General features: G+C 38.9%; 1 protein-coding gene and 1 pseudogene across 3 annotated transcripts; one reads left to right on the forward strand and one right to left on the reverse strand.

Moving 5' to 3' along the window:
* Window positions 1–34,268: 34,268 nt before the first annotated feature.
* Window positions 34,269–96,324, reverse strand: LOC145765014 (uncharacterized). 3 transcript variants are annotated; one of them, XM_082576746.1, is made up of 15 exons: window positions 96,261–96,324; window positions 90,156–90,368; window positions 75,019–75,093; window positions 73,554–73,657; window positions 72,725–72,872; window positions 64,795–64,877; window positions 64,420–64,540; window positions 55,936–56,115; window positions 55,269–55,460; window positions 48,644–48,675; window positions 47,827–48,090; window positions 46,001–46,124; window positions 42,220–42,327; window positions 39,485–39,615; window positions 34,269–38,666 (listed from the first exon to the last, which is right to left on the reverse strand). In XM_082576746.1, exons 1-15 carry the CDS (start codon window positions 96,262–96,264, stop codon window positions 38,463–38,465), a joined length of 1,983 nt encoding a protein of 660 aa, XP_082432872.1. In that variant the 5' UTR covers window positions 96,265–96,324; the 3' UTR covers window positions 34,269–38,462. The 3 variants fall into 3 exon arrangements, with proteins under 3 accessions (XP_082432872.1, XP_082432871.1, XP_082432873.1); XM_082576745.1 differs by having other exon boundaries at window positions 55,269–55,475; XM_082576747.1 differs by lacking the exon at window positions 96,261–96,324 and adding an exon at window positions 90,640–90,760 and having other exon boundaries at window positions 55,269–55,475.
* Window positions 83,990–86,237, forward strand: LOC145765681 (uncharacterized; annotated as a pseudogene).
* Window positions 96,325–121,658: the final 25,334 nt, after the last annotated feature.

The following is a 121,658-nucleotide window of genomic DNA, read 5'->3' on the forward strand; positions in this document are numbered from 1 at the left end:
TCAGCGACTTCGGCTTTTTTAAATTTTTTCGCTCGATCTTTTCAGGGTACGAACTACCATACCGTAGGTTGCATCCTCAGCATAGCCTTCACACAGCATTCAAGTGTAGCAAACTTCACAGCTGATAAAAACGTGTTTCGCCAAAGAAGCAGAGCTCATTAGTATTGCACCACTAATTCATGCAACATAGTTCTCAACCACTGCTTTTGTCAGTCAATTGAATCTTTAGGCTACTTTTGTAAAAAAACAACTACCGTAAACTGTTGCCAAGGATATGCCTAGTTGTAGGCCTAAAAATTGAAAAAAACAGCAAATGTAAAAGCTTGGATTACATTTAACTCACTAAAAAAGAAAAAATGAAAGATGTAACTTTTTTTAAATTCATTTTATTGTGCCTATACTACATAGCAAAACCTTCCATATGTGCCTTTCCTCTATAGACTTTGTCTAGTAAACCATGCCACGAGGATTATATTTGCTTCCATAAAGTAACCATATTGCTGGGCCTGTTTCTGCTAATTGAAAAAACATATTTGACATTCCAGCACTCCCACTGACCAAGCCATCAAGCAACGCCAATCCTATTTTGAAGATGTTTATGTTTCTTTCACAACAGTCCTGTTCTTGGTATTTTCTTTAAGCCAACGCCCCGGCTAAAAAAGCCCGGATGTTAACAATAGTTGAGCTAAATCGATAATAAATTTATTTTTTCTTGTCTTCATTTGAACATCATTGTTTAAATTTTTAAATATGATCAAAAATTTTCAAAACAATAGCTTACGTTGTAACCTATAGGCAGGGCCGACAAGAGGGGGGACATCCGGTGCATTGCACCGGGGCCCGGTGAGTTCAAAGGGGCCCGACAAAATGTCTAAATTCACGCGTTAAAAAGATTGACTTCAACGATTTTGCATAAAATATTGTTTGTATATTAGTTCCGTACGTCGATTGGGCCCCCTCATGGGTATGCCCTTTTTTAAAATTTTGAATTTTTCGTATTCAGAGGGCCCGACAAAATGTTTAAATTTGCGTGCTCAGGTCAATTTTGCATAATTTTTTTTTATGTTAGTTTTTGTATTTCGATTGGGCCACCTCATGAGTAGGCTATGCCCTTTTTTGAAATTACAAAATTTTTAATTTTTTGAGTTCAGGGGGGCTTGACAAAATGTTTAAATTTGTGTGCTCAGGTCGATTTTGCATAAAATATTGTTTTTTATATTAGTTTCGTTTTTCGATTGGGCTCCCTCATGGCTAGGCCCTTTTTCAGAACTACAAAATGTTCAATTTTTTGCGTTCAGGGGGCCCAATGAAATGTTTAAATTTGCCTGTTAAAGTCAATTTTGCATAAAATATTGTTTTTGAAATTACTTTTGTATTTCAATTGGGCCCCCTCATGAGTAGGCTATAGCCTACCCTTTCTTTAAACTACAGAATTTTCAATTTTTTGCGTTCAAGGGGGCTTGACAAAATATTTTACATTTGCATGCTATAAGGTCGATTTGGCATAAAATATTATTTTTTATATTAGTTTCATATTTCGATTGGGCCCATCATCGGCATTCTTTTTTTAAAAACTACTGAAAACACATATTGCAGTGTGAATGAATATTTCACTTGATTTCAATGTTTTAATTTCAGTGTGAGTCTCTGGGTGCTTTAATGTGAATATTTGGGTGTGTATATTTTAATAACCAAATGACTGATCAGGTTAGGTTACCGTACAGTCATTACACAGAAGGTAGGCCTATATAGGCTATTCCATGCATTTTTCTGACATCGTGTCAATTTATGACACAAGCAAGCGGTGACAGTTAGGGAACGTTCAAATATTACGTAACGCCTTCGAGGGGGAGGGGGGTTATGCAAAGCGTTACGTTAGCGTCACATCGGGGGGGAGGGGGTTCAAGCAAAACGTTACGTAACGCTTTTGAGTACGGAATGGTAGTTTTTTGTGCTGAATTCGTAGTGAAAAAGCGTTACATGGAGGAGGGGGGGATTGAAAAAAGCATTACGTTGGCGTTACATGGGGGAGGGGGGTCAAAAATTCGGAGAGAAAAAAGCGTTACGTAATATTTGAACGTTCCCTTATTTGTAATCATGTTAAACTGGTACAATTTTAGTTGTATATAATCTTGTTTAGTGTGATATTTTAAAAGTTCAAAAAATAGTAAAAAGTATTGAAATATTGTTAGAATTGCTGAGAAAGAAGTCGTCACTGTCACGTTTTCAGTACAAAAATATTCAAGTGTTTATTTTTATTTTTTCTATTAATTATAGCCTTCTACAGTAAAGCAATGGGTTTAGAGTTAAATTCAAGAAAAACAGAATGCATGACGGTATCAAAAAAGAAAACTTATCCAAATTGCAACCTAACACTCAATGGTGTTACAGTGAAACAAGTTGATAAATTTAAATATCTTGGATATATTATAACTTCCGATGGCAAAAGTGACACTGAAATTAAAAAGAGAATCGCCATAGCAAAGGATACTTTCAGTAAAATGAGCACAGTCTTCAGGAATCGCAACATGACAATAAAGACCAAAATTAAAGTTTTAAAAGCATATGTAGAATCAATTCTAACCTACGGATGTGAATGCTGGACAATAAGTAAAGATATGAAGAAAAGACTAGAGGCTGCTGAGATGTGGTTTCTCAGAAGGATGTTGAGGATATCTTGGACTGAAAAGAAGAGTAATGACGAAGTTATGAAATTGGCAAATGCAGAAAGGAGATTAATAACAACAGTTAGAAGGCGTCAGATGCAATTTGTAGGTCATATTCACAGACATGGAGATTTGGAAAAATTAGCTCTATTGGGGATGATACAGGGAAAAAGAAGCAGAGGTCGACAAAGATTAACTTATTTAAACAGCTTGAATCAATGGGCCACAAACACAACAGTTAAAACGAACGATTTTATACGAATGGCAAATGACAGAGAAGTTTGGAAGACCATGATCGCCAACGTCTGTATCAGATCAGGCACATAATCATCATAGCCTTCTGACATCATGGAACTTCTCTAATATACAGTAGGCCAGTGGTTCCCAACGCATGGGTCGCGACCCAAAGTTGGGTCGCCTGATTATTTTTTTGGGTTGCTTGTTTTTCAGGGATATTGTATTTTGGGCGAAAAAAATAACAATAAAAAAACAATATTTTAAAACGTGAAGAGATCGATCACAAAGCTGGAAATATAAACGCAAGTCATGAAACGTTTCATGTCGAGACATCGGAAAGCTTTGTAGCATGTTCGTAGTGCAAGAAGTTTTAACAGTTTTCGTTTTTATTATTGTTCTTATTATTAGTAGGCCTAAATTTAAACCCAACAAAAATTTCAGTTTCAAACATAAATTAACTTGCCAAAATTACGGGATATAAATTGTAACGTGCACTATATGTCACGAACGCTATGTCAGACAAACCATGACAAACTTTTCCACACGTTGAGCCACACATAGTCTGATGTGATAAAACGCATCAAAGACAAAGCCCCAAGTGCTGTATGGAAGAGGCCTTTGCTGCAAAAAAGCTGTCTCAAGAGCTGCACGAAGTGCTGAATGATGTTGTGAAGTGTGTAAACTTCATCCAAGGACATAGTGAGTATCGGGACGCGAAGGCGATTTCAGGCGTTGTTGGGAGAAGGGCGATTGCAGCAAACAACTATTTTTGCACAAATAGGTTGCTCGTAACCGTTCCACTGCATTTTAATGCGCAAAAAGCATACATGACTATTGTAGTTGAAAACATAAATTTATTGCAGGTTTGTAAACATTATATTATACGGTATTCATTATTATACGGTGTTAATATATACGCGCACTAGTCCAGCACAACATTGAATGCACTGAAGCACGTACAAGTCGTAGCCTACATAGACTACTGTCATTGACACATTATAGTTACGCAATACGCATGTTACCTAACACTATTAACAGCTACACAGTAATGAAAACGATAACATCTATTTTCGTACCTTTCGTCAATAAATATAATTGACTTCTTAAAGAAGATTCATCAGATGGTGTAACATGACAGAGCACAATACCATGCAATAGTGACAATCAAGAAAGCAAGTAAATGATAAAATTGATGATACAAACAATTTGAACAACGTAATTAATGCTTCCAACACCTTGATCAAATTTACCCAAGTCAAATATTCTACAGTGTAAATGTCTACTTTATATCGCCATTTAGATTACACTATGTTTCGTAATATAGACAAGTAGACGTAAATATACAACAGCAACTTCACCAATACTCACTTCATACGATTAGTTGTAAATAAATGTGAAGTAAACATATAATAAACATTACAGTACAATACCAAGCAAGCTTGAAAAAACTATTCAGGTGTTTATGAGAGTAGCAACTCTATTTAGACGAGTCAATATACGGAAAAAAGGCACATAACCCCAAAAAAATTGATACAAAAGGTTTTTCAACGGATTCTGTTACCAATGGGCATACTAAATAACATACTAAAAGTCTACCAAAATCGGACCCCCAGAAAAGGGTCATTTTCAAGGAAATGTACTGCATATTTCTAAATAATTTTGCGTATTGGGTAGATGGTGGTATTCAAGTTTTTATTGTTCTTGTGTTTGTGACATCATAATCACATGAATGCGTGCATAGTCGCATCACAATGCAAGCAAAGTTATCGTTGTTAAAGTCGAAAAGATTTATTCCACCAGCACTTATAAAAGAAGTACCGGTACTAGGGATTCTGAGGGTCTGTTCAATAGCAAGACTGATTGCCTTTTCTGCGGAAATAATGTTCATGATGGAAGTAAAGACTATAGTTATGTGAAAACTGATATCTTCGCAAAGGCAATATTGGATTGCAGTGAAAACCGCCATGATCAGGGTTGTTGACAGGATTTCTCGGGCCCGGTACCAATTTATTTTCGGGCCCCCTTCATCAACAAAGTTATGAATATAAAGGTTGTGTACAAACTTTTAATGATGTCGTTTAAGCACGGTCATCTAACAAATCTTGCGCAATTTTAAATGTTTTTGAACGGCAAAACTTACTATTTCTACCTAGCGGTTGCTTTTTCGAACTTTTATTTGTCACATGGCGTTAGAGTATTACTTCCTGATTCCATTGATGTTTCACTGGTCATTTTAGCTTCACAAGAAGAGAATATACAGCAGAGTTAATGCATTTTACTGTTTGGTGGCTGAAGTGGCTATTTTACGGTTTTTACCACCAGAAAGCTAAAATGGGCCTGGTACCCAGAAGAGGGCCGGGTAATTTATCATCTGACGGCTGAAATGGCTGTTTTAAATTCTGATGGCAATTCCTTTAAATATGATTATATTAAGATCTTGATAATGTTTGTTGTCGCGGGTAATTTTTTAAATCCGGGCCCCTTAAATCTTCCGGGCCCGGGTCCAAAAGTACCACCTAGACCCCCCTGTCAACGCCTCTGGCCATGATGAGTGGTCTTTAAAAGTCAAAGGTAGAATTGAATATTATTGTGGTGATCTACATGCTGCAGACTGCTTATATCACAAAGTATGTAGCAGCCATTTCAGGTGTAGCCGTGATGTCCCCTTGCAGTTTCAGACTGATCGCGATTCAAAGCGTAGGAAAGCTGGAAGGCCAAAGAATGAGGATCAAGAGCAAGCCTTCACAAAGATGTGTGCGTACCTAGCCATGAATGATGAAGAACAGCTGACTGTTTCTGATCTAAGGTGTAAAATGAAAGAGTATTTATCTGAGGACGGTTCCCTCCCTTATGGCAATCAACACCTAAAAAGTCACCTGAAGAAACGGTATGGAAACTCCATAATTAATTATTGCAGAAGGAAAAGGTTTAGAGGACATAGTGACGCTGAGAGAGAAAACGGAAGTCATACTTCGCAAGCACAAACCAAGAAGGTGATGAAGAGTCACAGAAGAGAGCATTACTTGAAGCAGCTGCCAGGCTCATAAAGAGTGACATCAAGACAAATGTGCCATCCGTTAACGACCAGTACCCGACTACAGAGACACTTAAAATCCAGGCGGCTCTTGATTATATTCCAAAATCACTCTACGTTGTGTTCAATGCCTTGTTTGTAGGTAAAGGCACACAGCGAAAAGTTGCTATTATTGGTCATGCAATCATACAGGCAGTCCGACCACGAGCTGTTATTGCCCCTTTGCAAATTGGCCTTTCAGTGCAACTGCACCATCTAAATCGATCGCGGTTTCCTTTGGATAGCTTGTGTCAAATGGGGTTCTGCTCTTCGTATGGCGAAATGCAGAGGTTTGAAATGAATGCCGCAAATTGTTCTGCACCAAACATGCTTGGTAAGGATATTGATGTGTTGGACAACAACTTGCTATTCGCAGCAGACAATGTAGATCATAACATTCTCACAATTGATAGGAAAAGAACGTTTCACGGGATGGGCATGATAGCCGCCTTGACACCAGGACAGGAAACAGGCCAGATTATCCCAAGGCACGAAACGTTAAAACTGAACATTGTAGAGACGTCCATGGTTGCGATAATTGAGCATCGTTTTGTGAAACATATTCGACAAGACATCACATTCAGAGAACTTCCGATTCTCACTGCATGTGCCAACATGGTTGATCTGCTTTGGGAGTTGTCATTCAACTTCAAGCAGGCCACGCCAGGCTGGCAGGGGATGATGCACACTATTTATCAGGGAAAGGAACACCCAGGCCAGTCTTTAGTAAGGTATCTGCCAATGATAGACATGTACTCCGGGGACAAGACAGTAAGGGTCTTTATTTCAGGTCAGACAAGTCCAATGCTAATGGCAGTACCAAAGTATACAACATCAACCGTTTGAAAAAAATCTTTGGACATGACATGTGTTCTGAGTTGATATTTATCCATGCCATGACTGGTTGTGACACTACGTCTCGGATATTCGGTGTTTGCAAGAAGACTGCTTTTCGGAAACTTGTGCATGGAGATCCTGTTCTTCGGTCTTGTGCTAAAGCATTCACTGCCCCAAACCAGACCACAGAGATAATCGATGACCTTGGGTGCCAAGTTTCAAGTTTCAATAAGTAATGGCTGTCTTCTTTGATGGCCAGAGCACAGATTCCCTTGCGACAATGCGATACAACACCTTCAGCAAGAAAGTTGTCTCTGCTTCATCACTTGTAACGCCCGAGCGTCTGCCACCAACTGAATCTGCTACCCAATTTCACTGTCGTCGAGTTTACTACCAGATAATGGTCTGGATGGGAAAATCAGAGAGTATGGATGTCATAAATTGGGGGTGGAACCTGCAAAAGAATCGGCTCATCCCACTTATGTCAAAAATGAAGGCTGCTCCAGACAGTCTCTTGAAGGTCCGCTGCATGTGGACCATGCCAACTGCAAGAATGTGACAATCCACATAACAAGTTTCTTCTAGACGAGTCGGAAGATGATGAATAGAGACAGCCGTAGGCAATAAGACAACAAACCGGTAGATCACCCTGGTTTACGATTTACCTTTGTAGCCTACTGTTGTAATTCCGATGATTTTCTGAATGTGTCTGTGTCCAGACTTTAATGGTACGCCATTCTTTAGAACAAATTAATCCCTTGTATTCATCTACTGTAGGAGGCCAAGTATGAGCCTCCTGTTGGTTGCAGTTTTTCTTAGATGCCTGTATTGATAGTACCTGTTATGCCGCATGTAATATGCTGTTATGATAATTCCATCTTATTAGGGGAAATTGGGGATACTACGGACGGATTTTCGAGTGTTTTGTTTTCGAAAAAACGTTTTATTTTTAAGTTTACTGGAAACCGTTTTGCACCAATACATATGGAATTTATTCAGATGAAAAGTGAGGAGTTGTCTCTGAAAATTTTACCACTATTCGGCTTAGCAAGCTGACAAAACTATAGAAACTGGAATGTTGGAAAACCACTTTTCTCAAGCTTGTGTTACATAATGGAAGTCAAGATGATTTTGTTTGCGGTTTATCTCAAGCCTCAAGGAAATTTGCTAATATCGTGCTCTGCTCTGTCTGACGTTGGCCTATCGCTGCGTCCGAAATATCCCCGGGCTCCTCCAGGTTGTATATTATATACAAATCATACGTATCTCAGTAGATAATCAGTCTATCGTAATTTAACCTACTTAATTCGATTGATTGACCCCGAAAACCTAGGGATAAACACTTAAACCGCCTTTCTAGCTTGAATAGCAATTGAGATATAGGCAATATAACATCTCGGCGGCCATCTTGGACGCCATCTTGAAAATGACCCCTTTCTGGAGGTCCGATTTTGGTAGACTTTTAGTATGTTATTTAGTAGGCCCATAGGTAACAGAATCCGTTGAAAAACCTTTTGTATCAATCTTTTTGGGGTTCAACCTTATATTGACTCGTCTAATTGGCTGTGAGGCATAACAAATAAGAATAAAGTACCGTAGTATTAAAAACGTGTAAACAAAACATAACTAACTATTGTGTGTGCTTTTTAAAGTATATTTTCGAACCTTTTGATTAGTCACCATTGTGAAAGGTGCAATCTCCGGGGCATTAAATCGTTTCAGTTCATTTTTAGCGAAACAGTTAAATGCAGTGCACACAATTAAGTTAACGTCGGAATGTCCATTATCACACTTTTGCTGAACTAAATCGCCAATACCACGAGACTCTTCGACATTCAAGATTGAAGAAGTAAAAATAAAACGCTAATTCAACAAACTAAACAGTTTCGACTTAGCCAAGTCATCACACAATATAGCAGTGTAATATTGAACAGCCAGCGCTGTCACTGCAAAGCAGTATTCTGTGGGAGCGGATAAACCACCACGGTCAGCTATTTCAAAAAGATGTGCACGATAATGTGGTACCGATTCAAGGAGACTCGGTCCATCAACATTTTTTACCAATAACATCTTACAAGCACTCGAGAGATACTGTGGTCAATGTATCCGCTCACAAAATACGTCACATTAGCATCAGCATCGGAGAGGTCATTCACATTAACCGCAGAAAAAAATTAGTAAACCATCAAACATCTGTAAACGGAACAGTTGACATCGCAACGTCAAAGCCGAGTGGAAAAGCATCAAGGGTTCTGAGGTTACCTGCTGCAAGAAGATCATGTTGCTGCAACAAACTAAGAGTGCGAATTTTTTTTTCAGCTTCCAGAACTTGTTTTACAAACATGACAAAATTACCACCATTGACTTGCTGATACCACCCAAACCGTTCTTCTATTGAATTGGACAAAAATTTTCCAGTGAGAACATAGGTGAAATGATGGTTGGTTATCAATGTTGCGCCAACTCCGGAACCGCACCCATGGTCTAAATGCATGCAGTAAATGTCTGTGAAGTGAGCCCAGAAAGGTTTCTTTTTTTTCCAAAGTATAAATAGATATCTAGCTTTTCCCAAGAAGGTCAAACTCGGTTGTTGTTTGATTCCATCAGCTTCAATTGGAGAACACATCTTATCTCTTTTTCGAAAAGCTGAAAAAATGCAGCGCACATTAGTAATTTCTGAGTAGTGTACTACTGTACACCCATTGGTACACAACATACAATTTAGACCTACTATCCTCGCCAGAACGAACCTTTTTTGCCTCGAATCAAAGTCAGAAGACGGTGAATAAATGAGAAAAAAAACTTATTTGCTGGGCTGTAATAAGTACTGTTGTCACTCTACACAATTTCAACCTAATTAAGTGAATTTAACAACCAAACTAAAGCCATTCTTTTGATCTTAATCTTACCTTTTGTAGGTGTTGTAACAGACATGATTTTCCACACATTGCAATTAAATTTGTGAAACAAGCAGCATCTTTTTTTCATTTCTTCATCTTTCGGAAATCAAAACATTGGTACTTTCACTACAGTCTTGCAAGACTTGTACCCACTTTTACAGCTTGTTACACAACACACAAACCCCATTTCACAAATATAGATTATTAAAGCACTGAATTTATCACAATAAAACCTAAATGAAAGATCAGATTAAAACCTTGGATTGCTACTAAAATTTAACATATGTATACTTTTGTTTATAAATAACTTTCTGGACTACTAACAAGCTAGCCCTTTAGTTAGCCTATACTGATGTACGGTACTTCATATTATAACATAGGCCTACAGCTATATCCGTACAGAGCCACTTTAGGGGGTAAAAATGTGTGCAATTTTAATGAAAGTGCCCAAATACCAAAACAGCCATCAACTGAGTTTAAGAATATGTAGGCCTAGGCGTATATTACAACTACGGCTACTGTGAAACTGGCCAACTCTGCACTTTACATTCACTCTGTTTGTTATGCAGTAGACTACTAAGACCTTCGTCCTTTAGAATAAAAAAATAACTATGGTCAGTATGATATTAACAAAGTATCATATTGTATTAGCTAGTATTAAGCTAACAAAGTATATATTCAAAACTGATGAGCAGAGCTGCATGTCAATTTTCTCTAAAACAAGGTCTTTCCATAATATACCGGTATATAATATATTTCTTATTCCTAAACTGAAGAAATGTTTCTGTTTCATAAAGGAGTGATTGAAAGTTTTTAACATTTTTAATCAAGTAAACAATTCTTCAGGTGGACATGAAGTAGCAAAAAGTGTAGCCTAGGCCTATTCAGTGTGTTTACAGGTTTTTGCAATTTCTATTTTAGGCAGATGCACAAAGGTTTACAAATGATTTCATGTCTGTGGGTGCAAATATTGCTATCCTGTTATGGAGTTGTAGCCTACAAACAACAAATTAACATACGGTACCCTACTTTATCAGATTGTGCTAGTTTCCCAAACATTGCTTAATTACATACATTTTTGCCAAAATTAGTGACTTTGTTGATGATAGAGCCCTGGGCAACTGCTTCACCTGCCTATGGCCTAGCACAACTTAATATGCACAAAGCTACATTGGATTAGTCAATGATACTAGTCAGTGTATGGATGGTGTGATGTATTGAAATTAATCCATACTCTTACTACTAGCTCTTGTTCTGACAAATTAACTCTTGAAAGCTCTCACTGTTGTGTTATGCGCAATCTGTATATAGTACGTTCTCTCTCGTGGCGTCTTTCCGAAATGTCAGCACAATTGTCCCTCGTGTTTACGCCGGGACGTCACGCACGAGTGACCACAATGTTAGCATTATACTACATCTCCCCGACAAATACGATAGAGGGAAAGCAATATAAGTATGCAGAATCATAAAAGCATTTCGCATACAGAAATAGGAAACAAAACAGTAAATCAATAATAAACATGAATGCCATGCTCTAACAGAGCGCATTATATAAATACGGTAAGTTATAATAGAACGGAACAAGGCGAAGTCTAAATTTGTAATTGTCTGCTTATATGAATACGGTACCGGTAACTGAGTGGTTACAAATTACATAAGCGAATAGTAGGCTTTTTATAATAACAGATATGCCATTACATTTTATGTTACGAATTCTTTATATTTTTCCGGTTTTCTAATAACGCGCTTACTAGGCCTTCCTGAAGGCTCAAAGTTACTTTGACTTTCTGCAGGTGTATCACTATCACAACGTGATGCGGGCCTAGGCGGTGGTTCCGGATTAACCACAGTGTTATTTGTACTTGGGTTGTCAGGCGAGGGGAAACTTATTAGAAATTGTCTATTTCGCCTCAATGCTCCCCCGTCTGGAGTCGCCACTACATACGATCGTGGAGTGTCATGAGGTTTCTCTACTACTCCAGGGGTGACTGTATTATTGTTTCTGATGAGTACTTTACTTCCTGGAACCAAAGCAGGTTGTTCTTTGGTGCGATGTCGTCTGTTGTAATTGAGGGCTTGCTTTTCCTGATCATCTTTCTCCTTCTTCCGTAGCGAGTCGAAGTCAGGCCATTGTGGAGCTAATTGTTTTGGGTGTATAGGGAGATTGGACTGGAGTCTTCTGCCCATGAAGAGTTCTGCAGTACTGTAACCATTTCTTAAGGGGGTACAGCGGTAAGAAAGCATCGCGTAGTAAGGATCACTATTTTTCTTTAACAAATTTTTGATTGTTTGAACGGCTCTCTTTGCTTCGCCATTGCTTTGAGGATATCTAGGACTAGAGGTTATATGCTTCACTTTTAGTTTGTTTGTGAAATCTGAAAATTCAGCGCTTGCAAACTGTGGACCATTATCTGAAACAATTACCTCCGGGATACCATAACGAGGGAATATGGACTTGACGTGGTTGGTAACGTTTACTGCTGTAGTACTCACAAGCAAGACTGTTTCAATCCATCTAGAAAAGTAGTCGACAATCAATAAATATTGTTGGTTTTTCCAGTGAAACATGTCCATTGCAACCTTTTGCCATGGTCGTTCGGGTCTTTCTGTGCACAATAGGGGTTCGATAGTTGGTGAGGAATTTTTTAGACATGTGGGGCAGGATTTAACCATTTCTTCTATTTGCTTACTCATAAATGGCCACCAAACAGACCCTCTCGCTCTTTCTCTGCTTTTGACAATCCCAAAGTGTCCTTCATGAACTCTGTTTAAAATATCAAAACGTAACGAGGGTGGTATTATCAATCTGGTTCCTCGCAATAACAAACCGTCTTAGACCGTAATCTCGTCTTTGACTCAATGGAAGCATTTAACAGCACTCGACAAGGCATTCATACGCGGCCACCCCTCTTGTGCATACTGCATTACCTGACTGCAGACCGGATCATCTTTCAACCTTACACGTATTTCATTAAGTCTTTTTTCCGAAGCTGGGAGTCCGTCCATTACCGACATAACGTAGGCTTCAGAAAGGAAGCGAAGTTCTTCGTCAGATGACGTGGGCGAGTCTACAGGTGATCTGGACAAGGTGTCGGCAATAATTAACTCTTTGCCTGGGATGTGGCAAATATCATATGTGAATCTCATCAAACGCATTCGAAAGCGTTGAATGCGGGCGGGCAGTTCGTCGATACCTTTTTTTCCTAGAAGAGAGACCAAAGGCTTGTGGTCTGTTTGAACAAGAAACTTCATACCGATCAGATAACTGGAAAACCGCTCACACGCCCATGTGATGGCTAAAGCTTCCTTTTCTATCTGCGCGTAACGTTCTTCCGTGTCACTCATAGCTCTGGATGCGAACGAAACAGGTTTCCAAACATCAGAATCATGTTTTTGAAGAAGAACTGCTCCTAAGCCAAATGAGGAAGCGTCAGCAGATACTATTGTCTCTAGCGTCGGATCATACAGTGCTAGTACATCGGTTGAACTACATATAGCTTTGATGTCATTGAAAGCTGATTGTTCTTTCGTGGTCCAAGACCATTCTGTATTTTTACTCAACAGCTTACGTAGATGTTTTGACTTTTCTGCTAGTTGATTTGTAAATTTTCCTAGCTGATTTACCATGCCCATAAATCGACGCAATTCAGAAATGTTATTGGGGCTCTGCATTTTCAGGATAGCGCTCACTTTGTCGGGGTCAGCACGGATGCCGTTGCTATCGATAATATGACCAACAAACTTAATAGACGTTTTTGAAAATTCACATTTATTGTTTAGTGTCAGTCCACTTGAAGACAATACTTCTAAAACATCAGCTAATCGTCGATCGTGCTCAGCGTGATTTGCTCCAAACACCAGAATGTCGTCCATTTCGCACACGACGCCGTCTAACCCAGAAAGAATGTCTGACATCGTTCGCTGGAAGTACTCTGGAGCGCTGCATAAGCCAAATGGTAGACGATTAAAACAGTATCGTCCAAATGGGGTTATAAATGTGGTTAGGATTTTCGAGCTTTCCGAGAGAGGTATTTGCCAAAACCCAGATTTAGCATCTAGTTTAGAGAAAATTTTAACGCCACTCAGCTGGCCTAGAACCTGGTCAACGTAAGGCAATGGGTGTTTTTCTCTTTTGACGCTTTTGTTCAACGTTGTGTAATCCACACATATTCTTACGCTGTTGTCTTTTTTGGGTACTACAACCATAGACCGATCCATCGCCTAGCAACGCTCAGCCAATCAGAGCGAAGGAGAGCAAGCTATTTTTGCTAGCCCATTATCTAGCATTGCTTTTATGCAGTTTCCGTCACATTTATGCTGTGATTTTTTAGAAGTAGAATTTTCTTCTGCGGTACTTGCAGGTTTGACAGCAAATACCTATTTGAGATGTCTTAAAAAACTTAAAATCGGAAACCTGCTGCAAATAGTGCTTTCTAAGACACAGTTTAACTGGGTTGTTAGAGCCATGCAGTGTTATCATGGGTTGGAATAGTTGATCATATTTTTATAGAAGAAGTTATATAGCCTGGATGGTGTGCTGTGCTACAACTGCTACGTTGTTTGTTTGAGTTGTTACAATTCACTGGAGTGAAAAATTAATCTATAGGCCAAATCTTTTAAATGAAACCCATTTCTTAGCCTGCAAAGAGTCAAAAGTGGCTGATTTTCCAAAGACAATTTCAAACATTTTTCTTTGCATTCTTTGTATTTAATGGCACTTGTGGCATTTTGCGTCAAAAAATCAAACAGGGTTTTAAATTGCACGTGACTTAAACCAGTATAATATGCAAACAATTCACTAACAGGAGAATTTAAAATGGATCTTACACTAAAAAATGACCCTTTTTGCAATTGTAGCAAAAGAAGAGATTGCGATTCATGTTGCATTTTTAGACCACAAAGTTCTTCTTTCAAAGCTTGATTTTCAGTGCATGATTCTGCAATGAATAGCATAGCCTGGTTGTTTAAATTCAATGGTTGCATAAGATAAAAAAAATGAACTGAAACATATAATACCAATAGCCTATAGTAGCCTACCGTAAGCTACCAGTAATTAATTCATACAAATCATGAAATGAACCATAGCCCAACCCATTGCAAAATGACTAAATGAGATGTCATGGATAATTGTAACCTACTAGGCTATTGTTTTGTGCTTCTGAAATACTTTTTTGCTTCTTTTGTACTACATGGTCATCTTATTCACTGTTCATTGCATCATTATGCAATGCATAATGCAATGCAATAATGCATCATGCAAGCTGATAACTGAAAATCAAGCTTTGAAAGAAGAACTTTGTGCTCTAAAAATGCAACATGAATCGCAATCTCTTTTGCTACGATTGCAAGAAGGGTCATTTTTTAGTGCAAGATCCATTTTTAATTTTCCTGTTAGTGAATTGTTTGCATATTATACTGGTTTAAGTCACGTGCAATTTAAAACCTTGTCTGATTTTTTGACGCAAAATGCCACAAGTGCCATTAAATACAAAGAAAGCAAAGAAAAATGTTTGAAATTGTCTTTGGAAAATCAGCCACTTTTGACTCTTTGCAGGCTAAGAAATGGGTTTCATTTAAAAGATTTGGCCTATAGATTAATTTTTCACTCCAGTGAATTGTAACAACTCAAACAAACAACGTGGCAGTTGCAGCACAGCACACCATCCAGGCTATATAACTTCTTCTATAAAAATATAATCAACTATTCAAACCCATGATAACACTGCATGGCTTTAACAACCCAGGTAAACTGTGTCTTAGAAAGCACTATTTGCAGCAGGTTTCCGATTTTAAGTTTTCTAAGACATCTCAAATAGGTATTTGCTGTCAAACCTGCAAGTACCGCAGAAGAAAATTCTACTTCTAAAAAATCACAGCATAAATGTGACGGAAACTGCATAAAAGCAATGCTAGATAATGGGCTAGCAAAAATAGCTTGCTCTCCTTCGCTCTGATTGGCTGAGCGTTGCTAGGCGATGGATCGGTCTATTGCGGCACACCAATCAGTGGGACGTTTAACTTCTGATATCACTCCTTCTTGCAACATACGGGTTAGTTCGACTTTAACTTTTGAGAACAACGGTAATGCAACACGTCTGGGTGCACGAACTTGGTAAGGAACAGCGTCATCACACAACGTTATCGAATATTCTCTTGACAGCTTGCCAAGATTGCAAAACAATTGGGGGTATTTTGCTGTAATTTGAGCTTTCACTGCTTCGGGACTAGAAGTCGAGTTGACGAATTTAACGATCTGTAGGCAATTTATAGCAGGAAAGCCCAACAATGCATTATTAGCGTTTTTAACAACATAAACGTTTTGACAGCTGTAATTTTGTTGTACGTAAGTCTACAGTTAAATTTGCCCAACACGTTTAAAAGATTGCCACCTAGGCCTTGCATTTGTCTGTCCGTTTGGGAAAGCTTGAATTTACCCAAGTGCTCCCAGATATGAGCTGGTATAATTGTGACTTCTGCACCCGTATCAACTTTAAAGGAAACTGGGAAATTGTTGATTAGAACATTCACAAACCAGGCAGACTTACGTGATGTCGTTTCACTTGCTTCATTGACGCTTTTGTTTGTTTGATTCCTACAATGTCGAGCAAAGTGTCCTATCTTTTTGCATTGGAAACAAGTGACTGTCTTTGCTGGACAAGTTTCTCCATTGTAATGAGGGGATCGACCACACTTCATGCATTTCTTTGTAAACCGCTGTTTCTCTTTTCTTAGGATGGCTTCAAGTTCGCCGCTATTTTGTTGTGTCGTGTCTTTACAAAGAACGCCTTGTTGCTGTTTTACTGTCTCGCTTTGCCGAACAAGGTCGATTGCCTTTTGCAGTGTGAGGTCTGTGTCCATCTGCAGCCGTTCTGATAATCCTTTGTCTCGAATGCCTACCACGATGCGGTCACGCAACAGTTCATCGTGAAGCTCGCCGAACTGCAAGCCTTCCGCCATGTTGTACAGGCAAGATATGAAAGCACTTGCCGACTCAGTTTCGCCTTGGTTTCTTGTGTTAAACTGGGCGTGCTCAAATATAATATTGCGTCTCACAAGAAAATGTTGTTGGAATTTAGTTTTAACTACTGCGTATTCTTTAGAATGTTCTGGCGAAAGCTTAAATGACGGCACTATTTCTTCAGCTTTATTGCCCATGCAGTAGATGAGCGTGTTGACTTGTAGTTCGCCATCTTTCTCTGCTAAACCTGAGGCACTTCTAAACCGTTCAAATCGCCTTATCCACAGGGTCCAACCGCTGGGATTTGAGAAATCGAATTCTGCTGGAGGGTTCACTTGAAACATAGACATGCTTCTTATACTGACTAGAACTTTAACGATTGTTCAAAACTGCATCGCTGCCACCATGTTGTGTTATGCGCAATCTGTATATAGTACGTTCTCTCTCGTGGCGTCTTTCCGAATGTCGGCACCAGAGCGCGTAAGTGTGACGTCATCACGTAGCAACGCCGCCATCTTGGTTCCAAACAACTTTTATCAGCCATTGTTTGTTTTGTTTGTTTGTTTGTTTATCTTTATCCTGCATTGCGGGAAAGCGGACTTGAGCGCTATGCATCGGTGTACGCCTTCCGACGTACACCTGACCCACGCTGCAGCCGACGGCAATGTCTGTTTCCAGTTGTCTACTCATACTACTCTACTTATGACTTAAATTTGGTAATACCCATTACTCGAAATCGATCACTGGGTAGAGGCAATTATCGTAACGTTTCTTGCCCAGAGAAACAATAGCAAGTGCGGGTGGCTGGAGTCGAACATGCAGGCTCTCGACTGCGAGCCCAACGCGCTAACCACTCGGCCACGGCTGCCGACAATTGCAGCAGTATACCGGCTGATCTTCTTTCGTTTGCTATCGTCGTTAACAGAAACATGGTTCAATGTTTTGTGCCTGATTGCAATCATCAATCCCAAAGGGATAACTGCAACAAATTTTTTCGTTTTCCAAGCAACGAAAAGGAGAAAAAACGCTGGGTGCAACTGATAAGGCGCAAGGACAAAGAGCCTACCACTTCTTCTAGGGTGTGTAGTTGCCATTTTCGTGACAGTGATCGGAAAAATGGGCCTGAAATTTTTGAAAGGAATAAGAACAAGTTGTTTCCTTTAGAAATAAACCCTAGTAAGAAGATTAGATTAGTAGAAGAAGCACAAGCAGCACCCCCTGACATCACCTTGGACCCAGACAATGTTGTTCCAGGTAGGCATTACCATCTAGGTTAGACTGTTCTGTTTTTTTATGTATGCGACAAGCAGAATAAGCTAGTGAAAGAAATTATGAGCAAGGTTTATTAAATGTCGTGATACAAGGCTGGGTAATGTCATTTTTAGTATACGGTACCCTACCATATTTTTTGTTTTTTTTCTTGATTTTACACTTCAACATGTTATGCTACTTAAGATTATTTTTTCTTGTAGAATCCAGTAAAAATGTTTCCCCTCAAATAGGATCAAGCAGCGCAAGCATCGTATTACAGATCGAAAATGAACAGCTGACAAAAGAATTAAAAGAGGCTAAGAAAAATCTTGAATACAGCAAATTTCACTTCACTGTTAAGAATCTTTCACAGAAAGTGTTATGCATGGAGACAGGTCTGCCAACAAGAGAAGTTTTTGATATTGTGGTGCAATATGTAAAACGTTTTGAATGTTTGATTGTGTATTTCAGTGGATGGAAGGTTGTGTCTATATCTATACAAGATCAAATTTTTATTACTTTAATGAAATTAAGACAAAACTATGCCAACTTACTGGTCACAGCGGTAAACCATAATCTCTTCGTGGGAAAATTGTAACATAAAGTTCCCGGATCCGTTTGTCTGCATGTAGTGACCGAAAAAAAAACACTCCACGAAACGTCTATTTAAAAAGTGTATTCCTGTAAAATTAGCCCGCGGCTATCGAAAATTAGATGCAACGCCGTACACCACTAAAACTTGTCACTACAGAACAGATTACTTGGATAAAAGACGGAGAATTTGTCCAGCTAGCAAGCACCAAATAAACCAGTTAAATGTGCGACCGACTTCCAACAAACAACTTCGAGAATGAATCAGAAAAATTTGTGATAACTCAAAGGCACGTCAGCAGTAGTGTGACGCAACATTTCATGTTTAAACAGGTTTCAAACTGAAACAGGTTTAAACAGGTTTGACACAGGTCTTACGAACGATGGTACAATTTTGGCTCATGTTTTAGGAATTTCCATGACGTAATATTCAGTAGACTTGAACGGTTTTTATATGACGTTTGATTAGGTGAACAATTGTCTGGAACATAGCGGCCCCTAGTTATGACAGTCTGACATGGCATGACTAAAAAAGAATTGACGACAATTGTGAGCCAATGAATAAAAACACATGATACACAAATAGTTTGAATCACTCACGTTTAAGTTAATACGCAAATACAAAGGGCATGCAAAGAATGAACAGCAATAAGAATAAACACGACGATACATGAAATTGGTATCATAGGTAGTAGGTACACGCAAAAAATGACGCTATATACAATGGTTGCGATAATAACCGACTGTTCTGGGCTCAGACAAGTGTCGGCCACCGCAGACAAAACCAGGCTCAAACCCTAACACTTAGGTGTTCTTTACGGGGGCGAGGCACGAAATATCCCTCAACACATAGTCTACTTTCACTTTCCCCGTACTCTCATCATAGTTGCAGACGGCAACTTTAGCTCTACGAACCACAGGCTTCCCTTTCCTAATTTGTGGAACTACCTCATGCACCCTCCCAAGTTGATACTTCCCACGTTTACCAATGTCCTGGAAAGAACCTACCACTACAAGTTGACCAGGCTCCAAATTCTCGGCCATTTTTAGCCATTTTTCCGGCCCTGAAGACCTGGCAAGTAAAAATCGATCCATTTACTCCAAAACTGCTGAGAAAGTGACAAATTGAACCGATAATCCCTTCTTAATTGGTCACGATCATGTGGTTGCCCAACAGCACAGTATGGGTCTAAGTATGGGGTCAAAAGTGAGGCAGGGGTGATGACAGTAAAATCCCTAGGGTCGTCACTCAAAGGTACCAAAGGGCGTTCGTTCACGATCCGAACGGCACTGCCTGTGTACGTAAGCAGTTCAATAAAATTGGGCTTACGAATTGAAGAGTCCAAAATGTGAAAAAATGCAATTTTATATTGTTTAACCATTGCCTCCCAGGCGCCACCTTGCGCCGGAGCATACGGAGGTATAAATTCCCAGTTTATCTCTCTCTGTCTCAGGGCGTTGTGAAATTCAGCTGATTCTATCAACTCGGGTAACTTTATTTGAAAGAAGCATTTAGTCACATCAGCCATGAGACCAAATCTACCAAGCCGAAATCTAGCCAAGACATCTACCAGAGGGTTTAACAAGTCAGGACCCGAAAACATTACATCATTAACACAAGTTCCTCGAAATTCAGACTTGCCATCGTAAACAATGCGCTTTTTTAATTGTGACGTAACAAAGTATGGTAAATACCATTCAAATCGCTTGACATTTCCTGCTTCACCAGTACGCTCAATATAGCCATTTGATTTAAGATCTTTCATGGTGTCAGTAAGGAAATCACGAAGTTCAAGTTGTTTTAAAGCCTTCTTCCTTAAAGCAGCAACTCTATCTGACGCCAACACAAAATTGTTAGGTAGATCAATATCTTCCTTCAACGGAACAGGTATCTCAAATCGACCATCTTTCAACTCAATATTCGGTTCAACAAGTTCTCTAGCCAAAATGTCATTGCGAGACAATTCACAGGTTTCATTTTGCAAGGTCAAATCCTGAATGACTTTATTCAGGTCTGCTATTTCCATATCGCGAGACTCAATTTTACGCTGAAAGCCAGAGATGACATCCGACTCTGAAGACGTCTGCACTCTGCACACGTTAGCAACGCTTTCATCTAAGGGTGACTTACCACCACAAGCCAACCAGCCGAGAGGAGTGAGTAAAGCATGCGGTTCACTACGATTTTCACCAACACGCTCTTCTTTTGCACACATCAAATAAGCGTTGTCGTTGCCAATCAGTACATCTACAGTACTACAATCATTCAAATGAAACATATTCACGTCATGAAAATGACGGAAACCATTTAAGTCTTGTTTATGCGGTAAAGTTTTAACATCGTCAGCCCAAGCTGGGTTAACCATCGAAGTTATATCACAAAACAGTTCATCTGTCTCTAACGACTGGATGTTGAGTTTAACAAGGTCAGCACAAGTAGCTTTCTGACCAGCCAGGGTATCCATTTTAAACGACGCTTTATCGTACGGTTTAAGATCAAGTTCACACACCAAATCACTCGAAACAAACGTCAACTGCGAATCAGGATCATGCTGACAATACACCAACTTCGATTTGCCAGTCATTGGATTCAAAACACGAGCAGCAGTAACGCGGTTAAAAGCTGCTTTAACATTTCCAATCTTAACATTACGCACAGGAACTCTGGCACGAGCATCATCTTTCCCAACCGAATCCAGAGAATCACGTAACGTCACATAAAAATCATGCAGAAGAAAATAGTGTTTCCTATTGTTGTTAGGCCCACACTTACGACAGTTATTTGCATGAACGCAATCCTTAACCATATGCTGGCGCAAACAATTCAAGCATTTGCCAGCTTTCACAATGACATCTCTCCGATCTTTAGGTGTCAAGCGCAAAAATTCTTTACAATTAGACAAAAAATGATATTCAACTTGACCACGTGACGAACAACAAATACATGCCGGCAGGTCTTTACGTCTAGCCTCACCACCGCGCGGTGCGCCAACAACAGTCGAGTACTGCGAACTCCTTGACATCACATCATCATGGGGTTTTACCGACGTCTGCCTAACCGGACATGAAGGCAATTTTCCTTTGCCAAACTTTTTAAAATGCTGCGACTCACCAGAATCGCCCATTAGCATAATGCTAAAATCAGTCGACTTACGCGTTTCCTCTCGTACAACAAAATCGAACAAACTCTGAAAAGTAGGCTCATCAGTGCCACCATACTGGTCACCTAAAAAGTCAAGATAACGCTGCTTAGCGTCAAACGGGAGTCGCTTAGCCAAATCCAAAACAAAACGTCCTTCTAATTTATCACGCTGACCATAAGCTTGCGCGTAAAGCAGACACTGCGACAATTCATCTTTAAACTCTTTCAGATCACTGGAAGAGGTCGAAGTCAATTTGCTACCATAGCGATACTTTCTAATTTCCGGTTCGGCGAAAAGACCTCCACGAACCCCAAAACGCTGGGACAAGCGAGCTAACGACATTTCTATCCTGTCTTCCTCTGACAAGCCAGGGGTGTCAGAAACCAAATTAGCAATCGTTTGCGCAGCTGTTCTAACACAAGCTGCTTGTAACAAAGTCAAACAAGTCCCCTTAAAGGGCGAAGCTGCCATTAAGGCCGTAACACGATTTTTAAAGGAGATAAATGGCATATTATTACCATCGTAACCAATCAAGGCCGCCTTATCGAAAAACGTCCTACTATTTTGGTATTCAAAAAAGCAATCCTGCTGTTGAGAACTCGATTTAGCAGGAGAAGACAAGCTATATCCCTTAAGGGGCTGAGTGGGCTCAGTCACATGCACAGCCCGATCACGATCCTCACACACGTTAAAATCAGGAGACGCGATACGCCTCTCACAACCACCCAAATTACGTGTAGCTGGGCGATCAAAACCTAGCGGCGCAGAAAACTGTGAAGGGGGCAAAGCATGACTGCTAATGGCGGCCCCGTGACCTGTACGCTCTGGGGGAGGAGTTCGGTTGTAATTCGCAGACCTTGGCTCTACAGCATTCGGAAGACCCTTAGCCGCGGCCCCGAGACCTCCTGAAACAGCTGGAAAACGTGTGGATTGCCCTGGTCCACTCACAGGTTGAACGGGCGTTTGGAAAAGGTTATGTAAATTAAACTGCGATTGATGTTCATTTCTGGAATGCCAAGAAGAGCCCTTCTTAGAGCTACGCCGAGAGCCCACCTCTGATCGATAGTCAGCTAAAACTACCTCTTTACGTTGTTCAGCCCTCAACTGAGCGTCTTTGAGTGCGAACTCAGCAACTCTCGCTTCGGCCTCAGCTCTCGCGGCAGCCTCAGCTCGAATGGCCTCAGCAGCTCTCGCTTCGGCCTCAGCTCTCGCGGCAGCCTCAGCAGCTCTCGCTTCGGCCTCAGCTTGTATCTGGAGCTCCTCTCGTCTTAGCTGCAGGTTAATTTGTGCCACTATCCGAGACGAAGTCCTAGACATCCTAGTGCTTACATTTGAGGCGCTATCCTCAGGATGTATGTCAGCATCCAACATATCTGAGAACTCACTTTCCTTTTGTTCAAAGTTATTTTTTAACGAGTTAAATTCGTGATCTACCCTATCACGAAGTTCTGCCAAGATTGCAGAGTTAAAAATTTTAGTCAAAAGAGCATGGAAATGCCGTAATTCCTCTTCTAAAGTAGATAACTTAAATCTAAAAATTAACAGTTCCTGCTTATCACTCAAAGAACCTAGGGCTACAGAAAGTTCCCCAATTTCAGTCAAAATATCCCGTCTAAGATGCCGGGCCTCTCGAACTGACTTAGCCTCATCGTTACTGGGTCCCTCCCCAGAATGGCCTGCCCGACCGCAAAGAACATCATCAGGCTTAAAATCAGTCGAGTCTACGGCGGTCGAGTCCTTGTCGCCACCGAGTGTAGACATATTAAATGTTGGGTCTAAATTAACAATTAAAAAAAAAATTTAAGTTACACAAACACACAAAATTATTAGGCTACAGTAGTTATAAAAAACTTAACTGCAAAGACCGTAAAAATACAAAAAAAGAATTTAAATGCACGATACCGTAGCTGTACGAGTATGAAGTCCTAAAGTCCACAAAACTTGCTTGGATTCTTCCACTTGAATCTACAAGCACAGATGGATTGTCTTTAATCTTCTTTCTTGCCAATGAATGTCAAAGTTATTTTTCTTCAGTACCAAACTGAGAAGAAATGTCTTTACTTTTCTTTGCTTCTGTAAGAGCTACCAACCAACTAATCTTCTTTTATTATTTCTTGTACTTCTTCTGCACTAGCTGACAACAAACACGTCGTTTATTTTTATGCCTTCAAGTGCTTCTTGGCCTACCAGCTAACAAAAATCGTCTTTTATCTTTTATGTGCTTCTAGTGCTTCTTGGCCTACCAGCTAACAAGAACTCGTCTTTTATTTTTTTTGCTTTAATTTCTTCTTGACCTACCAACTGACAAGAAATCGTCTTTTATTTTTTATGGTCACAGCGGTAAACCATAATCTCTTCGTGGGAAAATTGTAACATAAAGTTCCCGGATCCGTTTGTCTGCATGTAGAGACCGAAAAAGAAACACTCCTCGAAACGTCTATTCAAAAAGTGTATTCCTGTAAAATTAGCCCGCGGCTATCGAAATCGAGATGCAACGCCTTAGCCTACACCTCTAAAACTGTCACTACGATACAGATTACTTGGATAAAAGACGGAGAATTTGTCCAGCTAGCAAGCACCAAATAAACCAGTTAAATGTGCGACCGACTTCCAACAAACAACTTCGAGAATGAATCAGAAAAATTTGTGATAACTCAAAGGCACGTCAGCAGTAGTGTGACGCAATATTTCATGTTTAAACAGGTTTCAAACTGAAACAGGTTTAACTGAAACTCTTTACTGAAACTCTTTAAAAGGAAAAGACGTAGTCATCGGCACGGGCACCACCGATAATGTATTAAGGGTGTGAATAAAACCATGCACAGGTGTGCAGAAGTGACAGATGCACTCAGTACAGTCTCATCATTGTCAAATTCTGATGATAAACACAAAGAGGCATTTGCTGGAAGAATCAAACGTGATAATGATGATTTAAAAAAAGTACAAACCTGGTTTCGTTCGCATAATCCGTTGGAGTTCAGCTTATGGCTCTAGACTCAGGGTTGATTGATAACAACAACTGTGTGACCTATGACCGATCTGAAGAGATAGGGGCGTTTATCCAAATTGAACTTGATGATAAAACCTTTACTAATTGTTCCTTCAAGAGGAAGAAGCAAATAAGTGCAATAGGCTACAGAACCTTTATGCCAGTCTAAAAATTGGTCATGATACTATCACCATTGATCCATTAATACTCTTTTTGAGATTGGTTGTTGTCATAGAAAGCCAGAAAACGAAATTGCAATCTACCGGTACTTCTATGAGTTATCACCGTACCCAATCTCACTGTTCAAAGATAGAGTTTTACGAACTGCGCAAAAATCAAAACTGAAGTCATACATCTTGCATAAAGTTGAAATGACAAAAGAACCTGACTTGATTAAAATTATTGATGGCGGTGCCTTGTTGTGGTGTTGTGACTAAAAGAATGAGAAGTTCCATGAGTTCTTCAAAAAGTACATCAGTTTTCTTCAGCACTTGCACGCCAACGTTATTGTTTTTGATGGTTACAGGGTTGGTTTTGAATCTTTATCCTCGGACTGACAAAGCCTTGACAGGTTATTCGTGGTAGTATCGCATACTTGTAGAGGCTGTTGACGCAAAGCCAGTTACCGAGATTGATAGAGTGAAGTTTGCGATTGTTGAAGTGTTATTGCCGGGAAATTATTCCATCCATTAGGTCCCGCTGAATGGAAAGCAGTCCTTAGAATGCGTTGCTCAAGCGCACACACCGAGAGTCGAACCAGCGCAGCTTGATGAAGCTTCTTCGTTCACAAAGTCACGCGCTAACCAATTAAGCTATTGGATGGACTCACGTGGGAAACGACCACAGAAGTACGAGGAAATGGTCATGTCTAATCGTTCACCTGTTGACCCGGCTCTTCTTCCACTATCACCACGCGCTGCATACTATCACGGCCACCGAGTATATCACCAGCTGAAAGTTTGGAGAACTTTAAGCAACTCAGATTTGAAACCATTGTCATGGGGTTGGCAGAAGAAAGATGACATGTTTTCTCCAGTCATGACGGATGTAGCTGCTGCACCAGAAGATGTCTTGAAAATCTTTCGATGTAGCTGCAAGGGATCATGTGACAGACTCTGCTCTTGTCAGAAAGCGAGCTTAACAGGCACATCGTCAAGCAAAGAATGACACGGTGTCAACCAAAGATTCCACCCATCAAAAACGCTCTGGTACGACGTCTCAAACTGTTGAATTGAATGATCAAAAATTCTTGCCAAACTGAAAGGAACATCTTTTTCTCAAATTATACAAACAAAGATCCGACGATACTGATGTCCTTTGCTTACTAGTGCATCATGCTATGTAGCCTACCGTGACTATTCTGATATCTTCTTGCCAAACATTACAAGAGGGAAAAACTACCAGCAAAGACAGTGCTACAAAGTTAGAGATGTTATTGCGAAGGTAGATGTTCTTGGGGTGAGTGGCTGTGATACAACTTCAGCAGTTCATAAATTCGGCAAGATGTCTATTTGAGAAGTTGAAATCAAGCAAGCTTGCAAAATGTTGCCGATGTTTTCTGCGAAGATGACATGTCTTCACACCAAGTTGGCAGCGCTTGGATACGGTTCTTCGAACTTTTAAACTTGTCTACATATAGGCCTACTTTACCAAAAATCACTAAACAGAAGTACGAGGAAATGGTCATGTCTAATTGTTCTCACATTGATCCGGCTCTCCTTCCACAATCACCACGAGCTGCATACCACCACGGCCTCAGAGTATAGCTTATCATCAGACATGCACAAATATTACAGTCGTGTTTGATGACGAATTGGGAGAAGAGAGAAATTTTATGGATGCGTTTGCATCACTTTGATTGAAATGTGTTTACATTTTATTAGAACTTAAAACTGTAAATGTCGTTTTTACATCTTCACGGCTGGCTTAACCCTAGCAAGACCGGGCTTTTTTGGCACTCTAGGACACAGTGCTTTTGTAACAAAATACCCTATGAAATAGCACTTTAACTAAAACCTTCTTCACTACATCCTAGATAGCTTTTATGTTTTGCTTACATATCCTTGCTTATAAAAGAAAATCCTTTTGTTTTGGTGAAATCTATCCTGTTATCTCCGTCAACTTTTACTCCCTTACACGTGTGATAAATACCTCCTAATTAGGTTATGTTTTATATTGTTGCTTTCCGATTGTTAGTTTGCTTTGTTGATAGTAATATTCCAATTTATGGTGTTGTCTTCTGTTATGAAGGTAACGTATTTTAGCTTATAATTGTATTATAGCCTAATATTGAGCAAATTAGTGTTTTACCCCCCCGGCACGTTTTTGACCGTAACCTTGTTTCCCCAAGGTAAAAAAAATGACAAAACCCATCATTGAAAAGCTGATAAAATTATCTTTCCAGCGATATATCATACGTCTTTATAAGAATTTTTTCTAGGTTGACCGAAAATTCTACAGGACTAAGATAGCTTTTGCAGAACACCAAGTCTTCAGACTAGACATGTTTAATTGTTTATCATGTTTCCACGGCATACAAATCAAACGACCGGAAATTCAAGTTGTAACTCAAAGCAGTCTTAAGAGTATTTTAGAGGTTGTTCAAGAGCGGTGGCAACCTGATTCTATTGGTCGTTTGAGAGAAGCAACACTCATCATTAAGAAGATTAACATTTTCACGATAACAAAATGTAGATATCAAACCAATCACTCTCAAGAACATAAAGCTTTGTTGAAGCAGTGGAGAATGCGTTTGAAGGCAATCGTTATTGTTCTGCAATAATTAATTAACGACTTTAAAAACAAAACCAAATTTTGAAAACGAAGTTTAATTTTGCATCGAACAATTAGCCTGTAAGAAATAAGCATTTGCATTACTTGCCGTACAAATTTCAAAAGACACCAAATTATTGTCTGTGAAATTGCTCTTGATGCTACACATAGCGCTGGCAAAATCAATATATACAAACAACGTTGCATGGATAGCCTACCGGCATATAACATGCTGCACACGAAAGCTATCTTGAAACTTCAATCCACTCCGACAAATCGGTCTATGTTTGATTGGACTATGTTTTCTGGTCCAAAATCTAAGCTTTTCTTCATTGTAATTCTTTGCGTTCAACAAATCCAACAGATAAATCAAATTAGCCAGGCGCTATGTGAACCGATTTAAATGGAGTTTCTTGCGCACCAAGTTTAGTATTGAATACAGTCCAATCTCTACTTCTTTGTGTGTTAAGTTCATACATGAAGATGTGTGTGTGTGTGTGCGGTCGTTACTGGTGGCAAAGGCCTGTTCCGTTGCTCACTTAAGATGCTCTGAAGCAATCAATCCTGCGGAAATGGGCCAAAATACCCCAGGATGAGCTACGTGCCTCGGTCGAAAACTTCCGACAAAGAATTGAGAGAGTTATCCAAGTGAAGGGTGGCCACATTAAAAACAAATTTATTTCTAGTATTGTAAGCTCTCATTGTGATATCTTTTTGATGAAATTTTATTTATTTTCTATTAATCAATTGTTCATAAGTAGCCTAGGCCTAAGGACTTTCTGTTCACTCTGTACAAATCAAAACAAATAGCCTACAAACATGTTGGTGCAGCATTGTTCCCTCGTCAGGAAAATAACTAATTTGGCTGCATACGTGTAACGCAGTAGCAGTCCAGGTTTAATCCGGTGACGTCACAATTACCGATGGTCAGGGCCTCCAAGAGCCCTGGCGGGCCCCGGTGCAGATGTTGCTGCCGGGCCCCCAGCGCGACATGTCGCGTGATATCTCACCAATCACAAGCAAAATTTGCGGTCCGTGTTCTTACAAAGGATAAATTAGGTTAACGTATTAACACTCCATTATTTCACAAACAATGCACTATTGTAAATATAACTTTAAATTCACAGATACACACTAGTTATAAGCTTACACAAACATAAAATGCTAAAACACTACATAATGTAAATATAGCCTCAATAGCGTTGTCAGATATGGAATCCTGCCCCAATTTGAGGAAAAGTTTATAGCTGTTGAAAACAAAAACTTGTATTTTGAATATCTTTTTTAGTCCTGGGCAAAGATCAAAACCCTAACCTTTCCTAACTCTGGAAACACCTGATTGTAACCATGGCAACAAGTGGGTAAAATCATCCATTTTGAAGATAAAATTGCAATACTATCCGACATGGCTAACATAGCATTGCATATGTGTGCTTACAGCTTTACATTAACATACAATACCATTTCTAACCTTGAAATCTGCAGAGACTAGGGCAGCAAAATTAGGATGAATGCATTGCTATTGTTCATGACATTAAGAAATACCAACTTCAATTTAAGAAATACCAACTTCATATAAGAAATACCAACTTCAAAATATTAAAAAAAATGTATGCAAAATTGACCTTAACACGCAAATTTAAACATTTTATTGGCCCTTGAACGCAAAAAAAATGAAAATATTGTTATTCTAAAAAAGGGCATACCCATGAGGGGGCCCATTCAAAATACAAAACTAATATTCATATAAAAAACAATATTTTATGCAAAATCAACCTAAGCACGCAAATTTAAACATTTTGTCGGGCCCCCAAACTCAAAAAATTGAAATTTCTGTAATTTAAAAAAAGGGCATAGCCTAGGCTACCCATAAGGGGGCCCCATTCGACATACGGAACTAATATAAAAACAATATTTTATGCAAAATCGTTGAAATCAATCTTTTTATCGCGTGAATTTAGACATTTTGTCGGGCCCCCTTGAACTCACCGGGCCCCGGTGCAATGCACCGGTTGTCCCCCCCTCTTGTCGGCCCTGCCGATGGTGGCCGGATCTACCTCCAGTCCTCCACGTGCCACAATCGCCTTCATACCCTGCTTCCACATTGACCTGTCTAAAGCATCCTGTCAAGGCGACGACGATAGTAACAATATGTGCAAGGAAAGTAACAGCTCTTATAATTGATCGTGTTTCTTGACAGTAATATTTTCTTTGAATGCATTTGGTTGGACTATTTTCCTGACGAGGGTAAGTAGTAGGGCGGGTCACGAAATCACTTTTTTTTGATATCCACCTGCCTCATACGGATTTTGATAGATAGACACCTAAAATTGTTGTATACAAAATTTCAGCTCATTTGAACAATGGTTTGGGATGAGGAAATCGCGTTTAATTTTTGCCGAAAATCGCAAAATTGGGTAAAAATGCGAAATTTTAGATTATGTTCAATCTATATTTTTCCAGTGAAATTCCTTTGCTGTGGCCTTACACTTATTTTTTACACAAGTATGGACTTACTGAAGTAAGTTAGAGCTGCAGAGATTGCATTCTAATATTTATTGTAGTAGTATTAAAAATTAAATTTTTGCCGAAAATCAAATTGTGTTGACTTATACACAAACGACAAACCCTGGATGCAAGTGTAAGCCAGCGAGCATGATTTAGTGGCCCAGTGGTGAAATTTGTCCCGTTGTAATGGTGTGTGTGATCTCGAATAAATATTTTTGGTCGCATGATAAATCTTTAACAACATCGCCAGGTAATTCTGGAAGTGGAAGCCCAGCATCATCAGTTATTGGGGTGAAGTTATTATTGATAGACAAATCTTCAACATTTTTACAAAGACGACCAATAGGTCCTTTGAATGATTCATTTCCAGTGGTTGGCCCGTCCAGTTCAATAAACAAGTGTCGAAATGGCAGTTCGTTTGCGTGTAACTCACAAATCAACCATACTAATCTGTGACCTAATTCTTTTTCAACAAGAGCATATTACTCCACCGAATCTTCCTGTGTTCACATTAGTTGAATCACAACCAATAAAATGCATACATCGTATCATATTCTTATTTTTGATCACATCATATAATGCAGTTAGCTACATCTTGACTGCGTCCACTGTCTGGAGTCATATGTGTTAGAAACTCTCCACCAGGCTGTTTTACGATTGTATAATGTTCTTTTCTTACGAGTTGGTGTCCACCAGTTTCATGCCTTTTCTCCATTGTTAGATCTTTTCTCCCATCAAAAAATAAGCCTTGATGTAAACATATTGCAATGGACTTACAGCTGATTGAACCTTTTCGTTTCTTATTGCTTCTTTATCTCTTCTAATTTTGTTGTGATCAATTATTAATTGTGTGTCATCTTTCGTGACCACACCCAAATCAACAAGGAGCGCAGTACAGATGGCTGCTGTGGCGCGATTCGAAATGCCAAATCTCTCCGATTCGATCACGGTAGTCCTTAAAATGTTTTGATGCCAGTCCGTTACAAATCTCTTTTTTTCTTCACTCTGTGATGTTGTTGGAAAACCTGCTTCATATTCTGATTCTGAATTCACAACTGATGCCAAACTTGATGAGTCAGAAAAATTATCAATAGCCTCGTTATTGTATGCCTGCGTTGATTGACGTGATCCTTCCACAGCTTTAGAATACTTTTTTTTTTGTAGATGTGATGTTTCAGCACGGTGAATATTCTGTATCTGATAGCTGCTAGGTCTATCAGAATTTCTTAGTCTTTGATCCATAACAAAATGAAGGTCTACTAATGGGAGTTTAGCATCTGTTGCACCTTGTGTGAGCCTTGTATTTGCAACCATCGCAACCATAATCACTACAAAGCCAAATCGGACAATTACATTTGATGATATCTACAATTCTATTTAATCGTTCCATAAACAATTTTTTCTTCTTTGCGGTTAGACTTTTTCTCTTCAAACTGCTATAATCTTTATAGTCCAGTCGTTGAAGCGAAAAAAAGGGCCGAACCTTGACTTAATTGGTGTAAAGCTGAAACTTTGCACATTGTTTCTGTTGATTATGTACATTGACCAAAAAAAAATCCCCGTGAAAATCTTTTGGTGAAAAAAAGTTATCCGCCTTTTTTGAAAATCCGCCATTTTTTTCTCAAATTGGCGGATAAACAAAGTTTGAATATTTTTTCGAAGTATCGTCATACTACGGCTTTAGAATATGATATTATCATTGTCACAATTAATAAGCAAGTAGGTACTCAATAACATCTACATTTGACTTTAAACGAAGTGACATAAACAAAATATTATAGCCTGCCGGTACGATAATGTATAATACAGTAGTTCCAAAAACGATAATTTTGTTCACTTATAGTCAGGTCAATATATATCAGGTCAAGACCCCAAAAATTTCCTACAGAAGGTTTTCCAAATTTTTTTTCATTAAGAATAATATATTAAAAATCAAGGAGAATCAGAGCACCGGAAAGTTGTCATTTTCAAGATGGCCGCCAAAATAGTATAATAACAATAATTCACTTAATATTCATGCTAGAGCTCTAATTCTGGTGTCTATCCCTAGGTTTAAGGTGGTATGGAATTCAATAAGACAATTCAAAATGAAATTAACTAATTAGTTTAATGGAAAGGCTTATATGAAAAAAAACAATAGTGAAACACTGGCAGTACAAGAATCGCAGACCACTTATTAAGTTATTTACATTCAGTTACTTAATAAGTCCTGGTCATTATCTTCATCCAGTAATGACTGATTGTAGCCTACGTATTGTCACAGGCATCAAGTTGCACTGTCCACATGCTGAAATACAGGGTAGATTATTCTGCCTACAGCTATACCTGGCAGTGCTACAGACAGTTGCAGTGGATAATCTATAAGAGGGAATCTGGGTCAGCATGCGTTCATGTCACAAACTGACTGCCTTCCAGTTTCCAACCCCACCCGTAAGTTTCCATATCACTCTCCTGTCCTAGCCACGCCATTATTTGGTAGTAAACTCTTAGACAGTGAAATTTTTTCGATGACTCAGTAGGTGGTAGGCGTTCTGGTGTCACAAATGATTGGGAAGAGACTACTTTTTTTCTTAGTACGCTGTAGTGCAATGACGAGAGGAAATCCGTCCGCGTGCCCCCAAAAGTCACAGCCCTCGCTTGAAAATCTTTGTTCACAATGGATGCTGCTGTCTGCTTTGGAAGAAGGAAGTAATTAGCACAGTCTTTCAGAGTAGCATTACCCTTTACCAGCTTGTAAAAGACAGATTTTCTTACCCACATCAAAGATTCTTGATGTTGTGTCACATCCAGTGTAGGCATGTAGAAAAAGTAATTGGGAACATAATTCTTCACCCATCACCATTTTTAGCTCGTTCATATGATACACTTTGTCAGCATTTTCCTTGTCGGAACGGAAATATAGATCTTTGTCTGCTTGTTGCGCATAATGAAGAAGCAGGACCAACAGATCTGTGTCTTCTCCAATCAACGTTGTCGAGTGTGACACTGCATTAAGAACAGTAGCCTTCACAATCGGAACATCAGCATCCCCTGGAGCATTGATCACTTCACAGCCTTTAGACTACCCCGAAGTGTTTTACTGATCAAGATCATTTTTTCGTTTGTGTATGTTCATGTACATTAACGTCATCCTCGCCACAACACCATTCACAATATTGCTCAGGGTTTGATCCTGAGAAAAAGGTGCATAACCAGCCAGTGATGTCTTCTGCGCTTTATTGGCAAAGCGGAGTTGCATGATTTCAATCCTAGTCTTCTTTATGATGTTGAGTTGTGATATGTTGTGCCTTGGAATCATACGGTTTGCTTTCTGACTCGGTGTCAAGGCAGCAACCATTCCCATGCCGTGGAAAGTCCCCTTCCCATCCAGGGTGATAATATTATGATCAATATTGTCAGCTGCAAATAACATTGTACTTTCGAGTAGGTCTATGTTCTCTAGAACAATGGCTTCTGACGCTACACAATCAGCTGCATTCTTTTCAAACTTCAGGACTTCTGCGTAAGAAGAACAATATCCCATATTGTGTAAACTGTAAAGTATCAACAAGAAATCTCGACCTGTACAAATGATGTCCTTGAACAGCAAGACCAATTTGCAATGGTGCAATCACCGCTCGTGGTCTGACAGCTTGGCTAATACTTGCAACCTTTTGCTTTGTGTCTTTTCCTACAACTAAGGAACTCAACAGTGTTCGCAAAGTTTCAGGCAAGTGGGCTACATTAGAGCAGGACCGAGATTGAGTGTCGGTTGCGTAGCCGAGTGGTGAGAACGCCTGCGCGACGTTCGAAAGGACGTGGGTTTGATACCGCTCCAGAGCACGCGGCTGTATCTCGGCACAGACACTTAATGGCAAGCCAAAATAAGGGGAGCAGCTGACTCGAAGACTAGGCCTAAATGTCACTTCGCTGCTCCCTGTCGTCTGTTAGAGGCTATCGCATCTGTGATCGCAGTGTTACTGTAGGCTATGTTATGTATCGCAATGGGCGCAAATAAAACACGATTATTATTATTGAGTGCGTCTGTGCTTGGATAGTGATCATTAACAGATGCAACACGATTTTTGATAAGTCTTGCTGCAGTTTTAATTATTTCTCTCTTTTGTGACTCTTCATCATCCTCATGCCTTGTTTTTAGGTAGCCTAATGAGATCGAAGGATTTCGGATGTCTTCTCTCTCATCGTGACAATGCAATGAAGGCCCTGACCTTCAGCTATATAAATAGATTCACCGCAATGTTTCTATAATTGGGTCTTCACATATTTTAATCCACAAGGAAGGCAATCATCATTTGCTAAAAACTCCTTCATTTTAGATTTGAGGTCTGATATCGTTAACTGTTCTTCATCATTCTGTTCATGATGGGAACACATCTTTAGAAATACCTGGTCCTGTTCCTCACCCTTCGGTCGACCAGATTTTCGACGTTTTGCCTCAGGTACTCTACCACATTGCAAGGGTACGTTAAATCCATATATAAAATTAACACTACAAGAATGATGGTACTGTATAAACAGTTTGCAGCATGCAAATCGCTACCGTAATATTCAATACGACTTTTCACGACGCATGACCAATCGTCAGAACGTCTCTCACAATACTCTAATATAGTCCTTGCAAAAACATCTGTTTTAACAAAACTAAAGCCAGGTCTGTCCGTGAGCTCGAGTCCCACAAAACAAACAATGAGTCTTACTGCCGAAATTTCCATCAAGAATTCAAACACTTCGTTTCCTCGTGACGCAGGACCCACTTTCCTCTCTGTTCTTCCTTAGCTGTATATCGATTGGGTTGGTAGCCTATAACTTTTACAACAGTCTATGACTCTATGTGTACTTTACGACCAGCTGTCGCAACAGTGTTGTCCCCTCTATTAGTACTAGCAGCATTAATCCCATCAGCACCTTTTTGACTAAGTATACTGGAGGCTTCAGAAGCTTGAATTTCCTTGTCACAGATCGTAATTTCTTTGCAGGCATTTTCCCTGAACCCTTTTTCCGTGTATCCGTAAACTTCCTCCGGCAATCACGGTGGACCAAAACTTTGCCAATGTGAAATAATTGCAGTATGCAGTATGAAATTTACTTTTAAATGAGCACCAACACTAACAATAATTTCATAAAAATTGAATAATTCACTATTTGTACATCCGCCATTTTGAAAAAAATGGCGGAATTTCGAAAATAGCGGATAACTTTTTTTCACCAAAAAATTTTCACGGGGATTTTTTTTTGGTCATTGTACACAATGAACAGAACCAATGTTCAAAATTTCAGCTTTACACCAATTAAGTCAAGGTAAAACCCTTCAACGACTGGACTATTAATGTGACGTATCAATTTATTCCGAATGGATTTACCATCCTTGAGAGGTATGTTGGAACCAGCCGTGATAAACATGTTCTTAATGGGTTGAATAATATTTTCAATTTCCTTTATCTCATTAAAATTCCCGACACATCTCTCTTTCAAAAGATTTAAGTAATTAAAAACATCTCTTAGTGTAGGCAGTTCAGCCAGTGGAAGTGGCTTAGATGGTCCGACAATATGACAAACTTTCTATCTTGTACTTCTTGGAGTTCTCGGCATTTCCGTTTATACAGTTTTGTAGGTATTATTTCATGTGGAATTACTTAATAATTAGATATTAATAAATCTGAAAAATACAAAATTAAGATTAGTGAATAGTGATGTTCTACGATCATTAAAGCAGTAGCCTAGATTTTCGACAAAAATTTAATGTTAATACTACTGCAATAAATAATAAAATGTAATCTCTGCAGCTACAACTATCTTCAGTAATTCTATAACTGTCTTATAAAATAAGTATAAGACCACAGCAAACGCATTTCGCTTGAAAAATACAGATTGAACATAAATTCAAAATTTTGCGTTTTTTGCAATTTTCGGAAAAAATTCAATGTTTAATACTACTACAATAAACAATAAAATGCAATCTCTGCAGCTCTAACTTACTTCAGCAAGTCCATAACTGTCTAAAAAATAAGTATAAGGCCACAGCAAATAAATTTCACTTGAAAAATATAGATTGAACATAATCTAAAATTTCGCATTTTTACCCAATTTTGCAATTTTTGGCAAAAATTAAACGCGATTTCCTCATCCCAAACCATTGTTCAAATGAGCTGAAATTTTGTATACAACAATTTTAGGTGTCTATCTATCAAAATCCGTATGAGGCAGGTGGATATCAAAAAAAAGTGATTTCGTGACCCGCCCTAGTAAGTAGCCTACTGCTAGAAAATCTGCTAAATTTGTTCATTTTTGAAGGGTTTTATTGTAGTTCGAATAATGCTGAGTCACCGAGTTATTTTGTTGTCCAGAAGCAATGAATGGTACAGCAACAAAACTTTTCTCCCAAAGTTAATATTAAAGTAACTTAAAACAATTAACCCAATGGTGTAATATCATTTCATATGTTTGTGGTACAACCACGCGAACTGCCGAACTCTCAACCAAAAGTCCAACATAAAGCAACATATGAAACTTTAGCAGACCACGCATTCATTTCATGAAACAAATTATTGATATGGTTCACAAAGAATTGTTGATTTCATTTCACATAAACCTTTTACTAAACTTGAGATACAACTTTGAGCAAGAAAAAAACGAGATAAGATCAAAGGAATATGTGGTAAATTGTTAACGATTTTCACATTTCGGTAAAAAAACAAAACAATAAACGCCTAGAAGTTTCCTAAAATTTTGGATGGGCGGGACACACTACAATAATTTCAAACTAAAAAATGATACCAACTGCATCTGCACTAGATTTAAAAAGTCCAGGCACGGTACGAGTTCATCAATATCTGCATTATTTTTTACATCCTGTGCTGATAGATTTGTATTTGTTTCACTGGCTGGTGGCTCGAAGTATCTTCACCACGTAATATCATCAGTGCAGAGTTTGTGACATTTTGTAAACGACCAACTCTTGAATTCAGCAACCAGTTGAGCGAAAGCAAGGAAAACTTCGGCAAAAATTAACATTAGTTGATTTTTAATTGTGCAATTTTAGCGAAAGCACCTAATTACAATAAAAATTGAAAAATAATAATACTGTACTACAAAAAAGCACAAACAAGCAAAATGCAAATTGTTACAAAACATGTTGATAACCAATGTAATATAGCATGATTTATACTGCCTTGATTACATTCAAAATATTGGTTTGACAGAAAAGATGAAGAGGTTTAAAAATAGGTTATTACAGTTACGTGTGACGTTCATACTGCTTTGAAAGTCTACAATGTCTACATCAAATTTCAATGTTGCGAAAAGTGAAACATCCACGAGATACGAAAAGCTTCTTGCACAATTTAAAAGCATCGTTTCCTAATCATGATGTACGTAATTGGAACATCCTAAGAAAATATAGGTTAAAAATCTCAAATAGCATCTTTTGGGAGTTAGACCAGTTTAGTTTTATTCATGCAGACAGTCGAGTATGGAAAAGCAGTACCAGAGCGACTTGTTGGGAGTGGTGGACAATAATGAACAACTAGCAAACCTGTTTATCACCTCATTTAAGAAAGGTTCCTGTTGCTAGGTAAAAAGATAATTCTAAAACGGTTTAGAAAGTTTTTTTTTAGCGTTTCGCTTAAATCAAAATAAGCTTATTAGGACTGTTTTAACTTTTCTATCACGTTCAACGTATTGCAGTTGATGTTGATTTGTTGTGGCAACTCTCCGTGCGGAGAAAATTGGGATATTAATCAAAAATACTTCAAAGGTTTAAGTGTCCAACCAAAATACACCCCATGATAATATTTAACGCTTCACAGCAACTCATCAGTGAAGGGTGCTGTGTAGAGTGGTTTTGATCAACAAGTACATCGCTGAACGCTCACCACACCAGCAAGCAAATATGTGACCAGTACAGCGCAGTACTGAGGCCCACAAAGAGCAAACACCTCTATCTGCAACATTATTCCGCAGTACTGTCGGCAATACCAAAACATAAACAGTAAACACCATACTAATGACACATGTGTAGAGTAGAATCAAAATGACAAAAATGTCGTTAAAGTTTTGATTCAGTGCATTGCAACAGAAAGCCATGATATCAGCACCAACATCACACCGGTCAAAGCGAAGAGCTTCTGCTTTTTAAAGTTGTGGTTGCAGTTCGCAACGAAATCAATTTCTTGACATTAAACATTCTAAACAAACAATTTCACAACAAAAACAAACTTCACACCTCAAACAAAACCTTCAAATGATATACAGTATATTCGATTCTAAAGTCTTATTTCATTATGCTTTCGAAGTTGTGCGAAATCGTAGAAAAACAAATGAGGCAAGGAACAAGAATGTTTAGAATTTTCTCAAGAAAAGATCAAAAAAGCACACACTATTTATCTTCAACGGCACCAAACAATGTTACCAATGCACCATACAGACGGCATTGTACCACTGTGTTACTTAGAACATGTGCAGGAAAGGATTTTTTTCTTCAGAATTTAAGAACACGGTATGTTTCTACTATTTTGCACAAAAATTCGCTTTTACTTTTCTCAACCTTCGGTTAACCTTACAGCCTCGTCATGTCTTCTGTCCGCATCACTAAACTCTTGATCTTCTTCATCATCCGAATCTTCTTCATAATCTTCTTCTCCAGGAAGTACAGGATTGTTGGGAGGTTGATCTTGAACATATTTTTCATCGTCCTCCATTGCAAGTTTTTTGCCATCTTCATCATAATTGTCATCTTCATAATCCTGCAATAGAAGTGAGTAATATTACAGTCACAACAGAAATGTGAAAAACGCTACCTGACAGTACTGTAATCATTTTACAGTATAAAAACTTGCAATGTGCAAGTACAGGAATGCTGCTTCACAAGTCCAACCGTTTACGATACTTCTTTCAACAGAGCTTGGACTTAGTATACTATATTTTCTCGTTTGGTCAAGTAAATCTTTATATGTTTACATACTCTAGGGCTTGTACAATGTACGTACAGCCTGGTATGAAAACCGCTTGAAAGACTTCTGAATCAATGACATATTATGTTGTAAGCACTAGAGTTTTTTTCTAAGTGATTTTTGCTATATCTATGAGGTCTCGTTTATATCGTGGGCTTGTCATCATAATCAGGTTCACCCACTTGGGAAACAAATCACGATATTTGGTATCAAAAAGTGAAAAGTAATGCAAGTGATTGCCTGAAAATCGTCTTGTGACGAACTGGTGTAACCTCACCTAAAAACGAGGTAACTTAAATGCTATTGGCAATGACATTGCAACAACACAATAAAATATCTTCTGACAGATGTCTATTTGAATAAGCTTAACTGAAGATGATCTAGCTGCTAACTGATCGAAATCGATTTTTAGCCGTTTATGATTAAACTGACTTGTGGGAAAATAAATTCGTTTGTATGATTTTGCAACATAATGTTCTTGTCTTAAAACGAGAACTGTCAAATTCCCAGTTTGAAAAACAAAATGTTTGAGCCAGTGCAACTGATAAATAAGTTATGGTTAATCATTATCGCTACGTTCCGCGAATCACTAATTTTAAAGAAAGAATCACCTCTTCTTCATAATTTTCAACATCTTTATTCGACTTTGGTCCAGGAACTCCAAACACTGGTCTTTCCTCCTCTTCAGCATCTCCTCCATCAGGATGTTGCAACATCTTATTGTTTTCGTCTTTGGTCTCATCTGAACACAAAAAATGATGCGGTATTGTTTAAAATTTTGTAAAGCAAAACAAAACTAAATGATGTAAATAAATACGTACATGTCTTCACCACACAATCTACGTTTGCTATGTCAGGTGTACTTTTTCACTGTCGGGACAAACATGGGTGTCTTTGTTCTTGGGTTTGAGGCCACCAGAGGTCATGTTGTTATATCCAGGTGCAGCAGCCGATGGATTGTGTGTTCATCGAACGTTGATAGGTCTACATGTCTATCCTTGGGTCGGTCATAGGACATTGGTAGAGAATGTGGTATGCAGTCTGAAAATCTGAGCCACATGCACATTGCACAAGATGGTAAGTCGGCGAGGCCCAATTGGAACATGTTGCTATTGAAACGGCCCACCCCAGTTCGCAAGCGATTGAGCTTCACCCATTCCTTCCGAAGTAGTTCCGCATTGATATTGGGAAAGACCGTGAATTGAACCGGTCTTGCGACTTCTTTACATTCACTATTTCAAACTTAGGAAATCTGAAGTTGGAGTTGAAGGTTGCCGTAGCATGATGGGAAAAAGGGCGTCGAGATTTCAAGCGCTGGGGCTTTTATAAGTGCGGTTTTAGGACCATCTGGTTGAGAAGGTGGTCATACCTTGACATAGCATGTAAATCCAGCCTATGTACGTGATTTTCCCTACGGAGTCTTGCTAACATGAGTGTTAAAGTGCTGACACAACCAAAATCAGTTTCTCCGAGCAAACTTAGTTTTCTTTGTCGTGTGAGCCTCTGGGACCGAAGGTCTATTCTTTTACCACCCCAGATTCACAATGTTCCCGGACTAAGCTGGAAGGCTACTAAAGAGCAGCCAATCTTTTGCTGCATTATCCAAGACACACACAGACCTTCCCCTCCATGTGGCTTGAAGATGGTACAATCGTTGATAATGCGGTCTGTTCCTCAGCACCACATTCACAAGTGGCTCCCCGTACCCAATCCTGTGAGTAACATTTGCTTTCAACCAGATGAGAAACGAAACTGGCCCGTTTCGGCTAGTTCCTATTCAGCTACAGTTTTGAATTGTATTTTGTATTTTATTCCGCAATATCGTTTCTTTTGCATTCCGACAAAGAAAAATAAATTGAAATGAAATTTAGCGCAAAATGTTTGAACTATTAAATTAAAATGTTTGCTCACATGAACTTGACATGTATCCTACGTCACCGCCTGTATGCAAACTTAGAATATATTAGAATCATCAACTATTACAAAATTCTAAATCCAACGACGCCTTCTGTTTATTTAGAGAATGTTGTATTTTATTCCACAATATCGTTTCTTTTATAGTTGAAATTATCGAAGCTTTAGATGAATGGGTTTAGACCTAACCACTGAGATCTTAAATCATATTTATGACACCGGAAACATCCCTAGTGATATGGTACGTTCCATATTCATAACTTTACCAAAGAAAACCGGAGCAACAGAATGCTCACTCCACAGAACAATTAGCCTTGTGGATCATCTAACAAAGATCTTACTCCGAATGACGATGAGATTGAGACCAAAACTAAAATCGGAAATTTCAACAGCACAGTTTGGATTTGTTCCAGACAAAGGGACCACAAAAGGAATTTTTACATTAAAAATGATCAGAGAGATGTATGTCCGATTCTTCTGTTTATTCTAAGAATTTTGTATTTTATTCCACAATATTGTTTCTTTTACATTCTTGCATTTTATCGAGTGTTTACCTTTGAGTGCCTTCCCAGACGGCAAAATCCGTCATTTTTACACTGATTCAACGTCGGCAGACGTCTCATTTGATAGTGACGTTGTGCTGTTACTTATTACTAAGGCCATTTTTTTTACCTAAAAAATTGAAAAATATGACTTTATCTTTTGAAATATATGATAATAGCCGAATCGGACTAGCCGAATCGGACTGTAGCCGAATAGTAGCAGACCCTGTCAATCAAAAGCTTCCACACGGACGACACAGCTGCAGGGGGAAATGGATAAACTTCAGTTTTAATTTTCTTAGAGAAGTAATTGTGAAGACACACATCTGATCGAATTTACAATTCATTGAGAAATTGTGATTAAAGTAAGAATTAAATTCAGTCAAGAGAATTTCATCACAGGTAAATACGATTTTAGCTGTTGTGAATTTTAAATGGTTTGGAGATTAATTTGTTGTAACTTCACATGCAATGAAGGTGGTGGTGTATACAAACAATAGGTCTTTTTGAAGTGTCTTTGCGATCATTTATTATTGAAAATTTTCTTGCAGCAATGGTGCTTTCGGGGAGCGAAGATTTTGGGTTTAACAAGGTTATGCTTTTTTAGAATGTATTTGCATGAAGGTTTCAGAAGGGAGGGGCTACATAGTAAAATCTTTTTTGTCAAGCAATCCTTTTTGACTGGTTTGGCAAATGGCTTTTACGCAGGTTGTTTGATAAATAATCGCACGTAACTCCAACTATTTGCATTCTACAACATTGAAATTTTTCTGGTAGCACGCAGTTGAAGTATATAAAGACAGAGTGAAAATTGACCAAATTCATTGACCAACCTTTCACAGAAAGGAGTATGTTTGATCAAGAAATTGTAGATGCTGATCACTATCTACCTGATTCGTCATAATTTTCATCCGTGGCGGCTTCATTGGCGTCGATGTCCTCTTCGTCCACCTCCTCATCATTGTCCTCTTCACTTGGATCGTCATCAGCTTCAGCAACTAGACAAATCAGAGATGTTAACAATGCATTCACAAAACTGACCAGACCACCCAGTCAGGTGCTTGGCAGGGTGGCGAAAAAAATTTGACGGCTTTGCAAAGATTTTCGACAGCAGACTTGGCCAACTAAATAATTCTAGTTGTCTAATTTAGAGGTGTGCAAACTTGCAACACTGCTGGGTCAAATACACATAACCAGCTTGGTTCGCGGGCCATAACTTAAAATATATGTTGTTCACTATGTTATGACGAATGTGCACGCAATAAATGACCACGCAGCTACCTCACGCCTAGCTAACCTAAATACATCCTGACAAAACACGAATTATGGGAACAGCAGCAATATGCTCAGAGGATGGATGTCCACTCCTTGTTCCATAGACACCTTAAATAGAAGGACTCGTAACTCGCAATCTCGGGTTTTTAAACTTGGGTCCCAAAATCTTAAGACTAGCACGCGTAATTTGCGCAAATTGCGCATACATAGGCCTAACTATGAATTACTGTAGGCTACTATGGCTAACTGTTGCTAAATCTATTGAAAATATCCACAACAATTGCAGTTAACGAGCAAGCAATGTTTGCCAATGAATTGCAGCACAAATAAATGGTTTGTGATGAAACAGTTGAATTAAGAAGTTGGTCAGCAGCGTAACGAAGTTTGAAACCGTCGAAAGCATGACAAAGAAATGTGAATTGCAACTAATTGCAACGCTTTTCACAAATTGCAACTGAGCACAATAAAGAACTCTCTTTCATGAAAGAGGCAAAAATGCATGTTGCACGCTGGCGTGATATTGAAGCACTCTACAATGAAGATCGTAAAACAGCATCCGTTTAACAAAGGTCACATACACAGCTGTGTAGTAGAGTGGAGTGAAAAAACCTTTTTATAAAATTTTTATTAGCTTGGGGTTGGAAAACTTGCCAATTAATACTAAAACTAATTGTACAAATTTAGAATGTAATCTGACGAGAGCTTGATCTGCCACCAGCCACTTGAAAATTTACCATTGGGCCATTCCGTGTCAATTCACACAGTCAAGAAATTCAACCTATTCAATTTTTCTTAAATTTTACTCACCTTTTCACTATCTTATATGATGAACACCTGCAAAATTTGAGTGAAATTTATTGAGAAACACGAGAGTTATAAAGCATTTAGTTTGGGGGGGTCTGCTGAGGGGGCACAATTTTTTTACTTTTGGCCATGTTTGAGGTCCTATTACAGCTTAAGTAAATTAGGTAAGAACCTAATTTTTTTACAGGTGATAGTACTTCTGCCAAATATTGAAAAAATAACATCGTTCATATTGTCACTTTAAAAGGTCAAAGGTCATAGACATCCAAATGTGGCCGTTTCCAGCTCTCGGTTAAAATTTTCCAAAATTTTAAAACCTTGCTAAGACCCTATTTTTGATTGGTTTTGGCTGAAATTTAGTAGAAATGTTGTTTACAGGATTCTCTATGACATTTCAGTGTAAATTTTTACTGGGGTCATGGGTAACCGGGATATTAAAAGGACCTCTTTTTTGCTTTTTGTCATTTTGACCCATGTTTCACATTAAATACCTCCCAACCCCTTTAATATTTTGTACTGAAATTTTCTCAGTTTATAGAGAATCCTGTAAACAACATTTCTACTAAATGTCAGCCAAAACCAATCAAAAATAGGGTCTTGGCAAGGTTAAGTTTGGAAAATTTTAACCGAGAGCTGGAAACGGCCACATTTGGATGTCTTTGGCCTTTGACCTTTTAGAGTGACAATGTGAACGATGTTATTTTTTCAATATTTGGCAGAAGTACTATCACCTATAAAAAAATTAGGTTCTTACCTAATTTACTTAAACAGTAATAGGACCTCAAACATGGCCAAAAGTAAAAAAATTGTGCCCCCTCAGCAGACCCCCTCAAACTAAATGCTTTATAACTCTCGTGTTTCTCAATAAATTTCACTCAAATTTTGCAGGTGTTCATCATATAAGATAGTGAAAAGGTGTGTAAAATTTAATTTAATTTAATTCTTGTTCCATTGACTTAAGTAAAAAAAACACCCATTTTTGCCAAAATTGTAATATTTTTGCGACTAATAAGCTTCAAAAGACCTTTCATTGATATTTTAGAACAAAACAAGTGTGAAAAATGGAATCCTTGCCCCCCAAAACCCTGTAAAAGACATCAAAAGCAAAGTTTTATGAATAATTTATACCACATTTTAGATGGACCCAAGTTTGGATTTGGGGCCCAAGTTCCAAATACCGAGCATAGCAAATACTAGTCCTTCTATTTAAGGTGTCTATGCCTTGTTCATAAACAGGACGCGAGTAGACTATTTAACCGCAAAACAGTAGCAGATTTTTTGCTAGGGGTTTCGGCGTGTGGACGACTTAAAATTAGGCTACATTTTGCGCTGCGTGCGAGCGAATGGAATTAGGTTTCCACAATTGTAATCAAAAGATGTAACTTCAAGGAATATAGGTAAAGATTCGTTTGCTTGATTTCACACTGGCTGAACTTGTCGGGTTGTCAAACAAAAATAATGTTTACTAAACGTTGTAAACTTAAGACATTGATGAAAATCGTGCAGGTCACATATTATTTAAAATCCGGACCTTTCCACGGCCGAAAAGTTCAAGCTCGTCCGCCACGGTTTGCGCACACTCTTAGTCTAATTACATCAATTAGAGCAAAATGTCGGTAATTCTAATCTAATTCGGCAAAAACTTGTTCACAGTAATTGTAGCTCTAGTCTGATCTTCGGGTTTTGCCAAAAATTCTAGTTTGTCCAACAGTATTTTTCAGCAAATGAAAGGAAACTGCGCTCATGTCAACCTCACACAAGAAAAATGCAACAAAACGATTAAGATCAATGTGACATACTGTCATTACATCCTTTAAGTAGCGAAGCCATTAAAAACTCCGTCAAATCACTTGCGTCACAACTTACAATACCTATGTGAGAGTTGCCATATTGGCGTCTTCATCCAAAAAGAAAAAGATATAAAACAAATGCGTCTACCGTAACTAATTTTAATCTAGTTTCTAACCTAATGTGTGAAAACTTGGGTAGCTCTAATTCTTGTCTAATTTCTAAAAACTTGAATAGCTTTAATTACAATTCTAATCGAATTTAGATCCTGAAGATATGTTAGGAATAGATAATTGTACCAGCAAAGCAGTGATGGCAAGGATACATGCTGGATGGAAAAAGTTTAAAGAATTGTCAGACACACTTTGTGGGAGAGAAGGTTGTAAAAGGCGTAAGAAGCGTGATGCTTTATAGAAATGAATGCTGGGTGATGAAGAAGACAGACATTAGGCAAATGCAAACGGCAGAAATGAGGATGGTTCGTATGATGTGTGGCAAGACACTTCTCGACAAAATTAAAAATGATGTTTTGAGAGAGTGGACTGATGTTGAGAATGTTAAAGAGTACTTGTGTGGTCATCGTCAGAGATGGATAGGACATCTTGAACGAATGGATGAGAACAATTTTACAAAGCGAGTTTGGAATAAGGTAGTGACAGGAAAAATGAAAAAAAGAACTGTATATAGTAGATATTGCCAAGGTAGGAAGAGTCAGCCAAGATCTTGCCTCCGGTGCATCACTAGTCCCCGTTATTTGTAATATTGTTTCAAACTTGGATGTCGGTAGCACAATCAGTTACTTACCATCGAAAACAGGCTCCTTATCAGCATTGTCAGCTTGTAGCTCGTCGCCTTCTTGTCGATCAGGATCAACTTCGTACATTTGGACAAGCGATTCTTTGTTTACCTCTTCAGCCCCTTCGCGTTGCTGCAAAACACAGGTAGTTCAACCTAATGCTTATAAAATATGACGTAAACTTATGGCTTACAAAAGTTACAAATATACAAAAGGCTATAAATTTCAAAGCAACACAGGCTGACACGTCACAAAACAATTTTTATGTGGAATAGCCAGTGAAAAGTGAGAGATTAAAAATTAAAACGATTGGAAAAGGTACTTTTCTGCAACTGCAAGCACGTTTTACATGATTGCCATTGACAAAAAAGTAAAACATTTACTGTAAACAAACATGCAAGCACAGACTAACAAACTTGTCGCATACAAATGAAAAGCCTCAATTTTTTTAATGTGTGAGGTGGAACTCTTTATTTCAACTGAAAACACATTTATCCAATGCCTTACTGATAGCTCACAAGCATAGACCGGAATGGCCCGATTCGGTGAGTCCGATTCGGTGAGTTCCCTATTCGGTGAGAGCCCTATTCTGTGAGTTTTTTTTTTAAATTATTGCGCGCCGTAGCCTAATTATCATTGCCGTTATAGGGGTTAGGGGATAGGGGTTTGGGGTTTTTTGGGGGGGTTGGGTTTTTGGGGGTTTGGGTTTTTGGGGGTTTGGGTTTTTGGGGGTTTGGGTTTTTGGGGGGTTTGGGTTTTTGGGGTTTGGGTTTTTGGTGGTTTGGGTTTTTGGGGGTTTTGGGGGTTTGGGTTTTTGGGGGTTTGGGGGTTTGGGTTTTTGGGGGTTTGGGTTTTTGGGGGTTTTGGGGTTTTTGGTTTTTTTGGGAGTTTTGGGGTTTTTTGGGGGTTTGGGTTTTTGGGGTTTTGATTTTTGGGTTTGAGGTTAGGGGGTTTTGGGGTTAGGGGTTTTAATTAGGCTACGGTACCCGATAATTTTCAAAAAAAAATTCAAAAAAATCACCGAATAGGGCTATCACCGAAAAAGGCTCTCACCGAAAAAGGCTCTCACCGAATCGGACTCACCGAATAGTAGCAGACCCAGCATAGACACCTTAAATAGGTGTCTATGCTCACAAGGTGTCTATTTAAGGTGGATATGCTCACAAGTGAAAATTAACTTTTGGATGTTTAGCATGATTTGGAGTAGTGTGAGGGATTAAGAAGCAGCACTTAGCGCCAATAATGGTGAAAAGTCATTTTGTTGATTTCAGGCAACCTATACACGTCTTTTGAAATTTCTCAATGGGTTTAGTCTTACAGAAAAAGACCTCAGATTTATTTCGGACGGTAACGTCATAAAAGGCATGATGACACCATCCTAAAATTTTAAACTTGCACAATAACCATCTGTCAAAGGGCAAGAGATTAGCCAAGAGTTGATTTTCACTTGTGAGCTATCAGTAAGGCATTGCATGAAGGTGTTTTCAGTTGAAATAAAGAGCTCAAAATGATCGTGTTTGAACAGTCACCGTCATGATCATTGATCAGGTCAAAAATTTTGGTAAATATGGAAATGTTTAGGCCTGTTGAGGCAGAGCAGGGTATTCCATCATCTGAGAGCAAAATGGTTGTCATTTTCGGATTTCTCATGGTCAAAACCATGGGAAACAATGCAAGAAGCTAAACAATTTAGATAGGTCTACTGTATCACAAAAGCATCTCGAATGACCGTAATACAAAACATGCTTGTTTAAGATTGTTTGAGTTTTTCTGTGAGCTTTTGCATTTTCAAAAATTCACATCCCAAATCAAACCTTAAAATTGCATTACATACCGTATCTTCATCATTATGAAGAGCTTCCTCATCCAATCCTTCTTTAGCTGCATTATCTTCAGCATCGTTTCCTTCCTTAGACACCTCAAAGGGCTCATCTTCAGCATTGTTTCCCTCTTTCACCTCCAAGACGTCATCTTCAGCATCGTATCCTTCCTCAGACACCTTTGAGGCGTCTTTATCCATCTGGTTGTCATAGTTCTTATCCTCGAGATCAGAATCCTCCTCAAGTATTACGTTATTCTCCACAACGTTTTCCTCAATCTAAAAATTACGCAGCGACGTGATAACGTAACGTCAGGCCGAACAGTGAAGACTGAAGACGCTCGCTTGAAGTTCAAATAACTGCTGGTTCGATGCTTATTGGAAGAAGGGTGCATGTGTGTCATGAAAGGACATTTAATGGTGTGTACTACAAACTCATTTCCAAGTTTAAAAAACAAATTAACTACTTTTGTGAAAGCAAAAACAATTATCACCATGGTTTCATAGTCAAAGCACACCAATCGAAACACACGGACACACCAGTATATTTAATTAATTATTATTCAGGCTTGACATTGTGATGTTGCCATTGCTGAGTGACATGCATGGTTGCTATCTGCTATACATTAACAAAACATCAAGCAACTCAGCAATTTATATCGGAATCGGTAAACGCCACAAAAGCGAACAGGATAATGAAAAAAAAAACAGACAATTAATATCACAATACACTGAAGCCTTCCTCATGATAAGTGCTAAAAAATGAGAAAGTGTTTTATTAGTTTCACTTCAATACTTTGAGAACGACAAGAACAATATTTAAGCTACTCACTGCTGGAGAATCTTTCTTCTCTTCAAAGTCGTCTAAAACACAAAGAAATTTCAAGTATATACAAGTGATTAATTAAAAAAACCTATCCTATGGAACCAACAATTCACGTCAAAATTAAAAGTAAAATAACTTTAGAAGCCGGATACAAAAACACTTTTCTGAAATTCGTATTGCAATTTACGAAGAAATCACATCGAAAGTGTTTTAGGCAAAAATGAACACAATCGAAAATATTTAATAATTCTTTGGCAGTCCAAACTAGGGCTGTTCATAACGAACTTTTTCATGTCGAAACGAAATCCTTCTTAAAGATTTTTTGCTCCGAAACGAAACAAAATCAAGACAAATAATTTTAGGTCGAAACGAAACAGCTAGCACGCCATTATATACTTTAGAAGACAAGAAGAAATTTTGAACATCCATTTTTTTGCAAACAAAAGTGTAGTTAGGAAAAAAAGTCGACAGCCACGTTCTTTCTCCGCCAAGCAAAACAAAACACTGGATTGCAGAAACGTAAACCACCAAATTTGGTAAAAGAACAGGTTTGGTAAAAGATTGAAACAACTCTGTTAATGTTTTCCGGGTAAGCCGGGGTCAGGTTTTGAGAAGAATTTTTTTTAATGAAACAAAATTTCTACTCAATGCAAAAACAATGCAGTAGCCAACAAACAAGAAAAAGAATAGGTACAGTCAATGTTGGTTATAAAATCGTGCATATATATAAAATAAGCCTAAAAGTAGTGAAGTATTTATAGTAGAGTAGTAGTAGTCCAGTCTTAATTAATGATGTCCCCGTTACCGAGGGTGGCCGGAAGGCAGGAGTAAAAGAAAACTATGTAAATGTGGCTGATCAGAATAATTCAAAATTAACTTTCGGATGCAATCTTTATAAAACTCTCAATCCAATCTTATGCAGCCAATAAGAATTCGTTTATGCCTTTAAAACTTCTTCGTTAATTTTGAATTATTTTGATCAGCCAAATTTACATAATTTCCTTTTTCTTCTACTATAAATACTTGACCACTTTTAGGCTATTATGTTCTGACGATAACTCCTGAAGAGAGTCAGACGAAAACCTGCAGCTGCGAGCTACTATGAGCAGGGTGTCCCACTTTTAGGCGACTATTCAGGAAAATTAGGTTCGGGTCAAATTCTGACTGAACTTTTGTCACTGATTTTCACTGATTTAAAAAAATGACGTTATTTTTTCATTATGACGTCATCTTGATGTGCCAGCTAGCGGATTTTTGCTATTTTGGCCTTATCACGATTATGGTAAGAGCTAGAGAGTTGGAACTTGCGCCAAAATGACCGGAAGGGACGATTTCCTATTTGTTGTCAATACAATATGAAATACTAACTGCAACAGTGGCTCAGTGGTTATCGCCTTCGGCTCTGGTAGCCCTGGGTTCGATTCCAGATCGGGTCATACCAAAGACTTTAAAAAAGGTACCGATTGTGTTCTTTCTTGCATAACGCAGTGAGGATAAATCGGATAATAATCTGGTGACATATCACCCTCTTCCAATTTGCCTTGAGCGAGCATGGAAGCAGTACGGCTCATAAAATCACATGGAACCCTGTCAAGTGACCCATGTTGATGCACAATCTGCTGCAAGCGGAAATAGCGAATGATTATTAACTGCAACAGAAAAGGAGTTATTTTGAAAAAACATGTTTTTGCTCATTTTTGGACAAAAAAAATGAGCAACACGGCAGTTTTGCTACAGTGACGCTTTTATTTCGATTGTTAAGATGCTGTGCTGCGCCACATTGTTTAACAATTAAGTACAGTGGTAGCAGTCCAGCATATTGTATTTACAATTGATTACCTCAGCATTGATTTTTACATGCATGTTGCAACTAATACGAGCTAATGTAAAACCCTTGATCATTTAGTTCAAAGATCTATCAAACAAAACCACAATGCAACAACACAAACACAATTCAATGGGATTATTTATCACACCATACTGTACAAAGCAGCACACATGCGCATTGCGCAAGTCTGTTTTGGCCAAATCATCTTGGTCATCCCGAATCAAGCCGTTCACAACGCCTTTCAGTCTGCCAATGAAGCGCTCTGGTCCTCGATTGTTGTTGTCGATCATACGCCAAAACACTGATGGAGATGAAAAACATGCAATTCATGGACCCATATTACTTTCTTCGGAGAAAAAATCACGTAAGTTGCCACGCTTCAAAAGCGTCTGCTCGATATTAACGTTTTTTGGAAAATTTTTTCTGTTTTACCGCATCAGCAAGTAAAAGGCGGAGCTTCAGCGTGAGAACTTAAAGCAACGTTTTTAGGGCTTTACCATTGGGATGCCAGCTTAACAAAATGTTTCAGAACAGCGTTGAATACTAGTTCATCAACAGATTTATATGCAAGTAATAAATCTCTTGTAAACAGTACAACTGAGGGACCTTCAGCAGCGGAGGGTTTAAGATGGAAAGTAAAAATGCTGGCAAATAAATACAAACAATGAAAGAAACCATACGTTGAAGATTAGGGATATCCTGAGGCTCAACACTACTCAAAAATCAGCATTCTTAAGTAACCACTCGCTGTTGTTATCCAACGCGCATGGGACACGCCTTCTTGAAGATAAAAAAGTAGGGGTTTCAAATTTCCTGGAACATCCATCAATAAGTGAGCTGCCAGAGCAAAAAGACACATATGGTCGCTCCGAAATAATGAATCTTTAGCTTCTTTCTTGTGCTCAGAAAACCATAAGATCTAGGCTTTAAATGATTTGCGGCTATAGCTGTGATGGAAACTTTGCAATCTTGTCGGATTTTGAGATGTTGGGGCTTAGGTTTTGGTATTTTCTTAATTCTGTTCATCAAACCACCATCTTCGTATGCATTAGGGCCTTTCACTTTGCCTTCCAAAATGTTTTGTGCGTGTGTAAAATAAATCTCATTTACAAGGAAGAGACATTCAAGAGTGTGTACTTCATGACCAATTTCAGACATGAAATATTCTTCTAATCGTTTATTGACACCCGTCTTTTTACCAGTATTAACTCACAGTTGTATCAGCCATAATCGAATACAGACGAGAAAGTATTTGTTGGTCAATATTTTCAATTATAACGTGGAATATTGCTTCTGAAGTAAGTGAAATTTTTTTCGAAAATGACTTCACTTTAACAGGCGTCGTCACCTCTGTTTCCCCAGCAGTTGTGTTGAGATACTGGCCATAGGCGCCGACTTTTCAAAAAACTTTAGGGGGCGAGAAAGGTGATGACGTCATAACCATAACGCTATTTTATTCAATTAAAATAGTCTTCGATTAAGGTTACTGTCTTGTTTATATTGACACCTAGGTCGCAAACCGAATTTATTAGAACCGCTGCTTGAAACGATCAGTTTTACGCATACAGTAGCCTACGCCTAGTCGTAAAAATTTTGATATTATTAGCTCATAATTGGATCAGTTGGAAAACAAGCCGATTCATTTCCTTTTCGTGCGAGTGAATAACAACGATCAATTTAAGACAGTGAAGTTATCGAAATAAAACGCAAAAAATCATGATCTCAAGCAGAGTGGAAACCCGCTATCAGTTTTATTAACCTCGTTTTGCTAATTACTTACCTTCAAAGCGTTAACAACGGCGAAGTGTTTTCTCTTATGTTTTTTATCGAAAGTCTTTATAGTCTTTTATCGAAAGTCTTTATAGTCTTTTATCGAATACCCTATATACTCGAGTATAGGTCGAGATTTTCGCAAGTGATTTTCACCTCAGAAAGACAGGTTCAACTTATACACGGGACAAACTGTTGTCTCCAGCTCGGCAGTTTCAAAATGAACGCATTTTTACTGCGGAAAAATCATTGCCGACGTAGATTACGGAGTGTGAAATGGCGTCAGCCAAAGTAAAAGTTTTGAATACGTTTATTTGCAAAGATTCAAACTTAACTTTCAAATTTAATGATTTCTTGTCAATTCTAAACTTTATGCACTTGTTGAGCAATATGCAAAGCTCACGAGACAAAACTGCAAAAAGAGTTGTTTTAAGAGATCAATGTTTTTATTTTTGCGTGTAGGATATAATCGTTATTACCGGTACGTAACATTCCATGATCGTTGAAGTCGATGTCAAACCTAAGCGGCCGCATAAAACAATGATGTCAGGTTGGCTAGATGATAATAGCGGTAAGAGACATCGTTAATGCAGGCAATATCTGCGACCAAGACCATTAAACACCTTTTCTTTTTTCGGTTTTCGATTAACTTCTCACACATTGCGAACAAAACAATGCTGTTGATTCATAATTGATCTCACAGCGGGAAGACCATGTTGAAAATACCGCGTCCAATTTAGCTGGTTTACGTAATACTGCAGTGAATAGTTACGTGACTATTTCAGCAGCGTAAGTTACTCTACGCTCTACTTTGAAATTTCCATACGGTATGATTTCTAAGCTGTATTCACGTGATTGTTCGGTGTGTCGTAGTTTCAACTCGATAAAGTTTGCTAAAATCGATTTCATGTTTGAAGTCACAAAAAATCTAACGGACGTTTGGATAACTCGTGAAATGAGAATAATTATTCAACCTCGCATTCGCTTTTTCGCTATCACGCGTTTTGACTTTAAAGTTGCTCCTCACGCGCGGGAAGATAAGCAGTGTATGACTGTGAGCGTGCGTGCTGTGCACAACTCAGTACTGTAGTAATTCACGTTCCAGAGAAAGTCATGCGATCAGCTGCTGTTTTGCGGGCAAGAGCAACGCAGGCTGTTTTTCGCTTTCGGCATTCTTTAAGTCCGTTTAAATGATCTAAATCTCTCGCGAAGTATTTTATCTTTGAAACACCACTTATAATTGCCCTTCAACCATAAATTTACGGGGGCGCCGCCCCCCCGGAAGTCGGCGCGTATGATACTGGCTGATGAATACATATCTGTCAATACCATAGCTATAATTTTTCATCATAGCATAGCTGCCAAGCATCAACAGAAGCCAATTCCAATTCAGCTGCTTTTAAAGATTCAAGACGATATTTTTCTCTTTTACGATGCCCAGATGATTTGGATGTTTCAGATTTTTCAACATTTTTCGGGAGTCAATTGGTCGGTCTTCTGTCGTAAAGAAGTGCAACGTTGATCCACCAGCATACATTTTATCTATTGTTAAGCTACATCCACTGTACTTAATTGTTAAACAAGGTGGCGCAGCTTAACAATCGAAATAAAAGCATCACTGTAGCAAAACCCAAGCAAAACTGCCGTGTTTCTCTTCTTTTTTTTTGTCCAAAAATGAGCCAAAACATGTTTTTTCAAAATAACTCCTTTTCTGTTGCAGTTAGCGTTTCATATTGTATTGACAACAAATAGGAAATCGTCCCTTCCGGTCATTTTGGCGCAAGTTCCAACTCTCTAGCTCTCAGCATATTCGTGATAAGGCCAAAATAGCAAAAATCCGCTAGCTGGCACATCAAGATGACGTCATAATGAAAAAATAACGTCACTTTTGAAATAAGTGACGAAAATCCAGTCAGAATTTGACCCGAACCTAATTTTCCTGAAAAGTCGCCTAAAAGTGGGACACCCTAATGAGCAACCTTCTACTCGCAAGTCGCAACCAACAAAATTTGTGCCAAATAACCCACATTTGGAAGGTGAGTTTGATGCACTTTGTAATGGACACTCGTTTGTTGGTATCCACTCGAGTTTCAAAAGCTGTTGCAATTAGCTTTCCAACTAGTGGCACACCAACAGTGCGTAGATGTCGATGACTACGCATTTTTTTTTCTATGTGTTGCTTTTGTGATAGAAACATTAATTAAACATTATCTACCATATCCAATCTACCGACTCCACGAATGCGCGGACCACAAACGCTGGATGAACAGTGAACACACAATTCACTGGCCAGGGTTGCCATATCCAAAATAATTATTTAGCCAAACTGGAACTAAAAACTAGCCAAACAAGGTCAAAAATACCCAAATGTTTAAACGTACAAGACTACAAAGATTTCTTGATCTTTTCAATTAATTTATTCAAATATACATTTATTGAATACGGTACAGCTAGCTTTCCAGATTTGGAAATTTCTTCAATTCGAAAATTTTCTTTTTAATGACCTTAAAGCTTTTTCCAAATTTTGCTAAATTGAGAATCACATTCTTTATTTCGAAACACTAATGGAAAATGGAAACCAGGCTGAGGCGAATATACAAGAGAAAAAAGGAGCAGGCCTAGTAAGCTTAAATTTTCTCACTTTGTGAGTTGCAATTACTATCAAACCTTTGAAAAACACGATGCGAATTCACTTTAAGTTTAAAGTATGAGCTTTTGGCACTTTTAGATTACCAAATTCATATATATTTCGTTTCGAACATAGAACGAAACGAAATGGCTTGGATTTCGAAATGAAACGAAATTTTTCACTCAGAAATTATTACGAAACAAAACGAAACTAAATCACGGAACTTCACTTCAAAACGAAATATTTTGAAACATTTTTGTTTTGAACACCCCTAGTTCCAACTTAGAATCGAAATCAGACCTACTGCATACTGCATAGGAAAGAACATAGACTACTCAGGTAGTGATAATAATACAACATTGATTCTATGTTAAAGAAGCCACTTGAAGAAAACGTCTAATTACCTTCTTCACTTTGGTTGTCGCCTTCCTGGTTGTTTTGATTGAAACGGCCAACTTCATATGCAGCTTCAACTTGTTCTTGTGGCTCCTTTACAGCGCCTTGCGGTACACCACCGTACAACTGGTTCCCTATCTGACTCGCCTTTATTGGTATTTCGTCTTGATTTGGCACATTTTGTGGATGTTGGAAACCGACTGGAGATTTTATGTCTTAATAAGATACGGAGTTGCAAAGGCAGCACTTCAATTACTAACATACTTTACACTACAGATTAGCAAACACGATATGTAAGACACCCATGCAGACACATAATACACATGCCGACAACCAGCATATCTTAGCAAAAACTGCAAATAAAAACAACTTGATTATTATTGATTAATTTGTCCAAAGTGAACATGATCTAATAACTGCTTTTGTAATATTGAAAAACGCCGAAACCGTGAAGGAAGTAATTAATGGAAAAGTTTTTTTTTTTTAAGGTAAAACCACATAAATGTGTTCTGATTGGTAAAGTGATTCTTCCTCAAGCAAGTTGTTAATATAAAATTATACAAAAACAAAAAATTGACCATGTTTGTAAATAAATACTAATGCACCACACTGAGTTGGGAATGCAAACAAGAATTATAAGATTCACCACATTCTTTAACATAGAAAATTGTTTACCTGCTTGTTTTTCTTGCAGGTTGACTGACGGATCTTGAATACCAATTGGCAGTTTTGGTACTAAAGCTTCATACTTCCTTTGTTGTTGATCTTGCACAACCTGGTTTGGGGGCTCGCCGACTATTTGAGGCTGTTGAGCTGATCTTTGTCCGGGAAGTGCTGGATTTCGGCCGAGATGCACTATAGACGTTGAAGAAAAACATTCAATTCAACTATTAATAGTTTCTATTTTCAACATTACAGCAAATATAAAAGGAAACAGGTAAAGAGTTTAAAAGGCACAATAAGTTTTTTTGTGAAACTAAATATAAGTTTGTTCACGTACGCGTTGGTTCCTTTTAAAACCACCAAGGAAATTTCAATCTTGCAGACTGCATAATTTACCCCAATAATAAATTCATTAGTCCGTGAAAGGATTCGGCCGACAAGAACGCTGTGTTGTTGTTTAGTTACATTGGTTGTTGTGAAACTACTTTTAAAAAACGTTTTTTCAACCACAAATGTTCCTTCTTGGATAGGTCTAAGCGAAGCAGCACGGAACTGTCTAAGGCGGTTTGGGACCTTAAGGACAGGGGTGTTGATCCTAAAATAACATGGTCCATCCATAGCTGTGCTCGGCCTTATAGTGGAGGTGGTCGTAACAACTGTGGCCTCTGTTTGGCTGAAAAGCTGGCCATTCGAAAGGCCGATAGTGGCCACCTTCTGAACTGGTGGGTAAATGTCGTCATAGAAACAAATTTAAACTCAAGTACTTCAAAATAAAATAAATTCCTTTTGATTTTCACAGGTTACAAATTTAAAAATAAATTTCATTTGATTTTTACAGGTTATAAATTTCATTTGGTTTTTAAAGGTTTTAAAAATTTCATTCAATTTGTTCAGGTTACTTCATGGTTATCGCATTTTGCTTCATTGTGATGTTACAGATGTTGGCATCAATTTGCTTGGTTTCAATCTGAGCATTCTAATTGAGGCTTTGTAGTAACGGATAGAGGTAGCCCTTTGTAATTCTGAGTTTTTTTTTTGCAGATTGGATTATGGTTTTAATATTTAATATCTTTTCAGGAATTACAGGTTTAAAGGTTTTTTTTGCAGATTAAATTAGTTATCATATTTAATATCTTTTCATAAATGACCGATTTATTGCTTTTGCATGTTTTTCAGAACTTCTGATGATCCGTTAAAGGTGAAACAGGCTGTTAAGGATATATATATCTTCATGGCCATTATTCCAGTGTAACTACTGCACTGATGAGACCGGGAGGTCGAAACGGTGTGCACTGTCTGCAGTTATTGACGCTCTTGGTTTACGCCAATTGAGCACTTTACTGGAGGCACCTTGCTATGCATTGCGCAAAGCTCACTGCTTGCAGTTTGAGCACTTTGGCAAGGTTGGCAGTAGTACCATTTTTGGTTAGTGTTTTCTTTCCACAATTGGAAATTCATCAGTTACAAATAAAGCAAAACTTCGCCAGGAAAGTAGACAGTTTGGATAAAGAAACTTGCCAGTACAAGTACAAAAGTAGCCTACACAGTTTTCAGCCATTCGGAAAAATTAAAGACAAAAAAGCTCAAGAAAAATTCATCTACAATCAACAAAGAAGACTAGCTTAATAATCAACCCCTACCCAATCAACGGAAAAGACTTCAGTACCCAACCTCTACCCTTGTTAACCTTTCCCACCCTTAGCAAGCACCGGGATTCGCAATTCCAGCCCGGTCTTGTTACCCTCCATCTTTACCCCGAAGACAGTATTTTTTAGCTTAAGAAGAAAGAAGGACAGAAAGACTGTAAAACTGTAATTATTTGTGTTTTATTTCCATTTTAATAACCTTTATTCGTAAATTTAAAAACAATTGCAATATTTAAAAAAAAAAAAAAATCCTAGCCTAATTTTTGACCTTCTCTGTACCAATATTGTCTCTCAATTTTTACCAATTTCAATAATTTTAGTTAATTTGTATAACCAGCCTGTTGTGTCTTCAAATTTTTGTAAAAATAAGTTATTTTGCCCATTTAATTACCCAAATTCCACCCATTTTGATTATTTCCTTCATAGCTTTTTAGCATCAATTTAAAAAAAAAACCTAGTGTTGCCAATGCTCCCCAAATTCAATTCCGTATTCTCTCTTTTTAAGCTTGAATTACGTGTCGTTTTTAATTGTTTTATACTGAATCCTTAATCGTTGATCCGAAACCATTTAACTGATTTATTTCCAATCAATTGTAACGACTATTGGCGTATTATATTATATTTAATTGTTGTATTTTATTAATCGTCGCAGGGTCACTCTGCTAGCTGGAGTAAAGTTTACGAACTGACGTCACAATTGTACATTCATTCAATTGCTCTTAAAGCTTTATCATTTTCCTCTTATTCCTCCCACCAATTCGTAATTAAAATTTTTTTTTTAGTTTATTTATCTGTCACTAACATGTTTACATTATAATATTATCCTGTAACGTTAAATCAACGTAAATTGCTTTTTATCAGCCAAATCTTTAGTAAATCGTTGGTTTTTAAATTCATTTCATCACAATCTGCTACCAGTTCTTATATCGTCACTTTTAAATCTCTAAATTTAGAAACGTCGCCGTAAACTTTAAATCTTTGTAATAACCAGCTTTTTATAATTATTTCATTTGAATTATGTCTCGCTTTTCAAGTAGTGCAGGTTTGAAGACTTCTAGAGATAACCTGGCCGGTGTTGGTTTCTCCCTTCCAGCTTCTCAGTCCACTAGCTTAGGCTGGCCGACGAGGAAGCAGGTTCCTGTGAGTGGTCACTCATTCAACCCAGATGGTGAAGCCTCCCCGGTAGACTCACTGCTTTTTGCGAACTCGTCACTTCGTCACGGTGACGAGTGTCCGATCCGCAATTCCGCACCACATCGTGGCTACCCCACCCATTTCGAGTCACCCTTCCCGAGGTCGAATAGACTGCAGTCCGTCTGCCCTATTCGCCTCACCCTCCCCAATCTATTCCCCCTTCTCTGTCCTTTCTCCACTTGCAGGAGGGCATCTCAACCTTACCGAGATGTGCAGGCGTATCAGGACCATATGCGAGCATTTCATGGTTCGCGCGCCGAGTTCCTGATCACCTGCAGCAGGTGCTGCCGTGTTCTCCCTCGAGCTTACAAGCTGGATGGGGCCCAAGAGCATTGGCGATCCTGCCCCGAGGGCCTTCAATTGCCAACCTGTCTTCCCTGGCTGAGCAATGACCCGACACCCTCGGAGAGCCAAACCAGACCCCCTATGATGACCAAGCCTGGGCTTTCCTACGCCTCTGTTGTCAGGCGTGGAAGGCGCCGGCCCTCGACTGCAGGCGCATCGGTCGAGGGGTCATCCCCTCTTCCCCCTTCTTCTGTCATCCGTTCTCAAGTCTTCTGGCGCCAAGGCCTAGACAGCACTTCCACTTTGCCCCCCCCACCTGACTTTATGCCTGAACTTTTCCGTACTGTTCCATCTCATCCAGGCAAGACTTCGCTCAGCCCTGCTGACACTGACAGCTTGCCTGACCTAGATGTGTTGTTTCTTCCTCATCTGTCTTCGGCCGGACCTGGGTCGGAAAGTGGGGACTCTTCCGACTCGTCTGACTCGTCGAACAGTGAATCTTTTTCTTCTTCCTCCAATTCTTTGCCCGATAGCCCGACCACGGACTGTTACGGCCCTACTGTTAGCGCGAACCATTTTCTACATGTACCTCTGCGCAAGCCGACCTCCACCGGAGCCGTGGCAGTGGACTCGCTCGGTTTATCCAAGCCGGCTTCGCGCCCTTCTTCTTCTCTGCCTCTGACGGCTACCACCGGAGCTGAAGCTGGGGACCCCATCAGCTCCTCCAAGCCGCCCATGCAAACCTTTTCTCCTAATTCTCTTCAGCGCTATTCATCTCACTCCTCCTTACCCTTTAATCCTGCTCCCATCTGTCCTATACAACCTTGTACCTCGACGCTGTCTGCTGAAGCCCAACCTTTTATCCCACCTACCCAAACCACCCACTCTAAATTCCTGCCAACTATCTCTTCCCAAACCTTGACTCAACCCCGAAGTGACACCATGACATGCAACCAAGCCACGATTGACTCCGGACTCCCACAGACTACCCCAGGGATGTCCATCTCACCCAACATTCAACGATCCATCCAAGACCCTGTTGAACCAGTCAGGGAAAGTAAGACGAAAAGCTCCAGGCGGGCTCTTTGCAGTTTAGTGAACCTTACTTTAGCGGGTGGCATAAATTTCGACCGGTTCTGCATTGAATTGGAAGAGTGGACCGCTGGCACTTCGCCGCCCAAGAGGACACGTCCTCGCAAACCACGCTTCAATCGTGGCGCCCGGGCTCGCGCGGCTCGCCGTCGTTCGAACGGGGGTTCTCCTCGGTCGGACGGCGGGGGTTCGCGCGGGAACGGAGCCCGATATTGTAGGGGCGTGGGGTTGCGAGCCGCCTTCTCACGGGACGCGAAGGGAACAGTCCGCCGGATCGTTGAAGGAAAAAACAGTGACCGTCGTTGCGAAATCCCACCTCAAGAAATTGAGGAGAGATTTCGACGCGACATGACCGCTCCTGAAGCTGGGAGTTGCTCGCAGATGCCCGAGTGGATGAACTCCCACCGTTACGAGCATGATAGTGTGAACCTCTTCCCCGTCGATGACGGTGAAGGTCCCATTACGGCCCGGGAGGTGGAGGCGGTCCTCCAGTCGCTTGATGTCGGTTCCGCCCCTGGTTCTGACGGATTGTCCTACGGTTTCTGGAAGACCCTGGATCCAAGAGGGGGACTCTTGGCCAGCCTTTTCGAGACCTGCCGGATCAACCGTCGTGTACCGGACCAGTGGAGAACCAGCAGGATCACACTCATATGTAAAGACCCTGAGGGTGACCTGCACGACGTCAGCAACTGGCGGCCCATCTCCATCTGCCGAAACATTTATAAAATCTACGCCGCCGTATTGGCCCGGCGCCTGCAGCGATGGGCGATGGAGGGGAATGTTATCAGCCGAGAGCAAAAGGGATTCATGCCCACAGAGGGCGTCTATGAGCATGTGTTCATGCTCGACACCATCCTCTCGGATGCACAGTCACGCAAAAGGCCTGTGTCAGTTGCGTTTCTGGACATTCGAAACGCCTTTGGCAGTGTCCGGCACGAATGCATAGCCGAGGTCCTGCGTCATTTCGACGCCCCCACAGACCTTATTGAGTGCATCTCCGACATATACGTCGACAACACCTGCACCGTCCGCTGCGGCAATGGTGAAACCGACCGTATCCCTGTGGGGCGGGGAGTCCGTCAGGGCTGCCCGTTGTCTGGGCTGCTATTCAATTTGGTCATCGAGGTGCTCCTCAGGGGCGTCCGTGACAAAACGGATTGCGGCTACAACCTTCCTGCCAAAGAAGACGACATCAAAGTGCGTTGTATGGCTTATGCGGACGACATCTGTCTCGTTTCTTCCGATCGCGAGCAGATGATCTCTCTTCTATCTGCTACTGAACCCTTCTCTTCCTGGTCCGGGCTACGATTCAACCCACGCAAGTGTGGCACCCTTTCCTATGGGAAAGTGTCGGCGTCCCGTCTGCGGGTCGACCCGAAACCTTTCTCCCTTGCCGGGGAGAAAATTCGAGTCATCCCCAAAGGCGAGACGTATAAATACCTCGGCGCTCGAACCGGTTACGCCTCGGACGCATCCCTAACCCAACCCTTCATCTCCACTCTGGAGAAGCACATTTCCTTATTGATGAAATCCTTTCTTACCCCAAGCCAGAAACTTCTGGCACTCACTTCCATCATTCTCCCGTCCGCGTCATACCATCTGCGAGTGCGGCGCTTTAGACAGTATGAGCTTCTGAAGCTTGACCGACTGGTTTTGCGGTGTTTGAAGGTGGCGTGGCGTCTTCCCAAGTGGGCCTGCAGCGCGTTCTTTTACTGTAAGCCTGCATTGGGAGGTTTGGGCATCACGAACTTGTGTCGCGAAAGTGACACGCTTTCGCTAGCTCATGCTTTCAAGATGCTGACGTCACCTGACAGCATTGTCTCTGCCGTCGCTCTCGGGCAGCTTAGGCGTCATGCCTGTCTGAGGTTCGGCACTCCAGATCCCACGACTGACCACCTGGCCAGTTATCTGAATAGTGACCCCCCTCCTGACGGCGCCCGTTCTAGACCGTGCCCTACAGGCGAGAGCCTGTGGGGCCGTGTCCCGGCGGCCACCCGTCGCCTGAACGTACGTTGGTCCGCCCGCCCGGATGGCGGCCTTGAGTTGGCCGCGGGGAGCTCCACAATCACCCCTCCTATAAGGAAAAAAGTGGTGCCGACCCTCCATCAACACAATGACTTGTGGTGGAGGAGACAGTGGGAATCCAAACCTGACCAAGGCAAGACGGTCAGTGCCCACTGCCTGTCCGGATTTTCAAATTCCTGGACCCGGCGCCCGGAGCTCCTGGATCACGCGGACCGAGTATTTGCGTACAAAGCTAGATTGAATCTAATGCCACTTGAATCAAAACCAAGCCATGGCCGCCGTTACCTACCTTCCATGTGTCGTGCGTGTGGGAAAGCGGAAGAGACTCTCCCCCACATATTGAATCACTGCCCTACCGTGATGACTGTCATCACGGAACGACACAATTCGGTATTAAGGGAGATCGTGGGGCACATGCCTGCCGAATGGCAACCCGGGCTTTCCATAGATAGTACGGTTCCACAGCACGTGGAAGCGGGCGGTGCCGATCTGCGTCCTGACATCGTCCTGCAACGCCCTGACGGTGTCACGGTCGTATGTGACGTCACATGTCCGTTCGACAACGGCGCGGATTCTCTTCGAAAAGCCGCCGACAGGAAACACGACAAGTACGGCGAGTTATGTGTCAACATAAAGGAAGACAGGAAGCGCCCTTGCAGGGACGTCCTGTCACTTCCGTTCGTCGTAGGCTCCCTCGGGAGCTATGCCCCGATGAGCTCTCGAGCTCTGACGGCCTTGGGCGTTCCTACTCGTGGGGTAGCAGAGGTGGCTAAAAAAGTGGCTTCCCTCTCAATCAAAGGATCCTTCCGCGTCTGGAAAGCTTGGAACGCCGGGCTCACTTGTGGAGGGGCTACGTCATAGAAAAGACGACATCAGCGATCAGAAACTTATTCCCTAATAACGTTGCAGTAAGTATCCGGGCGCGCAAGACAGCAAACCGTTTAGACGTTATAACCTTATAACAATATTGGCTTAAAATTGATCACCTTATGTCATCACCTTATTTCTATAAACCTGCGCCATTTCTTTTATATGATACTCCAGTCTCTTCAAAAACAACCATTCTAAAGTAATAAGGAAGGAAATAAAATACCTCATGTACATTGTGACTTGAGACTGGTTTAATAGCAATTAAGCAATTTCAATCATCACTAGATTCTCTATGTACTAATCAATCAATTGTTTCGAACTGTCATACGCTGCTTTCGCCTTGTAACGCTGTTCTTGCCCGCTCGGATCAACATCGCTCCGCTTTCAATGCATTGATCAACACGATCCCCTGATCAACTCGATGCAGCCTCAAAACTTCTACCCCAATTTTCTATTTTTACCGGTAATGCAGCCTATCAGTGCCTCTGGTTTCGATCGCTAGCCTCCCCGACCCAGCTGGGCGAACCTGCCTCAACGTCTGGCCAGTGCACATCCGTGCTCGCCGAATGAAAGCTTACTCTTCTCCAGTGAGTATTAATTACACTCCCACCTATATATATATTTTTTTTTTTTTGATTACAGTATATTGATTCATCGAGCCTCTGCTCCACATTTTTATTGAATATTCGTCTGCCACGAGAGCCAAATTATCCTTAAATGGTTCGACTCTCTTCCTCGTGGGAGACTCCAATTTTATCCGCTCTGCCTACTGGCAGACCGGGTATAAGAGTCAAAGTACCTGCGCGAGGACGCGTGAAGGAGACGTGGGCGCTGCCCGGCGGTCAATTACTGCCAGTTCCAGCGTCCACACACGACGGGTCGCCCGGTTCGTCGCAGGGCTTCTTTCTGGGCTATGCAAAAAGAGCCTGTCTCCCTGGCCCGCTCCGCCATTCTAAATTTGCGGACGGGCCATATAGTTTTTCGATCCACACTCTCCCTCCACAGGTACCTCGACTCCCCAGCCTGGCCCTCGCGACCTAAGCTGGTGGACTTAACCCTCCGGGTGCATCGTCACCCCATAAATCACGCCGCTCCCCGCCGCCGCGGGGTGTGGCAGGCCGGTTTCTGAAAGTCTTCGACCTGGCTATGTTTGTTTGTGCTCTCTCGCCGTGTCAATTATTTGTACCCGTGCGCTGTCGATGCAAATAAAACAGTTTAACACTAACTACTGCACTGATGAGACCGGGAGGTCGAAACGGTGTGCACTGTCTGCAGTTATATATAGATATATATACTATGTTTCTTCTATGTATATTAAGTATTTATATTATGCAGAACTTGACACAAACTTAACAAAACAATATCGTAACAATAAGCTACTTACAAAGCAATAGGTTTCTATCTTCGTCACTCATTTCATTGAATCGAGAATGCTGTAAATCAAAGGCGTGGATACCCGTCTGTTGCAACACGTTCTTTAGTTTGTTGTAAGTTTGCACCTCCTCCTGTTAACAAGACAATTAGAAATTTATACTCAAATTTTCTTTTAAAACAACGCATCACAAATGAAAAGAAATTAAGCAGAAAATCCTCTTACAACTGTAAAACAAGTACCATCCTTTAGATGTGATATAAAAGCAGCAGAACTATGCAATACTGTTAAAATACAATTATTATGTCAGTTCATAAAACAATCTTTTCTTGCATCAAGCTTCCTGAATATACATTTTGGGTACATAAAAAAAAAACAAGCCAATACCTCTTTAGTTTGTAGTCTTGAGTTGACTTGTTTCAAAAACTCATTGTTCCTTTTATGTTGCTCAGAAAGTTGATTGTATTGAACTGAAATAGAATATTAAACAAAATAAACAAATCCACGTATGTTCGTATCATCATCGAACAAAAAGTTTACAGCAAAAACTTTCACGTAAAGGATGTAAAACAGGGACCACGGAAAGCTGCAGTTATGTGTATGAAAAATACCTCTTCTAGCAATGCTGCAACTCCACATAAAAAGTCATGCAAGAAGCAAGTTGAACAGAGCCACTAGTTCACTATGACGGGTCTGCTACTATTCGGTGAGTCCGATTCGGTGAGTCTGATTCGGTGAGTTCCTAACTTCTAACCCCTAACCTTAACTCCTAACCTCTAACCCTAAAACGGCAATGATAATTAGGCTACGGTACCCAATAATTAAAAAAAAAAATTCAAAAAATCCCCCGTTAAGGGATCGGACTCACCGAATCGGACTAACCGAATCGGACTCACCGAATCGGACTCATCGAAACGGGCTATTCCGCACTATGACACTCACTCTCAACCAGAACACTTTTATACATTTATATACCTAAAAAGTTAAGTTCATACTACAAAAGAAACAGCTCACTTGAAGAAGTAACTGTTCACTCTGTCTAAAACAACGGTAAAATAATTGAGAGGTCACCACTACAGATGTAAACGCAAAAAAAACAAACCGTTTTTTTTTTTCAAAAAAAACTTGGCCAAAAAAAACACGCGTTTTTTTTTTATATTTTTCTCGAAAAGTTTTAAATTTTTTACAATTTTTAGCTTAGTTTCATTATAGTGCTCTTGAAAAACATTAAACTAGTAAAAATGGTTTTATTGGTGTGCTGAAATTCCTAAGTGTTTGTGCTTGGCAGCATATGTTTTTTACATAGTCCTACGTTGTTTCGCTTTCTTCTTCATTCTCAGGCATGTTTGTAGCAGTAGACCTGACAAACATTGAATTAATGCAATTTGAAACATGACATAATGTAGATGAGTTAATTTCTTTTTTCTTTTATGGAAGTTAGCCTACGATGTTAGTATACCGGTACTGGTTATTCTTGTACACACTCAATGGGTTGACGAAATTTTGGCAAAAACAAAATGGCAGTAGGCCTATTCAGAACACACAATACCTTGTTTGTGGTAATTTACTAATGCAAGCTATTGCCAATAGCTTGTTTAAACATGTTTTTTAACTGATGGCTTAGCAACGATGTATATGCTTTTTAAATGTTGAAATAGACATATTCCTTTCGTGTGTTGTAAGGTCTTAGACAGTTTGTCATTGATGCTTCTTACAGATCATTTGTGACATAATGCAAGAGATCTTATCACTGATATTTTTAGCTGTCAAAAGTAAGTGCATTTGTCAGAAAAGGTTTAGGTTAATGTTCCTTTCAAATGCCCACCACCTATGTTGAGTATTGCTAGTAACTACCAACCCTAAATGAAGAAATCTTCCCTTTAAAGTGGAGTTTTTCAGCACTGGTCAGTGTTCACATAGTGAATAAATGCTGCATAATACTTTTCCTGACAAGTATAAAGTTTTACCCATATTCCCGCAATGCAAGATAAAAATACAAAACAAATATCAAAGATGAAAACTTATTTTATTTGGGAACTAGGCCAACTACTTTTTGAGATAAAAAGAAATTGACCTCTTGTCGTTACGCACCAATAAAACCATGATGCATAACTTTAAATTTTTTTTTAATTGGGTAGAGGAAAGATTGACGGAAAGTTTGGCAAAAACAGAAAAGTGCTAAAGTCTCAAAGTCCTGCAAACTAGTTCAAATTGGATGGATTAAGTGCAACCATACTTCTTTTAAACATGTCTATGACAGCACAATGGTGTGATTAAGGGAAAACAAACATGACTATGACACCACAAGAAAGATTGAACCTCTTCAGGGAAAATAAAAAACATCAAAATGTTTCCATCTTTCACTACATTTAAATGTGATTTGGGCTAAAAGTTGGGACTTTAGCACTACACTGCTTTTGCCAAACTTTTTATCAATCTTTCCTTTACCCAATTAAAAATTTGTTTTTAAAGTTATGCATCATGGTTTTATCGGTGCGTAACGACAAGAGGTTAAGTTCTTTTTATTTCAAAAAGTAGTAGCCAAAACTTGTTTTAATGTTCATACACAGATAGTCCACCCCAAAGTAGAGCTAAAAATTATCCAAATATGTTGAGCGGTTCTTGAGATATTGCCGTTTTTCTATTGCTCCTTATCTATGAAGCCACCTAGTGGCTAAGGTTATTTCACTTATAACCCGAGAACCGGTTGTGTGATTTTCATCAAGTTTGCACCAAATGCACATCAACTGGAACAACCTCTTAACGTTGTACTGGAAAAGGTGTGGAGTGCTGGTCAAAAGTGCTTTTGTGAAGCAGAGAAACAGGACACTGACCACCTGGTTCTGACATGCCCATTAACCAAAATCCCAAGTGGCTTCGATTATAGGCGCCGACTTTTATTTTTGTACGGAGTTGCGAATAGCACAATATGGCAACCTAAAAACTTTCAAACTGAATGTTTTTGTTTGATTTTTACTAAGCGTGTTTCGTAGATGCAATTGTCTTTTCACACCTGATTTGTAGCTCGATAATTTACAAAGCAACTTTTAAACAAAGCACAGGAGGTATGTCGTGAATTTTATTGTTACGTTGCTGCTCTGACACTTAACATTTGGCAAAAGTATTTTTGCAAACAGAAGCTCTGTCAATCCAATTGTTAATCAACCGGTCAAGTTGTAACCAGTTTTAGGAAGACAAAGGGGAGGAAGACAAGCACTTTCACGTGGTCCCCCCCCGGTCAGTAACATACGAAACATAAATGAAACGTATGCAAAACGAAGCTTGTCAAACAAGAGCTAACAAGACTGTTCAGCGCAGGGTGGATAGGGGAATGCCCTTTTCAGGGCACGGCAGTGCTCGCACTGTCGAAAAGTACCAACGACCCACTGTACTGCAGCTGAACACTGAGGGCATCACGGCCAGCAAGCTCAGCATCATCGAGCACCTGGCCACCAAGCATCAAGCCCTCATCATCCTCTTCCAGGAGACCCACTGCACATCTGTAGATAAATTGGTACTAACCAACTTCACTCGCAGGCGCAACCTGCAGCAGGAAACACGGCCTCGCCACGTTTGTCCATGACCGGCTGAGCTGGTCCTTGGTTGATCAATCCCAAGCTCAATCGGAGATCGAGTGGCTTTGTATAGATGTAGCAGGCTACAACATCGTCAATGTCTACAAGCCCCCACCTTCGCGGATAACATCAACAGCCATCCCAGTTTTTCCCCACCCCAGCCTCTACGCTGGCGACTTTAACTGCCACCACACTGACTGGGGCTACAACTCCATCAACAACGACGGAGAAAGTCTGGCCGCTTGGGCAACCAACAACCTCGCCCTCTTATACGATCCTAAAGGCGCAGCGAGCTTCCTCTCCAGTCGTTGGAACACTGGCACGAACCCAGACCTGGCTTTCGCAAGTGATGACCCCGATGATCGCCAGCCGGACAGACGTGTGCTACAGAAGTTCCCAAGGTCTCAACATCGACCCTCGCTTATCACGTCCCCCTTGCTCGCCACACCTATTCCGAGCAAGCCTGCCAAGCGATGGAACTTCAGAAAGGCCGATTAGGAATACTACAGCTTCCTCACAAACGAAGCTACGCAGTATTTCCCATCTCCACACACCATCAAAGTGGACGAAGCCTACCAGGACTTTTGTGATGCAATCATAGCTGCGGCAAGACTCCATCTCGTGAGGTCGACGAAAAAGCTACATACCTTGCTGGGATGTGGAGTGCGACAGGCTCTACCGCGACTTCCTTCGTTCCCCCTAGGGCACCGCCACATCCAACTCAGCAACAGCCCTGCTGGCAAGATTGGATTCAAAGAGGAAGGAGCGCTGGACAGAAGCCATCGACTCAATCGACTTCACGCACTCCAGCCGCACAGCATGGAGTACACTCAACAACCTCACTGGCAGATCACGTGCCTCTCGTCGCCAGTGCCCCATTTCAGCAAATGCCATCGCTTCACAACTTGTGAAAAATGGAGTGCACAGAACGAGAGACCGTGAATCAGACAAGTCCGTCCTCAAGGAAATGACAGACCTCTGGAAGGTCCCAACACCTGTCGAGGGCAACATCTCTGGTGAGTTCACCCCAGAGGAATTTGCCTCCGCCCTCCAGCACCTAAAGCCAAGCGAATCCTCGGACCTTGACCACCTATGCCTGGAACTAATACTCCAAGCTGCCCCCACTATGAGGTCCTGGTTAAAAGACTTCCTTTCCTGCTGCTTGCGTCACCTGCACATCCCAAGAATCTGGAGAAGAGCCCTAGTGGTTGCAGTCCCAAAGCCAAAGAAGCCCCCAGGGGATCTGAAGAGCTACCGTCCCATCTCTCTGCTCTGTATCCCCTTCAAGATATCATCCCCATCTACGCCCGTGTCGAACCGATAATAGACCCTCAGCTCCCTCGGGAACAAGCCGGCTTTCGCCACGGAAGATCAACCGTAGACCAGGTCACTTTGATGACCCATGACATCGAGGATAGCTTCTCGGCAAAAAAGAAGACTGGCGCCGTGTTTGTCGATCTCACGGCTGCCTACGACACTGTATGGCACAGCAGCCTTACCTGCAAACTACTCTGTCTCCTTCCTGACAGACACATGGTTCATATGATTATGGAACTTGTGCAAAACCGCAGCTTTACCCTTTCCACCAGTACCGGCCGACAAAGTAGACTACGTCGACTCAGGAACGACGTCAAACAGGGCTCTGTCCTGGCCCCCCTCCTCTTTAACACTTACATCTATGACCTGCCTGACACCATCTCCAGGAAGTATGCTTACGCAGACGACCTGGCTCTCCTACATCCAGCCGGAGATTGGCAGTCAATGGAGAGGAACCTAAGCCAGGACATGTCAACTATATTAACATATCTCCAGAAATGGAAGCTACAGCTCAGCAAGGCAAAGACAGTGTCGGCGGCCTTCCATCTAAACAACAAGGAAGCAAAACAACATTACCACCGATGACGAACGCCTGCCATACTGCGCCAAACCCATCTACCTCGGCATAACCCTGGACAGGTTACTCACGTACCAACGACACCTGGAGTCACTGCGCAAAAAACTATCTGCGCGCGTTGCACTTTTGAGGCGACTGGCGAGTTCCGGCTGGGGAGCTGATGCGAAAACCCTTCGCACAGCTACCTTGGCCCTCGTCCATTCTACCGCTGAGTACTGCGCACCAGTGTGGTGCCGCAGCTCCCACACCCGCCACATTGACACCGCCATCAACGACACACTACGCAATGTGACTGGATGCCTGCGTCCTACTCCAACGGAATGCCTTCCCATCCATGCAGGCATCCAACCTGTTGAGCTTCGCCGTAAAGGAGCCATGATTTCCCTTGCTCGTCGCGCACTGGACCCCGACCACCTCCTCCACAGTACATTCCAGCGCCTACATGGAGAACAGCAGTGACTGAAATCAAGACGCCCATTTGCGCCCGCCGCACGACAGCTTCTGAACAACGTTGAAGATCTTGGAATAAGTGCAGCACACTGGACGAACTACACATGGAACACGGAGTGGCAAAACAACACCACCCTACTCCGTGATTTCCTACCCGACGTCGATCCCCACCCTCCGGGAATGTCCCTCGCAAGACTTGCGTGGGTCCGGCTTAACCGCCTACGAACCGGCGTCGGTCGCTTTCGTTCAGACATGTGCAGATGGGGCCTGGCTCCCTCACCGGGATGCGAGTGTGGTGCCACAAACCAGACAGTAGACCATGTCGTCCATGACTGCCCAATCCATCAACCACCACATGGAACGCTTGGACTGAAGGCCCTGGATGATGAGACTGTCGAGTGGCTGATGACCTCATGCCCAAACATATAGTCCGGAAGAAGACAGCTCATATGACGAAGAAGAAGTTGTAACCGTGAAGCTTCAGCTTGATAAACATTTAAAATTATGACGTGGTTCAATCGCTGTTGCGTCATGGTAGATCGCAAGTAGGTTTTTATGCGCCTGAGTGCACTGAACGATCACTCCGCACAATGCAGACCACGCTTGGAAGCATTAATGAAATTGTTTCATTGCTTGCAAATAGATCAAGCAGTTGCGACATAGTTGCAAATCGGCCAGAATGCTCTATCTTTGCATCTATCGTATTCTAGCCACGGCCCACGGGAATTCGCTCTCCCACGATTTTTGATAGCTTCTCCCTTCAACAGCGATTATCCTGTTCGTGCTCGGTTCTTCCACCTCCCTGATCGTGCTAACGCCTTTTGGCAGTGGTACACTTTCGTTTCGTTCAGAATTGGTCACTTTCATGCTGGCTGAAATCCTGACTAGACGCAACAAAAATGACTCAATGGAGGGCTGCAATTTTGAACGCTTTTTCGGTGGCATCATTAAGCTGAATAAAACTGGAATGTCGGGGAAAACTTTTACTGGACGACTTTTCGTAATTTTTTCTATGATGTAACCAGGGATGTAACAAACAACTCCTATGTCAGACCAATAAATTCCCACCTCACAGTTTGTCACGCATTGACACGCAATATTACTGCATGAAGTAGATAACAAAGTAGAAATTAAAGCATGAAGTATATGACAGTACACTCCAATTGAAATCGGAAAATAATTCAAAATGCAAAATCTTGAGCAATTGAAAAAGGTTGCTTTTATTATTGGGAATTGGCAGGGGGTGTAGCTTTCCTCGAATAGAATCATGTAAACATGTAAATTTGCAGAACGTTAAAACTGCTACTTTACTAAGTGCACTTTTTAAATAAAACTCAAAAAGTTTCGAAAATTGCATTTTTTTAATGAAATTTGAAAATAGATATTCACTTAGGGGGTGGAGCTATCAATCATCGAGATAATTTTATTTCCAAGTATTTTATAGCTGTCATAATTTATAGCGATATTATGAGCAGTTTAAAATTTTTCACAAAAGATTTTTGAGGGAGGCAATGGAAAGATCGTATTTTATTGATTAATATATCCAATTGTAAACCTAACAAATATAACAATGACTTATGACAAGTAACAAATAAAACGATCGCAACAACAAGGAAAAAACTCGTAGCCACATGTTGCGTAATCTTCACGTAGCTTTCTTGATGTTACGCGAGTATCATGCTTGTGACAAAAACATCATTTTCTTCGCAATACTGTAGTGGTTCACCTCTTGCTTTACGTTGACTTGAAGCGAAAACCAACGATCAAAAAAAGATTTAATCGTCCGTTCAAATTGCATTTATTTGCAGTAAGTAATGTACGGTAACCTAAACGGGGTGGCTGCCACCCCGCCACAGCGGTTACGGGGTGGCGTGGCCACCCCATAACCCTGCGCCAGTGGCTTTGAAACTGTACGCGAGTGTGGTGCTGCATTTAACAACTGGCTGGACCAAATTACAGACAATACTTGAGATGTGCCAACCATAGGACACTGTTACTACTATTTGAGACGATGAGAAATCTTAATGGCTCGTGTGTTGTGACTTGAGATATAAAAATTGCAATGAAAAAATATACCAGACATATTGTCTGATTTGAAATAAGTTATACGAGTTATGAGACTGTTTGTTTGTTGAAAGAGACGCTATTGCAATGAGTTTACCCTAATTGCTGCATATTGTGACATTTAATGTCAAAATAGGTAAAAAAAAAAAAGCGAATAAAAAAACAACGTTTTTTGACATCTCTAGTCACCATGCAGTCCACTTCAAATAATTGCTTTTCATCACCTCTTATCCACTGCACAGCCCCTCACAAAAGTCAATACGTTTGTTTTGCTTTTAAAGTGTTTTTTTTTTTTCATACAATGGCCAGGAATTAAAGGATGATGTAAATGTACCTAGCAACTTGTCATTTTCTTCCTCTAGCATTTTTCTTTTGGTTTCTTGGGATTGTACAAGTTGTTGGTGAGTCAAAGATTTTTGTTCCAGTAATTGTTTTGCTTCTTTTACTTCATCCAGTTCTTCTTTTGCTCTGCTCAGTTCTTCCTGAAAAAAAGAAAGAAAAACGCTATTGGTATCAAAATATACTAGATATAAGTGTGATGCGAATGGACCACATGAGTCCCCACTCACCAGCGTTCTCTAACATATTAAATTGGAAGCATAAGGCAAGCAATATTATCCTTTAATTTGTGTTTTAACAAAGCAGTAAAAGCCACGATGTTATGAGTTACAAAGTTTAATTGATCGATTTGTAATGACACTGTGAACTTAAAAATCAAACAACGGTTTGATTAAAAACTGAAGTTATAGAATTTGGGTGTTGGCATCGGCAGCAGTGGCCGAGTGGTTAGCGCGTTGGGCTCGCAGTCGAGAGCCCGCACGTTCGACTCCAGCCACCCGCACTTGCTGTTGTTTCTCTGGGCAAGAAACTTTACGATAATTGCCTCTACCCAGTGATTGATTTCGAGTAATGGGTAGTACCAAATTTAAGTTATAAGTAGAGTAGACAACCGGAAACAGACATTGCCGTCAGCTGCAGCGTGGGTCAGGTGTACGTCGGAAGGCGTACCTCGTACACCGATACATAGCGCTCAAGTTTGCTTTCCCGCAATGCAGGATAAAGATATGAAAAACAAACAAACAAACATAAATGAAACGTGGCGACAATACAAAGAAAACTTAATGAAACACAACTTTACAGCTAATAATCTGGATGTTTTGTACCTTTACATCATCATGCTGTTCAAGAAGACTCTGATACTTAGACTGGTGTTTGTTATAAAGTTCTTCAACAACGTTGTCATGTACTTCTTTATTCTGTTGCATTTCTAAAAATAACCATTCACTTTTGGAGTAATTAAGACAACTCTTAAATACACTTGTCAGTAGTGAAGTGGGGACATCAATCCAATTCTCAAGAGGAGTTTGATCATCTCACTCTCTTGTCTCCTTAATTTAATCCTTCCATTATCAGCCGTAAGCCTAAAACGGACTGAAAACGAGGTACATACAGGATCACCTTTTTCAGAAAAACAGATAAAAACGACAATATATATCGCATATTTATCTACATAATTTAGAAAATAAAACACATATACTTTATTTATTTTTTAGAGAAAATGTTGATTTGTTAACTTTTACTAGCCAAAGTTCAATACTGATGGTTGATCTTTTATACACTTACACTTGGATAGGGCTGTTTAGCCGTTTGTGACAAATACTTGATTGACAACCATTTGTACCTTAATGTTAATAGGACCTGCATTGGTAAATACATATGATTCTAGGTTTCTAGATAAGCAGTAAGCACGTAACGCAATTATGCCTGCAGTTCTGTATGAAATGTTACCACAGGTTATATGATATTGATATTAAACCATGAACGTTCTTCAGTAGAATCTGTAAAATTGTGTTGAATTGTTGAAAAGTTATATCGGGTGAGGCAATAGGCTACTTTTAATTTTGGAATTTTTCAAAAACTATGATACTAAAATTTGGAATACATTAACACTACAGTATTGCACACTATTAGGCAGCCAGGTGAAAGAAAGCCACTCTGTCCCTCGGTCGACGGGCACTGGAGCCTCACCACCTTCTCCACCACAAGATCTCTGCTCTCCCAAACAAGCACCCCAGTCGACCAAAATCAAGACACCCATTTGTGCCAGCCGCTCAACTTCTTATCAACGAAGCTGATGTACAAGACATCTCTGGGGCTACTTGGGCGGACCATAAATGGAGTTCTGAATGGAAGTCAAGTGCCACCAGACTCTATTCGTTCATCCCCGACGTCGGCACACGCCCCATCGGCCTAACACTACCAAGACAGGCATGGATGCGCCTCAACCGTCTCCGTACGGGCGTCAGGCTTTTCCGCTCAACCATGCAGCAATGGGGAATGGCCTCTTCCTCCTCCTGTGAATGTGGTGACGAGGAACAGACTGCAGACCACATCATCAATGACTGTTACATCTTCAAGCCACCTAACGGAGTGGAAGGTCTGCGTGTCATGGATGATGAAACCAAAGACTGGCTGCTCTCTAGTAGCCTTCCAGTGTAGTCCGGGAACATCATGAATCTGGGGTGGTAAAAGGATAGACCCTCGGCCCCAGAAGCTCACACGACGACGAGGTGAAAGATACTATCTACATTCTACACCTTGTGAAAACAAAATGTCAAATTGACTAACCGTCATTTAACTGTGCATGAGCAGCTTTTGCTTCATCAAGTGAATTCTCTAAACTTGAACGCTCCTCTGAAATAACTGAAAACAGTGCAACACAAATTTAAATTCTGAAAGGTTACAGTTATAAAGATACTGTAACCTGATACTGTAAACAAATAGGATGAATGGTCATTTATTTTTGCTTGGATTCAAAACAAAACGTGCATAAATTAAAAACGTAAAGTGTGCATCTAATGAGAGAATGCGAAAGACCGTAGCTCTTAAAAGGCCGGAATTACCCGTTTCGGCTAGTTCCCTATTGGGCTAAGTTTTGAATTGTATTTTTTATTTTATTTCACAATATCGTTTCTTTTGTATTTCGACAAAGAAAAATAAATTGAAATAAAATTTAGCGCAAAATGCTTGAACTATTAAATTGAAATGTTTGCTCACATAAAATCGACATGTATCCTACGTCACCGTCTGTATGCAAACTTAGAATATATTAGAATCCTCAACTATTACAAAATTCCAAATCCAATGACGCCTTCAGTTTATTTAAAGAATGTTGTATTTTATTCCACAATATCGTTTCTTTTATAGTTGAAATTATCGAAGCTTTAGATGAGTGGGGTTTAGACCTAACTACTGAGATCTTAAAACTAAAAAGCGAATAAAATTTATTTTTGAACTATTAATTATTTGCTCAGATAAATTTGACATGTATCCTGTGTCGCCGTCTGCATGCAAACTTAGAATATATTAAAATCCTCAACTATTACAAAATTCTAATTCCAACGACGCCTTCTGTTTATTTAGAAAATTTTGTATTTTATTCCTTAATGTCGTTTCTTTTATATATAGTTGAAATTATCGAAGCTTTAGATGAGTGGGGTTTAGACCTAACCACTGAGATCTTAAATCATATTTATGAAACCGGAAACATCCCTAGTGATATGGTGGGTCTGCTACTATTCGACTAGTCCGATTCGGCTAGTCCAATTCGGCTACTTCCGTATTCGGCTACTATTTTGAATTGTATTTTTTATTTTATTTCACAATATCGTTTCTTTTGTATTCCGACAAAGAAAAATAAATTGAAATAAAATTTAGCGCCAAGTGTTTGAACTATTAAATTAAAATGTTTGCTTACATAAAATCGACATGTATCTTACGTCACCGTCTGTATGCAAACTTAAAATATATTAGAATCCTCAACTATTACAAAATTCCAAATCCAACGACGCCTTCTGTTTATTTAGAGAATGTGTATTTTATTCCACAATATCGTTTCTTTTATAGTTGAAATTATCGAAGCTTTACATGAGTGGGGTTTAGACCTAACCACTGAGATCTTAAGTCATATTTATGACACCGGAAACATCCCTAGTGATATGGTACAATCCATATTCATAACTTTACCAAAGAAAACCGGAGCAACAGCATGCTCACTCCACAGAACAATTAGCCTTGTGAATCATTTAACAAAGATCTTACTCCGAATCATGATGATGAGATTGAGACAAAAACTAAAATCGGAAATTTCAACAGCACAGTTTGGATTTGTTTCAGACAAAGGGACCACAGAAGGAATTTTTGCATTAAAAATGATAACGGAGAGATATATGTTCAATTCTTCTGTTTATATAGAGAATTTTGTATTTTATTCCACAATCCACAATATCGTTTCTTTTGCATTTTATCTAGTGTTTACCTTTGGGTGCCTTCCCAGACGGCAAAATCCGTCATTTTTACATTGACGAATTTTGTTGTTTGGGTTTGTTCAAAATATATAAGTGTTTTGTAACATCAAAACAACATTTTTTATGATTAACAATAGAAGTTAATGAGATAAAGTCTCAGCGAAAACGTGTCAACAAAAAAAAGACAGTTGCCAAATAGCGATTGACATAAAAGATGAAGTTAAAACCTAAGTGGCAGTTTAGAATAAACCTGGGTTTTGGCGTTACATGACCTGGAATTCCTTTGGTTACTTCCTTCGTTAGACTCTCAGTTGATGTTACTTTATCATGGCAGAAAAAGATTGTAGCCGAATAGGGAACTAGCCGAATCGGACTAGCCGAATTGGACTGTAGCCGAATAGGGAACTAGGCGAATCGGACTAGCCGAATAGTAGCAGACCCCTAAAAAGGCATATGAGGTTGTTGAATCTGCACTCTCTCTTTCAAACAGTCATACGAAAGCAAGTATATATTTCATTTTTAAATAGCAATTTGACACAATAAAGAAGAAGAAAGAACAGAAAAAAACAAAACAAATATAAATACGAAATGCAAGAAATGCAAAAAAATAAAACTTATATTGGACATAAAGTCTGGTAGTGGATGTCGCTTTTATAGCTCTTGATTCTTGAAAAAGTGTTTTTTGCAAGTTTTACTGAACAATTTGTAACCTTTTTCATGTGTTTTTTATATTTTGGGGTAGATTGTCACATACCATGATTCCCATGCATTTTAAACTTTTTTGGAATAGTTGGGTATTTGCCTGATGAGTATAAAGCGAATTGGAGCTTGAGCGTCTGGTAGGAAATACGAAAAGAAAATCTTAATTTGTTTTTGTCATCATGCACTGGCTGCATTAACCCATCATTGTTAAATCTTTCAAAGGATGGCATCTTGCCTGGTGCGAGACAAATTTCCTGGAGATGTCCAGACTTCCCAGCCAGCAAACTTGTTTACCGGTATACATGTCATGCATTGTGATTCAACGTCTGCAGACGTTGACTCAATGTAAAAACGACTAGTTTTGCTAGCTGGGTTGTGTGCTTTTGTCAATGCAAGTGTAAAATCGCTCATGACGTAATCACGGAAACCCTTTTAGTGGAAGGAAGTCGAGTTGCAACCGTGTTTATCTGTCTACTATTCTTTATTCACATTGCAAAACATTTCCCCAATCTTGGAACAACAAGTGCAGACATGAATACAAACTTGCATAGACGTTGACAACTAAAAGTAGCCTACTTCGGTTATTTTATCTATAAAAGAAACCCGTTGTGTCGAATAGCACGAAACGTGTGTGGCGAAATGTTTGATGCCGTTAGAACTTCGATCAAAGCATTTTCCCGCAGTGTTCAAAATGTTCTGGAAGAGAACTCCTTTCCATAAAAATAACAGCTTTTTTCATCTGTATTTCTGAACGTCTGGTCGGAAACTACGCAGTTTTCTACATGTGAAAAACTTTCGTGACAAGTATCCAACAGTCATTTTAAAGGGCGTGGAAACCCAAATTAACTTTTTGCGAGTTTTTTGTTTCAGCGTGATGTCATTGTGTACAACATGCGTTTTAGCAAAAAAAAAATCCAAATTTTGTTGCCCTTGTCTCGCGAAGGCCGCTTTTGTTTGATACCCGTTTGCGAGGTCTTGCGCGCATCAAGCTGTGACGCTGTTCGCTGTGACGTCACAAGGTACATATAATTGTGGCCAAAATTTTAAGACCAGACTTGATTTGTGACCATTTTTGCATTACTTCAAAATAATGCATCACGTATTGTTTCAGTTGCATCATCTTTATGCATCATCTTATATCTGATGCAGTATTTTGAAGTAATGCAAAAATCTCATAAATCAAATCTGGTCTTAAAATTTTGGCCACAACTATATGCGGTACACGACAACTGGGCGAGACAAAGTGGGCGATGCCACCTTGGGCGAGACCAGGTGGGCGACGGCCAAGGTGGGCGACGAGACAAGTGGGCGACGGCCAACGTGTCAAGTGGACGACGGCCAAAGTGGGCGGCGACGGCAGCGAAAGTTTAGCCGGTCGGAACGGTGGTGACATATATAATTTATGTAGTTGCTTTGTGGCGTCACGGTTTATCGTGAAGCTTAAGAGAATAAAGTCATATTTTCTGTTTTAGATCATAAAATATGACTTTTTATTTTTACTTATTACATATTAAATTTTACATAAATTATTACATATTAAATTTTACATACATTTTACATATTAAAATGCAGTTCAAACAGCTCCTGTAGACATTGAAATTTGATAATTTGTGGAAGAGAGGCGATGGGAGTTTCACGATGTTAATTTGCATTGTGACATCATCTTGACACATTATTTTGCAACACACAAACCAGTCTCTGAATATTATAAACACTTGCGTTAGGTCACTAGGTCAGCCAGTGCTGAGATCTTAACTACTAAGTAGCTGGTTACGTGCATTATACATTTGAATTTTGGCAGTGATTTTCAAGCGAAACCGAAGTTTTTTGTTAGTTGTTGGAGTGTGTTATTGTTCAAAATAGGCCTACATGTAAAAACTTACATACGAATCATTAACTATGGAGATTAGCATAAATTTGATGCTCTAAAAATAAAGTCATATTTTTCAATTTTTAGGTCATAAAAAAATTGCCCTAGTGAATAGTAATGACTTATTAACTTAACAATGACTGTTGATTTAACAAAGCCGACCAACAAACAATTTTTTAAAAGTTGTTTAGATTTTTCATTGCATTATTTTATATTGATTCAAGTCTTTGTTTGCAGTACAACGTTTAAACATAAGATTATGGTCTGGGATTACAGACATTTGTCTTTGTTTTGATCGCATGCGTCTGTCCCACAATTTGATTGGTGACCTATATATATGTTGTAGGCCACGACATTCTGAAAAAGGTGCTCACAAATTGAAATACTTCGTATAATACATGCAAGGCAAGTCGTAGTTGTCATCACAATCGAAAGCGTCTTTCGAGTTTCGAACGATACTCAGCTACCGGTTCAAACAAGTTGACAGTTCGTACTGAAGTATTTTTCTGACTACTCTTCCACAAATTATCAAATTTCAATGTCTACAGGAGCTGTTTGAACTGCATTTAGGAAGTTACTAGGGTTCAATCATTGCATTTTAAAGTAAAAATAAAAAGTCATATTTTATGATCTAAAACAGAAAATATGACTTTATTCTCTTAAGCTTCACAATAAACCGTGACGCCACAAAGCAACTACATAAATTATATATGTCACCACCGTTCCGACCGGCTAAACTTTCGCTGCCGTCGTCCACTTGGCACGTCGCCCACTTGTCTCGTCGCCCACCTTGGCCGTCGCCCACTTGACTCGTCGCCCACCTGGTCTCGCCCAAGGTGGCATCACCCACTTTGTCTCGCCCAGTTGTCGTGTACCGACTATATGTACCTTGTGACGTCACAGCGAACAGCATCACAGCTTGATGCGCAACGAGACCTCGCAAACGGGTATCAAACAAAAGCGGCCTTAGCGAGACGAGGGCAACAAAATTTTGATTTTTTTCTTGCTAAAACGCATGTTGTACACAATGACATCACGCTGAAACAAAAAACTCGCAAAGTTAATTTGGGTTTCCCCGCCCTTTAACAGAGCAATATTGCTAATTGGCTCAAACGGCGAAATACAAACTGGCATAGACGTTGACAACTAAAAGTAGCCTAAGTTATTTCATCTATAAAAGAAACCCATTGTGTCGAATATAGCACAAAACGTGTGTGGCAAAATGTTTGATGCCAGGCGTTAGAACTTCGATCAAAGCATTCTCCCGCAGTGTTCAAAATGGTGGCGCGGATGCCTTGGGAGTTTCTCGCGTGAAGCGTCGTTTTTAGACCTTGCCTTGAAGTAGGCTACGTGGCGCAAGAAAATATACGTAAGTCGGCACTCTTATGATTGCCCCCGATTGTTCTTTGACCTGACGACGTTTAGTCCTTTTTGTTTTCTTTTCTTTTTCCTAAGGCACGGCAATTGTCGAATAGACGACGCGTGTGGAGCAACGTGGTTGCCGAAAAAGGCAAAAATCGCAGCCCTAAGTGAGTAATTGCTAAATTAATCGAATAGTTTTGGTGAAATCCAAATTGCAAAGGAGAAGTGTTTATATATTTCCAGATACATTCTGATTAACATATCAGCGGTCCTACAAGCTATTTTACCCTATCTTAATAAAAGCTGTTTTCATATGCAGAAAGCATGTCACGGGCTATCTTAGCCCCGTGCTAATTAATCGTTAATAATGGGAGCTATGAAAATCACAGAGCCAAAATATTTTACAAGATAATAGCCATTGATGTGTATTGTGCATTAAGAAATTAAATTTTTACCCAACAAATTTATTGGAAAAAAGTGTTCGAGATGAAAAGACGTCAGAAAGTCGGTTTTTATTCTACTTTCCCAAAAATAGCTTCAAAATTGAAATGTTTGAATTATAACATAAAGTAATGCTAAACTAAACAATCAATTATTATATATATATAATAATTTTTCTCATAAATATAAGGCATTTTTGGCATTTTTGGGCGTTGTTACATTTCAAATTGCACTAACATTTATATTAGGGATGTGCCAATTACAGAATTTTTGCCGATGCCGATTCTTAAATATTTGCCAATTCCGATTCTTTGGTTAAATGATTAAAGCTGAGCACTTTTAGTTGGCGCTTTACAAGTGGTTGCGATTTTGTTACAAGGCGCTGCCTTTGAAGTGTCTAAAAGCGTTCACTTTGTCGCCTGCTCTAGACAGCGTGATTTTTTACGGTAGTTGTTTACTTCTTGCACGCTACAAAGTGGTGATAGACACGCGTTTTATTTGTCGCGGAAATCAGTGAAAAGAGAAAAATCGCCATTGCTCACAGAGTGCAAAATAAACGTAGCTTAATGCAGTGTGCAAAATATTATCTTGTGCAGTTTGCAGTATTTTTCTTGCAGAATTCAAGAATCAAGAAGGTGCCAGAAACAAGAAGAGAAAAAGACTAGAGTGTAAAAGAAAATGAACGCAGCGGTATTGAATATACAAAAACCCATAAAAAAGTAACACACCAGCCTTGCATTCAAAGTGCATCAATAGGCGAAAAAAGAAAAACATCTTGTGAAGAAATTACTATTGTTTTCGAACGCAGAGTTGCAGACAATCTTGTTGCTTAATGCTTAGCAAGCACCACCAGACTCCATTCATTCATCCCCGACGCCGACACACGCCCCATCGGCCTGACACTACAGAGACAGGCATGGGTGCGCCTCAACCGTCTCCGTACGGGCGTCAGGCTTTTCCGCTCAACCATGCACCAATGGGGAATGGCTTCTTCCTCCTCCTGTGAATGTGGTGCCGAGGAACAGACCGCAGACCACATCATCAATGACTGTACCATCTTCAAGCCACCTAACGGAGTGGAAGGTCTGCGCGTCATGGATGATGAAACTAAAGACTGGCTGCTCTCTAGCAGCCTTCCAGTGTAGTCCGGGAACATCGTGAATCTGGGGTGGTAAAAGGATAGACCCTCGGCCCCAGAAGCTCAGACGACGACGAACACGTGAAGATTACCGGGTAGCTGGTTTGATTACGTTTGCGCAATTACACGATTGTTTGTTGAACGCATTAAGCGTAATAGGCCTATATATACTTGGAGTTCACTTCTCTCTGCTTAGTAAATTAACATTAAACAACTTTCAGTGACTACAAACTTTACAACGATTAAACAATAATTACAAAGAACATTTCCGCTTTTTAATATTCAAAATTAAAGGCACGTAAATTAAAATGCAATAACATCAACTAAAAATGTCTGGGTCATTCCATGTCAAGTGATCCAGACCATGTAACCCACCCTCTCAGATTTTAATGAAAATTCACACACTGATAAAACTTTTCTTCCTGATTTCAAAAAACTAATTTTTTTTTAAATCGGTCAACTAAAACAAAAGTTACGGCCACTTAAAGTTGACTGGTTTTTGTGATCGCTGAAGCGTAAAATCCATTTCGCTTTCACAAGTTTAACTATAGGAAGATATTTCTCAGCTTGTAAGAAATTGTATTGATTGATATTTTTAGGTATTGTAGGACATATACTTCTTAAGCCATATCACTTAAAACTAAAGCTTTTGACCATCACCTTTGACCTTTAACCTCATGTTTATTAGTAGCCCCAATTGTGCTCAATCATGCGGAACATAACTTTTGATCATAAATAACTCATGGTGCTCACTAGTTACAATCACATGCAATGCATCATTTTAAAGGTATTTTCAAGGAGAATTGATATCAGAAATAAAATTAATGGCTTATTGAGTATTTCACATGAAATTTTTAAATCCAACATCATTTGTCTAAAAGTTATTATTTCGACCAGTTTTTGATACCCATCAATTGAATAAGAGATTATTAAGGTTTTCAAATATTTATTGAAACAGAAAGTTACAGCACAACTCTGTTTTCTAACAACCAGTCGTGTTGACTCATGTGTATGGTATATAGTTTGTAAGTTTATAAGCAGTTTTCTCTAATATATTTAATTAAGTTAATATGTAGTGAGTATTAAACTAATCTATGATATATGTCATAATTATGCTTCCTCGTACAAATCCTGGTTCCCTAAAGTCATGCTCAATGGAACACGTTCAGAATTATTGTTTGTTGTTAGGACACAAAAATGTGATGAATGCTTCACAGATCACTCCTGACACCATAGTGGGTGAGCATACCTTCTTACCAACAAAACTTACCTTCTACATAACTTGTCTATTAACAATAACGATAAGTTATAATATAATTATGTTAGCTTACATGAAAAACTAAGGGAAACAACTTTATATTGTTCATTAGTGGTCAATAACTCAATAATACATATGTTTTTAATAGGTACAATGGACAAGTGTAGTGTAGGTGTATTGCTTGATAGTGAATGTCATAAGAGAAAGTACTTATATCAAAAACAAAACTACTTTTTGTAAAAAATCTAAATGATGAAGAGCAAAGTCTACTTCATATTCGAGTAGCAGATGAGAATAAAAGAGAATGCATTCTTGAGACAATCTGTATGTTCCATAGACATAAGTATATTGATACTTATTCATCAAAGCAGAAGACTTGCTGTGACGTTTTCAAAGTTCATAGAAAACCTGTGCAAAATTTAAGTTTGCGCACTATCAGTCTGGATTGGCACGAAAAAGTTAAATCTTGTCAGCCTTTATTAAAACTCATACCTGGAAAAAAACTTTGTTCCAATTGCAGAATGAAAATTCAACGATTTATAGATACTTCTGAAACAGCTTCTTCATCTAGTGAAAGCGATATACAATCACTGCAGGTAGATAGTGTCAGTGGTGACTCATTGAACAATTTAAATGAAAGTTTAGGCAATTTGGGTGAATCACCAGTGAAACTTCAAGGCATTCCCTCAACCAGCAAAGCCAGTTATGGTAAAAGAAAACTGGCAAAAATAAACAAAACAGTACAATCAGAATTAACTAAAGTTTTACGTACGGATTTTGATAATGAGTGTTTCACAGAAAACAATAATTGTATTGTTGAAAGAGAAAAAAATAATCAAGAGTCGTTTCAAATAATGATAGCAAAAATGAAAGAAAAAATTCACTGCAACAGTTCTACAAGGGCAGATAAAATACAAGTATTAACAATGGCTCCAAATAACTGGCCAAGGAAAAAGGTTTCTGAGGTATTTGAAGTAAGTGAAAGACTAGTTAGACATGCTCATCAACTGGAAAGCACAAGTGGTATTCTCTCAATACCGCCACCACGAAAAGGAAAAACACTATCTGAGGAAGTGATTCAAAACGTAAAAGACTTTTACAACAACAACGAAAACAGTAGAATTATGCCTGGAATGAAAGATCGAATAAGCCTTGGTAAAAAAAGGTACGAACAAAAAAGGCTGCTACTTTGCACACTGAAAGAACTACCGGTATACACTGAATTTAAAAAGCAAAACGCTGACATCAATTTGGGATTTTCCAAGTTCTGCACACTTCGTCCGAAGTGGTGTGTCAGTGCAGGAGCATCTGGTACCCACAGTGTATGCGACTATGCGTATGTACCATTCATCAAAACACAATTTTGTTGTTATATGCAGCGCATATTGAAGAAAGCTACAAACAGTTGATTGCGCTATCAGTATGTGATGTTGAAAACAGAGACTGCATGCTCCAGCGTTGTCCAAACTGTCCAGGGTTTGGTGTAGTTGAAACATTGCTGCAAGAGAAATTTGAAGATCTCAATCAAGAAATTTCTTTCAAGCAATGGGTATCTGTTGATCGAACAGACCTAATCACACAATCTTTATCTGTTTCAGACTATATCAAGCTTGTTATCTCAAAACTAATAGGATTAGCACCACATCATTTCATTTCAAAATCACAAACCAATTACCTTAAAAAACGAAAAGAAAATTTAGATAAAGAAACTGCATTAATTTTGATGGATTTTTCAGAAAATTTCTCTTTCCACATACAGGATGAAGCACAAGGGTATCACTGGACACACAACAGTTGTTCAGTGCATCCCGTAGTTTGCTACTACAGAAACAGCATTGGAGAACCGATAACTACCAGTCTTTGCTTTCTTTCGAGTGAATTATTACATGACACTGTTATGGTTTATCTAATCCAGTGCAAAACCATAGACTTCTTGCACCTATTGCTACCAGAACTAAAGTGTGTTGAATATTTCAGTGACGGTTGTGCCGCTCAATATATAAATAGAAAATGTTTTTATAATCTATGCCAACATGAAAAAGAGTTTGGTGTAAAAGGATCATGGTCATTTTTCGCTACCAGCCACGGCAAGTCTCCGTGTGATGGTATTGGTGGAACAGTAAAGAGATCTACTGCAATAGAGAGTCTTCGACGTCCTTTCAGTGATCAGATTCTCACCGTTGATGCAATGATGGCATACTGCTCAAAATCTCTTACTAAAATTACATTCTTCAAATTGTCTCATGAAGATCTAGCCAAACAACGGATTAAACTGGAAGAGAGATATCAAAATGCAGTTACAATAAAAGGAACTCGTGCCTTCCATTACTTTGAACCTGTTACTGCAACCCAACTGGGCATGAAGCGCATCAGCAATGACAGTGAATTGGCACTAGTAGTTGATATCAACCCATCAAAACAACACACTGCTGCACAAAGCATCAACATTGGACAGTATGTTTCAGCTTTGTATGACAAAAATTGGTACATTGGCATTGTACAACGGGTTGACAAAACAAATGAAGATATTTTCCTAGAATTTATGCATCCCAAAGGACCATCATCTTCATTTTTTTGGCCAGAAAGGCAAGATACATGCTGGGTACCATTTCAACATATACTCTGCACAATCACTCAACCAACACTTGTGAATTCGCGTGGACAGTACCAAGTGCCTGTACAATCAATTGAAAGGATAACTCAGGCTTTCTTGTATCATTGTAAACATTAATGGCTGCATTTTACTACAACTTTTCTTATGCTAGAGCAAGACCAATTTATTGTGATCATCGATACTATACTGTAGAACTTCTAGTTTAAATTCATATTTAATTTAAGGATTCTTGTCACATTGCTTGAAAATTATAATGCTAACTTTTATTGCTGACGTTGATTGCTGCTGAATTACTAAACATTAAGTTCTTGTGTTTTTTCTTGTGTTGTTTGATAAAAAAAACAATGTGCGTGCCTTGAGGTTAGACAGCTTCAAAGACTTAATCAAAAACTGATATGTACCAATAGTGAGTAGTCAGGTAGTGCTGATGCCAGGAAGATCGCTCCTTTTCAACAATTCTAGTATCATTGTATTTGTTAGATGCTTGTATCAAATAATTTTCATTGTTTGATTTATATATATGTGTGTAGGGTAGACTATAAGACTATGGTATATGTATTTCAGTATATATATACGTGTATAAGCAAGATTCACCGCTGTACATATATAATTATATATACATGGTGAATCTTGCCTTATGAATATATGAGAGTGCTCGATGACAAGAGTCAGAGCATAATATCACAAAGTGGATCCAATCACATTATAGCCTTGATCCATATAATTAAGTTCTCCTTTTAGCATAAAGTTCTCCTTCTTTTCTGATGAGCTCCTCAGGACAAAACCAACACTAGAGAACTTAATAAAATATGAATCTATAATGTAATCTGTTTCACTTTGTGATATATATATCTGGTATGATTGCCAATACGGTAGATTCAGAGTGCTCAATGATACATGTATAATCAGAGCAAAATATTGTATAGTTCAGCAAACAAGTCAGTTACATCATATGTATGTGTATAGCGGACCATAAATGGCAGGTAGTGTATGTATGCACACATGCAACTTATATGCATATGTGCAGTATGTGTCTTCATATATAATGCCTGCATTATTGCTAGATGTTCTGACTGAGTCTCTTTACATATTTGTTAATCTTTATATATATTTAGTTATTTCGCTGTCCAATTATCCGATTCTAACCCTTAGATAACCATTTGTAAACTCTTATGTTATTATTCAGTGTATTGTTGTATGGTATTTTTGATGTGTTAGTTTTGTTGTGGAAAATTAGTTCAAGAAAGAGTAGGTACCGTACCCGAAGTGACAAAATGTTGTTCTGGAATTTAGAATTTATCATTGTTGTTCAGATGGATCTATGGCTTAAAATGTTTAAGTAGCAGGATCCATATTAGTTTAAAAACATAAATTTTTGGCACAATCTTGTTGTTGGCTCCTCTCCCTGAAAGTCATTGAGGAGGAGCCATTCCAAGTTGTTTAATGGTCAAGCCATGGCCTCCCCCCACACAGCCACAAGCTTGGTCGCTTTTGTGGGATTTGTCCATAGGGTGGTTGTGTCCAGGGAAATTGGGAGCTTGGGGCATTCAAATGGGTGTCTTGAAGGTGTGGAGGGTGGTTTTGCATTTGTTTGGCACAATCTTCTTCAATTATAATATTTAATGAGCCTATTTTAAATTATAAACATACAAAACATCATTAGTGGAACTTGGCATATAAACTGCAGTTGCAATTAAAAATAGTACTGATTTTCAGACACAAGCTTTTGTTTTCACTTTGTGAGGTGAAATACTCAATAAGCCATTAATTTTATTTCTGATATCAATTCTCCTTGAAAATACCTTTAAAATGATACATTGCATGTGATTGTAACTAGTGAGCACCATGAGTTATTTATGATCAAAAATTATGTTCCGCATGATTGAGCACAATTGGGGCTACTAATAAACATGAGGTTAAAGGTCAAAGGTGATGGTCAAGAGCTTTAGTTTTGAGTGATAAGGCTTAAGAAGTATATGTCCTACAATACCTGAAAATATCAATCAGTACAATTTCTTACAAGCTGAGAAATCTCTTCCTATAGTTAAACTTGTGAAAGCGAAATGGATTTTACGCTTCAGCGATCACAAAAACCAGTCAACTTTAAGTGGCCGTAACTTTTGTTTTAGTTGACCGATTTAAAAAAAAATTAGTTTTTTGAAATCAGGAAGAAAAGTTTTATCAGTGTGTGAATTTTCATTGAAATCTGAGAGGGTGGGTTACAAAATGCCATTTTTCTGGATCACTTGACATGGAATGACCCGTCTGCATTAAGGTATATTCTACAGCTCAAAGAAAACTCCCTAATTTTGCCGACTAGAGCTGGGACAGCATTTGGCTGTAACATAGTCCGTTTCATAGGTTGAACAAACAATCGAGTGATTATTGCGTAAACGGGGTAATCTTTTTTCACGGGTTTACTAAGTGATTCACTGCAATTCAGCGTCTGAAAAGATATAACTTGCAACTTCACACGTTGTTTTCCATTGACGCCCTTTGTTTTTTCTAAAAGCGTTTTGAATCTTTCAGACAGTTGCTCTCATTTTCTTTGCAGTTTATACTCCCTCGCTTTTCTCTTCTTGCTTTTAGCACCTCGCATACTGCAATCCAATAACTTACGTAATAATCCATTTCTCTATTAACTTCCAACCGTTGTGTAATCACTCAACTTTTATATTTTATCTGGTCTGATTTTCTCTTTGAACGTTTTTCGTCATATCAAAAAAAGAAAGTATTTTGATCTCGTGCCTACTAAACAAGAGTTTACAAAATGGCGGACAATCGTCATAATTTAGACTACCGCTCTCCGAATGCTAGTTGATGCTGATGCGGTTGTTCAAAGAAGCCGTACTTTAATCGGTATTTCCACGCGCTCGTGCTACTTTTAATCAGGAAACTTTGATAAAGAATCGGAAAGAATCGGCAATCTTTTCCGATGCCGATTCCGATTCTCCAAAATTGCCGATACCTGCCGATTAATCGGCACATCCTTAATTTATATTGCACTTACATTAAATTATATATTCTAGCATTGCACGAAAATGTCTAGCCACATGAGACGAAACGCTTATTGTGAAGGGCAGGAAGGTAGAAAAATTACCAGTGTAGGTTTATAAAATTCGCAAAGAACAAAAACTAAAAGTCAAGAAATTTCACATTTCTAGCACAATTCCTTCTGAGAAATATTTCACTACTAGAGTGGGGCGTCCTCATAAAGCCCAGCGTCGCTACAGAATACAGGCGGAATGGCCCGTTTCGGTGAGTCCGATTCAGTTAGTCCGATTCGGTTAGTCCGATTCGGTGAGTCCGTTCCCTTAACGGGGGATTTTTTCAATTTTTTTTTTAAATTATCGGGTACCGTAGCTTAATTATCATTGCCGTTTTAGAGTTAGGGTTAGAAGTTAGGAACTCACCGAATAGTAGCAGACCCAATACAGGTAGGGTTAAAAGCTACAACAAGCGAAAGATATCATATAAAAATATAAGACAGACCTACTGGTACTAGGTATAAGTTTTAACATTGAAGCAGGGCTGTGGAGTGTGGAGTTTGGCATGTCTGGATTCGGCTAGTTATATTAGACAGAGGAGTCGAAATCATATATTTTTCGCCTGACTCCACAACCCTGATTTTAAGCCAGTAATTTTAAACCGTTGAGCCATTGTGCTATTTCCATTGAGATCAAATAAGAGAAACAATCAGTAAACAAACTTAACCTGAATGAACGCTTATGACGTAACTCCTACTTAACCATGCTACTTGCCTCATTTAGTTTCCATTATCTTCAATATTGGACTCTGGTGATATTGGTGTAATGACATTATAAAATTGTTAAATTTACAAGATTCAAGCTTCAAAGAGACAACTTCAATAATGAACATAAAATAAAGTGGCAGCTTGTCAAAATAGTTTATGAAATGTTTATCATAGACTAATCTATTGTTATGATAACATATCAGTAGAGGGCCACCACCAACTTTTTTCAGTTTTAGGGGCCCACAAGCAAAATAAGTTGAAAACCACTGTTTTAAGCTAATAAAACAATCATTAAAGAACATAAACAGTAGAATTATACCTTGCAGACGAGATGTCAAAGATTGATGTTGAGACTTATATCTACGAGCCTTTGCTTCTATCACATAAACTTTAGCTTGCAGGGTGTTGTTCAAGTACAAGACATATACAACACTCATTAGAAGAAGAATGATAATGAAGGATGGTATAAAACTATGCGGCCTTCGATTGAACATGGTGCTGGCTTCTTTGTGTGCAGAAGACTTGTGGTGAACTGGAAATAAATAAAAAGAAAGATCATATTGGTTTTTATTTTGATAACAAAAAATAAACTTTGGTTTGCGACTGGGGTCCCACGAATTACACATAAGCACCATAAATACCGACGCTATTCATAAGTCATATACAGAGGTGGGCACACGCTACTTTTAAAGTAGCGCGCTACCCGCTACTTTTAAAGTAGCGCACTACCCACTACTTGGGCCAAAATAGCATGCGCTACCGCTACCAATTTACAAAAGTAGCACGCTACCCGTTACTCTTACCAAAGTAATGCGTGCTACCGCTACTTCTTCTACTTTTTGTCTAAAAAGACAATTTGCATGCTTTTGATTCAGGTACGTTAGGCTATAAGCTTCATTCACATTCATGACAAGAAAAAAATTCCATCTGAGTGCAATAAAGAGGACTTTAAAAAGATTGCTGCTGCTGAATACTTTTAATGACTTTCTACATGAGAAAAAATATGTCAACTTTTTTCCCGAGCTGCACAAACAAAAGACTCAAAATTTATCTAGTAATAACTGCAATGCATGACGTAAAATTTTGAAATTCGGCAACAATGGCAATTTTTTATGATAAAGCAATACCATTATGATTGTAAATTTGAACACCTCACAAAATGTTATTATGTTGAAAGTGGCTACGTTTACGGCGCCGTAAATACAGCCGTTCCATGCCTTTTTTTTAATCTTTACGTCGCTTTTACTGCGCATGCGCGCTGGTGCGTATTTTTTCTTTTTTCACCTTCTCTTTGAAAGAAAAAGTGAATATATATCTTCTAAATTCAAGAGCCTTTGCCAAGTGAGTCAGTGGCGCGTGCGATTTTTGTCTGACTCTTACTCCCAAGGATGTGAATTCGATATCACCAGGAGGTGATTCTTTTTTTAAACTAAATTCTAACCCGAAGTGACTCAATCGTTAGGCTACGCATTTTTGTGGCCGTTCAGTTTAGTTTGTTTTTAGTTCTGACCATCACAACGAAAAAACAGTAGGCTACATGATAAACACAGCAGAGGTCTAGAAAAAGGTAGAAGCGACAAAGAACGGACGTTATAGACTAGCGTGCATGATACCAAAACAAAACAATTCAGTAGCGTAGCCAGGAATTTTGAAAGGGGGGGGGTTTGACCACCCGGCGGCAGCGGGGGGCCTGGGGGCCTCCCCCAGAAAATTTTGAAAAATTACTTTAAATTTGGTGCATTCTGAGAGCATTTTCAACAAAAATGTGGGTATGAATATTCCTGTAAAATGGTGCTGTCCGGTAGCATAGCAAAAGGATAAGATCATGTTTTCTTCGGCATTTTTCGGAAATAAAGCTATAAAGTCTCTATGTTTTCTTGTTGCTAATTCCTGGCTGAGATGTTTGAATGTTTGGTATTGGCAAAACTCGCTCTTTTAATGCAGTTTTGTATTAGGCAGTTTTTTTTTAGACTGAAAGCATCATTCTCACTATCATGACGTCACACGCGTGCCAAAGGGGGGGTTGTAACCCCCAAACCCCCCCCTTGGCTACGCCACTGGGATAATCAGTTTAAATATGGCACGGCCGTAACACCTTAATAAAAATTTTATAAATTTAGAACGAAGAGGAAAAAAAGCTAGTGATTTTTTCTAAATTCATAAAATTTTTGTGTGTTACGACCGTGCCATATTTTAAACTGATTGTCCTGCTTTGCTATCATGCACGCTATAACCAGTGGCGTAGCCAGAAAAAAAATTGGGGGGGGGGGCAAATATTTAATGAATTGAAGAGAACGACAACGAATTACTGCGGGACCATCTAACGACACTCGCACGAGAGTCTCCAATGTGGCTGATTTTAAAGAAGTTCGCCACTCCCTAGAATTCTTTTTAGCAACGAAAAACAACGCTCGACATGATTGTGTTGACGATGACGGCGAGGTAATAAAATAAGTATTTCAATGATGTGAAGGACATTACTAAAAGAAGCATAATTTTTGCAAAATATGATCAAAAAATGTTTTCCTCTTGGATGTCAACTAACCTAGTTCTCCTTTTTAACAACGATTCAACGTCCGACAACATCGAATCGACATAAAAACTACAATATTGCCAGCCGATGTAAATTAGCACTTCGGATTAACACTTTGTTAAAATAAACATATTACAAACAAGACTTACAGCGCTGGTGATCGCAGATGGATATATTTCATCAATAACAAATGTCCCCGCACAATGCAACAGTGGCGATTATGACTCGCTGATCTAATTTTGCATCACTCTTTGATACTACATATTTTCGACAGTTAATCCATGTTGTTAAAGAAGCTTGGCCAGCAGTAGCGTTGTTCGACTAATTTTGTTGCTGCGATATTCTAAGATTGAAACGATTGCGGTAGGCTACTCAAAACTTACTCTGAGCCACTATGTCTATTTAGAACAAAAAGCAAAGGTTTGCGTTGGTAGCCTACTAATATATGTAATAAATTTGAAGTGTTCTTTTCATTTACAAAACACAATGACATGAAAAGTTTTTGGATTAGGCTACCGTAACCTACTTTGCTTTTCTTTTCAAGTAAATTATTAGAAATATAAAGGCTCTGTATGTCGGAACAAAATCATGTTTAATTCATAGAAACTTCGCATAGGCTATGCTTTAAAGCAGTGGTTCCCAACCTGGAGTTCGCGGACCCCTTGGGGGTCCGTGAGAAAGCATTTGGGGGTCCGTGATTACCTTGATAAATTTTGGAGAAAAAAATATACTTTGTTCTAAGTTACATGCACGGATAGAGCACCAGTTATGCTTGGGAACAAACCCGGATTTGCTGCTTTAGTAAAAAACGAAGCTCCTCTCATGGTTGTTACCCATTGCTTCTTGCACGAAAGGGGCCATGCCCCCCCCAATTTTTCAAAGTTTGGATTCCGAAGTTGAACCCTTTGTTGAAAATATAATATATATATATATATAATGTTTGTATCAAAAGAGAGTGCTCAACTAGCTCCTAATATAATTTGTATAAATTTATATTGTTTTCTAAGACATCTGATTATTAACAACTCCCAGGACTTGTTTTAGACACACAGAAAGACAGTAAGACACCAATAAATTTTGCAAATCGTAAATCGCGCAAAGTTTACCCGGTTTACGCTTCTTTTAACTAATTTGTGGAAGCAATTTCAGAATTGCTTACTCTGTTGGGTTTTTGTGCAGTTTTTGTGTAGCTGAGTTTTTTGTGTTCTCTAATTTTAGCCGCAGTTTTTGCCCGTTCGTGTGTAACAGCTACCTTTAATAAGTTAATAGCTGTTTATCTGCTAATAAATTTCATACAAATATTACCCTGAAAGTGTTTCCAGAAAGCGCTATAATCCATTATTTGAGTGTAATTTTGCAAAATTTTTCCGGAACGCTCTAACCCCCCAACAGCTTTATTGCTTCCCTTGCTTAAGCCAGCAGGATACGCCATTGCACAGGTGGCGATGTCTTAAATCAAACACTTTGTCGTTCTCTTCAATTCATTAAATATTTGGCCCCCCAAATTTTTTTTCTGGCTATACCGTAGGCCTACGCCACTGGTTATAGCATGCATGATAGCAAAGCAGGATAATCAGTTTAAAATATGGCACGGTCGTAACACCTAAAATTTTTACGAATTTAGAAAAAGTTGCTAGCCTTTTTTTCCTCTTCGTTCTAAATTAATAAAAATTTTATTAAGGTGTTACGGCCGTGCCATATTTTAAAGGCAGTGGCTATTTGACCGGCTCCGGTCTTTGAATCTGAAACACTATTTGACCGGTCATGACGTCACTACATAAGCGCTTTTTTCTTTTTCTCTTTCAAAGCAACAGACGAGAAGCGCCGATATAAGTTCTAACTTCAACACGTATTCCTCAACTCAGTCCGTGGCGCGTGCGACACGTCTCCGGCTACCAAACTAGAGGGGATGAGTTCGATACTATCCGGAAGCATTCTTTTTTTTTGATTTTTTTTATCTAAATTTTGACCCGAAGCGCATTTTTGTGGTCAATTTTTAATTTGAGTAGCCTACAGCCCATTTTTTATGTCTTTTCAAATGTGAGTAATAATGTTGGAGTTTTTTTAATTTGCTGGAATTTGAGAATTTCTCTTGGTAATTTTCCGATCGTCATAAGTGAACGTGTGTTGCCGAACGACCCTACATTTTTCTCTCAAGTTAGTTATATACAATACTTCTTTAAAAAATGGTTTTACCATTATCATTTCTTAAGAAGTATTATATATAACTAACTTGAGAACTATACTTGAGAACTATTAACTAACTTGGACTGTAGGCTACTCAAATTAAAAATTGACCACATAAATGCGCTTGGGTCAAAATTTAGAAAAAAAAAATGAAAAAAGAATGCTCCTGGATAGTATCGAACTCACCCCTCTAGATTGGCAGCCAGAGACGAACCCTACGCGCCACGAACTGAGTTGAAGAATACGTGGTGAATTTAGAACTTATGTCGGCGCTTCTCGTCTTTTGCTTTGAAAGAGAAAAAGAAAAAAGTGCTTATGCAGTGACGTCATGACCGGTCAAATAGTGTTTCAGATTCAAAGACCGGAGCCGGTCAAATAGCCACTGCCTATTTTAAACTGATTGTCCTGTTTCGGTATCATGCACGCTAGCCTATAACGTCCGCTTTTTGTCGCTTCTACCTTTTTCTAGACCTCTGCTGTGTTAATCATATACTGTTTTTTCGTTGTGATGGTCAGAACCTGGGGTTTTTTTTTCGGTCATTTATCGATCATTGACCGATTTTTTAGCAAAATGTCCGAAAAAAATTGAGTCAATTTGGTCAAAATGTCCGAAAAAAATGTATACTCAATTGACTATATATGACCAAAAATGACTAAAAATGACCGAAATGAATAAAAAATGACCGAATTTTTTCAAGTCATTGCGGACCAATGACCGAAAAGTCTCAGCGAAAAAAAAAAACCCAGGGCAGAACTAAAAACAAACTAAACTGAACGGCCACAAAAATGCGTAGCCTCACGATTGAGTCACTTCGGGTTGAATTTAGTTTAAAAAAAGAATCACCTCCTGGTAGTATCGAACTCATATCTTTGGGAGTAAGAGTCAGACAAAAATCGCACGCGCCACTGACTCACTTGGCAAAGGCTCTTGAATTTAGCAGTTATATATATATTCACTTTTTCTTTCAAAGAGAAAGTGAAAAAAGAAAAAATACGCACCAGCGTGCATGCGCAGTAAAAGCGACGTAAAGATTAAAAAAATGGCATGGAACGGCTGTACTTACGGCACCGTAAACGTAGCCACTTCCTATTATGTTTAACTTACACATATAAAAAGTAAATTCTGAGCGTAATTGCAAATAAGATATTGTCTCTGCCTATTATATAAGGAAGGGGCTATTTTTCCACAATCAGGTGTTGCCAGAGTTAGGATTAAAGTTAGGAAGGGTTAAGGTAAGGGTTAGAGTTAGGAATAAGTTTGGGTTTTGATATTCCCAGGACTAAAAAAAATTTCCAAAATACAAGTTTTTGTTTTCAACAGCTTTAAACTTCTCTCAAATTAGGGCAAAATTCCTTATCTGGCAACACTATTGAGGCTATTATTACGCTATATAGTGTAAACATAGCCACAGCAATTATAATATCTTAAAGGTTTTTGAAGTTATTTTATACCAATTAAAAAAGGAATAAGATTTTTAATTATATAAGATAAATATAAGAATGCAGTATTAGGTTTGTAAGATGTGGCTGCCACATCCTACAATCTTAGACTAAATATTTTAAAAAAGTCACTGGGCCACTGTATAGCTGTTTCTATGTACAATAGGAAAAACATTTATATTGACCAGTCGCTACATAAGACAGCACTGTCTTGAATGTAGTTTTCTTACTCTTGCAGCATCTTAAAGAAACATGCATACTTACTCATTAAGCTAATTTCAAGTGAACAGACTTTCAGTCAATTTTGTTACAGAATAGCAAAATACTGCTTGAGACGCCACAGCCCACAACTCTAGCAGAATCAAAAAAAACAATAAAATTTGCGTTGCCAGATTTGCAAATACCTTTGTCAGCAGAAATCTCATTAAATTTCACCAGATAACACAAAGTACGTAAGGTATGTTTTGTGTATGTATTTATTCCTTTAACCAAAATTTTCCAAGTTTTTATGTTTCAAGCTTATTTTTGTCAGCACCAAAAACTGTTTGAAATGTTGCCAATTACAATATCTGGCAACACTGGTAAAACCACCAAAAACAAAGTTGCCAAGTGACCTAAAACTTAGACAGAAAACGATAAAATACAGTAGCATAGATTTGCAGGGGTTCTTGTTTTTTTTTTATTAAAATATTTAATAACCCCTGATAACAGCAGAAACGCTGCTGGCGTAACTATGCTTTGATAACATATAATGATTGATTGATATAAGTAACGAAATAAGTCTCAAGAAATTTTTTTATTCGTGAGTTCGAATTACAGAATTTAGATGACCAATCTTTAAATATATTTTACATATTTACAAATAGTTTTGACAAACGAACGTTTTCGGCTTAACCTAAGCCCTTATCAGGAATTTAAAAACATTTATAAAATGCAATAAATTTCAACTTCTTGAAGGTAACTAGCTAACTGATTGTAAGCAACAAGAAATACGCAACGGTAAAAGCAATAGTGTGGAACGTTCGATTGTCAAAACTATTTGTAAATATGTAAAATATATTGTTGTAATGCTCAACCCTGTAGTATTATTGTGTCTTGCCTGTCTTTGGTACAAGAAAGCAAACTCTCTCCCGAAACTATACAACCTTGAAATGGCGTTTTTTAGAATGAAATAATTTTGAATTTGGAAATCAAAATAATGTGTTATTTGTAAAAAAACTTGTTTATGTGGAGGTAGGCTATATAAAGCAATTTCAGAACGAAAAAGCAGGTAATTACGTAATTTAAAACTTGCACCTTTCAACAATATGTTTACGATTGTAGAACAACAAGGATGAGCTCATATCAAAATTTAGTCACAGAGGTGAATGGCAGAGATATTGAGCTAGTTGTTAGGCAGTGGCTATTTGTCCGGCTTCGGTATTTTAATCTGAAACACTATTTGACCGGTCATGACATCACTACATAGGCATTTTTTTCCTTTTAAAGCAAACGACGAGAAGAGAAAAAAAAGTACTTTCATAAGACCACCGTCATTCTGGCAGAATAATTCTGCGCGATCCGCCTAAAAAAATGATCCGTAAAAATTTGCGCGATAATCAATGCGATGAAAGTAGCAACACTCGGAAGCTGATAAAATCACTTCTCGTTACCACATCAAAGCAAATCTTATATTTTTTCCATAGCCAAATAAACAGTGAACACAGAAATTTAAATAAAAAACTCGACTTGTCAAAGATAAAGCAACTGCAATTGCGAAAAGTTAGACAAAAAATCGTATCAATTAAGACTGCTATATGTGATATGGCAAGAAAAGTAAGCATCACAAAAACAACTATAAAAATATTTTCCCGAAATATTGTTCGGAATTTTATTTTTGAACCGTGTTCAGAATTAAATTTCCTTTCCAGGGGTTCAATTTCGTGGTGGGGCAGACAAAGGAAACGCGAGCAGAATGGTTTAAAAATGGAAAAAATGTCTTACGTATTTAAAAATAAATAGAGATTTTAACGTTTATAGACGCCTTCAATTAGGCGTCTATAAAAATATTTTCCCGAAATATTTTTCGGAATTTTATTTTTGAATCGTGTTCAAAATTAAATTTCCTTTCCAGTGGTGTCAATTTTGTGGTGGGACAGACGAAGGAAACGCGAGCAGAATAGTTTACAAATGGAAGAAATGTCTTACGTATTTAAAAATAGAGATTTTAACGTTGATAAACGCCTTCAGTTAGGCGTCTATAAAAATATTTTCCGAAATATTTTTCGGAATTTTATTTTTGAATCGTGTTCTGAATTAAATTTCCTTTCGAGGAATGGCAAGCTCGTGGTGGGGCAGACTAAGGAAACGCAAGCAGAATGGTTTAAAAATGGAAGAAATGTCATACGTATTTAAAAATAAATAGAGATTTTAACGTTTATAGACGCCTTCAATTAGGCGTCTATAAAAATATTTTCCTGAAATATTTTTCGGAATTATATTTTCGAATCGTGTTCAAAATTAAATTTCCTTTCCAGGGGTGTCAATTTTGTGGTGGGGCAGACGAAGGAAACGCAAGCAGAATAGTTTAAAAATTGGGGAAATGTCTTACGTATTTAAAAACAAATAGAGATTTTAACGTTTATAGACGCCTTCAATTAGGCGTCTATAAAAATATTTTCCCGAAATATTTTTCGGAATTTTATTTTTGAATCGTCCTCTGAGATAAATTTCCTTTCCAGGGATGGCAAGCTTGTGGTGGGGCAGACGAAGGAAACGCGAGCAGAATGATTTAAAAATGGAAGAAATGTCTTACGTATTTAAAAATAAATAGAGATTTTAACGTTTATAGATGCCTTCAATTGAGCGTCTATAAAAATATTTTCCCGAAATATTTTTCGGAATTTTATTTTTGAATCGTGTTCAGAATTAAATTTCCTTTCCAGGGATGGCAAGTCCGTGGTGGGGCAGACGAAAGAAACGCGAGCAGAATGGTTTAAAAATGGAAGAAATGTCTTGCGTATTTAAAAATAAATAGAGATTTTAACGTTTATGGACGCCTTCAATTGAGCGTCTATACAAATATTTTCCCGAAATATTTTTCGGAATTTTATTTTTGAATCGTGTTCAGAATTAAATTTTCTTTCTAGGGGTGGCAAGCTCGTGGTGGGGCAGACGAAGGAAACGCAAGCAGAATGGTTTAAAAACGGGGGAAATGTCTTGCGTATTTAAAAATAAATAGAGATTTTAACGTTTATAGACGCCTTCAATTAGGCGTCTATAACGTCTATAACGGGACGAGTGGTGCCTGTTCTGGTGCTATGAAATCTGACACATGTACGAGTGGTGCTGGTCCTGTTGTTGTGAGGTCTGCTAAAAGGACGAGTAGTGCCGGTCCTGTTGTTGTGAGGTCTGGTACAGGGTGGAGTGGTGCCTGTTCTGGTGCTGTGATGTCTGCTTCCGATACGAGTGGTGCCTGTTCTGGTGCTATGAAGTCTAATACAGGGTCGAGTGGTGCTGGTCCTGTTGTTGTGAGGTCTGCTAAAAGGACGAGTAGTGCCGGTCCTGTTGTTGTGAGGTCTGGTACAGGGTCGAGTGGTGCCTGTTCTGGTGCTGTGATGTCTGCTTCCAGTACTAGTGGTGCCTGTTCTGGTGCTATGAAGTCTAAGATACAGGGTCGAGTGGTGCCGGTCCTGTTGTTGTGAGGTCTGCTAAAAGGACGAGTAGTGCCGGTCCTGTTGTTGTGAGGTCTGGTCAGTGCTGTGTTAAACCCTTTGTGGGCCCCGGGACCAGAAAAATTTTGGGCCCTCTATCGTCAAGCAGACCTATAGTATTGTGTATACTTTCACTGCACTGGTAGGCCTATGGAAATGTGGTTCACTTCAATAGACTTTCTCACCAGTTTAGAAAACAACACAAGTGTAAGTAACCGCAAACACAGGTCTATCATTTCTTAGCTACACCTTTGCTCGGAATAAAAGCCAAAAGTGTTAACAATTTCTAATAAAAAAAATGCTGGCAATGGAGTATAGTGACGACCAGGGATACCTAAACAAACCGGGATGCGAAACTCCGTTTGACCGCTTAACAACAGTAGGGCTAACGCCAAACGGCGATGCAGCTGTTTTTAAGCGTACGGTATATCTGATGCAGAACTTTCTGCAGTTTCTGTTTAAAACATTCTACAAACACTAATAGCCTACTGGCATTACATAGACTGGAAGCAATATTGGTTGACTACATTTTCTTTTACACAATCAAACTATTACAAACACAATAATTCAAAAGTCAAATAAGGATGAAAAATCACTTCTTAGAAAATTAAAAACACATAATAACAAATCGAATACGAAAACCTAGAGGTTTAAGCGGCAGTTTTGTTGGAGCTGGCACTCGTAACTTTTCGAAGCTTTCTAGCCATCATTGCTGGTGCTTCATGTTTTGGTGCGTAGAGCCGTTTGAGTTCGTTTTTGGCAAAACAGTTACAAACTATCTCCAAAATTAGTTCAAAATTACAATGTCATCTTACGCAGTTATGGCGTAGCATAGCACAATAATGGGAAGACTCGTGTGCAACATTTTTCACTGCTGCTATATGCAGAGCGCTGATTAGCAACTGACATCATTTTGGATTAGGCCAAGTTACAGTTCCTAAAACTGCAATGAGTAGTCTTACCAGTACAGAGTCTTACCAGCCCACTACCTGCTTCGGTATTGAATTTGTGCTGGTCAAGTAGGCTACTAACTAGCTTGTTCTACCTAATCTGCAGTAGCTTTTAATTTATTCTTGTGATCTTCCAGTACAGCAGTGAATAGGAACAACGAAACGTGAACTGCTGTCTAGCATCTGCTTACTGTTGACAAAATCACATGTCACCGCGACGTGCGCACTCCACAACATAAAGATAGCCCTACTGTTGTTACGATCAAAGCGGATAATCCGTTAGTTTCGCATCCCGGTTTGTTTAGGTATTCCTGGTGACGACGCGGTAATACCACCATACCGTGCAGAGTTTTGAATGTTTGAACTTTGCGTCGCGTTACCGCGATAAAACATGGTTGTCAGACAGCTTTTGAGAAAAAGAGCCAAACAATGTCGAAAAAAGGGCCAAACTGGGTAAAAAAGAGCCAAATTGTTCAATAATGTTAATAACGTTGCTAATAAAACATAATAACGTTAACAACGTCAATAACGTTACAACATTGCAACAACACAGTCTACATTCTACAAGAACAATTCCAAATCTTCATTATTTACAGTGTTTCTACTCAAATCTTTGGCATTGGCATAAACATTGTCTAAAAAATCGTAATAACACTTTTCAGTCTCAATTCCGAAAGACATTTATTTAAATAGCTAGTTTGATAGTATGTGCCAACTGCTTCCAAAAAGAGCCAAATATTGAAAACAAAGGGCCAAGGGGCCAAACAATTTTTTTGGGGGCCAACTACCTCTAAAAAGGGCCAATCTGGCAAGCCTGCGATAAAATCTGAGGATAAAACCAAAACTGAAGAAATCATTAATTTTCATTCAGATTTGGTCATCTGGTCTGGAAACATTATTGTTTTTCACCATTTTTATGGTTTATCTGGCAACAGTTTTGTCAAGAGTTTTGAGAATCAGGTGTTTAATTATTTTTATTTAACATTATTTCATTCCAAGGCAAAGCTTTCATTATTTTATGCAGGCATTCAAGTTAATTAAAGATTTTAGAGTATGGTAGCCTCGGTTAGTGTCAAGAATAAACACTTAAACAGGTCACTTGTGAAAGAATGATTTTTATTTTGGATCAAAGCAATTTCAGTGGGCTACCATACAATGTTTGTGCTAAAAAGTATCCAGCATTCAATAAAAAGCAACTCAGATGAGCTATAAAAGGTGGATAACAAGTGGTACAAGTTCCTCAATTGCCTAAATAGGCCCAAAATTTTTTCCAAAATTTGCTTTTGTTTAATAGATTCCCTTGCATTTGATGTGCACTTGCACAAGTGCACTCTTATTCTTCATGGTGCAGACTGCAGAGGCAGTGTGGATAACAAGTGGTACAAGTTCCTCAATTGCCTAAATAGGCCCAAATATTTTTCCAAAATTTGCTTTTGTTTAATAGATTCCCTTGCATTTGATGTGCACTTGCACAAGTGCACTCTTATTCTTCATGGTGCAGACTGCAGAGGCAGTATGACATTTCGAGATGTTTTGCATTGTAGTGTACGGGAAGACATGTGCAGTGCTGCAGCGGACAGCTTTTTTCTGCTCGTGACATCACTAGTCAAGGATATTTATAATTATGGTAGTGTAAATGTTAAAAATGAAATGATAAATCATAAAATAAATTGAATATATATCAATCAATCAATCAATCAATGTTTTATTTGTCAGTAACAGGAACATAGGTAGATGTTTGAAATATGCAATTAATGTACACAATGCAAAGTTACACAAGTTCCCATACCGACTGGGAGACAACGAAACGACCATACGGTCTACAAGTCAATTGCCACCCTACGGAAATGACGATTTTGCCATTTAAACTAAGCTTACAAGAGAGAGAGAGAAGAGAGAGAAATCTTTTCTTTTGTCTGTTGCGACAATTGCGACAATACGAATAAAATACAGTAGTACCATAGCCAGGGCCCACAAGAGGGGGGGACAACCGGTGCATTGCACCGGGCCCGGTGAGTTCAAGGGGGCCCGGCAAAATATCTAAATTCACGCGTTAAAGTTGATTTCAACGATTTTGCATAAAATATTGTTTTTATATTAGTTCCGTATGTTGATAGGGCCCCCTCATGGGTATGCCCTTTTTTAAAACTACAGAATTTTTAATGTTTTGAGTTCAGGGGGCCCGACAAAATGTTAAAATTTGCGTGCTCATGTCAATTTTGCATAAATTATTGTTTTTTATATTACCGGTTGTGGTTTCATATTTTAATTGGGCCCCCTCATGGGTATGCTTTTTTTCAAAAATACAGCATTTTCAGTTTTTTTAGTTCAGAGGGCCCGACAAAATGTTTAAATTTGCGTGCTCAGGTCGATTTTGCATAAAATATTGTTTTTTATATTACCTGTAGTTTCATATTTCGATTGGGCCCCTCATAGGTATGCCCTTTTTCAAAACTACAAAATTTTCAATTTTTTTAGTTCAAAGGGCCCGGTACGGCATGTTTTAATACCGGTAAGCAATTGATTGATCAGGTTAGGTTACAGTCATACAGAAGGTATTCTATGCATTTGCTGACATCTTGTCAATTTATGACACAAGCAAGCAGTGACTGTTATGTGTAGGCTAATCATGTTGAACTGGTACAATTTTAGTTGTATATATAGTCTTGTTTAGCGTGATATTTTAAGAGTTCAGAAAATAGTAAAAAGTATTGAAATATTGTTAAAATACTTAGCAAGAAGTCGTTACTGTCACTTTTTCAGTACAAAAATGCTCAAGTATTTTTTGTTTTGGATATGATACTAATTACATGTACTGAAATCATGGAACTTGTCTAATATAGCCTGAGACAGTTACAGTATTTTTGAGTTTTTAGGACTTGTTGAATGATTTTGCTATATTGGAATGCAAGCAAGTTTCATGGAGGCAATGCAGGAAAATAATTTTGTCCTTGTAGCAGGGCCAAATGTCATAACAGTCTAACAAAATTCGAAAAAAAGTTAAAAGATTAGTGGAAGTGTGATTTTTTGAGTAAAAATCATAGATCTTTACTTCTGTTGAAGTGCAGTTTCTTTCAACTATAGACAGAATCAGAAGTGTCCTAATTGCAATGCAGCTTACTTTTTCCAGCACTGCAGAAAGGTGTTGATTTTCAAAACTAATGATTAGTATATAAACAAACATTTGTTTCGAAGAAGTTTTCCTTTTCGTTTGTTTTCACTATTTATTTTTTAGCAGTCTTCTCCAGCCAGGCCAAGCCAATCTTACTCTTGAATTTCAGGAACAGTGTCAATATTGACTCAAAACAGCCATTCTGTCATTATGCAGGGTATTTGTAAAGGTCTCGATACATAGTATAGTGATAGATGTAGGATTGTAGGTGCATTTATATTGATAGGACTTAAAAATAGAAATATATTCAACTTTGGTTTCTCCTGACCACTTGCTGTAGAAATGATGAGAAAGTGACCCCCAATCATGCGTGAATGCAGTTTCACTCAAACAAGCAAAGAAAACTAAAGGAGTAAAAATAAGAAGCTGCCTATTGATCCTGAAATAAAGTTGGTATTTCTTAATGTCATGAACAATAGCAATGCATTCATCCAAGTTTGGTCTCCTAGTCTCTGCTGATTTTAAGGTCAGAAATGATATTGTACAGTATGTTAATGTAAAGGTGTATGCACACATATGCAATGCTACTTGTATGTCAGCCATGCCGGATAGTGTTGCCATTTTTATCTTCAAAGTGGCTATTTTTACCCACTTTTTTGCCATGGTTACAATCAGGTGTTGCCAGAGTTAGGATTAAAGTTAGGAAGGGGTAAGGTAAGGGTTAGAGTTAGGAATAAGGTTAGGGTTTTGATCTTTGACCATGACTAAACATTTTTTCCAAAATACAAGTTTTTGTTTTCAACAGCTATAAACTTTTCCTCAAATTAAAGCAGAATTCCTTATCTGGCAACGCTATTGAGGCTATATTTACACTACATAGTGTAACTATAGCCACAGCCTTTTATCTTTGTATAACTAGTGTGTATCTGTGAATTTAAAGTCATAAACACCACTACAATACTGCATTCTGTGTGAAAGAGTGAAGTGGTAATACTTTAACCTAATGTATTCTTTGTAGTATTTTTAAATAGGTCTGATTTTAAAATAAAAACACTGTGCGGAACACCATGTATGCATTGGCCTTGTAGATTAACGCGCACCGCAAATTTTGCTTGTGATTTGTGAGATATTACGCGACATGTTGCGCTGGGGGGCCCGGCAGCAAGATCTGCACCGGGGCCCGGCAGGGCTCTTGGAGGCCCTGACCATAGCTATCTAAATACCACAACAGACAGGAAGCAGCGAAAGACTGTATCAGTCATCGAGTCAGCTGCTTCCCAGTTCTTAATGTGACAAATGTCAAGCATCGGCAAATTACGTTGAAACAAGATAGGCTGATGTTGAGTAATATTAATGAAAGAAAAAAAATCATGTGCTGCTGCGATCCTCAAGTGAAGTCCTGTGGTTTTTTATTCAAATATAAACTTTATTCCGCGTGATTAAAAATAGGAAAAACTTTTAAAATCAATAAACTCTTGTAGCAAGGGCGTTTAAACTTCAGTGCAACAGAGAAAAGTTCAAGCCAATAAATAGTACAAGACTATACGAGTAAAAACATTTTTAGTAACTATTACAATACAAAAATAATCAAAGTTTAAAAAAAGGTATAGGCCTATTGTTCTGTCATAAAAGAAATGGCTGAGTGACTCTCAGTGTGACCTGTTAGGCTGCATGAAACTAGCGAACAATCCTGAAACTAGTAAATGAGAAATATTTGAGCGTAACCGAACAACACAATAGGTCAATAATGTTTTCTTCAGACGAAATTTAACAAATCAAATCCAGGCGACGTATCATTACAAAGTTTGAGCCCAAAATAACAATTTATGACAATTTTTGTCACTTTTCCACTGACATAAAGCAACAAAATTTAAAATCAATTAAAAAAAAATCAAACACTTCGCATTCAAATAAAAACAAGAAAAAAAAGCACTTTTGTGGATTTAGGCTATGTGCGATTGATCCAAACTTGTCTGGCAGCCCTGCTTAAAAACTGACTAGGCTTGATTGCTGGCCAACGTTCGATTTTTATGTCAAAAACTAAGTAATTTATCATTAAAAACTCTTGCGCTGGTTTAATTAAATTGATTTATACTGATACAACACACACTAATAGAGAAAAGTTTAAAAAACAACTGAATTTAAAACAAAAAATTTTAGGACAAACTTTGAACGGATTTGATAATGGGCAGCAAACAAGATGTTACACAATAGAATGTAAAACAATTAATCCACATGGCTTACTAATCATTGTTTGATCAATTTTCTACCGTACTGTACTTCAATTGCTTCACTGGATAATAATTTACTTTCCTCATTCCTATTTTTTCAGAGCTGAGGCTGGCAAGTCAATTGCTTGTTTGCTACATGCGGCAACCGCAGACTTGGATTCTTGACATGGGTTTCTTTGAATTGTTCTGTCTTTGTGAATTCTTTATCAATTTCGAATAATTTTGGACTGAAATGACCACAATTAAATTCCTTTCTTAATTTGTCTAAAATTACCTATTCTCCAGGCCTAAGTTTTTCTTTAATCCAATTTATATATTTAGACCTGGAGAGCAAAATCTTTGCTGCTTACTTTGTAAAAACGCGGGAAAAAAAAATAGGTAGCGTACCGTGTATATATGAATTCACAAACGGCCCAACTCCATTTCTTTTTATTTCACTTTTTGTGCTTTCCGATTTCTTTCAATCAAAAGAAATTGAATACCGGTATGTGAATTCTAAAAGGGCCTTCCAGTATTTTTTTCATTTCACTATTTGTGCTTTCCAATGTCTTGTAAATTATACTAAAAAAACAGCCAAATTTTTCAAACATATCGAAAAACACATAAAAAATACCCTATCAATATTTCCATTGATTTTGAAATGGGCCCAACTACATCAATTACACTTCAACTTCTAAATAGTTTCTCCATAGAATCTTCACCGAGTGAACTTATTAGGTATGATGCTTCTTACCAGTAAGCATAAAATCATTATCGAAGTTTCACCACAAAAGTAAATGACCAAAATAATTACAACGGTTGTGCAAAAACACTTTGTGGCCATTGGGCCCTTCTTGAATTCAATATTCAATTGCATCCCACCTGTTATATATATATGTTAAATATAGTTCTGCAGATCATGTTACCGGAACTAACGTTGTCGCATTTTAACTTTCTTTTAAGATAGTAATGGTGTTTTTAGAGAAGTTTCAGTGTAGTAAGGGCCCAAATTTGAGATGTTTTAGTATAATAAGACCTAAATCATCTTTATAATAGACAAGTACACGCAGTAAACTTTAAAAAATCAAAAAAACTTCACTGAAACGCAAATGTCTGTTATTTGTGGGCCCCCTGCGATGGTGGGCCCGGGGTCCAGGCCCCCCTTGGCCCTCCCCTTAACACAGCACTAAGTCTGGTACAGGGACGAGTGGTGCCTGTTCTGGTGCTGTGATGTCTGCTTTCGGTACGAGTGGTGCCTGCTCTGGTGCTATGAAGTCTAATACAGGCTCGAGTGGTGCCGGTCTATAATTGAAGGCGTCTATAAACGTTAAAATCTCTATTTATTTTTAAATACGTAAGACATTTCCCTCATTTTTAATCCATTCTGCTCGCGTTTCCTTCGTCTGCCCCACCACGAGCTTGCCATCCCTGGAAATGAAATTTATCTCAGAACACGATTCAAAAATAAAATTTCAAAAAATATTTCAGGAAAATATTTTTATAGACGCCTAATTGAAGGCGTCTATAAACGTTAAAATCTCTATTTGTTTTTAAATACGCAAGACATTTCCCCAATTTTTCAACTATTCTGCTCGCGTTTCCTTCGTCTGCCCCACCACGAAATTGACACTCCTGAAAAGGACATTTAATTCTGAACACGATTCAAAAATAAAGTTTCGAAAAATATTTCGGGAAAATATTTTTATAGACGCCTAATTGAAGGCGTCTATAAACGTTAAAATCTGTATTTGTTTTTAAATACGTATGACATTTCCCCCATTTTTAAACCATTCTGCTCGCCTTTCCTTCGTCTGCCCCACCACGAGCTTGCCACCCCTGGAAAGGAAATTTAATTCTGAACACGATTCAAAAATAAAATTCCGAAAAATATTTCGGAAAAGTATTTTTATAGACGCTCTATTGAAGGCGTCTATAAACGTTAAAATCTCTATTTATTTTTAAATACGTAAGACATTTCTTCCATTTTTAAACCATTCTGCTCGCGTTTCCTTCGTCTGCCCCACCACGGACTTGCCATCCCTTGAAAGGAAATTCAATTCTAAACACGATTCAAAAATAAAATTCCGAAAAATATTTCGAAAAAATATTTTTATAGACGCCTAATTGAAGGCGTTTATCAACGTTAAAATCTCTATTTTTAAATACGTAAGAAATTTATCCCATTTGTAAACTATTCTGCTCGCGTTTCCTTCGTCTGCCCCACCACGAACTTGACACCCCTGGAAAGGAAATTTAATTCTGAACACGATTCAAAAATAAAATTCCGAAAAATATTTCGGGAAAATATTTTTATAGACGCCTAATTGAAGGCGTCTATAAACGTTAAAATCTCTATTTATTTTTAAATACGTAAGACATTCCCTCATTTTTAAACTACAGTATTCTGCTCGCGTTTCCTTCGTCTGCCCCACCACGAGCTTGCCATCCCTGGAAAGGAAATTTAATTCTGAACACGATTCAAAAATAAAATTCCGAACAATATTTCGGGAAAGTATTTTTATAGTCGTTTTTGTGATGCTTACTTATCTTGCCATATCACATATAGCAGTCTTAATAGATACGATTTTTTGTCTAACTTTTCGCAATTGCAGTTGCTTTATCTTTGACAAGTTGAGTTTTTTATTTAAATTTCTGTGTTCACTGTTCATTTGGCTATGGAAAAAATATAAGATTTGCTTTGATGTGGTAACGAGAAGTGATTTTATCAGCTTCCGAGTGTTGCTACTTTCATCGCATTGTTTATCGCGCAAATTTTTACGGATCATTTTTTTAGGCGGATCGCGCAGCATTATTCTGCCAGAATAACGGTGGTTTCATAAGTTCTAAATTTGACAATTATATTTAACTGGATCGGTGGCGTGTACGATACTTCTCAGCTGGTGTTCCAGGGGGAATGAGTTTGATACCACCCGGAAATGCTGTGCAGTGCAGTGCTGAATTAATGCTACTGTAGACGTTGAGGTGGTTCTTCGCGCCGACGGCGCGATAATTTTTTTTACACAGGGTGTTATGGACAATCGTTCCCAAATCAAACGTCACATACAACCGTTAACACTTTGCTCCTCAAAGGGAGGCCAGATTTGGCCCCCCCCTCATATTTCCTTTAATTATTTGAAGCACAGTAACGCCATGCACTTGGTTTTTCTTGACTTTTCCTAAAATTGCCAGGCGGATCTGATGATATTAAATTTGATGCTAAAAGTTGTGTAGTTTTCTTGTAAATTCAAGATTTTGGTGAATTTTTGCTATTTCTAGCTAACTTCCAGCAAAGCGTGAAATGGATTACATTGCGATGACAAGCCATAAGCTCATAATTGCTTCGTGCATCGATATGCGCGAGCAGAGAGAAGCATCCTCTTGCTTTCTTTTGTTTGGTTTGACCTCAATAATACAAAGCGCGTTATTTCTTATGCTACAAAGAAAAGCCAGTGATCGCAAAGCTGTTAATTAAAAACAATAATAGCAAACGTTTTTTGCGTTATCAGCTCTACAAAGAAGAATAGCAATCCACGATCAAAATAGTAGGCTATGGAGGCCACAAACTATTCAAAACAGTTGTTTCAAGCAGATAATATTCATTGACGAATAAAAAACGTTACAATAAGAAATCTTCTCTTGGATAAAGACACGAAAACCTGGTTTCGAAATAAACGTTCTATGGAAATGCTCTCATTGACAAAACTTGCAATTGAGGAAATGTATCACTGCAAATGCTTTTGGGAGAAGCCGGAGAAATAGCGTTTTTGCAAATAGTAATTGTGTGATACACTCAAAATTATGAGATAGGCTCCATTTACACGTAGCAGCTAACTCGATGGCGTCCCTTCACTGCTTTATGTCGCCTACTTGTTGTTATGTCTTGTATTTTTGTTTCACAGTGCACTGTGTTTTGTTCCAAAGAGCGCAAAATAAAGATGATAATGCCTCATCTACATTACAAAATATTTTGTAATGTAGGCCTACAAACAAAATGTACAATGTACACAATGTACATTACAAAATATTTTGTACTGTAGACGAGGCATAAAGTTAGGCGTCACATAAGACAAACAACAAATCAACTTTCTTCATCATTGATTCAACATCTGAATACGTTGCGCCAATGTATAAGAGGCCGGCTATTGTGAAAACCCGCCATTTATAAACGATCCGATTATACCAAAAGTGGGACAAACTAGTGGATCAAAGAATGAATAAACAATGCTGAGAAAACTAAATCTAAATGACGAACAATACCGATGTCTTCATTTATCTTGGAAAAATGCTGCCTAAACTCATCAACAAAAAATACCGTAAATAACGGCAAGGATCCCGAAAGCAGAATTTGCTCGACTTTGGCATGAATTTAGTCAGACATCTACAGTAATAATTCCACACATACAATAACGGGCTCTCAACTGCTGTAAGATAACACAATGGTTCTGGGCGATTTGTGTAACAGTTTAGGGGAAGACACTACTTGAAATGATGCACCACACAAAAGATTTTCAATGAAGACTGAGTCTAAAAACCGATGTGGATTGTGCTGCACAATAACTTCAAGTTCAGGACAGACAAGGCACAAAAATATCACGATAAAAATAAAGACCTTGTGGGAAATTTTCGAGAATCATAACACGATGCAAATACCATAAACGCTTAGTTTGCATGCTGCTCTAAGCTGGCCGGCAACCACAAAGGTAGACAATACAGGCAGTTTATAATTCGATAACAGCGCAATAAACATTATAAATACGTAAACCGACAATTTTCTTTTACAAACGTTTTACGTCTAATAGTAAATTTTTCCCCAACAATTTTTTGTGAAGCACTTGCAAACCACGGTTTTGTAAAATAATTCATCATTACTATTTTTTACTTCTCGGATATTGTAAAACGTCATCAGCAAAATCACAAAAAAAATTTCATTACTTCAATGTAGTAGGCCTAAGAATTTTTTATAGAATTGTAGCCACGTTGTTTCAACAAAGAAGCCATTTTTTAGCAATATAAAGTTATAGAAAATAATTTGCAATCATGCAAATGGTTGGAAAGAATCTAGGAAGTCTTCTCACAATCTGGCACAAAATGATTATGTTTATTGTATCTCTGTAAAATGTTTTACGACAAACTTTGAAGCTTCGTTATAATCATTTTTATCTTTGAAGTCAAAAGTTATTTTTTTTTTGGCCAGAAACATAATCACTGCCTTGCTGATGTTGTCGCTTTTACGCGTATTTTTAGTGCTTCAAACAATAAGGACCCAGTCAGCAATCCAGTCCTTTTACATTGATTCAACATTTGTAAACGTTAAATTTATGTAGATTTGCTGACTGTGGGTTATTTTACATTTCCTTTGTTTACGCACGTTCCTCAATTCGCTGTTGCATTATTTCGACGCTGGCGGACTAAAAATGTATTTTCAAATTGATTGACACAATCTTCAATAAAAAGTGAGCTTCGAACTTAGCTTTGTTGATGTAAATGCTGTATTTTTTGTGGATGTAATTTATGAGTCATGTTTATAAACACCCGTAAGCGAAATGACTTATGATGTGGCCTGCATGATATTTGTGATGCGACTTGACACAAATCCACAATTTCAAAAGCACCTAATTTGAACTTAGAGATTTCAGATAATTTCAACAACTTGTTCAATTGTCTTCTCTCTACTAAAAATATTCATACTACAAACTCAATTGTAGACCTAAAATACACAAACGAAGATGTAAACAGCTATTCAAGCAGGCTAAGGTGTTACTTATGAGAAATTTGGTTCCATAAAACTAGAAGCTAGCCATGAGTTTCGGAATGCATTAGTTTAGGATAAAAATGTAAGACAACAAACGCAGTTTTTTTTTTTCAAATTCGTGTAACAATGATACTCTGATTGTAACTATTTTAGAATCAGTGAGTAGCTTACAATAAGATTTGCTCGCAAGTCGTAAATTCTAATCAATGCAATGATTCGGCACACCGCACACACACTTCGTGCGTTCGATCCAGGTCTTTGTTATTTAGAAGTTTGCATGAAATCGGATTAGCACGGTAATTAAGTAGCGGCAAGTTAAATCAAAATTGTCGTTTTAGGGTACCTTTGCAAAAATTGAAATATCAAGTTTAACATATAAAATTTTAAAATAATGACTTTTCAAACTTATAGACAAATGATTTGCTTTCACACCAGTGCAACTTCTGTTGAAATAGCATCAGCGGATAACACGTAACAGCTGATTGAATTTGATCCAAAAACGGCCCCCCCTTGAGCAGTTAACTTCCAAAAAAACGTTGAAAAGCAAAGGGTTAAAGTCTACTTAACCTGGCGTCCTACGTCATGGAATATGGCTAAAAAATGAGCAGAGATTTCATCATTCCTTTGTAACACCTGTGAATTATTTAATGAGCAAAAATTTTCTCATTCTTTATAACGTCTGTGAATTTGTAGGGACCCACGATGTAATTTCCATTGTTTTTTAACTTTCTTCAAAATCTAATTCTCCCATTATATTTGTGTTTCTTAAAAAACTCAGTTGTTGTGAACAAATAATGGACAAATCGTTTTCTACGCAACAACACAACCGCAGCCTTCACCAGTGAACCTGTTCTATAGGGATTGATGGCTCAATTTTTTCCGTTTTAGCAAAACGTTGCATTATGACGTAAAATCGTGTGATTTCATCAACAATAACTTGTAACGTTCCTGGTGTGGCCGGTTGAATGCTTCTGACTAAGGGTGGCTGACAACGACACTAGATTGTTGAAGTCAGGAAGTACATCTTGTATTACGCCACGTCTGAAGCGATCAAGGCGGATTCAGAAACGTCATGTCATTCCATCAGAAGTGTGTTGATTGAAAAAGGAAAAGATTACCACACCAGTCTGTTTTATAGGCGAAATCAGTCACCCTTGGCGAGTGCTGCCAGACGCAATGCTAAGGAATTAATAAAACTTGAACGTAGGCCAAACAATAGAATTATGGAATTATGAGAATGTTGGACTGCACTGCAGAATATTGGTTGATGACGAATACGAGACAGCAGTCGGTACATACGTTGGCCCCAGTCAGAACGACATTGAAACGTAGGAGAAATGTCGTGAATGACGAAAACAAATTAAGTTATGATTTAGGGTTAGAAACTGAAATTGAATACTGGGGCGCAATTGTAAAATCAGCCATGAGAGAAAACAAAAAATTTACAAACGCTTTTAGAGAAAAAAATTAAGCATGTATACAAACAGGTAAGTGTCCATGTCCCGCCTCCGAAGAGATAGGACCTGACACCCCTGGAAGCAAACCAGAATAGTAAAAAAAATGTATGTAGCCTAACGGTGTGCGCGCGCGGTTGTGCGAGAAGGATGTTCTAAAGTCATACTATTAGTTCGAGTATTTTGATGAGGGAGGACGAGACGGCAGTTGATGAGCAGTTCAGTTAGTAGTCCATTGATGGATGACGAGCACGACAGCTGTTGAGTTGTGAGTCCGTTGATATGGGACGAATATGACAGGAAAGAGGCCAGCTTGTATAGTTGCAAGCTGTGTGACGTGCAGCCATTGCATGTCGAAAGTGGCGCAAAATAGCGGCACTGGTTGGGTTGACGTCGCGGTGTGCTTCTGACGTGGAGAAGGCTTGAAACGTCGTGGTGTGCTTCTGACGCAGAGAAGGCTTGAAACGTCGCGGTGTGCTTCTGACGCAGAGAAGGCTTGAATGATGAACGATGCAGCAATTGCACGTCGAGGGTGTGTCGCAGGGAGTAGCGACAGATATGGGGTTGACCATATTGGTTGCGTCGGTGGCTGTGGATAGCCGTAAAGGAGGTCATCTTCGTGGTTGAGGCATCTGATGAGGGACTGTTCAAGTCAGTGCAAGTTGTGGAGAACATGGGGTGCTATGGTGCCATGTTGAAGTGGTCTCATCAGTGAGCTTGTCGTGTCATCATCGTGGTACTGTATTGAAGTCTCGCATCAACCGTGTAGATGGGCAGGTCTGAAACAAAATTGATACAAAGTAGCGACCGCTAGAAAGTTAGACATAAGCAGTTCAGACACATTAAAAAAAGCGATGCATGCGGGGATACAAGTAGTTGCAATATGTTGCATGGCAGTGCCATGGCGGCAGACGCCGGCTGATGATGGGACACATAATGAAAAAAGAATAGCGATACATGCAGGCACACAAGTTATTAAATTGGTAAGGCATGGCAAGGCAATGCCGGCTGATGATAGGTAGGAAACGAGACAAGAAACTATGAGAGTCACAGTATAGGTACTGAGTAGGCCCAGCACTCATTAAAAAAAAGCGACAAACATGAGCATAAAAAGTTGTTGCAACGTCACGTGACTGTAGTTAAGCGAGTGACTATAAAATGGAAGAATGGATGCAGGTTTCGCGTCTTGCCCAGGATGGTAAACTACTGTGACAAAATAGCGGCAAGCGCAGGCTGAAGCGGTGTACGAGGCTGTGATGTAGGCTACATACCGAGATAAAATCGGTAGGCTGACAAGTGAGTTTGCAGCATAAGAAACAATACAGTTGGTGTAGGTAGCGTATGACATACAAGATGGCGTTTGCTTATGTAAACACAGAAATAGTTGCGCTGGCAGTTGACCAGAGCGCAATGAGACATCATGACGTAGTTAGTTGACATTGCAGTGGTTAGGCTACGTCATGAAGGCGATTAACTTGATTGTACGGGCGCAAAGGCGGATCCGTCACCCTTACATCGGTTTAACGTCAGCAAACGTTGAACCAATGCAAGTATGACGAATACCGTTGTATGGGGAGTTACGCCACGAGAAACTGTAGGGAAACGAGGCATAGTGGGGAAATTAATGAGGAATAAGGGCGGCAATAAGCTACTTGCAATTAGTTAAAAAAAACTTATGCAGTGGTTTTATAGCAACCACAAAGATAAAGTACCGTGGAATAAAGGTTATTTATGAGTGGTTGAAAACGATAAATGTAGGCTGCAGTAAGTTACTAGATGATTACAGATATTTTAAAAAAAAGTTTGCATGCAGTGGTTTCTGTAGCAACCACAACCACAAGGAGGTATCGTGAAAATAGAATTTTTAGCCTAAGTGGTTGAAAATAGTGAATGTAGGTTACAGTGCTAGATAATTACATGTACCGTAGTTAATTGCCATTACTTAAAGAAAGATAAAAACAACACATGGTAGCATTACCAGCCGCCGTTGAAATGGAGTGAGATCTTGGTCCAAAGTCGTCAGTTCTGTTGAAATGGAGTGAGGTCTTGTTCCCAAGTCGTGAGTTCCGTTGATATCGAGGCACCATTGTAACGTTTTTGGGATGGCTGGTTGAATGCTTCTGACTAAGGGTGGCTGACAACGACACTAGATTGTTGAAATCAGGAAGTACATCTTGTATTACGCCACGTCTGAAGCGATCAAGGCGGATTCAGAAACGTCACGTCATTCCATCAGAAGTGTGTTGATTGAAAAAGGAAAAGATTACCACACCAGTCTGTTTTATAGGCGAAATCAGTCACCCTTGGCGAGTGCTGCCAGACGCAATGCTAATGAATTAATAAAACTTGAACGTAGGCCAAACAGTAGAATTATGGAATTATGAGAATGTTGGACTGCACTGCAGAATATTGGTTGATGACGAATACGAGACAGCAGTCGGTACAAATTTTTAAAGAAATAGCGTCAGTTTCAAGTTGTTGCTGTGAAATAACAACTATTCAAATCTCCGCAATTCACCTCTATGACGAAATCCTAAACATGATTTCACCTTTGCTGTTCTACAATCGCAAACATATTGTTGTAATTTGCCAATTTTAAATTACGTAATTGCTTGCTTTTTCTTTTATTTTGAAAGTGCTTTATATACCTCCGCACAAACAAGTTTCACATATAATATAGTACAGTAAAATAATTACGATAATTCGAACTCACGAATTCAAAAACTCTATTCATTCTGAAAAACACTAGTTAAAAAATTGGTGTTCTAAATTCTGCAATTCGAACAACACGAATAAAAGAAATTCCTTGAGACTCATTGTGTTCTTCTGTGCCATCGAAGCTTTGTTACGCCAGCAGCGTATCTGCTGTCATTCAGGGGAATAAACATTTATCACAAATAAAACCAGTCCCCTGCAAATTATTTAACAGGCAGAAATTTCATCATCTTTTTAACATCTGTGGAATTGCCTAACAATAATGCATATCTACTGTTAGCACGTCACATACGCAAGCTATGTGGTTTGAAATATCCCAAGTCAGTTTTGTCATTTCAGAATTGTCGCTGGAAAAGTTGGTCGAATATTAAAACTGTTTTGCTTGTGCTTACCAACTAGACGAAATATCCGTCTTTTATCCCAGAAATCTGTATTGTGTTGACAAGTTTTAGTGCGTACCGTGTTGCACTCTCTTTTTGACAGGCTGTGGCTATTTTTTCTTGAAATACAATTCGTGAAAAGACGTTTACGGAAGAGTATTTTTTTGGTGTCATTGCATACAGTCGAAAGGATTGGGGAATTTTATGTTACAACTTTCCCGCGGAGATATTATGGTTTTCCGCTGTGACCATGGGGGCCTCTCATCTAAAAGTGCCCTGCCCCCTAGGGTGCATCATCTGCCCCTCATTTTTTTCTTTGATTTTCTGCAGTGGATTAAAATGTTCCTTTTTATGATTGTTGAAGATGTGCAACTTTTCAGAAGAATTCATTAACATCTAGGGGTACCACAATTGGATTAAATTATGTCATTTTTTGTTATTTTGGGGTCATTTCATGGCTACTGGTACAGTTGTGGAACCGTAGCCTATGTGGTAGATTTTTATGAAATTTCATATGTAGAATCTCTGTGCATATCTGAGAAAAGTGATACCAATTTTACCAAAATCGGCCCAGTACTTTTTGAGATATCGGCGATTGAAGATTGGCCCTTTTTGTGATCGCTCATGCGTAAAAATTAACTGCAAATTTTGTTTGACCTATTAGGCTATTATAAAGGTGTTTCAAATGGTAACTTGAAAATTCCAATGCATATGAGTTATCTAAAGTAAGGAGGTTCTGAAAAGATATATTTTTTGTTTGTTGTTATATCACTACAGGCCACCAAGTGGCTAGTTTCACACATGACTATTTGTGATCATTCATGCATGACAAAACTTTGATCGCTTATAGCAAAAAACACTCTACTTCGATTTTTCTGCAACTTGGCTTAAATGAAAGATAATATCCTTGGCTTTCTAGCTTCCAAATATGAAGTGGAATAATTGAGTAGAAATGAGGTAGTTTGCTGTAGTAAATGTACCATGCATTTTTTAAAGTGAAGAAAGGATGGGTAGCACAGTTGAAACAACTGACTGAGGGGAGACGTTAAAACCAATTCCGTGGCCAGTTACAATGTCTTATACAACAGTTACAACGTTAAATTGGGATTCTTATGAATTAGACAAACACAAACTGAATGGGTTCCGGAAGCTCCTACCAAAACGCACCATTTTGGCCTTAATGTGCAAAATTTTGACAAACCAATCTTCATATCTGGTTGTCTCTTTTTAAATTCCTGATACAACTCATTTAGTGTCACCAAAACCAATCTACCAAAACCTCAACCACGTCGACAAAGGGCTTTCCCTCAAGAGATTATTGATTCTGTGTTGAAGTTCTATGAAGATGATGAATTTAGTAGGTTACATCCAAGTCAAAAGGATAAAGTGTCTGTAGGCAAAAAATGCTATCAACAAAACAGATTGGTTTTGGTGACACTAAATGAATTATTATATCAGGAATTTAAAAGAGACAATCAGATATGAAGTTTGGTTTGTCAAAATTTTGCACATTAAGGCCAAAGTGGTGCGTTTTGGCAGGAGCTTCCGGAACCCATTCAGTTTGTGTGTGTCTAATTCATGATAATTCCAAGTTACTGATAGAGGCGGGAAATTTGGAAGAATCTTACAGATTTGCTTTCTTTAATGGTATGTGATATTACCTCAAGAGAATGCATGTTTTGCAAGTGCGACCAATGTCCATCTTCAGAAGTTTTGAGAAGCCACCTTAACTCGCTGTTTGAGGATCATGATGAAGACATCACTTTTAAACAGTGGACAACAGCTGATAGAGCAGAAATTGTTACGATGATCACGAGTGTTTCAGATTTTATAGAAACCTTGATTGAGAAGCTGGTCTAACTTCTTCCACATAGTTATGTGTCCAAAGCACAATCAAATTATTACAAGTCCAGAAAAGAAAATTTGCAAGAAGGTGATGTTTTGATTGCAATGGACTTTTCAGAGAATTATTCCTTTCATGTGCAAAATGAAATCCAGGGCTTTCACTGGACACATGCCCAAGCAACTGTGCATCCAGTATTTGCTATCACAAAAACACCGACTCCGACATGGTTGAACACTTATCCCTTTGCATTCTATCAGACATACTGGTTCATGACGTGCAAAAGGTGAATTACATACAAATTGCAAAGTTTAAACGTCTTGTCAAATTTATCTTGTCGTGCTATGGCTGGTACTGGTTTTTAGCACCGTGCCAAGTCAACGCACCAACAAACAATTTGCGCTTTATTGAAGTCTTACACCAATACAAAGAAGAAGACAAGCTGGTAGCAGAGGTAGCGCTCAAATATTTCATGCTACACACATGGTACTTGTCTGGAGAACTTTCTCCCTTTGCCCTTTTCAGCACCAAGACACTGCCAGCTGAGAAAGCAGCAATGGCAAGAGCAATACTGAAGAAAATGAAAAGTTTCAGACAGCCATTAAAAAGATTTGTAGAAGGTTTTGGAAAACTAAGGTTGATTCCAATGTTGTCAGCCACCAAGTTGGCTGATCTAATCAATGAAGATTCCTGGTTCCTTTTTGCAGCACTAAAGCTTGGCCATTGTACAAGTTTCATGGACAAAGATGTTCTTCAGTGAGACAGCTGTCCTTCATATGCAGCTTGCTGCACAGTTGTAAGGCAGCTGTGAGTAATGAATGATGCAGCTGAACGGGGCGTCAAGCTTGGATGCGACTATGTTTCATCGGCAAAGTCTGAACAGAGATTCCCAACTGTTCTGCAGACTGTTGAAGGCAGCTATCGGCAGCTTCCGAATTTACGGAAGAAGGAAATCAACAGCAATGTTCAATGGATACTGCATATTTTGTTGAGCAGGCAACTGTGCCTTTTCTAACTGTGTTATTTCAATTCGAAAAATACAGAATTTTGCAAATTTGGCAAAACAATGTGCATTTATTGGTGTTTTGTGACCAAAACAGTGAATGTTAAAGTTTAGATAAAGTTCAGCAAATATTTTTTTGCAATATAACGATCAAAAGGTGTGCAGTTAAGAGAGAAAAAACCCTAAAATGAATGATTTAACGCTTATGGACTAACGGTACATATGTAGCCTATACCACAAACATGCCATCTGAAACAAGGCTTTTCACGTTTTCGCTCGACGTCTATATGTCAAAAATTCATTTGCGATGTGGTACCCCTAGATCCAAATCATTTCGCATAAAACTTCACAGGTGTGTTTACTTTGACAAAAGGAACACTTCTGACAACTGCAGAACAAAATTTAAACAAAAAAGGGCAGATGATGCACCCTACTGCCCCCCCATCCAAAGGTGGGCAGTAACTAGTTACAAAAGTAACTAGTTACTGTAACTAGTTAGGCTACTTTTCGAGTAACTGTAACGGTAACTCGTTACTATTTTCCAAAAGTAACGAAACGCGGTAACTAGTTCCTATTTTAGCACTTTTTCAACAGTTACAAGTTACTTTTGCATTGAAAGTTCAGTTTCTAATTGCCGTTTATTTCTCTGCACGTGTTTATGTCTTGCTTTGTGCGTGTTTACTGTGTTTTGCGCAATAATGCATTTTTCTCGCAGCTGTATCGGCGCATGCGCGGTTCTACTTTTGTTTTGTGGTCTTGTGGAGCAGGGTTGCCATATTGGCGAATTCGCCAAAATCCAGAAATCTGGCGATTTTTTAAGACGTTTGGCTTCATGATTATTGATTTGGCAATTTTTGATAACTGATTTGGCTAAATTAATTGGTTTTGGCGATTAATCAATACGTACCAAAGAGAGGCAAGACACAACAATACAACAGGGCTGAGCATTATAACAATATATTTTACATATTTACAAATAGTTTAACAGTCAAACATTTTCGGTTTAACTTAAGCCCTGAGGAACCTGAAAATATTTATAAGAATGCAGTAAATTTCAACTTCTTGAAGGTAACTAACTAAATGACTATAAGCATCAAGAAACACGCAGCGGTTAAAAGCAATTTCTTGATGCTTAATAGTCAGTTAGTTAGTTTCCTTCAAGAAGTTGAAATTTATTGCATTTAGTGTAACGCTTGCAATGCCTCTAAAAAGATGTCTGGCATCAAAACCAGCAACAGCATTGCTGTTTGCTTGCCGTTGGTGGACGTTCTTGTGGAAGCAATACAAACCAGATTTGGTCATTGGTTTGAGGACAGCGACTTTCAGCTTGCGACTGCATTCCACTCACAATTTAGATTTATCTGTGTCTAGATTTATCTGGCTGACAATTAAGCAATACTGCTGAATTGAAGACCAAAATAAAACAGAACATGCTTCAAGCAATTGAAGAAGCAAAGTGCTCTGCTGAAGAGGGGAGTAGCAGCGACACTGAAGTGGATGCTGGTAGAGCCATAGAGGACTTTTTTGCACCACTTTACGCAAAAACAAAAAAAAGAAAGCGATGCGCGTTGAATCTGTTACAGGAGTATTTGGAAGCGGATCCTGAGCCCAAGTGAAGCGGATCCAGATTCACAAGCGGACCGATGAAAAAACTGTTTTAAAAACATAACACTCCCATTCCGTCAAGTGCTGCAGTGGAAGTATTGTTTTCATTGCATCACTTGTTCATCACTAGACGCCGACACACTCACCATCGGCATGACACTACCAAGACAGGCATGGGTGCGCGTGCGCCTCAACCGTCTCTGTATGGGCGTCGGGCTTTTCCAATCAACCATGCACCAATGGGAAATGGCCTCTTCCTCCTCCTGTGAATGTGGTGCCGAGGAACAAACCGCAGACCACATCATTGATTGATTGAATCTTTATCCTCGGACTGGGAAAGCTTCTTGTAGAGCTTAATGCTGGCAGTTTCGCATACTTGTGGACTAAAGGCTTTAAATCTCTGATGCAGGCCCGGTCACCGAGATTGACAGAGTAAAGTTTCCGATTGTTGATTGTTGAAGTCTTGTTGCCGGGGAATTATTCCATCTATTAAATGTCGCTAAACGGAAAGCAGTCCTTAACGCGCATTGCTCAAGCGCACGCCCTGAGAGTCGAACCAGCGCCGTTTGATCTTGAAGCTTCTTCGTTCCAGAAGTGACGCGCTAACCAATTGAACTATCTGGGCGGACATCATCAATGACTGTACCATCTTCAAGCCACCTAACGGAGTGGAAAGTCTGCGTGTCATGGATGATAAAACCAAAGACTGGCTGCTCTCTAGTAGCCTTCCAGTGTAGTCCGGGAAGATCGTGAGTCTGGGGCGGTGAAAGAAATGATAGACCAGGGCTTAATTAGGGCAAAATTAAACCAACCAGGGCAAAATTAAACAACCAGTATAGCCTACGAGCACCAAAACACTTTTCAGGTAGTATGTAACACGATTTGGATTTTTGTCTGACACAAACAAAGAAATAGGCCTAAAAAAGGAAAAAAAAATGTATTGTGT

The sequence above is a fragment of the Aplidium turbinatum genome, chromosome 2, assembly GCF_918807975.1.
Source record: "Aplidium turbinatum chromosome 2, kaAplTurb1.1, whole genome shotgun sequence".
In the NCBI taxonomy this organism is placed as follows: Eukaryota; Metazoa; Chordata; class Ascidiacea; order Aplousobranchia; family Polyclinidae; genus Aplidium; species Aplidium turbinatum.

Coding starts and splice junctions, on each gene's coding strand:
- LOC145765014 (XM_082576745.1), bottom strand. Junction 64,878..72,724: donor AGAAAATGACAAGTTGCTAG/GTACATTTACAT, acceptor ATTCTATTTCAG/TTCAATACAATCAACTTTCT. Junction 55,476..55,935: donor CCTGCAAGAAAAACAAGCAG/GTAAACAATTTT, acceptor TATCTTATTAAG/ACATAAAATCTCCAGTCGGT.